Source organism: Mesoplodon bidens, assembly GCF_964165515.1.
Source record: "Mesoplodon bidens genome assembly, chromosome: X".
Taxonomy (NCBI): Eukaryota; Metazoa; Chordata; class Mammalia; order Artiodactyla; family Ziphiidae; genus Mesoplodon; species Mesoplodon bidens.
Genome location: NC_138163.1, coordinates 54475261 through 54619439, shown reverse-complemented (window position 1 = coordinate 54619439; position 144179 = coordinate 54475261). Strand labels below are relative to the sequence as shown.

The following is a 144179-nucleotide window of genomic DNA, read 5'->3' as shown; positions in this document are numbered from 1 at the left end:
CACCTTAGCTCAAAAACATCCATAAATATATCCTATATCCCTCCAGCTTGAAATGAACAGTTCCTGCTCTGTGACTTCTCAGAGTATGATTTCTGTGCCCCACATAAGGTATGAATCATTTCTCCCCTGTGATACTTGTTTATATGTCTTATTTCCCACACTCGACCTTTTGGGTACCAAGTCAGATTCATCTCCAATTCCTCACAGACTCTGCAAGTTAAAAGGAGGAATAGGAAGAGAACAATCAGTATGTACAGGTAGTAATTGGGACAGGATGGAGATAAATAAAGAGGCAGAAAGAAGAATCTTTATGTAGAACAAGGAGCACTGGCCAAGAGTCAGGAGGTCCAGGTTCACTTGTGTCTCAGCATCTTCATCTGTCAGATGGGATCATAATTCTGGCTGGGCCAACCTTACCAGGTCCATTGAGGATCAAGAAAGACAGTACAGCAGGCTACAAAAGCATGCCCTACAAATACAGCAAATGCTAGCATTTTGATGTGTGGCAACTGTTAAACATTAACATTTTAGCAAACCAAGGTCTGGAGAGGTGAAATGACTTGTCACAATCAGTGGCAAAGTCTGAACATAACAGAAGGTAGTCATGCTAGTACTAGAAAGAGTTTATCCCTTTTTGGCCTGTGTTGGGATTAGAAGATCTGAATTCCCTGATTCCTGGATTTGTTTTATTTTTATTTTGTGAAGCATCAAACTGACATCAGGTCAGTAGAGGAGAATATGAAGGAAGGAATTTAATCTGTAGAGAGGTGAACCTCAAAAGAGAAAAAAGGATAGTTTATGAAAGAAGAACTACAACTGGCCACTAAAAATGTAAGGAAAAATTTAAGCATTTCTAGTAATTAAGGATGCAAAGTAATCCTCAAGATGCCATCTTCACTTACAAAATTGGCAAAGATATTTTAAAAATAAGAATACTAACTGCCGGCAAGTGTGCTGGGAAACTGGCTCTCTCATATGTTGGGGGTAGTACAAAGTGATCTAACTTTTTTCTAGGGCAATTTAGAAGTATGTATTACAAGTCTGGGACTTCCCTGGTGGTGCAGTGTTTAAGAACCTGCCTGCCAACTCAGGGGACACGGGTTCTATCCCTGGTCCAGGAAGATCCCACATGCCGCGGAGCAACTAAGCCTGTGCGCCACAACTACAGAGCCTGCGCTCTAGAGACCATGCACCACAGCTACTGAAGCCCGCGTGCCTAGAGCCTGTGCCCCACAACAAAAGAAGCCACCACAATGAGAAGCTGGCACACTGTAACAAAGAGTAGCCCCTGCTCGCCGCAGCTAGAGAAAGCCCGCGTGCAGCAATGACGACCCAACACAGCCAATAATAAAGTAAATAAATTTTAAAAAAAGGAAGTATGTATTACAAGTCTGAAAATGGTTCATGCCCTTTGATCCAGGAGTTTTCCCTTCTAGGAAATTATCCTACAGAAGGAAGCACAAATATGCACAAGGCTGTTCATTGCAGTGTGACATGTTAAATTGTTAAAATAAATTATGGTATATCCATTCAGTGGGATAGTATACAACAATGATTACAGCTAACATTTATTGAACAGTGTGCCATTGCCAGACACTGTGCTAAGTTATTTAAATACATTATTAATTTTAATCGTTAGAAGTAGTCTACGAGGGCAGTCATCCCCATTTTACAGATGAGGACACTGAAGCTCAGAAAGGTTAACTTGTCTCAGGCCACACTGATATTAAGTTGAATAGTGTGGGTTTGACCCTAGGTCTCTCTGATGCCAAAACCCATGGCCTCAACCATAGCACTGTAACAGCTTTGCAGCCATTAGAAATCATCTTTTAGAGGAATAGTTAGTGAAATTCTAAACTGATCATGATATAAAAGGCAAATAAAAAAGCATGATACAAAATTATAAATATATAATGAATATATAAATAATATGATGACAATTTTATTTCCAAAGTGTAAGTATATATTTTTCACAAGAAAACTACCATAAAGATTCACACCTGTTAGTAATGGTTATCTCTGGATACTAGTATTATAGGTTATTTTTAGTTTCAGTTATGTTTTTTTATATTTTCCAGTTTTTCTATAAAGAACATGCATTACTTGTATAAAAAATGTTAATGTAAAAAGAGGTCTGAAAGCAAGACTTTTGTAGCCATCATACTTACCATATGTCCATAGCAGTACTTCATTTTTGATCTGAGTGATTAATTCTTTTATGTTGGTGTTGGATCAGAGGGGAGCCACCTTTTCAACCATTCTTTAGGGCAATCTCTTTGGGGATGAGGAACGATGTAGCTGTGTGATCTCTAGGGACTTTGACTACAATAAAGTGTCCTTCAGACAATAAATTCTTGCACCTTCATGATCTGTAATAGTCCCAATCTTTGGACCATAGACCCATGAGGAGGAGGGTAGGGTACTTAATGTGAGGAGTCCACAGATCTTCAAATGTTTAAGGATTTCTCTCACTCTGTAAGTGCTAAAAGTACAGCTACTATGTAGGTGTGAGTGGGTGAAGTGAGATTTTTTTATTTTAAGAAGAGACCCTTATACGTAAAATGTTGGGAACCACTGAAATAGAGACTAAAAATGGTGGCTATTTAATCATCAGGATCAGGAATCAAAGATGTTCACTTCCTGCCCATTAGATCAAAGTTGGCACATCTTTGCCCAGCACTAAAAGATATCACTTTTATCATCTGCAAGCATTGTTTTAGCCACCCATCCTCATCACACTTGTGTACATTCACTAAACTGTCAGTTGGTCTGTACATTTAACTTTTTCATTCATGTCTTTTCTAAGCTTAGCTCTTGACATCAAAAGCTGAACATGTCTAAAGAATAGTTTATTACGGAATACCGCTTTCACCCGCCCCCGCCACACCAAATTTGCTTCTTCTCTTGTCTTTCCCTTCCTGCTGTTGGCAGCATTATCCACCCAGCTCCCAAATTAAAAACCTTTGACTCCTTCACCTCTCTCACCCTTCACCTCCAAGTGATCACCAAGCCCAGTGTTTTATCTCTTCAATGTAACTCAAAGCCATGTTCTCTGCTCCCTCCTCACTGCAACTGCCTGCCTATTTTGACAGCTCCTCAATGGGTTTTTGCCCAAGAGAATCTCTCCACAAGGTAGCCAGAGGGCTCTTTCTAAAATGCAAATCTAGTCATGTCACTCCCCTGCTTAAAGTCTTCAGTGCTTTCCTATTGTCTATAAGATGAAGCCTTAGAATCTTCTGCTTATCATTCAAGGCATGACCCAATCTGGCCACAGCCTCACCTGCTACTCCCCACAAAGCACCTACCTTGTACTCTGGTCACACCATACATTTTATTTTTGTGCTGTTTGGAATGTTCTTTTTTGTTTTATCTCCTCTGCTTAATGACAATCTGATTTCTCTTTTATGACTCACTTCAAGTATATTTCCTCTAAGGAGACTTTTCCTGACATGACCAGGTAGAACTCACCTCATCCATCCCTTCACTACAACCCATAAATACTTCTACAATTAATGCAAGTAACACTTTATGGCTTGATTTTCCCCATGTCTGTTCTCTCCATATGTGAACTCCTCAGGGATAGGCACCATGTCTTTTTCATCTCTGTGCCTCCCACACTCCAGCCATACTGAACTTACTGTTCTCTCAACATGCTGTGCTTTTTTTGTGACATCCTCCTTTGCACAGGTGGGTCCCTCTGCTGGGAATGCATTTCTCCCTTTCTTCCCTTCTCTGCACAGGCAAACATCTACTGAGTCCTTCAAGACTCATCTCAAATGCAGTCTCTCTGAAATCTCAGATAGAGTTAGTTGTTCCCCACTCTGTGCTCCCCTAGCCTTTTGGTCAAAACTCGATTATAGCATTTGCCACATAAGTGTTTTATTATCATTATCAGCTTATATGACTGCCCCCCTCCATCTCCCACACCCCATCCCCAGGCAGTGAAATCTCAGCATATCATCTTTGTGTCTCTGGCAGAAAGCACAATAGAGAAACAATAAATACTTCCTTGATAAATAATTAAATCAAATTTTTATGGTACATGATAGCCTGAGAAAAACTATTGGATAGGTCAGTAAGCTTTGAATACTTATTTACATAACTGGTCAAGGCACCTCTAAGGAAGTGGTGGATTTGCAGTCCTTTTCTAGATCTTGACTCTGAATTTCTCCTTGTTACTCTTCCAGGTGCTTATGCTCAACAGTTGGTGCACTGCCTATCCTTACCTCCCCATGAGCCTCAGTTCTGATGCAACCTATGGTCATGCAGGGATGCCCTTACACCCTCCCACGATGTCATGAGTGGCGGGCAGCTGACCACTTCCATCACAGCAGCAGCCTCCGAAGCACCTGCCCCCAGCCTCAGGTAAGAGGCCGAGAGCAAAAGGTGGACACAGGATCTGTGTGTGATCTTGTGGGTATCCATTCTTCCTAAGGCTCAGGGGTTCTGTCCATATACATGAAACCTCTTGGACAGCACGGGGTCTCCTTTGGCCCATCCTTTTCACTCATGAGGCCTTTTATGGGGGTGGGAACATGGGGCAAAGGAAGTGTGTTGAGCTGGACAAGCCAAAGGGCCCACAATGGCTGAGGGGGCTGGTTTTATGTTAACCTCCCAAGGGAGGTCCCAGAAAAGCATGATCCTTCAGGGTATAGCCAAGGACAAGACAGGACCTTCCTTTGTCTTGACTTCTCTGTGGCTTACCTCATATTCCGCACCTGCAGAATATTCCCTCTCCTTCCATTGGCTCTTCTTCTCAAGTCCCTAGTCTTACTCGCAGTGGGTTAACCCCACTAAGGCTCCCCTGAGTTTCATACTGGCCTCTCCTGTCTCTCTCCTCCCATAGAAGTGGAGTGGTGGTGCTGCGTGTGCCCACCTGCATATGTTCTAGGTGGTCAGAGTGTGTGTGAGAGGCAGTAATCCCAAGAGGGCAGCCCCCTTTCCTGACAATGAGGGAGGTCCAAGGGAAAGCTGACTAGACAAGAGAGAGAAGTATCAGCATACTTTGGCTTGCCCTACAATGCTTTGGGGTCCAGAGGCCACAGGAGTGTGTGAAAGTACTATGTTTCTTAGTGTCTCACAGATGGGCTGCGGTGCTGAGTCACTATTCAGCTGCAAACAGCAGCTGAATATACAGGGAGGAGGAAGAGAGAGACACAGATGGAGAGGTGGCATGGATGGAGAATGTAGGTGCTGGGGAGCCCATTTGGTGGAGAATAATGAGGGAAAGTCAGGTCCAGAGAGGCATAAGACCCAGGTTCTCCCAAGCTGTTTTCACATGTCTAGCCAGAGAGAATTTGCTGCTTGTAACATATTCTCAAAGTCAGTGTCAACTGAGAGTCCCCCTGTGCACCTACCCTTTCCCCAGACTGGGACTTTCAGAGGGTTGAGGGATTGAGAAGCATGGGTCCTTCCATAAGCCTTGCCCTGCTCATTGCCCACCTCCTCCAAACATCTCCATCTGGCAACGGGACCTGAGGGCTTCATTTTGTGACAGAGAATGGTGAGACCAAGCCCTCTCCTCAGTCACTGTCTAGTTTCTTCTCTTCCTTTTCTATGGCTCTGACTTTGTCTTAAAGTTTCAAGAGATAAGGAGAGAGCCCTATGGGGGGTGGGGAGTGAGAAGCAAACATCTTGGCCACAAAAGCCAGAAGTAGAAGGCTATTGATAGGGAAAGAAAACTATGATTATTCATTATTTGCCTATTCTGTGCCTGGCTCTGCCACAGGGGACTTGTGATTATTAGGGGGAACTTGGAGGGGAGAACAGGGTGATGGAGCATGGTAAAGGAGCCAAATGGGGGCATAGGAAACTGAGAAGAAGGCTGGAGGGAATGAAAGGCTAACATGGGTGGAGCCCAGCTCATCGTGGGCGCTTCCATCAGAACCAGACAACTAGGTTGTGGCTGGATCACAAGAGGCCATTTCTAACTCTGGGGCATTCCCAGTCTGGGGAACTCTGTGAGACTGGCTTGGGACCAATTATCCCAGCATAAGCCAAGCTGCGACCCAGAGCTAGAGGCACTCCCTGCTCTTGGCCGGCTGTCCCCTGCCATCCCCCATCCACCCCGCAAGGCTCTACCCCGCAGCCCCAGAAAGGGTCAGGCAGCTGCTCTAACTATTCCTGTAGGTGGGCCTCAGCATGGAAACAATGTGGAACTGTGGAAAGCCCAGAAGACTCTGTGGGAGATAAATGAGGATTGGAACAGAACCCTTTTTGGTCAAAATGAAGTGTTTTGCCTCAGTGCTGAGGGGTGGGAGCCCAGCTTGGGAATGTTAACCTTTCTCCAGCCAAGTCTGCTGGCAAAGGAGAAGAGTGGCCACCTCCAGAAGGGGCCCTGCCCCTCAGGCCAGAGACCTAGGACAGCACAGGCAGGGCACAGGAGCCTCCCTGGCACTGGATCCCTGCATGGAGTTTCTGGGTTCCCTCTTGCCCTCTCCCCACCCTGCAAAAGTCCAGGGGGGGTTGCCCATTGACCATCCATCTCCCCCTGGCCTTAGAGTGCAGGGGGGGGTCTGTGGGGACAAGGCTCTCCCTCTTCTCTCATTTTCACTGTGGGCTTGGGTCAGTCTTCTGCTGCCCACCTTCCCAACCACAGCTCTGTCCCCAGGTGTGCCACACACATCTCTCACTGCCTCTGAGGACACTTCCTTAGTCAAGGACAAGGCTTCTCACCAAGCTCATTGTCCTTCCAGACCTTGGGGAAATTGCTTACCAGAGGTTTGTCACCAAAGCAGTCTGATCCTTTCCTTCACCTCAGGGGGTGGGGGTGGAGGCAGAGTGAGTCCTTTGTGTCTTCCAGGGAAAGGGAACATAAATCAACAGAAGCTCCCCTCTTCGTGCCCCTCCTCAGCACCATGGAATGCTCAGTCCCACTCTCACCATCCTTGCCAGTCTGGGAGGGCCCTGCTGGCCCCGGTGTGGCGGGCCCAGTTGGGAGTGAGCCGGAATTCCCCAGGGACAAAGCCCTGATTCACCGTCTGGAGTCCTGACATAGCCGCCCCCTCTGGATTCCTGGGGGGTCAGTAAACAAACAGGGTGACAGATCCCGCCTCCTGGCCTGCCTCAGCTTTGCCCACCCTCCCTGAGGGAGCCTGCTCAGAGCCTGTCGGGACTCTGCCTTTAGCTCACCGGGCACTGGGTCCAGATTTGTGTGGAAGGATCATCATGGAGCTGTCCAATCCTGCAACTGGGTCCCCAGGCGGCACAGGTAGGGTCCGCTCCCGGGGACGCAAGGCAACTGAACTCAGAGCTTTGCCCCAGAGCCTGGCTGCTCTCCCGCTTCTCCTTCCGTGTGTGGCTGCGAGCTGTGGGTTCTTTTTAAAATCTTGAATATTTTTTATTCTATAGATTGGGCATCATTAATTTTATCAGCAGATACTTATTCAGCACCTACTATGTGTTAAGCACTTCGAGCTGTGGTTTGAATGGGATGATTGGTTTCCCAACTTCCTGAGAGTCCTGTGTGGGGAGGAGGTATGGTTTGGGGGCAAGGGGAGACAAGAGGAGGTTCAGCCACCAGGACCGTGTGCTTTCCACACAAGGTGAGGAGGTAGACAGGCAGGCAGGCAGGTGGGTTTCCCGAGGCTGAGATTTCCTCTCCACACTCCCCTGCTCTCCACACTCCCCTGCTCTCCACCCACTTCTGCCCCTGGCTGCGCAGGTCTGGCACTGCGTTGAAGGTAGCTAACTCCTGAAGGGCTACTTGGCACAACCCACACTCCCCCAAACCCCACAATACCCTACAAGGTGAGCAAGTGACGGGCTCTGAACTTGACGGCCCAAGGCGAGACTTTGGCAGGCTCCACGGCTGGTCCTCTTAGCTGTCGACTCTGGTCAGAGTCCTTTGGATCAGGACCCAAGATGCTACTTTAGCCCTTTCTCAACCCATGGAAGATGAACAGTGCTCTTTAGGACTCTTTCCAGCCTTCCTGACTGTGGCGGGAAATGTGAGCGGGGAAGAGGAAGAGGGGGCACCAAGGCCTAGATTCACTTGGAAGTAGGACATCTACTACTGATGGCTCTCTCTGGCTGCTCTCTCTCTCTCTTTCTCTCTCTCTGGAACTTTGTGGGACAGCCCTTCAGCTTTCTTTTCTAGAAGGTTGGCTAAACTGTGGGACACTGAAGTAAGAGCTGCAGCTCACCTTTAATGCCATGGTTGCCTGTCTTTGGGAAATTCTGAGCAGCTCTTATCTAACACAGATACTTCCAGGGTCCCATCTGGGCAGTAGTCCTGGCAAAATTGGCAATAATAAGAGTGATAATGATAGGAGTCAGCAGTTAAAAGTGACCGACCTGTCCCAAGAGAGGACCTTGCCATGAACAGAGCCGTGGAGTCATCCTTCCTCTCACCCCCCACCCCTGAACACACCCCAGAACCAGCCCTTCTCTCCCTCTGTTCACACTTGTCCCACGCTTCGCTTGGTGCAGACCAGGGTGTGGCACACTCCAGGGATCACAGAGGTGTCTGTGTTTCTGTCCAGGTTAGAGCTGCTGCCCCCACCCCTGCGCCTCCTCACGATGGTGCTGGGGTGCCCTACCTAAGCCCAAAGCTATTCAATGGGCCTGTTGGTGCCGCTGGACCCCTGGAACCACCAGCCATGAATCTGTGTTGGAATGAAATCAAAAAGAAGTCGCACAGCCTCCGGTAAGGCCTGGCCCCTCGAAACAGGGGCTTTAGGGAGTTGTCTGGGATGGTGTGGGGCTCCTCTTGCTGCTGTAGCCCATCATCCTTTTCTCAGCCTTCTCGTCAGCCTCACCCTCTGTTTCTCCTCCTTTTCCTTCTCTGGCACTGGGGGAAGAACACTGGGTCAGAAGTCAGGAGACTTGGATTTGAACCTCAGTCTTGAATAGCTGTGTCACCTTGCATAATTGGTTTGAGTAATCTCTGGATTTTAGCTTCCACTTGTTTGGAGTTTTTTAAGGAAAAAAAAATGAGTAGAAGAATAAGAGTTGTCCTAACTATCTCCCAGTGTTGTTGTGAGGACTCAAATAAGATATGAAAATGCTTTCTGAACTTAAATGTATAAGTTCAGATGTATAAATGGAGGATATGCTTACTGCCTCCCCCTCTTCCTCTCAACTGTTCTCCATCTTGGTAGATCCCATCTACTCTCTTTCCCATCTTTTTATCCCTCTATTCCTGTCTGTTGCTTATCACCCACCCATGCCTCCCCAAACTAAGGGCGAATCAGTAAGAGCCTGAAGGCAATTTCTGTATCAGTTGTTCCTCTTTCCTCTACCCTTCTCTATAACCCCTGCCACCACCCCCCCACACACACACTTTCCCTCTCTATTCCCTATTATCAAAGACCAAGCTCCTGGCTTCTGGTGGGTTCTGGCGGGGATGAAGAGTGTGGAGAAGTTGAAAGAATGCAGGCTCTGGAATCAGACAAACCTGAGTTCAAATCATCACTGTACCAGTGACTTAACTGTGTAACCTTGGACAAATTACTTAACCTCTCTGGGTAATAGCAGTGCCTACCTCACGAGGTTGCTCTGAGAATTAGTGGAAGCAAAAATGTAGGTAAAAGGCTTGGCCCAGGTGGTAGGGATGCAATGACTAGTTAGCACTGTCGGCTGAGGGGAATGGGCTCGATGGATGCACACAGCCTGGGCTGGCCTCTGGCTTCCTACCACTTGGACCTCAGCTCATGGCTCATTTGTGGGGGAAGGCAAGCAAAAGTGATTATGTGGTACCCATTTTCCTCCTTCCATATGTCCAACTTCTAGCCTATGTTGTCCTCATCCTTTGGGACCCCTGGGCTGCTTGTATTTGTATGCAGCCTCACACACGTGCGTGCCCAAACTCAGCCACCTGACACGCCCTTTCCACCTACTTCATCCGCTTCTGCTCAGAAGGCAGCCTCCAAGAAGCCTCTGAGGATGAGCAGCTTGGCATGACTTGAGGTCCTCTAGGACAACAAGGCAGCCAGACAGCTGTCACCTCTAATGGCCTTGCTCAGTTCGCTACCCTTCTCAGCGTGATGCTGAACACTCAACTGAATTAACTGACGTCTGCCAAGTGTTTTGGTACCGTACTCCCTCTGGAGGTGCCTTGGGAGCCTTTGTGGGTGGGTCAGAGGGAGGGCTCCGGGCCTCCTCCCACTTTGATCAGAGCAACACCTCTTTCATCTGTTTATATATTAAGGTTCCACATATGTATTTGTTGGGGAAGAATGTTTTGCAACTTAACAAGAGGATTGAAAATCACTGGTCTTACCATTGTGTGCAGCGCCCGCCTAGAGGCCTTCTCAGATCACAGTGGAAAGCTTCAGCTCCCTCTCCAAGAGATTATTGACTGGCTCAGCCAAAAGGATGAGGAATTGTCAGCTCAGCTGCCCCTACAAGGGGATGTGGTCCTGGTGCAACAGGAGAAGGAGACGCACGCGGTAGGTTAGAGTTACAGAGGCCGTGGTGTGTAGCCTCTCCATCGGGAAGGGATCTCTTCTGCAACACCCTGACTGATGGATGCCCAGTTTCTGCTTAGATGCTTAAAGTCACAGGAAGCTGTGTACAGTCCTACTGGTCTGTGGATAGTACTCCAGAGAATAAGTCAAATCTTTCCCCTCTATTCTTCCCATCAAATATTGACCTCCCTTAAAATTCTGCCCTGATTTGTAATGGGGACATGGGAAAATGAACATAATATAATATTGAGTGAAAAACCACAGGATCCAAAACTATATACAGGTGGATCTTAACTGTATAAAAATAGATATGTATGTATGTATACACATGTATACACACAGAAGAAGAAACTGTTTCAAAACCTTCACAATGGTTAAATCCAAGTGATGAAATCAGGGTTCTTTTTAATTTTCTTCTTCATACTTTTCCGAGATTTCTAAGATTTCTGTGACATATATTACCTCTATAATCAGAAAATAGCAACATGCTTCTTAAAATGAATCCAGAACGCACCAGAAGGAATGATAATCATGTGATGTGACAGAGGTGTTAGCTAATGGCAATCATATTACATAAATGTTTGAAATCAGTGTATTGTGCACCTTCAACGTCTGCAATGTTATAGATCATTTATATCTCAATTTAAAAGATGACTACAGAACGGAATACCATACAACAAGAAAATAGACTATAAATGTGGGCCACAGCGTGGATGCATCTTAAAGACAATATGCTGAGTGAAAAAAGAGCCCAATACAAACAAGAGCACACACTGTATGATTCCATTTATATAAAGTTCAAAAATGGGCAAAATTAATCGGTGGTGTTACACGTCAGGATAGTGGTTACCTTGCGGGAGGGGGGAATGAGAGAGTGACCAGAAGGGGTCATGAGGGAGCCTTCCAGGATGCTGGTGGAGTTCTGTTCCTTTATCTCAGTACTGGTTACAGAGATTGAATCACTTTATGGAAATTCATTGAGCTGTACACTTTTGGTTTGTATACTCTTATTAGTGTATATTTCAACAAAAAAACTTATTAAAATTTTAACATAAATCTTGCCCATCCTGGCTTTGATTTGTCTAAGCCCCTCACAGAGGACTTTCTGAGTCTTCCAGAGAGCCAAGATTCCCAGCACCGAGTCCCCACATTTCACTCTACCTTGTGTCATAGACAGACCCATTTCAGGGTAAATAGACCTTCCAGTGTCAGAGTTATTCTTCTGCCTAAGGAGAAGACTGCTCATCTTCAGTCTGAGTAGCCCAAAGATACAGGATAACGCCAAAGGATCAAGCTGCACTGAGGAGAAGAAAGATTGTCGATTGCAGGATGGATTTCAAAGCAATTGAAAGACTTTCCTTCCCCACTGACCACGTTGCTAACTTCACAGGCCTTTATGGAAGATGTCAAGTCTCGGGGCCCCTATATCTACTCTGTGTTGGAGTCAGCTCAGGCCTTCCTGTCCCAGCACCCATTTGATGAGTTAGAGGAGCCTCACTCTGAGAGCAAAGGTGGGTGATCTTCCCCCCTTTCATCTTCTTCTTGAGCTGTGAACCATTAAACACCTTCCTGCCCTCCCCAAACTCATTTTCTCAACTGTTACCTAGGAGGATAATTTTCTCCTGGGAGTCCAAAGTTGGGAAGAAGCCAGATTCACACTATAAGAAAAAGCAAAGAGAACAGAGCCCGGAGCAGGGGAGATGAGCGTGTGGCCTAAAGCTGTATGTAGCTCTCTGGAGCATCATGTGTGGCCATTTAATAAGGCATGAAAAAGAAAAAAAAAGACTCAAATGCATTAAAGTAACTCAGTAAGTAAAAGTAGTAGTATGTCCTTTAAAAGCATACTGCTTTATTACAACATAGAGAGGCATGTGGCACTGCTATAATCAACCAGAAAATAAGAACCTTTAAAAAAAATCTAAAAGTTTTGGTGATTGCATTTGAAAAGAGAACTGATCATGACTCTTTAATTCTGACCCTGGTGAGTTCTGGCCCCCTTTCATCAATAGAGCGGGTCACTTTAGGTCTAGGTTTAAATAAGGCAGCAGGGTGGGATCCGTGGTGCTCAGGTCTGAGTGGTGGCCCAGCACGCCCTCTTCTCTAGAAAGAGGCTTCAACCTTCTGAGACTGGTTATGTATAGCCTGAAAGGACCCTTTGTTACTGCAGCCCTTTGTCAGTGCTGTTGACCCTCTCAGTTTACCTTGAGCCCCTCCTACTGAGTACTGACTAGTACTCAATTTACTGTCCAATGGGCCTCAGATAGAACGAGCTCAAGAGAGCAGGACAATTCCAATTAGTCTGGAGTTTGGGGGCTCTGAATCTACGTCTGAGGGGAGGTCTGAGGGAGGAAGAGGAAACTTACAATTTAGGAGCCTAGGTGGAAAGGCTGGGCAAATTATACTAACCTCTCCTTTGTTGGGTCTTCATAAAATACCTCCCTTTTTTGGAAGGAAGTGGGCAGCAGACACTAATGCAAAATCGCATTCCAAGGTCACGTGAATAGGACTCAATGACTTGCCTCACTACACGTCTTAAATATTTTGCTCACTCTTTACCTTGCCCATTTCTTAAGAATATGAGGAAATCCTCATGATATAATAAGTGGAAAACACCTGTATGGTCTCTTGACTGTGGTGGTGAGTCCATGAACCTACACATGTGATAAAATCGTGTATAACAAAACACACACACACACACACACACACACAGAGAGAGAGAGAGAGAGAGAGAGAGAGAGAGAGGGAGAAATGAGTACAAGTAAAATTGGGGAACTCAACAAAATTGGTGGATTATGTCAATGTCAGTATCCTGGTTGTGATATTATACTATAGTTCTGCAAGTAGTTACTATTTGGGGAAACTTGCTAAAGGGTACATGAGATCTCTGTATTATTTCTTTCTTTCTTTTTTTTTTTTAAGAATTTAGGCAGGAGCTGGAAGTGATGTGAGACCACAGGAAAGCTTTATTTATTTATTTATTTAAATTTATTTTTGGTTGCCTTGGGTCTTTGTTGCTGCGTGCAGGCTTTCTCTAGCTGCAGCGAGTGGGGGCTACTCTTCATTGCGGTGCGCAGGCTCTAGGCACTTGGGTTTCAGTAGTTGTGTCCCGTGGGCTCTAGAGTGCAGGCTCAGTAGTTGTGGTTGGTGCATGGGCTTAGTTGCTCCACGGCATGTGGGATCTTCCTGCACCAGGGATCAAACCCATGTTCCCTGCTTTGGCAGGCGGATTCTTAACCACTGTGCCACCAAGGAAGTCCCTCTGTATTATTTCTTATAATTGCATGTGAATCTACAGCGAACTCAAAATAAAAATTTTAATTTTTTAAAAAGCTGAATCTTCCAAAGGAGCTCAACTATGAAAAAAAATGTATTTGTGTGTGTATGAATATATATACACACGTACATGCACACACACACGCATTTTACAAAGGGCTATCTGTCTCTGTCTTTCCATGGCTATCCTTGCCTGGCTGGCCTGACCTGACTTCGTGCCTGCCCATGCAGATACCTCTCCCAGACAGCGGATCCAGAATCTTAGCCGCTTTGTGTGGAAGCAGGCAACAGTGGCCAGTGAACTATGGGAGAAGCTGACAGCCCGCTGCGTGGACCAGCACCGCCACATTGAACGCACTCTGGAGCAGCTGTTGGAGATCCAAGGGGCAATGGAGGAATTAAGCGCAACTCTGACTCAGGCCGAGGGAGTCCGAGCCACTTGGGAGCCCATTGGGGATCTCTTCATTGATTCACTTCCTGAGCACATCCAGGCTCTTAAGGTATGCAGGCCCCCTCCCGTGGCTACAGTCCACCCCGGGACCAGATGTTCCTCACAGACCCTGACAGTGTTCCTGCTGCTGAGGCTCCATTGTTGCCCTGGACTTCAATAGAGTCTGTCCCAGTTTCTGTGCTAGATCTGGGGGCTGGTTTAGCTGAAGTCTCCTCTGCCCTTCTACTGGCTTCTCTTTCCCCTGGTGTCTTCTGAAAGTAGAAAAGGAAGAGGATAAGGACAATGCCCCCCCACCACGCACACACCTTAGTCTGGTTGCCCTAATAGGCAAGCACTGAGGTTGCGCTATTAAAATGACTAATGGTTCCTCTTTCCTATTTTCTACCTACTGTGGCACTTGGGTTTTGGCTCTATAGCTATTCAAAGAAGAATTCTTCCCCATGAAAGATGGAGTGAAGTTGGTGAATGATCTGGCCCATCAACTTGCCATTTCTGATGTGCACTTGTCAATGGAGAACTCCCGGGCCCTGGAGCAGATCAACATCCGGTGGAAACAGCTACAGGTAAAAGAGAAGCCTGGAATGAGGCATGAGGAAAAGGCTTGGTATAACTAGGCTTGGGGGGCCACTTACCCAGGCCCGAAGGAAGTGAAGGGGCATTGAATTGGAATCTATGTGGGAAAAGAGTTGTGGAGAATTTGGGGCCAGGAAACAGGCTTCTCAACCTCTAAACTGCAGGAAGTGATTAAAATGGTCTGAGAGGGGCCTGTCTGCCCCTCAGGGTAGACAGGGGCAGATGAAGGGTGACTGTGGCCTGGAATTAGGGATGCTCTTCTCTGACCCCTGGGAGTGCCATGGGAAGGCTAGGATTTGGGTGAATGGTGGGAGGATCTGGAGCTGGAGAAGAGGCAGCCTCTGAGGGAATTCACAAAGATTGTCAGAGGCACGTGGAAATCCTACCCTGGATACCTGGAATGAGTCCACTGACTTCTTGCACCTTCTTTCCATAGGTGTCAGTTGGTGAGAGACTTAAGCAGCTCCAGGATGCCCACCGGGACTTTGGGCCTGGGTCACAGTACTTCCTCTCCTGTATGTGAGACAAACTGAGCTTCACTTGGTAGAAACTCAGCCACCTTCCAAGAGGGTCTACTCTTGTCCCTTGGGGGCCTGGTGGGAGCGCAGTGTACCTTGGCATCTAAGAAGCAGTAGGATAAAACAGTGTAGTGTAGTGGTTAAAAGGACAGGCTCTTGAGCCAGAGAGACCTGGATCTGAGTCACAGCTGCTCGACTTTATATCTGTGCAAGCTTGAAAAAAATACCTTAACCTTTTTGAACCTCAATTTTCCCATATGTAAAAAGAGGGAAAATATTACATAGCTGGTAGAGTTATGGGAATTAAATGACTTTATTGTTCCAGCAATATTTCTTGGTGGCCTACTGTGGGCCAGGTACTGTTCTAGGTACTGGGACTACATCAGTGAACAAAATAGACAACAATCCTTGGACGTGGAGAGCTTACATTCTACAGGAGGAAGCCAGACCATAAACAAATAAGTAAAATATATATAAAGTCAATCGGTGACAAGTGCTATGGAGAAAAAAGGAAAGCAGGGAAGACGTGAATTAAGGAGTGCTGGACTTAATGAGGGAGGCAACTGAGTGGAAACCTCAAGGAGGTGAAGGAATGAGCCATGTGGATATCTTAGGGAAGAGCAGAGGGAACAACAACTTCCAGGACCTTAAGGCAGGGGCATACCTGAGGAACAGCAAGGAGGCCAGTGTAGAACTGAGTGACGAGGGGAGAGAGCAAGAGGTCAGAATGGGAGCAGGAGGCCAGAGCATGGAGGGCCTGGAGGGATTGAGCAGAGGGATGACATGATCCGGCTTATGTTTTAACAGAGTGTTGGGGGGCAAGAGTGGGAGGAAGGAGACCTTTCAGGATGCATATTGCATACTGCAACCATCTAGATGAGGGATGATGGTGACCCAGATCAGGGTGGCAGCCGTGGAGATAGTGGGAATGTACAGATATGAAAATTAGATATGCACACAGAGCATTCAGCAGAGTATCTGGCACATAGTAGGAACTTAACCAATGTTAATGGTAATTAGAACTATTGAATTATAATCACTGGCATGCAGATACACCTGCAGAGGGCTCTTGTACCCAGGGAAACTGCAATGAGGAAGTTGGCCAGGTGACTGAGCCTCTCCTGGAGCATCCGTATGTTAAAGACACAGAGCAGAGAGAGACACCTTTTCGAGAGTTCCTCACCAGAGAGGAGTGAGCAGTCCCATTCCCCATTGTCCCACAGGACTGAGAAGCTTGACCTTCTGGGGGAAGGGCTTTGAGCCCCATGAGGAAAGTAGGGTCCACTTCATATACACAGCAGCACACTAGCTGCCTTCTGCTGAATGGATAAAATGGCAGACAGCTCAGGGAGAAGATAGGGTGGCCAAGGCCACCTGTTCATGCCCTTGTCATGTCTCTGGCACATGAGGGTACCAGTGACAACCTCTTCTCCTTCCCTCACCCAAACGTCAGGGAGAGAAGTGTGTTCCTTAAAAGTGTTTACCCCATGCTCAGGGGCTGTTAAGAGCTGGCAATGAGAGTCAGGCATCCCCTTTTGGGCTTAACTATTTCTTTGAGAGGATAGAGCAGGGGAGTAACCAGGGGCCTGAAGAGCATTAGTGGTCAGCTTCTTTCTCTTTCTCTTCTCTCTCACCAGCCTCTGTTCAGGTTCCCTGGGAAAGAGCAATTTCACCCAATAAAGTTCCCTACTATATCAAGTGAGTGATCATCTGAATCGGAAATGGGTCAGTCACCTGCCCACCCCCTCCTTTTCCTGTCTTTTTTTCTATCTATCCCTCTCACCCCTTACCTGTTGGGATTCCTCCATCCACTCCAGTTTTTCCTCCTACTCATCTCAAGAGCTTAAGATTCTACCTGGTAAAGGTGAACCCTTGTGCTTTGGGATCCTCAGGGTTCACCCTCAGATCCTGCTCCTCCTTGCATCCAACCTATCGCTGAGGGGTGTGTGCATGTGTGTTTGAGGGGTTGGGGGGTGGTATAGACCCTGGCACTATTGATTCTTCTGTTTGTAGCCACCAGGCTCAGACCACATGCTGGGACCATCCCAAGATGACTGAGTTATACCAAACCCTAGGTAAGAATTCAAGTTTCCTGTATAGTGTGGAGGTCTATACAGTTGCCTTTGTCCTATAAGAATATAAGGGAGTAGTATTCCATTGTGTGGAATACACAATTCCATGGTGTGTGTGTGTGTATGTGTGTGTGTGTGTGTGTGTGTGTGTGTGTGTATATATATATATATATATATATATATATATATATATATATATATATATATATACCATATCCTATTTATTCATTCATCTGTCTATAGGCACTTAGGTTGTTTTCATGTCTTGGCTATTGTAAATAGTGCTGTGATGAACATAGGAGTGCATATATCCTTTTGAATTAGTGTTTTTATATTCTTTGAATAAATACCCAGAAGTGGGATAGCTGGATCACACACACACACACACACACACACACACACACACACTCAGCCATAAGAAAGATGAAATCTTGCCACATGTGACAATACGGATGGACCCTGAGGATATTATGCTGAGTGACATGAGTAGAAAGACAAATACCATATGATTCCATTTATATGTGGAATATAAAAAGAGACAATCAAAATAAATGCACCAAAGGAAAACAAACACATAAATACCGAGAACAGAGTAGTGGTTACCAGAGAGGAAAGGGTAGGGGGAAGTTGAAATGGGTAAAGGGGTTCAACTGTATGGTGACAGATGGAAATTAAATTTTGGTGGTGAGCACTTTGTAGGGTATACAGCAGTAGAAATAAAATGTCGTTCACATGAAAGTTACAAAATGTTATAAACCAATGTTACCTCAATAAAAAATAAATTTAAAAAAATAGAAGGGAATCCTATTCAACAAGCAGGTGAGGGTGGAAGTGAGTCCTTGTGCTTTTTCCAGTAGCCTTCTTTCCTTTCCCCTCTGCACCTCCCTCAACTGGAAGCTCTATATTCTCCCTGAACGATTTTATCATCACATTAGGTAATCATGCTTATAGATGTGTACTAGATCTTCTTTGAAAGATACTATCCAGGCTACAAATATGACTCTCATGCACCTTATCTTTGACTGCCAAGAGAGACTCACTATTATGTGGTAAATTTTACCCATGTTGATGCATGTGACTATAGTTCATTCATTTTCACTGCCATGGAGTGTTCCATTGGATATACCACAGTTTCCTCAGCCATTCTACTACTGATGGACATTTTGGTCGTTTCTAGTTTGGAGCTAACAAGAACTGTGCTGCTTGGTCAAACAAACAAGCAAAACATGAGAAAATCACTGCTCTAGGATATATAGCTGGCTGGGTCATAGAATATATGAATGTTCAATTTTACTAGGTAATACCAAGTTGTTTTCCAGTGTGATTGTATCAGTTTACACTTCCACCAGCAATTCTCATTCATCCACATCTTTGCTGACGCTTGCTATTGTCAGACTTTTACTTTTGCCAATCTGGCAGGTGTAACATGGTATCTTGTTGTGGTTTTAATTTGCATTTCCCTGATATGAGTGGGTCTCCTTCCATTCTCTGCAGCTGATCTGAACAACATTAAGTTCTCAGCTTACCGCACTGCCATGAAGCTACGCAGAGTCCAGAAGGCACTGCGTCGTAAGTCTCCCATTACACTTCCCTTATAGCCTTCACCCCACACCTACCCTTCCTCATCTGTTGACTGTTTCCCACTTTCATCCCACCTGCCCAGTGCTGTAGATTGGCTTTGTGGGGACTCTCCAAAGGCTGAGATATGCTGGCTGTGGGCACCTGATTTTTCCAAGGCCCTTCTATTTTCCCCAACCCCCAGACTTATTTCCAAATTAACCCACAGCTATCCTCTTCCTTGTCCCTTCTTCCCTGCCCAAAACGGATAATCAAGCAAGTGTTTTATGGCAAGAAGTATCCCAGCAAATGGTTTGGAGCCACTGGAGGCTTGTGTTCTTTCACCATCTTGGGGTTATTGGATGTAGCAGCAGAACTGTTGAAGCGAATGCCAGTGGTTAGGGGACAACATGGCTGCATATATAATGTGCCTTCTGTCTTTTCTCTGAGACACTGTCCATTCAGTCTTCCTGGACCAGGTTATCTGGCTAGGCTGATTCCAGCATTGGAGGTAGTTAAAAAAATCCTCCTGGGCTTCTCTGGTGGCGCAGTGGTTGAGAGTCCGCCTGCCGATGCAGGGGACACAGGTTTGTGCCCCAGTCTGGGAGGATCCTGCATGCCGTGGAGTGGCTGGGCCTGTGAGCCGTGGCCGCTGGGCCTGTGCGTCCGGAGCCTGTGCTCCACGGCGGGAGAGGCCACAACAGTGAGAGGCCTGCGTACTGCAAAAAAAAAAAAAAAAATCCTCCTGAGTTATGTCACATTTACCCAGGCATACCTGAGCCTTCATAACCAGTGACTAGGTTTTCAGAACGAGGTTCACAGACCAACTTATTTGCAGTTGAAATGCGTGTAAAGACAAAGAAAGTTAAAAAAAAGTGGTATTCAACCCCTGGGAGTTTACCCAAATCCCACCATCTTCTTGAAACTGATGTCAAGAAACATTTGGGTATAGAAACATTTGGGGTTAATTTAGGGGGCCTTCTGCTGCCTTCTCCTTACTTGGGTTGAGGGTCTTGGTAAAGGGCAAGCTTGTTTCATACTTACAGATGGTTAGTCTGGAGATTGAGTCAGATTTGGTGATGCTGGTGGCCGTATCTTCCTGTCTAGTCCCTGGTGTTCTACTTTTGGCTATAGTTTCTCCTTCTCTCCTTTCCTTCCCAGTGGACCTGGTAACTTTAACCACAGCCCTGGAGATCTTCAATGAGCATGATCTGCAGGCCAGTGAACATGTAATGGATGTGGTGGAGGTCATTCACTGCCTGACTGCCTTATATGAACGGCTGGAGGAGGAAAGAGGCATCCTGGTCAATGTGCCACTCTGTGTGGACATGAGCCTCAACTGGCTCCTCAATGTTTTTGATAGGTAAGGACTTGCAGCCCTGACAGCCTCCATGGTGAAATTCAGTGGGACATCTGGAGTGGGCATGGTGGGAAGGAATTGCTCCCCTGGTGCACTTGGACTCAGCTCAGCTTGGGGCATGGCTGGCACAGAGCCCTGCTGGGATCAACCCTGTGAGGGACATGACTGCCAAGATGTTAACCCTTTACAGATATTCATATTCTCAGTCTCTTCTTTTAAACCTAGTGGTCGCAGTGGAAAGATGCGGGCATTGTCCTTTAAGACTGGCATTGCATGCCTGTGTGGCACAGAAGTGAAGGAAAAACTGCAGTGTGAGTACAACTCCAAAGTTTGGAGTAGAGTTGTGTGGAGGGAGAGGTGTGGTGGGAGGAAGAAAAGTCTAAGATAACCAGAAGATCAGTCTTATGACTCAGCAGAGGGCTACTCAGGCTACCTTGTAATGCTTCCTGGTCCAAGTTATTGCAAAGAATCCACAACAGCCAAAGGCCAAGATGGGTCTAAGGCCTGTTATTATTCCCACTGTTACTCCAAGGGCATTGGTTTCTTCTGATGTGGTGTAATTACTTGATGGGGATCTGAGTTGGGAACCTGGGATACCCAGGACCTGGACTTTCTAGTTCCATTTCCCTTTGGCCTATCAGGCTTAGCCCTCTCCCAATCTGAAGCTCAAACCACATCACACTAATGTGGAAGAGGACAGTTTTATTGTTTACGAGGCAGGTGTGTGCTGGTTTTTATAAATGGAATGGTTTTTACTATATAATACATCACTGAGAATTGTTCAATTTACCCTGACTGTCAAAAGCTTTGAAAGGCATTTATGGTTTTGGGGGTTTCCTGAGAACCTGCATCATCAACACAGCCATCTGAAATAAAATAAAAAGCTATACATTAATAAAAAAAAAACTAGGTCACACATTCTGTTGGAGACTTCCCATGTGATCACGTGGGTGGTGTGCAATAATCCCCATTATCTGGGAGGTGGACAACATGTAATTCTGTAGGTTTGAACCTCTCTGGTGTACAGTACCTTTGCTTTCCCCTCCATCCTCCATCATTTGTACAGCATTTTGCATTTTTCTGCAACAGCATCATTAGTGTCAAGTGTTTAATGTGCGTTGACCACTGTGCTACATGTGGTGAGTACAAGGTCCAGTTAGACATGGTCCCTGCCTCAAGTGGTTTACAGTCCAGAAGAGGATACAGAAGTACACAGAAAGCATTTTTTAGAGTGCTAATTAGAATAATCTGAATGGCAAAGGATATGTACTATATCAGAGCACAGCAGAGTGAGGACAGCGTCTAGGAAAGATTTACAGGGAAAAAGACTTTTCAAAGTATGTTCATAGCTATGATATAATTTATTCCTCCCAATGTTCCTTTGAGACGGGATGGACAGTGATGATTTAGTCTCTGTTTATAAGTAAGGAAACTGCAGCATAGAGAGGTTCATGACTTACCCAAGGTTTTACAAGCTAGTCAGTAATGGATCCAGAAATAAACCCCAGGCCCTCTGTCTTTTGGTTCTGTTCCTTTTCTGGGCCTTAGGTGACGTATGAAACGGACAGACAAGAACCTCTGGAGGAGGTTTTCTAAAGTTGGGGTGGTACGGGGGAGTTCCCACAAGGGCAGATATAGACCATGCTCAAATATATAAGTACCATAGTTTGTTCCACAGTGATTTAGAGTGAATTCTTAGATGATCAAGTGTGTTGAATTATCCCCTTTTTTTGGATTATCCATGCCAGTGTTTCTTTTCATCTGTGTGGATAACTGAGAGATTCCTACATGAACAGGAGGGGAGAGGGCAGACTGACTGCAACTCATATTCAGGCACCCTTGAACCCCACACCCCTTCATCTTGCTTCTTGAGACTGTGTTTTCCCAGCAGTGTCATATCTGTGTCTGGCACCGCTCTCACACACAGCTTGCTCTCTGTCTTCACCCCTCTCTCCCATTGTCTTTCTGATGCTCTCTGTCTTTGTGTCTGACTCACTTTTTTCTCTCTGAACCCAGAGGAATGCTGCTTTTAGAACTCCTGGACTTCTAGAAGGTCAGGGATGGACCTTTAGGTATTCCAGTTTCAAAAGTCATTAGTTAAGTCAATGTGCTCTTTCCCTGTCTTCTTTTTCTGTTCTTTCTCCTCACACCATTCTCTGGCCATCCCTGTATCGGGCTTGGCCATGACTTACGGTGGGGCCAGCAGACCTCTTCAGCCAAGTGGCCAACTCAGGCAGCCAGTGTGACCAGCGCCACCTTGGTGTCCTGCTTCATGAGGCCATTCAGGTGCCCCGTCAGCTGGGGGAAGTGGCGGCCTTTGGGGGCAGCAACGTGGAGCCCAGCGTCCGTAGTTGCTTCCGTTTTGTGAGTATGGAACTGGGGAGGGAGGGAAGGAGGAATGATGGGACAGGGGGTGGGAAGAAGGGAGGGAGGACTGAGAGCTGGGCTTTTGATCTGAAGTACTCAGATGCGAGGGAGTTTGTTGGGCTGGAGCAACAGGGCAGAGGGTTCTCTGGGCTTTTAGGGTCAGAGTCCTGAGGAGAGGGCACCAGGTCAACTAGGACAGGGTAGAAGGTGGACACCTCTGGAGAACAGTCTAACCCAGAGTCCAACCAGGTCTTGCTGTTTCTCCTCCTCCCCTGAGGGCTGCCATTCTAGGCACAAGACACTGGGCCTCCAACATCACTACTGGGCTTCTTGTTTCTCTAGAGCACTGGGAAGCCAGTCATTGAAGCTGCACAGTTCCTGGAATGGGTCAACTTGGAGCCCCAGTCCATGGTGTGGCTGGCTGTTCTGCATCGGGTCACCATTGCTGAACAAGTGAAGCATCAGACCAAGTGCTCTATCTGTAGGCAGTGCCCCATCAAAGGCTTCAGGTAGGGAAAGCAATACCTGCTGGAGTGATACTAATAATAAATAGGCCATGTTACATATAAATCATATATTGCAAAACAGGGCATTCCATAATTATATAATTACAACTAATCTATTGTATGTTGTTATATACTGTTATAATCCTTTCTACTGCAGAATGTTTAATTTTTAAAAAACTCAAAAATGATGAAATTTTTTTCTGTTAGTTGTGTTATGAAGTATTCAGACCTAGAAAAATGTATAGAGAAGCAAAAGGGGGTGGGGTGGGAGAACAGCACAGAGAGGGAAGTAATTTGTTCATTGTTTCCCAGGGAGCATTAAGTAGAACCCAGAAGCCCCCAACATCCTGACATATGAGAACACCTACGCACCAAAAGGTGTGCTGGCGAATGTGCTACTCTCTAGAAAGCAAAAGAGAAACGTGATATAGCATTGGCTAATTTCCATGATGTAAATACTCCCACTGTGGCCAGTGTCAGGCTACCCATAGGAGGTCAGGAAGAGATGCACAGTTGCACACCATTTATAGTATTTCCACCACCAGGTATAACAAATGTAGACAACCTCGAGAGCATAGATAATAGTGAAATAGGAAGTGATGAGTTTGAGTATTTATTACCTTTGTTTTTAATACCATTTGCTTAATTGTGAGTTTATACAATTTAATTTTTAAATAATGGCTATATTTAACAACTGGCTTGGAAAATTCCTGAAATTTTAACAACCAGCTCTCGTGAGCTTGTATGAGCAGGCCCCAGTGCCCCACGGTGGGCACCCACCACCAAGCTGAAGAAACAAACAATATTTTACAATATATTTATATATATTATATAATACATTTATATATCTACAAATTTATATATTATATACATATTTTATATACTATATAAAACAATATATTTGAAGTTTCCTTGAGTACATTTCCCTCCTGTCCCCACAAAGGTAGCCGCTATCCTGAATTTGGCTTTCATCATAAAATGCTTGTTTTTACCACTTTAAAGCACTAGCACATACTCTCTTTACAACCACCCTGCTTTTTTTTTTTTTTGCAACTTTATTGGGGTATAATTGCTTTACAATGGTGTGTTAGTTTCTGCTTTTTGACAAAGTGAATCAGTTATACATATACATCTGTTCCCATATCCCTTCCCTCTTGCGTCTCCCTCCCTCCCATCCTCTCTATCCCACCCCTCTAGGTGGTCACAAAGCACCGAGCTGATCTCCCTGTGCTATGCGGCTGCTTCCCACTAGCTATCTACTTTACATTTGGTAGTGTATGTATGTCCATGCCGCTCTCTCACTTTGTCACAAGCAAATGAGGCACAGAGGTGGAGTTCACACTGCTGGCTAGTGTAGCTCCAGGATACGATGTCGGATCCTCTGACTGCTCTAAGTCTAGACATTTCACCATACTATGCTATTAGGTCTGGCCAGTCCAATCAGGCTTTGGAATTGGATCTGAAGGGCTAGTCTATATTCAGTTATAATAGAGTTATTATTATAAATAACTTTGGGGAATAATTTTTAGCCCACTTGCCCACGGCTGATAGAATCAGTTGTCTTCATATTGAAAGTGTGCCTTCTCCAAGGAAGGTGGTCATACCTGTGAAACTGGACCCTTTCAGGCCACCTTGGTTGAGAAGGTTATTTGATATAATGAGCTCTTTACCCCGTCCCACCCTCCCTTTTATTTTTTTCATTGAAGTATAGTTGATTTACAATGTTGTGTTCATTTCTGCTGTACAGAAAATTGATTCAGGTATACATATATATATATATATATATATATACATTTTTAATATTATTTTCCATTATGGTTTATCATAGGATATTGAATATAGTTCTCTCTGCTATACAGTAGGACCTTGTTGTTTATCCCACCCTTCCTTTTAAAAAAGATGGTAAGACAGGGCTACTTCCCGAACTTCCTGGGATTCTGAGCATGTGATTTCATGGAGATCTGTGGTCTCTGGAGTAAGACTAGTCATCTAGTGAGGACTCTATCACTGCTATGCATAGGAGGTTAAGTGCTCCACGTATAGGAGGTTACTGTTCCATGCGTCACCCCCTTTTAATGTATGTGTATATTTGGATGTTTGGGGGAGGGGGAAGTCATTATAGTATATTGCATCCTCTTTCCTACCACCTGTCCTTTCCCCAAGGTATCGGAGTCTGAAACAATTTAACGTGGACATCTGCCAGACCTGCTTCCTGACAGGCAGGGCCAGCAAGGGCAACAAGCTTCATTATCCCATCATGGAGTATTACACCCCGGTATGGAACCTCTGGGGCGGGCGGGAGGGGCAGGCAACTCTCAGCTTCTGGGTGCTTGATCCATTTTGTCCAGCATTAGCTCACTGTATTCTGCTCTCCGTGGGGGAGCATCCTCCAAACAGGCCTGGTGATTGACCAATTTGGGGGATCCAGGGCTGTCCTTCTAGCAGAGCTTCTCCCTCACCCTCACCGGGGCAGTAGCTGGCTGCAGCAGCCCAGGACATTCTTGGCCATCTAAAAGGCACTCACTATTCTCCTGCAGAGAGAAGTCTCAGGAAAAAGTAGAGACAGCAAGGCAGTTACAGGTGACTAGCCTTCGATCGCTCAATTTAGTTTTTCCTGCTTAGCTTCCTGGATTGTTTCTGTCCCCTGGTCTTCACCTGCTACCTTGTCATTGCTTCCATCCCTTCTAGTCAATAGCAATGTTTGTGCTCACCTTCATTACTCAGTCTCCTGTGTGAAAAGGGGGTACGCTCTTTACCTGGGTCCCCCAAATCAACTGGGCTTTCGTTGGAAACTGTGCCCTTCCTAGCTTCCTGAGCCCAGCATCCCTGAACTCCAGCCACAGAATTTCTCCTCTGCTATGTTCAGGACTCAGACCTCCAGGCTTAGCTTCCTGAGCTGACGCTGCGCCTTAAACTCCTTTATTCCTCTCTCCCCACACATACTCCCAAAGTCCCAAGCATGTCCCCAGCTCCCCCCACTGCTCTCTCCCACCTTACCTCCCCATCTCCATAATCCATCTCCCTGAGCTGTCATCTCTTCTCCAAATTCTGTTGACACAGAAGCATGTGTGACCCAATCGGAGCAGTGACCTTGACCTTTATTTTTCTTTTATTATCATTTTGAAATAAACATTATTAACGTCATACATGGGAAACTGGCTAGAGATGGTAGACTGATAAGTGTCTAGCTCCTGCTCATCTTCTACATCCCTAGAATTTCTGTAAAAGATATCTACAAGTTAACAAATATACGGTCATTGTAAAAGATTCAAATTATGTAGAGGCGTTTAAAGTATAAAACAGAGCCCCCTTTTCTCCTCAGTGCGGTCCCCACCCCTCAAGTCTAACTTCCCTGAGGCAAGCAGTGTTCACAGTTTGGCATGTATCCTTCTAGATCTTTTTCTAGGAGCGAGGTGTGGCAAATATGAACAAGAGTGGACTACCAGTCATGGTCCGTGCTCCAGGGGAGTGGCCACACCTCCCTAGAATAGCCCATTAGGGTGAGCCCCTCTATCTTGTCTCCTCCCAGACCACATCCAGTGAGAACATGAGGGACTTTGCCACTACCTTAAAGAACAAATTCCGCTCAAAGCATTATTTCAGCAAACACCCTCAGCGAGGTTATCTGCCTGTGCAATCAGTGCTGGAGGCCGACTACAGTGAGACGTGAGTACCGGTAGCTGAGCAGGGGCTGCAGGCATCCTCACTGAGCCTAGGGACGTGCTGTGAAGGGGTTGAGTCCCACATGGCCTAGGGCCGTCTTCCAGGGCAAAGCCAACTACTGACAGGGCAGTTCAGCTGGGGCCTGACCAGGAATCTGACCTGAGAAACAGACTAGAATCCAGTCTCTGTATCTTGTTTCCATCAGCTCTTGGGAGCTCCCTAATTCGGTGGTGGTGTTGCGGGGTGTGGAAGGATGGTGGTGAGGAGACAGGCTGCCCAGCTACCCAGTCTTTGGTCTTCTGAGTCTTTGCTGCTTTCTCCTAGGCCAGCTTCTTCCCCGATGTTGCCACACGCTGACACACACTCCCGCATTGAGCATTTTGCCAGCAGGTACCACCAGATCTGGGGGAGGGGAATTGTAAGGAGTCCAAGGGGGAAAGGGGTTTTCAGGTGGGGCAAAGAGAATGAAGTCAGGGCCAGGGGGACATGCACAGTGGGCTTTGCAGCAGCCAGTGAGGCCTAACGTTTGGGGCGGGGGAGGGGGAAGTGGGACAGCCCCCCAAACCTGATGATCCTCCTGTGGGATTACAGTCCTTGAGATGAAGGCAGTCTTCACATACTGTTTTCCCTTCTGCTCCTGCTCTTTCTTCCTAGGCTTGCTGAGATGGAAAGTCAAAATTGCCCCTTCTTTAATGACAGCTTGTCCCCAGACGACAGCATGTGAGTTTTCACAGATGCATATTTGCCAGGAATAGCTCTCCTTTGGGATCTCTTTCTACCACCACTTGGGGAGGGTGTATCCTCAGTGGGAGGTGGGTTGTGTGTGGATAGCGTCCCTGACACCCTAAGGAAGGAAGTCTGCTTTCTGGGCACAGCATTGAATGAGAGAAGCAGTCTGCCCTCTATCAACCGAGCAGGGTAATGAAGGATGAACTACCTCCCTGCCATCTGCCAAGGTCCCTTTCTGTTGCAAGATCCCATCCTTTTATTCCTAACTCTGAGGGAAGAAGAATATGTCCTCAACTAAAGTTGCAGAAATGAGCCATTATCTTATGCTCAAAATGCCAATGCCCCATCTAGTGCCACATCAACCCTGGGGTGATACCAGGGACTTGACTGAAGTGTGGCCAGAGAGATTCCTTGGTGCTATAGCCCAGAGAAGGGCCCCTTCATCTCTAGGGAGGTCCCCGGCCTCCTCAGAGGACCTAGGAACTGTTGGCTACACGGATAAATCCAGCCCTGGGACTGGGACTCAGGCAGGCCACAATTCCCCTGGGGATGGGAAAGCGAAACGGGGTGGGGTGGGGGAACATCACAGAAAGGGAAGTAATTTACTCATGGTTTCCCAGGTCACTATAAGTAGAACCCAGGAGCCTCGGCATCCTGAAAACACTCTCTCCTACTACCCCCAATAATGACCCCTGCCACCTCTGAACACTTTTATCCCTCTTAAACCTGAATACATGGCCTTTTCCCTCTCTATGTATCTTAGAGAGGGAATCCTCCAGCATGTGGCTCTCCTGGGGCTTGAGGTGGGAGCTGAGAACTCACACACTGAGCTGTTTCTCACTTCAGTGCCTGGGCCCCTCTTTCCTCTCCCCACCCCCACACAGAGACGAGGACCAGTACTTGCTGCGGCACTCCAGCCCCATTACAGACCGGGAGCCAGCCTTTGGACAGCAGGCTCCGTGCAGCATGGCCACTGAAAGCAAAGGGGAGCTCGAAAAGATCCTGGCCCACTTAGAGGATGAGAACCGGTAGGTGTGGCAATGGCACAGATCTGTGTGGGTTCTAGAGTCAGACAGCGTAATTCAAGTCCTGAATTTCCACATCCTAGCTATGTGGCCTTGAACAAGTTACTTATATTCTTTGATCTTCCATTTCCTCATCTGTAAAATGGGGATGATGATAAGAGTACCTACCTCTTAAGGTCACTTGTGAAGATCAAATGATCAGGCATATAATGTGTTAGCCAGTGTCTATCTGATTGGAAGTGTTCAGTAAAAGCTAGCTATCCTAATAATTATTTGAATCCTTTTAACTCAACCCAAATATCTCCAAGTACCCAATAGATACAGGCAGAGAGAATGCAAACACAGAGAATACAGAAGAGACGATGCCTCTGCCCTCAAGGAACTTTCAGTTGTTGGAAATGGAAACAGGTCCTTATCACTTAGTGAAAGTAATAAGAGGAGGAGGATGCTGCATAGAGCATTTGAGCACTGGAAGAGGGAAGGTGAAGAAGATTATGGGGATGGCACTGATCTCTGTAAAGCATGGAGGGCAGCAGGAGTCTGAGGAGCATCCAAGACACTTTGGGGGTGTGTAGTAGAATCAGTAACAACCCCCAGAAAAGTAATTCTCAAACATTAGTGTGCATACAAGTCACTTGGGAAGCTTGGTGAAATGCAGATTCTGATTTGAAGGTCTGGGGTGGGGCCGTAGTTCCTGCACTTCTAACCAGCTCCTAAAGGATGCCCATGCCTCAGGCCTACAGACTGTATTTGGATTAGCAAGTCCTTAGAACAGGGCCTATCTGCAAAGTATTTGTTACTGGTTCAAGACAAGATAAATACATAAATAAAGAGTAAACTTTTAGAAATTTTCATAGCAATTTGACATTGCCACAATATCCACACACATAATTAGTGACTTGTCTTCATTGAATTGGGTATAGGCCAGGTTGAGTGTTGTTGCATTTGGGCAGCAAGTCACGTGTGGTGTGAGCTGTGTACTAGCTATGCACATTCAGACCATTTACTGATCCATGATGGATTGAAAAATCCCCCTGTTTTTTTTTGCTATGGATAGTTTGAGAAGCACTGCACTAGAGCAGTGGTGGGGAGGCCCTGGGAAACACTAGGGAGAGAGTGATTCTGTTGCAAAAAAGAAAAAAAAAGTAATGTCCTCCAAAGGAGACCAACTCTTTGGAATCTGTTTCCTTGATGACTCAACATGGGTGTTTAAAGTGGGTCAGAGAGGAGGGTAGTAGAGAGAAGAGGAAAGATGGGTGATCCTTTGTTTATGTTTTATCTTCCCCTGGAATCTAAAAGTCTAAAAAAGGAGTGGGTGAGTCAGTGGCCCTAATGCCTCATTTATTTGCAGACTGTGTTTCTGCCCGATTTTAAGGTCAGAATTAATCCCCGAAGCAGCACATCAAAGCCCTGAGACATTTGTTATATGAAATGTCAGCTCTCTCTGCTCTGTGGCCTAAGGATGGCAAAGTAAATGACATATGTGTTGGAGAGGAAGTGGATATGGCCATTCAAGCAAGAGCATGGCTGGGATGGACTTCCCTGGCCGTCCAGTGGTTGGGACTCCACACTTCCACTGCAGCACTGCAGAGGGCACGGGTTCGATCCCTGGTCAGGGAACTAGGATCCCATATGCTGCGACCAAAAAAAAAAAAAAAAGCACAGCTTGGGGGCTGGGGTGGGGGTGGGGATGGGAGAGCAGAGGGATTGCTCACACCTAGGTATGAGGGGACACTGAGCCCTGGACAGTCAATACCCTGTGAAGGTCATTGGCCTTGGCTTCTCCATCCTTGGCAGGATTCTCCAGGGGGAGCTGAGGCGCCTGAAGTGGCAGCATGAGGAGGCTGCTGAGGCACCCACCCTGGCTGAGGGCTCTGCCGAGGTGGCACAGGACCACCGCAATGAGGAGCTGCTGGCTGAGGCCCGGATCCTTCGGCAGCACAAGAGCCGCCTGGAGACACGCATGCAGATTCTTGAAGACCACAACAAGCAACTCGAGTCCCAGCTGCAGCGCTTAAGGGAGCTGCTCCTGCAAGTGAGTCTGGGGCCAGGGGAAGAATCAGAGCAGCCTCCGAGCACAGGCGGGCCAGGGAGAGGTGCTTCTTGCTCCTGGGAGGTGGCTGTTGGAAGACTTTCTGAAGAGAACTGGGCTGGCAATCAGGAAAGTTGGGGGGAGGAATGGGCTGCTATATCACATCGCTTGGCCAATTCTCTTGTACCTAGCTTCCACTCCATCCAAGCCACCGTGGGGCCTAGGGCTCAGGGAGGGCTTTTGAGGGCTCACTTCCCCACAACCCATTTGAATCTGGTATTGGAAGAACAAAGTTCAAAGAATCATCCAAGACGTTGACTTTGCTACTTTGATGTTTGCTGGAAAGAAGCAAGTTTGGACATGCTTGGCAACAGGAAGATTTTTATTGTGAAGGGATCACTTGTTACTTTTTGTCCCTTTCCTCTTTGAGAGGTAGTGTATAGGATGTAGTGTGGTTCTGGAGTTAGACAACCCTGAGTTTGAGTGTAGTGCTGCCGATTAGTGGCTGTGGGACGTTAGGAAAGTTACTTAGCCTCACTAAGCCCCAGTTCCCTCATCTGTAAAACAGGGATAAAAATATACCAACTTCATGGAATTGTGGTGAACGTCAAATGAAATAATGCATTTAAACAATTTGGCATGATGCCAGGACTATAATAAACATTTCATAAATGAATAATTTATGAATAATTATTGTCATTATTCATACCAGGTAATACCACACTATGCCTCTTCCCCAGATCCTCCAAGGGATGGCCTCTAGATGAATTCCTGGAGGTCTTAACATTCGATATTATGTCATGAACCAAGGATCAGGTGTGCAACTCTACATTTCCAGAGGGAATTGAGTTCTAGATAGCTTAATTATAGCTGAAATGACAGCAAGAGATATTTAGGGGCAATGGCATCCTTAGAAGAACTGGGAGCCTTTGATACATGTTGTTGAAGGAAGAGGGTATTCAGTAATTAAATATTCTAAGAAGTTTCGTGAAAGGGGAAACCACTGTTTGGGGCACCACCAAAAGCTTCTTAAAGTCCCAGGGCAAAGGGATGGGCATGATGTCTCTAAGGACCTTTCTGAGCTCGGGAGTCTGTCAAAGTAAGGTCAGGGAGGCAAAGCCACTTAAGTCATGCCTTACCTCTTGCTAGCCACATACTGAATCGGATGGCAATGGCTCCGCAGGCTCGTCCCTGGCTTCCTCTCCGCAGCAGTCAGAAGGCAGTCACCCCCAGGAGAAAGGGCAGACTACTCCAGACACTCAAGCTGCAGGTGAGTTCCCCCAGCCCCTCCAGACCCCTTCCTCCATGGCTTTGTCTTGCCCCAGGTCTCCTGCCTAAGGTTCTGCTAGGGCTGGGACTGGTTTCTCCTCATGGCTTTGAGCTTAGGGTCAGGGATGATTGGCTTATTGACTGATTCATTCATTCCTTTATTCCACAAATGTATGTCGAGTACCTCATATGTACCTAAGCATCGTGCCGGGAAGACACAAATGCTATAGGTTCACCCTTCAGCCGGCAGCATCCTACCTCAGCCCCTTGGCCTCATAAGGGAATTTCTAGTTCTCTTCACACATCTTTCTTCTCCAACTCAGATGATGTGGGGTCAAAGAGCCAAGATGTCAGCCTGTGCTTGGAAGACATTATGGAGAAGCTCCGCCATGCCTTCCCCAGTGTGCGAAGTTCTGATGTGACTACCAACACTCTGCTGGCCTCCTGATGGAACCAGATCCCCATCCTATAGTCCACGGTCCTCTCCCAGTTCTGGTCAAAGCCTTCCCTCAGCCTTCACCTAACCTTTCCAGTCCCCACGGGCCCCACATTCCTCAGCCGGAGTTATCTGGGCTCCAGGCAGCAGCAGGGATTCGATGGTATGCGAGGTGGGTGTGTGAGGGCCGCGGGAGGGAGAGGCATGATTCCTCTGACTCTAGAAATGTGCCCTTTAATCTTCAAGTTTGAGATCAATCCCTTAAGTACAATTCTGTTGCAGCCCAGGCTAATGGCACTTGGAGGCCATTCAGATGGGGAGCAGAGAAGTTGCCTTGCAGAGTGAAGCAGTGCCCATTGGCCCCTTTCCATTCTCCATGGAATGATGGATTTGGGGGAGCCTAATGACCTGAGGGCTCCAGCACTGTGAACACACGGGACTTAGCCCTACTCTCTGGCCCAACACAGGGAGGTGACACTGAAGACACTCCCGCTTCCCCCCACAAAGTGCCCCTGAAAAAGTCTGGGCAACGTGTGTCATACAACTTCAGCTCAAAGGCTTAGATCTAGTCATCCCGATGCTACCTAGATGCTGTTTCCTCCTTGAATATCTTCAGTTCCTTCTGCCTCAGTCCCTGGCAGACCTTTCTCAAGTGGGGGGGGAAACAGTTCATTCAGGTTCCTATTTTCACCTTATATTGGGAAACATTAAAGAAATACTTATGGGCTTAGATATTTTCCCCAGATCCTCCTCTTTCCTGAAAACCTCAGCATCCCGAGAGACCAGCTGAGTTGCTCTGGGAGCCCAGCTGAAGCCACCCTTGGCTCTTCTGAGTTGGCCTTCACAGCCCTGGGGGAGGGCTGGCAGCTGCTCAGCAAGGGGGTCTTCTCCTTGGGTGAGGAAGGGGAAGCCACCCTCTAGACTGGAGGAGCGTGACCACCCAACACCCTTTCAGGCTGTGACCCTTCTTTCTCTTAGGCTGAATCAGATGAGGTGGCTGATATCCCCCAGCTAGTCAGAAGGCAGATGCAACAGGCCATCCTGAATAGTGGCCCTTTTCTAGTATCCACGGGCTACAGATCAGGAAGTTGTCCACTTTCCACAGAGACAACAGCAAGGCCTTCCTTTGCATAAAACCATTCTTTCTAACTCTGGAAGGTGAACCCAGTCCTCAAACTGAGCTAAGTCTTCCTAGGCAACATATACCATAATCCCTTTATCCAGAAACTGTTCAGAGTAGATAGTGGGGGTGGGGGGATGGGGGTGGGCTTGGGGACTTTGAACAGAGTCAGAACCCACTTAGGCAGCTTTCTACCAAAAGGAGCTTTATAACTTAGAACCCTGCAATTGACTTAATTTGCCTAAGTTTATATACATACATACCTATCCTACATATCTACTGTACATCAGTACTCCCCTGGCCTCACTCACACATTAAATTCTAATACCTCTTGAAGTATTAATGTTCTGCTTTGCTCTTTGTTAGTCCCAGCCTCTGGTTGGACAGAGAGATGCCTCCTGGCTGCTCCCCTAGGATGTCTCTCCATTCATGTTTGAGGTGAGCTGTCCTCAAGACCAAAGCAACAGAAGCCTGTGGCCACAGAGGAATCTAACAGGAAGAGTCACTCTGCTCTCTTCATTTATTCCACACCTTGCTCCCTGGAGACCTTGGCCTTGGGTGAATCTTCCTGGGCTCCTCTAGACAATGGTTCAGAGGCCAAAATAGAACAAACCCAAGCTCTACTCACCCCATACAGAAAGGGAGGAACAAATAGCCAGGCTAAGACACAGAGTACATCCTCTTGCCCCTTCCAGTTTCTAAGTCTGGCTCAGGGCCTTAAAGAAAGTAGCAGTTGCTACCAAGGTCAGGAGGGTGTGAGATGGTTGGGGTGCTTTCTTATAATCAAGCAGTAGGCCAGTGGGTAGAACTGCTGGGAAGGTAGACTTATCTTCAGGGAAGGCAGTGGCTTGGGTCCAGAAGCCAAGGATTGCCTCCTTCTAGAATCAGCAGGGGGCACTAAGCCACAGGTTCAGGGTGTCAGACTTCATCATGATATCTGCCTTAGAGCTCATGAGGTCTCTGGGCAGGAGCAATGGTGATGTATGGCGAGCAGGTGGCAGGTGGACATCAAACACAGAGCCTGGACATCAGTTACTGGGGTTGGGCGTGGGGGAGCTATATTTGTAGGAGTCTAGATTGTAGGTAGGAATAGTATAGAAAAACTTTGCTCTAGGACACAGAGTTCAGGGTCTTTGAGGCATATGCCTGCCTAAGAGAAAGTGAGGGCCCTGTCCTAGGGCTGTGGAGACTTACCTGCTCAGCTGGTAAAGAGGGCAGAGGTTATGAAACAATCTTACCAGGAAAGTCCTGGAAAATCCTTTTCATAACTGCTACTCCACCCGAGAGATCTTGGGCTGTTGAGGGCCTGTGGCAACTGCAGTGGGCCATGGTAGAGAAGACGTAGATCTCGTTATGTAGGATTTGTGCTATAGGTAGACTGAAGCAGCAAGTCAAGAGTTGAATTCTCAGTAACAGGGTCAATGACACTTGGTGGTCCTGGGTTTACCCTGATGCCCGAGGTGAGTATATCGCTTGAGAGGCCAGTGATAGTCACTGCAGCATGTGTGGACAGTTTTCCCGCAGTGAGGTAAACGGGTCTTTGGGCACTGTGAATTCAAATTAAGGTGGGATTTACTGAGATGTGTTGCATGTTGTTAAGCATCTGTCGTGTATCTTGTCTCCTAGAGGTATCGTGTGTGATGCTGCGTAGTTTTTGGCCCCGTACTGGAAGGTGGTGAAGGGAGTTGCTGGGTAGGCAACCTAATGAAAACCCCTGGCTTGTGGGATTAGCATCAGTGATAAGGAATGTGTTTGCTGGGGTTGTTGTCAAATAGTATCGGGGAACAGTTAGGATTGATAGGTAATGTATTCTCGACAGAATCTGGTAGAGGCCACAAAACCATTATGAGGGTGCCTCTGCTTCTAGTGAGAGCAGAGTGGAGTCAGGTTGACTGGGAAACTATTAAGGAAGGCTGGCTGGCTGGAGGACATCAGGCTGTTTGTTGTATGGTTCCCTAGAGAGAGTCCTACCCAGGAGGATATTCATCCTTCCCTCCAGAATGGAAAGGCCTTCAAATGCCCATTTCCTTCCAGGCCCAAAGTTTGGAGATATTTCCTTGTAGAGAAACCTGTTTGAGTTTGTTGTACTTTAGGAGCTGGCCTGGCAGGCCATGGTAATGCGAAACCCTGAGGCCAAGCAGAGGCAAATCCTGGGAGATGGTTTCCTTCCCGATGAATTTTAGGGAATACCCATGATGCTTGAGGTGTGTGTTTGGGATCTGGGCTCCATAGTCAGCTTTGGGCTAGAGCATTCCTCGAAGAGGCATTCTCAATAGCAGACTCACGGCCTCTGAGACCATTTCAGGCCAAGACTCTCATCAAAGTTCCCTTGACATAGGTGACAGATAACTAAGAAAGTAGCTACCTTAAGATGAACAGTCCTGGAGGAGAAAGTGGGGGCCCTGCCCTAGGGCTGTGGAGACTCACCTGCTCAGCTGGGCAACTCTGTCTCTGGGCCTTCCTGCCCAAATCTGGCCCTGAGAACAAAGGAATACTTCAGCTCCTTCTTGTTCTTTAAACACCAATGACTGTGGGAGAGGGAAAGGCTCAAGGCCAGGGCTCAGCTCCCAGCCTCCATCTCCTCCCACAGCTGCCGCCTTTGGAGGGGCACCTGCTCAATGTCCTTGCTGTCCCCAGGGCAGTCTTGAGGCCAGACCGAAGCCTGCGATGCTGCTCGCTGGCTGCAAGGACTGGTCACAAGGATGGGATTTGGGGAAGTGGCAAGGCTGGTGCACAAGTCTAGAAAAGTTTGGGATGAAGGGGCGGGGCTGGAGACAAATTAGTTAACTTTGCCACTCACTGTGGTGCTTTTCCCCTTTCCCTTAAATTCTGCTTTGAAAAGAATAAATTCGTATTTGTTTACTTTGGTTCCTCTGGTTACACTCTTTGACTCTGACACTCCACATCTTTACCTTATTTGGGTGTGGGAGAAGAGGGTGGGGCCAAGAAGCCACAGCAACACTGCAAAACATAGGCCACCAGAAGAGTCCAACACCTACAGGACAAGAAGACACCCCCACTAGCCCCATCCACCACTGTTACCTGGACTGTTCACCTCTCAAAGCCCCACACAGATTAGCTAGTTATCAGCTCATGGGATGAGCTCTTTATAGCAATTGTTCTTCAACACCATCCTCATCAATCTGAGGAATTTTTTCACCAGCCTAAAGCATTAAGAGAAAAATCTGGACAATGCAGTGAGTTCCCATAAAGTTACATATATTCAATTTAAAAGTCTAGCCTTTATTCTAGATTATGGTTATATATTTGGGGGGGATGTTAAAATGTCCCTGTGAATTGGTGGCGATAGTTTTTTTTTTTTTAATGCCATTTTCTGGCAAAATAAAACCCTGTCAGTCCCTCCGCCCCAATGCCAATTTTTCTTTCTTCTCTGATCTATAATATCACTGTCCAACAGAAATATAATGTGAATCACATATGCAATTTTAAATTTTCTAGTGGTCATATTAAAAAGGTAAAAATAAACAGGTGAGATTAATTTTACGAATATTTCATTTTACCCAATATAGGCAAAATATTATCATTTCAACATGTAATCAGTATAAAACCATTATTGAGATACTTTAGGTTCTTTTTTTATTAAATCTTAGAAATTGTCAAGTAAGCTGACAGATTCAACTGGTAAAAAAGAACAGGAAACCCACATACATCCAGGCACTTTATTACTTAGAGACAGCAAAAGCAAGACCAGCAATGGGATCTGTTCTGTGTCGCTGTTGCACAGGATGACACTGAAACAAAAGGGGCCAGATGACATGCAACATGAATGGCAGGACACCATGTTGCTGAGTACCAACTCCACACTGCTGCTAAGCAGCTCTATGGCCTGCAGCTGGACCCTCTGGGGCAAGGGCAGGGGAGTGGGGAGGCAGGCAGAAAGTCTCATGCTCACCAGAATGAGGGAGGCAGATGAGAAACTGCCCCATGACAGCCTCCCTCAAAACAGGGAGGTGAGTGAGAAATGGTCTTGTCTCAAATCCTCGTGAGATTGCCCATCTTCCCGGGTTCCAGGAGGATCACAGGGCATTCTGCCAAGGCCTGGGGCCACCTGCAGTTGAGCCTTGCCTGGGTGGAAAGACACACCTCAATTTGGCCTAGCCATATGTCAAGTGCTCAAAAGCCACACATGGCTGGTGGATACCATATTGGACAGTGCAGTTCTGTAACATGCCAAAGTCACAATCACTGGGCTGTAGAAAAGGAAACCTTCATGATACGTGTGTGTGTTGGGGGGAGGGAGGGAGTCAGGGCGGCAATAAGCCTTGGGTGACTGGAGGGCAGTGGTGAAGCAGTTACCCAGGGTTACAAGACGTGGTAGTAGAGGGAACAGAAGGGCACCACAGATACACAAATTTGCTCCTTCCCGTTGTCTTCCCTCCCCCACTGCCTCTCAGCAGAGCTCTGGCTGCTCTTGGGCTCCAGTATTGGACAGAGGCTGGACTAGGGCTCTTCTACTTCTCTGACCCCTGGATGCCACCTGTGGTCTATGTGCCACTCTCTCCGGCCTCAGTCTCTCCAGCCACGTCCCCAGGGTACTTTTTATGTTTTTGCCCCAGTCCTATGCCATCCTTCATCTGGAAAGGTCTTCTTTTCAAACCCTGCCTCTTCCCCCACCTTCTGCCTCTGACAATTCCTTTTCCCTATTCTTTCTTCTCATCTTTTAAATTCTGGGTTTCTGGAAAAAAAAAACTTTAAAAAATCATCTTGGTTTTCAAGCTATCCTCCAACTTTTCTCCTAATCTTGGCTTCATTTTGTTTGTCCATGTCTCTCTCCCTTAGACCCACTTCTTCCCTGCATTTGTCCCCAGCATTCCTTCTGCCTTCATCCCTTCTCCATAGGCCCTGCCCGTGCATACTGACTTCCCCTTCTCTGCCCTTGGCTTATTACCTTCAACTTGGAATGAGAGCACTAAAAGTGGCAGAGAAATCTTGGGGGTTCATTTCCTAGAGTGGCACCGACTTCATCAATTGGGACCAGACCTGGGTCTAGCTGGGCTACTTCCAGAAAACCTTCAGATGTCTCTTGGTGATAAGCATTATCACCCTTGATTTCCAGATAAGGACATACAGGCTCTAAGAGGTGTAGGGACTTGCCCAAGGTAGGTAGCAGAGCCAGGATTCCAACCTTGTGTGCCTTCCACTACAACATAATTCAGTGCAAGTATTGGAGCTGCCATTTTTGTTACTTCTCTGTACCTTCTCTCAAAATCCCAATGATTTATGGTGAATACGAGATGATCTGCTTAGTTCATTAGGAGTTATCCTAAGAGCTCTTTAGAAGGATGTCCCAGTGCTGACAGCATCTTCTTTCATTTCCTAACTGCAGAATTTATTGCTTGTCTCACCAGTTTCCTTTTGGATATGAATGTACGTATCATGGGAGCTGTTCAATAAAGTGACAGTAATCCAGTTAAGGAATTTATTTATTGCTTAAAGAATACAGACTAGAAAACCTTAACATAGCTGAAAATCACCAAACTGGTCCAGGGTTTTTAAGGAAGTTTTCACAGGCAATACAAGTATCTGCTTTTTTTTTTTTTTTGCCACGAGGCTTATGGGAGTTCCCAGACAAGGGGTTGAACCCAGGCCATGGCAGTGAAAGCCTGGAATCCTAAACACTAGGCAACCAGGGAGCTCCCACAGGTATCTTTTTTCTAACCTTTTCCGATGGGGGTTAGGAAGAAGAGGCTCAGAAGAAAGATAACAGCTCAGAATTACATCTCTGCTCTAACTAGTCCCATAGCTGCCAAATAACCACCAGACACAATCCTAAAATCATTAACAACAGAACAAAGATAGCAGCAGCAAGAAATCATCCCTGAGCCGGAAAGCAGCCTTTAATGCCTGAACAGAGACAGGATACAATCTAGTATCAACTGCTGCCAGATAGGCACTTAAATCACTGTGGCAGGTCCTAGCCCTTGGTAGAAATGGTTTGACTCTATGTTTTAGGAAATATTTGAAACAAACAGAAGAAGAAAAAGCTAAAAATCTATGCAAACCAGATGGATAGCCTTCAGGTTAGACTGTCCACCTTTGGCAAGCACGGGTGAATCATCTGAGACACCATAAAAGAGAAACAATTTAAGTTAATTCTCAAACTGATAAAGAGAAGCAAAGTCCCATAGTTGATTTGGGTCTTCAGGTCTACTACTTTTTAATACTTTGTCCCGTTCTACCTGGCTACAAACTTTGAATATAACTAGCAAAAAAAAAAAAAAAAAGAAAAAGAAACGTTCAGAGAAAGAAATACAAATGATGCAACATAAGGCAATGAAAGGAGAAGAAACAGGTACAATATCATCTAGGTCTTCAGTCTGGATGGTGAAGCCAAGGTTTGTGTGCCAGGCTGAAGGCTCTCCTCACTCCTTCAGAAAATCGTTCAGTCTTTCCCGTAGAGAAATGATCTGTAGGGAGAGGCAGAAAAACACAAAAAATTCATCTGAAATCTTAAGTTCCATGACTTGATCTAGAATTTACTTATATAAACCAAAAAGACAGACTGTAATTTGGCATTTACAAGGTTATCTTAGTCTTACAATGTTCCAAAGAACAGTGCCACAGTCAAAAACGCAAACACAATGATGCTGTCCTTTATCATGCCAAACTTATAAAAGGAAGCTTCAAATTGAATATACTAAAGAAATTAAATATGCTTGCTGTTAAGAATCTGTACTTCTGGGAAGAGTGTACAGAGGTCACAGCTCACTGTAGGGGCAAAGGAGATGGGATCACTGTAGCCATAGTCTAAGACTCAGTAGATAAGGCAGTTGTGATAGCCTCTTGCCCCACTGAACACACCGTGTCTTAAACCGAGTCTTAGCTGCTGCTTCCTGCCATGTTATGAGACCCTTGAAAACTGGCTCAGAGTCCTAACCAATAACGAGTCTGATGACGTTCTACTTGCTCTGATGCTTTCTAAGTCAGAAGCCCTGAACATTCTGTGATGTAAGATTTAATTGTTTTATTTACTTGAAATGGCAAAGTGACCAATAACACTCAGGTATACCGTCTTTGAGACAAAGATTGTTTCTGAGTATTATTCAGTTTAGCTCGCCCCATATCAGTGTGGATTTTCATTTTGTGGAATGACAGGAATGGAGTATTACAAAATGATCCTGTGCTGGACATGAGCTACCAAACTGCTATAATTGCTAGCTGTAGTAATTGAGAGCATCTTTTCACTCAGATGCTGACCATGATTACGATCACTGACTTCTCCAGTTCTTTATCCTTTACAGGCGCTTTCTCCTCCCACCACCTCCTAAAGGGAGGTTTTTCCTTAGGTTCAGACTTCTTGCTGAACAGTCAACCTGGCTAACTCATCTATCCCCACAGCTTCAATGATCATTTCTATGCATGAGGCACTCTCCGATCTCCCATTTTAAAAAGTGTTTCCAACTCAACTGACCATCTTCTCCATCCCCCACCCCCCAAGAATCCTCTTCAAGTTGTCTTCATTCCTGTTAGTGGCTCACCATTTTCCAGTCACCCAGGCTCTGCACTACTCTTTGTTCCCTTTTTGTCCTGGAAATCCAATCGGTTTTTAAGTTCTGATTCCTTCTGTCACTCGCATCTTCCTCTAGTCTTTCCCCCCTCCAATTTCTCCTATATACTGCTGGCAGAGAACATTTCCTGAGTTACTCCCCAGGTGAAAAAGCTTTTAAGGCTTATTATGACCTACACCAAAAACCTAAACTCTTAAGCCTGGCATCACCACCTCTGAGCCATTGTGAATGCTACTTTCTATACAGAATGCCTTCATTTCTCTCTTTATTAGAACCTTACCCACCTCTTAAGGCCCCAAACACTATCTCTCTATGAAGCTTCCCCTAATCTCCATGGACAAAAGTGATCTCTCATTCCTTTAAATTCCTATCCCTCTCATGTATTTCTCCCCAACTGGAGGCAGAGACTGTGTCATAAGCATTTTGTAGTTCCCTGTGGAACCTAGCTTTAAGTAGGTGCCCAATAAATCTATGTTGAATAAATGAGCTAACATAAAGGGTTCTGAGCGAATAAAGCTTACAGCTGTAGTTCTATGTTGAAAATAGCACTCCCCCAATACTAACTACTTACATGGAGGAAAACAAAGATGTTTAGTGGGTGCTAAAGCAATCCTGGCATTAACTGTGCACATGGCTGTTTATAAGCAGTACTTGGATGAGTGATGTGCTGAGGGGAAGGGAATATACAGAACATAAGAATTCTCCTGGCCTTGTTTGTATGGGGATGAGCATGGGGGATGGCATCACTACCTTAAGAGCTCTATGCTCAGGAATTCCCTGGCGGTCCAGTGGTTAGGACTCCGCACTTTCACTGCTGAAGGTGCGGGTTCCCACAAGATGCGCGGCGTGGCCCCCCCAAAAAAGCCCCATGCTAAGTCCATCCTCATAATACGACCTCCAGTCTCTTTAAAACTGTTACCCTACCCTCAACAGTATAGGGCTGGAACCAGCATACATTTCTATACAGCTACTTGACCCTCACTTATCCCACGCTGCCCTCTTTTCTTTTCACTCTGCTCACTCTCTTGTGGCTTTAAATAATAGTCTTTCAAGTTAGAAATCTGGTATACATCCTTAACGCTCTTTTCTCCTTTGACACCCAGTAATTGGCCCAATTCCCATCAATTCTACCTTTAAAATACATTCTCTCATATATCAATGTTCACAACAGCATTATTCATGGTAACCAAAAAGTGGAAACAACCCAAATGTCGACTGATGGAAGAATGGACAAACAAAATGTTGTATATCTGTACAGTGGAATATTATTCAGCCATGAAGTGGAATGAAGTACTGATACATTCCACAACATGGGTTAACCTTGAAAACACTATGCCAAGTGAAAGAAGCCAGACACAACAGACCTTGTAGTATATGTTTCCTTTTTATATGAAATAACCAGAATAGGCAAAGTAGGCTAGTAGAAAGTAGATCAGTGGTTGCCTAGAACTGGGTGGGGGGGTGGTGAGTGGGAGGGTCAGAAGAAACGGGAAATGACTGCTAATGGGTACAGGTTTCTTTTTTGGGTGATAAAAATGTAAAATTGATTGTGGTGATGGTTGCACACTTCTGTGAATATACTAAAAGTCATTGAATTGTACAATTTAAATGGGTGAATTGTATGGTATATGAATTATATCCCAATAAAGCTGTTATAAAACATTTTTATTGCAGTTAAATATATATATATATATATATATATATATATATATATATATATTCTTTCCAAATGAAATAATGTCATTTGAGGCAACATGGATGGACCTAGAGATTATCATATTAAGTGCAGTAAGTCAGAGAAAAACAAATATCATGATATCACTTGCATATGGAATCTAAAAAAAATGATACAAATGAACTTATTTACAAAACAGAAATAGACTCACAGACATAGAAAACAAACTTATGATTACCAAAGGGGATAGCAGGAGGGGGGAGGGGAGATAAATTAGGAGTTTGGGATTAACATATACACACTACTATATATAAAATAGATAAAAAATAAACAACATGGACCAACTGTATAGCACAGGGAAGTATACTCAATATCTTCTAGTAACCTATAATGGAAAGGAATCTGAAAAAGAATACACACACACACACACACATATATATATATAACTGAACCACTTTGCTGTACACTTGAAACACAACATTGTAAATTAACGATATTTCAATAAAAAAAGAAAAAAATATTTATTCTTTCCATCTCCATTGCCACCTCCTTATTTCAAGTTACCATCACCTTTTATTAGATGACCCCACAGCCTCCTAACTGGCCTCCCTGCTTCTAGTCCTGCCCTCCCACAATCCATTCTCCAGATAATAATCAAAGTGATCTTTAAAACTTCTAAATTAAATGTGACTCTCCTGCTTAAAGCTCTCCAGGGGCTCCCCATTGCACTTAAGACTAAAACCCATCCTCCTTATCATGGACTGCAAGGGACCATACAATATGGCCTCTGCCTACTTCTCCAACCTTACGTTAAGTCACTCTCTTCCTCACTTCAAATACTGCAGAGGTCCTCAAAGAAGCCAAGCTCTTTTCCAATGTGGGACCTGGCATACGCTCCACCCAAGAAGCTCTTCATACACTTTTTGCCTGGACTTTTCCTTCAGGTCTCTTAAGTATCACTTCCTCAGAAAGGCTGATTATGATCTCCCCAATTTAATTCAGGACTCTATTCAGATAGCACCACTGACTCTCTCTCCTTCACAGCCCTTCTTTATGATTTGCACCTTTATATTTGTATGATAATTTGTTTGCTGATGATCTTCCCTGCTAGACTGTTAGCTCCATGAGGACAAGTATTGTATGTGTCTTATTCAACACTGTGTGTACATCCAGTGCTTTCCACTTAATAGACATTCAATATCTGCTGAATGAACGAATTTTCACAAAGACTTTGTTCCAACCTGCTACCCTCATTTAGAAGATTTGGCCACTACTGTTCCTGTGAAAAGAACAGCCAGAAATGAGATTGGGGGGGTGGGGTTCTCTGCATCAGATGTTTTCTGGTTGATGTGAAAACACACTTCTCACCTGCTCATTTATTTGTTTTTCCTGTAGCTTAATCTGCTCCAGCACAGACTGTAAATGACCCTGGAAAACGAATTATATAAAAGATGAATGCTGAGTCTCAGAGGAAAAGAGAACCAAGAGAGACAAAGAGTTTGGCAAATAATTTGATAAGTAAGAACACTGTCAGTCGTAACAAAAGAGTACTTTAAAAAAAGGATTTAGAAAAAGAATGTCTCTATGTGTATAACTGAGTCACTTTGTACAGCAGATTGGCCCAACATTGTATATCAACTCTACTTCAATAACAAGACATTTGAAAAAGGATTTAGAGTATAAGAACTATACTCTCCAACTACAGGGCCATTCGATTTGATTTTATACACCCTACGTGGCATTTTTTTTCTTGCTCTAAAACAAAGAGTTAGAATGCCTTCATGTTACCTTTTTCTAGTTTAGCACAAATCCTTTGACTGTGGTGACCTACTTAAAGAGCTGGCTTGGAATCTGGTGCTGATTCCTTCACTCCCCTGCACTAGGGCAGAATATTACCATTCTTAACTAGTACTGCACACGACAACAACCATAATACCATATATCTGTATCTTTCAAAGTATGTCCACATCTATTATCTAACTTGGTTATTCTGAAGGACAACACTCTATATAAGTATAGTTCTGTGTCAAGTTGCTCCCCTTCGATGACAACAGCTCTACAGAAAAAGAAATCTGGCAAGGAATTCTCCAGATGCTTCAGAATTTCCCTCACTGTAAAAAGGGAAGCAAACATGGCCTAAACATACATTTTCCTTTTGCTGATATGTGTATTAATAAAATATGTATTAATGTGTATTAATAAAAGTAAAGCATGATATTAATTTTTGTTCAAGCAGGCATCATAAAAATTTTAAATTAATTTAGTTTCTCTTTCATTGTAATGAATATATTTTGGTACAGAGCAACAGGGTTCAATCTATGCCCGACCACTTACTGTGGTCCTTGGCAAGTTACTTAATCTCTTTGAATTTCAATTTCTTATCTATAAAATGGGAATAGTGCCAGCACCTATATTTCAGGGATGTCAGGATGAAATGAGATAATACACATAAAATGCTTAGCTCTGTATATGCCTTTCACATAGTTAAATGTTCAATATTGGCAATTATTATCTCAAGTCTCCTGGTCCCCTCCCAAAAATGCTTATATAAGATGATCAAAATTACTCAGGTAAAAGGAAATAGGGCTATCTTTTATTAGGGGTATCTAAGAGGTTGTTCAGGTTCATGAATGAAGCAGAATGCTGCACAGAGATGACATGAGTGGAAACACAAAGACGGGATTTTGAAAGTAAGATATCAGGATATATTTATACCAGCCAACCAGAATTTACCTTGAGCATTAGGTTTTCCACTTTCATAATGACCTTCTTCTGTCTTTGTGCTCTGTGCTTAATCTTTCGGAGCTTTTTCTGCATGTAACGAGTCTGCTTCTGAATTTCCATGACTAACAGAGATAGACAAAAACTTCATGTATCTAAACATAGCCTAAAGTAGTGGACCAAGATCCAAATCCACTAAAACTCCACTACACATCTGAGCAATAATTTCTCAAACTTAACTTTGCAACTAACACGTGTTTAGAGTCAGTCTTTAGTACTGCCACCCACTCTGTCCCACCCCTTTGTTTTTCCCTAACTTACCCATTGAGCTGGCTCCCTCCTTTGCCTCATACTGGCCAGATTCAATGAACTTGTCCTGAGGCTCCCTTTCCATATGCACGTCATAATAATCTTCCTCCTCTTCCTTGTCTTTATCCGCATCATCATAGTCATCCTCTCCCTCTTCATCTTCCTCCTTATCATGCTCAACTTCAACACTGTTACTGCTAGAGTCATTGACCATCTCCCGAAACACACCATATTCTATGGGTTTTAAGCACAAGGAAGGTGAAACCATCTGAAGCTTTTCAAATGACTCCCACTCCAGCTGCAATTATACTCCCCCTCAAGTTTACTGGGCAACCAATGAATTTTAAAAATAATTTTTCTCACAGGAAGATTATTCCTTTCATAAAACAAGGACAGGACAGGCAAAACACTGTAACATTCATTCACGTATTCAATGATCAAAATATTCAGAGAATCCAAGGGCCCACAGGAATTTAGAATAGCAGGGATGGATGGGATATTAGAACCCCAATCTAAAACCCCTAAACTTGTGGGACCAATACGAGGGGAGAAGGGGAAAGGCACCCTTTTTCTGTGATTGGCCTGTGAGTTTATGGAGAATGGTCCTACACACAGTCAACACCTGCCCTCTTGAAGCGCCTGCTTTGCCTTTATTAATGCACCTGGTGAAGTATGACGCTGCTTACAGCCACTCATTTCTGAGACTATCTCAAAGCCTGGAATGAAGCCTTCACTTTCTATTTCCTTGGTTTCACCTTCGGCCATGACCACCCATCCTGAAAGGAGAGGCAGTCAAGGAAAAAGCAGAAAGAAAGCAGAAGGCAAACTTGAAAGGGAAGAGGCTCTCTGGCTGAAAGTGCTATTTAATTTAGTCCAACTTCAGGCCATTTGTATGTGGATTCCTAGTATAGAAAAGTGCCTCATACTGAATTACGCAAGTAAATAATTTCTACTACATGAATGTACTGTTCCTAGCTAGAAAGTAACATTTCCAAAAATCATAAGTTCTGTACATTAACATCAGCACACAATATCAGAAATGAGAGCTTGTCACCAAGTGCATTTGGGGTGGAACAGACTACACAGAAAATATTTAGTGTAAAAGGATACGGACACTGATAGCTTCAGCATCTGAGCGCAGCAGTCTTTTCACTTCCTCTTCCACATCAGGAGGTTCAACGTGCTGAACCAAAGTTGGAGAAGAAGGAATACCAGTAGCCTTACTTAACACCTTGAGTCTTGCAGAAATGTCCTCTTCCTACATACAAATGAATTCAAATAATTAGGCCTCTTTAAGATACATCCAATCAAATTTCTACTTTAAACAATGCTATTTATGAAGGAAACTTTGTTCAGGGTCTATATTTTTGTACAGTAAGCTTACTTTTTCCCCAATCGAATTACTTGAGACATTTAATCTTTTCAATCTGCAACTCTATATTAAAGACCTCCTCAGAGGCATGACCCTTAAGCCTCAGTTGTTAATTATTTGCGCTGACCCACACTGGCAAAGAACTATAATTTTTTTGTTACTTGGAAGTAATTTGGTTTAAAGATCCAAAATCCCAGATTCCACTTCTGCACATCTTTATTATTAGAGAGTTTCCTATAAAAACTGGGTCTTAGCCACATATTCTCCCTTAAATCCAGTTTTAGACAATTATCTCCACAGCAACCAATTCATCATGCCACAAATAGAGATTAGAACTTTGAGGGGGAATAAGTAATTGCAAACAACTGCTGGTAAGAGTGAACCCTGGCTTCCAAGAAATGGTTTTTAAAAATAAATATCACAGAAAAGAAGCAGATTAAAATACACAGGGTCACTGATCAAATTGTATCTTTTGCTCTCGGAGTTGTCAGACATTAAACAATGAATTTATTTTTCAGTGAATCAAATTCAGTGTATGTGTATGGGAGTGGGGGTTACAGGTGAGAAGGAAGGCTTGAAAGTAATCTTTGTGATATTTTGATTTGTTTGAAATTAAAGAGCTGTGAAATAAAACACAGCATAGGTTAACAATAAAGTTATATTATGATTTGTCTACCTCAGGAGAGCGGACTTCTTCAATCTGTTTGATATCAGTGACCTATGAAATAAAACACAATGAGCAATGAAGTTATATTATAATTGTTCTACTTTACTAAAGCTTGAAGAGTTCTAGAACCATTCTTAATGTAGTTTTATATTTAGTAAGCACTCAATGAATGCTGTTGACTGACAGTATAAAGCCAAAGCAACCATGTTCATAGATTAAACATAGTAAAGCTACTGATCTATAGGTTTAATGCAATTCTTATCAAAATTCCAACAAAGTTTTCTATAGACATAGACAAACTTACTCTAAAATGTATATGGAAAGTTACAGACTCTAGAATGGCTACAACAATCTTGAATACAAAATAAAGTGAGATCAGTCTTCCTGATTTCAAGGCTTATTACAAAGCTACACTGTGGAATCAGTGATCAACACAGATTAATGGAACCCAGAAAAAGAAACTCACACAAATATGCCCAACTTATTTTTTACAAAGGTGCAGAAGCAATACAATGGACAAAGGGTAGCCTTTTTAACAAATGGCGCTGGAACAACTGGACATGCAAAGGGGAAAAAAAAGAACCACCTTGAACTAACTCTCAAACCTTTTACAAAAATTAACTCAAAAATGGATCGCAGACTTAAATGTAAAACTTTAAAAAGATAGTTAGGAGAAATCTTCAGAATCTGGGCTAGGCAAACAGTTCTTATACTCGACATGAAAAACAAGATCCTTAAAAGGAGAAATCAATAAATCAGACTTCACCAAACAAAAAAACTTCTGCTCTTTGAAAGACCCCGTGAAGAACATAAAAAGACAAGTTACAGACTGGGAGAAAATATTTGCAAACCACATATCTGAAAACTAGTATTTGGAATATAAAAAAGAACTCTCAAAACTCAACAATAAAAGCAATCCATTTAGAAAATGGGCAAAAGGCATGAACAGACACTTCACTGAACTGGACATATAGAGGGCAAACAAGCACATGAGAAGATGCTCAACATCTTTAGCCATCAGGGAAATGCAAATTAATACCACAATGAGATCACTACACATCTATCAGAATGGCTAAAATAAAAAATAGCGACAACACCTAATGCTGGTGAAAATGTAGAGAAATTGGATCACACGTACATTTCTGGGGCAAATGTAAAATGGTGCAGCCACCTGGAAAACACTATGGGTAGTTTCTTATAAAACTAAACATGCAACATACCCAGTAGTAATTGCACTCCTGGGCATTTATGTCAAATAGATGAATACTTATGTTCACACAAAAACCTGCTGGCAGCTTTATTTATAACATTCAAAAAATGGAAACAGCCAAGATGTCCTTCTACAAGTGAACAATTAAGCAAACTGTGGTACCTTCATAACATGGCATACCACTCAGCAATAAAAAGGAAGGAACTATTGATACATGCAACAATCCACATAGACCTTAAGGGAATTAATCTGAGTGAAAAAAACAAAGCCAGTCTCAACTGTTATACTTTGTATGATTCCATTTATATGACATTCTCAAAATGACAAAATTATAGAGATGGAGAACATACTAGTGATTAGCAGGGGTTAGAGCCTGGTGGTTTGGGGTGAGGAGGAGATGGGTGTGGCTTTAAAAGGGCAAGATGAGGGATCCTGGTGGTGACAATACTGTTCAGTATCTTGACTGCGTGGGTGGATACACCAACATACACATGGGATAAAATTGCATAGAACTAAACACATGCACACACATACACAGGAGAAAGTAAAACTGGAACAATTTGAATAAGATTAGTGAAGAGTAATAATGTCAGTTTCCTATTTGTGATATTGTACTATAGTTTTGCAAATGTTACAGTGGGAAGAACTGGGTAAAGGGTACACAGTACCTCTTTTCTATTGCTAATAGCTGTATGCGAATCTACAATTATTTCAAAATAAAAAATTTAATTAAAAAAGAAGCCAAGGCATAGTACTCCTGTAGTTTGCCCAGGGTTCTACAAGTCTGAGGTAAGGTTAGAAATACAACCACAATTCCCAATTCTCAGGTTCTGGATGGGTTCACTTTAAAACAAGATTTTGCAGTTGGAAACTTTTAAAAGCATTAGCAGAAGTTTCAAGTTCATGACACATCTAGATCCCTAAGTGACTACCCTATAACTTCAAGGGTCAAGTCTGTTTTTGTTTGTTACATATTTCCAATTGTTAGCACACAGTGCCTGGCATGTTGCTCATACTCAGCAAATGTTTATTGGACATATAAATGACTGAACAAATGAATACCCAACTGACTGTCTCCCTTCCCCTCCATTCATAATCCTCTTCCAATCCAACCAGTAGACACAGAAATAGCATGCCACTAACCTTTTCTGTTGTTTTGCAGACGCTTCTCTTTCTGACATTCCTAAGTGGTGGAGTCACTAAAATAAATTCAACATGGTGAAATATATATATGACTGATGGTAGTCACATATCTATCTGAATTTGATAAGGTCATGCTCTAAGCCACTGGCTCATGACACGACTCGTTCCTTTAAGAGCATCTGGATGTCTACTGAACCAAACACCTAAGTGTGGTAACAGGTCCCTGGCTCACAAGTAATTAGGATCCAGCAGATAAATGTAGTTAGCCAGAATGAGCAAGGGACTGATGACTTACTGCCACGCTTCCAGATATGTTTTTTCTGTCTCTCCTTTTCACTTTTCCTGCTTGCTTTAAGATCAGTAGAGGTAACCGGTTCTTCAGGATCAGAGTGGACATCACCATCAGCAGTGCACACAAGCATCTGCATTTAACAAAGACAAAGAAGTTGACGGTGGCCACAAATCTTGGGTTAGTAATGGATGATGATCATTCTTACCACCAGAAATCCTGGAGCACAAAAGTAAGGAGAATGCTACCTGGCATTTCCAGAAAACCAAGTATTACATACACTCATATGCATTCTCTCTCTATCTCGGCAGCACAGCATATGGACTCTGAGGTTATTGTTGTTGTTTTTAGCTCCAGTGCTTACCACTGTGGAAGGAATGTGTTGAAAACAAGATATATCTTAGCACTTTGATTTATAAAGGAAACAAAATATCAACAGTAGAGATGATGAATAAGAACCAATGTAAACCTCCAGAGTTAACAGCACACTGCTTTAACAGGAATTTCAGACGAAGATCCCAGATGCTCATATTTTTCAAAGAATGAAAGGCACTATAAATGGCAAACAGGAGGCTCTAAAAGCTATTTGGATAAAATATAGTAGTGAAAAGTGATGGATCAAACACCAAACCAGAACATGACATTGTATTCCCTGTGCAATTGAGCTGGAAATTAGAAATGACAAGCAGGTGAAAAAAGAATTGAAAGAAAGAAAAGGAGGGAGAAAGGAAATCCTTGAAGGATGTGCGGGCGAGTAGATTAAGAAAACTTGTCCATACCTGGGAAATATCTGCTGTTTTATAAAAAGTTCTTTTATCCAGAGTTTTCAGGCTTTCAATAGCATGAGGCAAATCAACCAGCTTAGCAGATAGTGAGACACCTTCAACCCCAACAACTGCATGACATCCATCAGCTGAACAGAAGTAGAAAAGATTAAATCTGACATCTTCCCAATGTACTCTCAAGACTCCTGGGGTTTGAATAATGAAGACTTATGGGGGACAGACGAGTCTTTCATTGAAACTTACTATTTCTCACAATGTCATAATTGTGTACACAATTAGTAACTTCCCACAGCAAAGAAGGCAGGGTATATGGAGCTCTTTTTTTCTAGTTTATGTCATTCCATCAAAAGTAGCTAAGTTTCTTGGTCATGGTTGTGAACTAAAGTGAATGAAGTGGTAATTGTTTCATTCTCATCTTGAAAGGCCAACTCCATTCATTTAAACCCATTCGTTTGGACACCATTAGGAGCATTCGATCATGTCACTGTACATGGGTGTTTTCAAAGGGTTGGGTAAGGGGAGGGTTGATTCTAGAATAGTACTAATAAGTCTCAAGTTATAATCTCTAGTTAGTTTCACAAAGATAAAATTCTACACAATAGCCAGAGAGAGAGAGAGAGAGAGAGAGAGAGAGAGAAAGAGAGAGTCAGCCATATACTGACAACTCTGAATCCTGCCCAGATGTCTCAAACATGAATGTCTCTTGATACAAAAGGATTCAAGTGTAATCTTCTAATATTAAGTGAAAAAAGAAAGATGCAGAACTATGTTTGACATGATCCTTTTTGTGTAAATTATCTTTAAAAATATAGAGAGATTATTTATACGTTGGTATTATGCATAAAAGTTTTGTCTATAAGGAAACACAAGGAGAAAAGGCCAATATTAGTTATCCTTGGCATTGGGGTTGAGGCACTGTGAAGGAGAGTTTCACTTCTCCTTTTCAACCTTTCTGTTTTATTTGAGTTTTCTAGCCATGCATTTGTATTCCTTTTTTTTTAAAGTGTCAGTAAGGGCTACCAGAGTGCTGGGATTATGGGCCATTTAAAATTTTATTCTTCATATACTTCTCTGTATTTAAAAATCTAATAAATATTATTTAAAAGAGATAAAGGTATGTCACTTTTGTAAACAAAGAACAGTACATCCACCTGTCATTCCCCCGGACAGTCAGAAATCACAAAAGTTTCATATAGGAGACAATCAGCAGTATGCAAATCCCACAGTTGACCTCCAAGTTCTTCCTTATACACACCATGATAATTACCTCAAGTTGTTTAAGTTCTACTTCCTTTCCTCTAAAAGGAAGAGATGGAAGTGACTGAAGCCTCTCTTTGAGTCCATCAAGACAGAGACCACATTCTATTCTTTGTCACATCCTTGGTATCTAGTATTGTGCCTGACACACAGCAATCCCTTAATAAACTACTGTTCAGTGTACGGTGAATGGATATTAACTACTTACACGAAAAGTCAATGTTCAGTTTATCCTTCATGGCAGCACTTCCAGAACGTATTATCTTCCTGACAGTAGAAGCATGTTCCTAAAAAGGAGGTAGATTGAAAAATCAGAAGGATGTATTGTCTACTTAGCAGGTAATAGAACAGATATGTCAGAGACTGTCCTCCCTTAAATAGAACCTTAAACTTCCCAAACGTTAGGAACAATGCCATGTACCATGAGATACTGTGCACTGGGTAAGTCAAGTTAGGATGAGGTTGACTCTAATGTTATTGTTGTCTTTTAGCAGCTATAGATAATGCCTTCTCCTAGCTGTACATTCCTGTTTCTCACTGTTACCTTTCAAGTTGTAGTTACTAAGGGAAGGCTTAGCTGCAGTTTACTGGCTATATTAATTAACCCTAATTGGGGAAATACCTTTCTGAAGCCCATCCTTAATATACCTTTCTTAGACTAAATAAGACTTAAATACAGGTATCAATAGGGGAAGAGTCCCTAACACAATGCTGAAATGAGCTTCAACAGCCTTGCATGATGATGAATTTGAGGAGACAGTGCTAACCCCTCCATTGCCCCTTTTGAGGTGACAGAAAGGAACTCTCTTTTACAAGAGTCTTATCTTGGCTGTCCAGTGAGCAAGGCTGTTGGCATCTGTGATAAGTGACTGAATCCATCATGGTCCCACCTGTTTGCCAGGAAATCAACCCACACAGTAGGTGGCATGTGCAGGACAAAAGAAATGCTGCTTAAAAGAGTACACACTAGGATAGGACTGCTAAATAGAACACAACTCCTGGGAAACAAATGTTCTTGGTTTTTATAGCCTACCTTAAATAAACAGAAATGCCACAGAATCCAAGCAGGGCTGATACTTATGCACTGAAGATATTTGGCCTGAGATACAAGGGTTTCTTACCGGAGGCAGACGCAATATAAACTGGTCCTCAAGTTCGTAAGGAGGTTCATCCTGGCTTCTACTCATCTCTTGTTTTGAGTGCATGAAAACAAAAACAAAACCAACAGAAAGTTACCAAAAACTCCTCTTGCCCCCTCTAGTGACCACTTCTGGTAGTACTGGTTACATTATACAATATCTTGCTGATAACCCTCACTGCAATGATGTGTGTACAGCTTCAAAACACTTTATTTGACATAACTTGATTATTTATAAAGTCACCTTATGTCCCCTCCCATATGTGCAGATTTTCCAACGTTAATACTAATTACATGATAACAAATGAAGTAAGAGCTGTTACACATGATTTAGTCTTCTTGATATTCTTAGACTCTCCGGTAAAGGATTAACTCATCAATACAGTGGTGACTACCAAAGCAAGTAAGCTACATACCTCTGCAGAGAAGACTGCCAACCAAAGGCCAAAATCAACCCAAAAAACCACTGGCAGAAATGCTCTATGATGATTTGAATGAAACACAGCTTAATTTTCAGTATTTCACCTTAATGATCAATAAAATGGTAGGAATTAAACAGTCCGTGTGAGAGCAGGCAGCTTTTTATGACTCTAAAGCCAACATCAACAGCTCCAAGCTACCTCGGGGAAAAGTTAGGAGTCCCAGTCTTACGGCTGGGCTATCTATATAAGTACATCTAACTTCATGGAATAGACTCATTTCTGAAGGGATGATAATGGAAAAATGTAAAATCTAATTTGATTTATTCATCACTAACATTTACTCCATGTGCCAGGCTCTACATTGAGTGCATAAGGTCTGTTATTTCATTTAATCCTCACAACCACCACTTATTTGAAATACCCCTAAAAGCCATTTGAAGGAATCCTAAGATGAATCCATATATACATATATATATACACACACATACATATACACACACACATATATATAATGCACATTCTGTAAAGTGAATAATCTCCAAGTTGATCTTCATTTTTTCACCTTATTTTCCATCTATTAGGGATATATCTGTAGTGGCTTGCATTTTGAGTTTTAGGGCCCACACTACTTCTGAGCAAATTTTTTCTCAAAAATGGAAAAAAGCGGGCTTCCCTGGTGGTGCAGTGGTTAAGAATCCGCCTGCCAATGCAGAGGATGCAGGTTTGAGCCCTGGTCCAGGAAGATCCCACATGCCATGGAGCAACTAAGCCCGTGTGCCACAACAAGTGAGCCTGCACTCTAGAGCCCGTGAGCCACAACTACTGAGGCCCGCGCACCTGGAACCTGTGCTCCTCAACAGGAGAGGCCACCGTAATGAGAGGAGTTTGTGCCGCAGCGAGGAGTGGTCCCCGCTCACCGTAACTAAAATGAAGGTCCGTGCACAGCAGCAAAGACCCAGCGCAGCCATACATAAATAAATAAATAAATGGAAAAAAGCAGTGTACATATATGAAAAACTGACAAAGTTTTCTTACGTTCTAAGGACACTGTGTTATACACCAAGTTATAAAATCTTATAATTTAAGTTAGATGAAAAGCTCCAGATAATGTATAGCTCCTAATACTCTGTAAACCATTCATTGAGTTCTGAGTTTTGAATTCGAATCTCACTTAAAAGCACTGGAACCTTTTTTTAAAAACACATACAAGTGAATATAACAAAAAAGAAGCAGACTCACAGATACACAGAACAAACTAGTGGTTACCAGTGGAGAGAGGGAAGGGGGAGCGGAAGTGTAGGGGTAGAGGATTAAGAGGTACAAACCATTAGGTATAAAATAAGCTACAAGGATATATTGTACAACACGAGGAATATAGCCAATATTTTATATTAACAATAAACAGAGCATAACCTTTAAAATTGTGAATCACTATATTGTACACCTGTAACTTATATAACATTGTACCTCAACTATACTTCAATATAAAAAACCGTAAAAAGTGGGGGGAGGACAAAGAATATTTAGCACTACCAGTTAAAATAGAGAAAAGGAAAAACAAACAAACAAAACCTCATACAAGTGAGTCTGAGACCCCTTTACAGGTAAATCATTCACCAGTTATGATTTCAGTCCTTTAGGCTGACTTCAGAAACTACCAGAAAGGCATAGAAAGCACAAGAGAGATCAGGAGTGAAAAATCAGACACCCAGGATGGGAGGGTGGGGCGAGGGTGGGGGAGGAGAGAGAGAGAAAAAGAGAAAAGGAGAAAAAGAGATTGATTATTTGTGATAGCCACCTCTCTCCTTTTCCTGCTTCATACAGTTATACACACATACACACACACACACACACACACAAATACAAAAACTAGATGTAAAGGTAAGGAGTAAAGTTAATTAAAATAAAATAAATTGAATAAAAAATCTTGGGACTGGGTACACTGCCTAACATAAGAGTAACAAACATTTAAGTTTGGGAGCAGAAATACAGATTTGAAGAACTAGCTGCTAAGCAAGATTTTATCAGATCAGTAGTAACTTTTAGATTCCTCAGCAGAATTAAGACTAAGGCATTTTGTTCATTTCAGTGCCTTTCTGGCAACTCCTCTCTTATGAAGGAAAGAATGTAAGAACTGGAACCATTTCAGAGAAGGTAGACACCCCTGGTAGAAATGAGTTTTAATGATTTTTTAGATTTGCTATCTGCATTTATACAATGAACTGGTTGCATCATATTTCTTTTAAGAAAAGCCATCCACATTTTTCCAGCAAGCACTCTTTGATGCCGAATTAAATTAACAGGACCGCTCTCCACCACTCACCGCCCCCACCCAGCCAGCTCCATCTCACTTCATCAGAATTAGAATTGGAATCAGAATTATAACTAAATGGAGGGCGCCTGACCGCAAGCTCCCAGCACCAGAAGTCACCACAAAACTAAATGGGTAGTTTCTCAAGTTCATAGCCGCTAGCTGCAGTTTGGAGGCAATGACCACTCCATCCTTATCCCAGGGGCACTAAGCTCCCAAGGGAAGACCGCAGCCCTAGGATTTGATTGCATTTCCCTAGAAAACCTCCCACCAGGCCGAGGGGCCCTAAAGCCTTCGCGCCACCCCAGGTGGGCTGGGAAGGGAAGAGCAGCGCGCAGCCCTCGGCGCCAACGAGGCGCCAAGAGCCCTCCGACCGCCGGACTCACACGCTCCTCAGCCGACTGGCGCCGGGACGGCCTCTCTGCACAGGGTGGTCCCAGAGAGAGCGAGTGGGCTCCGGGCGGCCGGCGGACTGTGTGGCGACGGGTAGGAGCCTCGCGCGCCACCCCTCCCCACACTTCCGCCACCGCGGACAGGCAGATGGCCTCGAGGCGGCGGCCAGCTCGCCGCGTGCCCGGGCGGTAGACTCGAAGGGTGCTGATTGCGGCCGCTCGAGTACCTCATGGAGCAACGCTTCAGAACAAATACGCTTTACACAGGCACGACCCTTGGGTCGGCCATGGGAGTTTTACCAGCACACAGTGATAACTGTCAAAGGGGTGGCAGAATCGGTTGCTCTGCAAATCCGTTAGGTTGGACCGATTTGTTCCTTGGTGACGAGACCTCGCCTGGTGACAACTACACCGCCCACGCAAACCCATTAAATAACTAGAATCCGCGCCCAAACTACTCTAATTAGCTGATCTCTTACGGGAAAAAATCTTAAAAACCACTTACCTGTCCCTTCTCGTAAGTTTTCCACAGGGGTTCTGGCAGCAGCCTGGTTGCCGATGGCGGCATCAGTTTGGGCGCCAAGATGGCCGGCAGTTTGCGCGCCCCGACCGCCGGCAGTTTCAGCTCCATGGTCACCGGCAGTTTGGGAATATCGGACGCTCGTTACTTCTGATGTTGAATCTGGTGTTAAATCCTTTTTTGAGGAACGGCGGCGCCGTCCCTCAGGGCACTCCATGGTCTCTCTCGTTGAGATCACAAAATGGCCGCCTATTGAATCATGTGACGTAAACGTTTCCAGAACTTTCCTAAAATGAAACCGTTTAGAAAATGGCGTCCTTAAAGACACAGGGGTAATATTAGAGACATTAAGAGGTGCCTCTTAGAGATTATAGACGTGAAGTCTCTGTTGCCTTCGCTTATCTAAATTTCATGGTAAGGAATAAATATTTTTAGAAGACTAATTGTTGTACAGTCTTTTCTTCTGGATACGTGAGATTTTTTTTTTCCCTTCAGTGAAGCTAAATTGCCAGAGCTTCAGACCGAGGCAAAACCGTTTTCTGTCCCTTTGAGAATTCATCCACTGATCTTTACTTTAGCATAATGTGGTGAGGTACATTGAAGATTATAATACAAAATGGACCAATGAAACTCGTTTTTCATGTACTGTAGAAAATTCTTGATGGCATTTATATCAAAAATAATTCTTTAATAATAACCCAAAGGAAAATTTCTATTCTCAGTAACTGAAATACCCGAGTAATTGTGTCTTTTGAATCATTGGACAATGTGAATTATGTAATTAATTTTCCTTTTGATGGCTGCTGGGAAGCTCAGAATCAGTTTGGCAACCCACCTCTAAAAACTGTGAACCTCACTGGCATATGTTGATCTCTTGTTTTGAATCATCACATTGTCTCCCAATCCCTAATTATTTTTATCTGGTGTGGTAAATAACACTGAAAACTGCTTCAAAACTTTTTGTGAAGAGAATCAGATATAAATATTAGATAAATAAAAATAGTGCTCTGACAGAAGTGTCACAAGGAGTATGCCTATGGGTGAAGGAGGGGAGCACAGTAAGTAACTGCTCACTTATAAACTCAATCATCCAACAAATGTTAATTGATAATCTAATATGCCAGACTTGATTTGAAATATTTATTAAATGCTTAAAATATCGTAAGACTTTCATGAAAGGAGGCAAAAATTAAGGCACAAACATACACATATGTAATTTTTTCCTTTACTGCCAGATTTCCAGCCCCTTCTTGAGGAAGAATGGAATGAAAAGTGAAAACAAGAGAAAGGCACGAATTATGGTTTCTCTTGGTAGGGGAGAGCAGAACCAAGAAGTAGCTCTGATGTACAGGTAAAAACCTGTCATATACATACTGTCATATTGTCAGAATATTTTTCTGGGTTTTGTCCTGTCATGTTGCTGTCTTTCTGATATCTTCTTCTGAAACCCCATCCCCTGCAAAGCCTTCCTCTCTCTCCCTTGACTATGGCTTCAGTCAATTTCATCATTATAGGAACTATGCAGTTGCATATATTCCTTCAACAGAAGTATGAGTTATGGGCCAGGAACTGTTCTAAGGTTAATAATCATTAAGCACTTACTAGGTGCTAAGCTTTATTTTTTTTAACATCTTTATTGGAGTAGAATTGCTTTACAATGGTATGTTAGTTTCTGCTTTATAACAAAGTGAATCAGTTAGACATATACATATGTTCCCATATCTCTTCCCGCTTGCACCTCCCTCCCTCCCACCCTCCCTATCCCACCCTTCTAGGTGGTCACAAAGCACCGAGCTGACCTCCCTGTGCCATGTGACTGCTTCCCACTAGCTATCTATTTTACATTTGGTAGTGTATATATGTCCATGCCTCTCTTTCGCTTTGTCACAGCTTACCCTTCCCCCTCCCCATATCCTCAAGTCCATTCTCAAGTAGGTCTGTGTCTTTATTCCCGTTTTACCCCTAGGTTCTTCATGACATTTTTTTTTAATTCCATATATATGTGTTAGCATACGGTATTTGTCTTTCTCTTTCTGACTTACTTCACTCTGTATGACAGACTCTAGGTCTATCCACCTCATTACAAATAGCTCAGTTTCGTTTCTTTTTATGGCTGAGTAATATGCCATTGTATATATGTGCCACATCTTCTTTATCCATTCATCCAATGATGGACACTTAGGTTGTTTCCAGCTCCGGGCTATTGTGAATAGAGCTGCAATGAACATTTTGGTACATGTTTCTTTTTGAATTATGGTTTTCTCAGGGTATATGCCTAGTAGTGGGATTGCTGGGTCATATGGTAATTCTATTTTTAGCTTTTTAAGGAACCTCCATACCGTTCTCCATAGTGGCTGTACCAATTCACATTCCCACCAGCAGTGCAAGAGTGTTCCATTTTCTCCACACCCTCTCCAGCATTTATTGTTTCTAGATTTCTTGATGATGGCCATTCTGACTGGTGTGAGATGATATCTCATTGTAGTTTTGATTTGCATTTCTCTAATGATTAATGATGTTGAGCATTCTTTCATGTGTTTGTTGGCAGTCTGTATATCTTCTTTGGAGAAATGCCTATTTAAGTCTTCTGCCCATTTTTGGATTGGGTTGTTTGTTTTTTTGCTATTGAGCTGCATGAGCTGCTTATCAATTTTGGAGATTAATCCTTTGTCAGTTGCTTCATTTGAAAATATTTTCTCCCATTCTGAGGGTTGTCTTTTGGTGGTGTTTATGGTTTCCTTTGCTGTGCAAAAGCTTTGAAGTTTCATTAGGTCCCATTTGTTTATCTTTGTTTTTATTTCCATTTCTCTAGGAGGTGGGTCCAAAAGGATCTTGCTGTGATTTATGTCATAGAGTGTTCTACCTATGTTTTCCTCTAAGAGTTTGATAGTTTCTGGCCTTACATTTAGGTCTTTAATCCATTTTGAGCTTATTTTTGTGTATGGTGTTAGGGAATGATCTAATCTCAGAGTTTTACATGTCCCTGCCCAGTTTTCCCAGCACCACTTATTGAAGAGGCTGTCCTTTCTCCACTGTACATTCCTGCCTCCTTTATTAAAGATAAGTTGGCCATATGTGCGTGGGTTTATCTCTGGGCTTTCTATCTTGATCCATTGATCTATCTTTCTGTTTTTATGCCAGTACCACACTATCTTAATTACTGTAGCTTTGTAGTATAGTCTGAAGTCAGGGAGCCTGATTCCTCCAGCTCCGTTTTTCGTTCTCAAGATTGCTTTGGCTATTCGGGGTCTTTTGTTTTTCCAAACAAATTTTGAAATTTTTTGTTCTAGTTCTGTGAAAAATGCCAGTGGTAGTTTGATAGGGATTGCATTGAATCTGTAGATTGCTTTGGGTAGAAGAGTCATTTTTACAAGGTTGATTCTTCCAATCCATAAACATGGTATATCTCTCCATCTATTTGTATCATCTTTAATTTCTTTCATCAGTGTCTTATAGTTTTCTGCATACAGGTCTTTTGTCTCCTTAGGTAGGTTTATTCTTAGGTATTTTATTCTTTTTGTTGCAGTGGTAAATGGGAGTGTTTACTTAATTTCTCTTTCAGATTTTTCATCATTAGTGTATAGGAATGCAAGAGATTTCTGTGCATTAATTTTGTATCCTGCAATTTTACCAAATTCATTGATTAGCTCTAGTAGTTTTCTGGTAGCATCTTTAGGATTCTCTATGTAGAGTATCATGTCATCAGCAAACTGTGACAGCTTTACTTCTTCTTTTCCAAATTGGATTCCTTTTATTTCTTTCTCTTCTCTGATTGCTGTGGCCAAAACTTCCAAAACTATGTTGAATAATAGTGGTGAGAGTGGGCAACATTGTCTTGATCCTGATCTTAGTGGAAATGGTTTCAGTTTTTCACTATTGAGGACAATGTTGGCTGTGGGTTTGTCATATATGGCCTTTATTATGTTGAGGAAAGTTCCCTCTATGCCTACTTTCTGCAGGGTTTTTATCATAAATGGGTTTTGAATTTTGTCGAAAGCTTTCTCTGCATCTTTTGAGATGATCATATGGTTTTTCTCCTTGAACTTCTTAATGTGGTGTATCACATTGATTGATTTGCGTATACTGAAGAATTGAACTTAAATGTATAAGTTCAGATGTATAAATGGAGGATATGCTTACTGCCTCCCCCTCTTCCTCTCAACTGTTCTCCATCTTGGTAGATCTCATCTACTCTCTTTCCCATCTTTTTATCCCTCTATTCCTGTCTGTTGCTTATCACCCACCCATGCCTCCCCAAACTAAGGGCGAATCAGTAAGAGCCTGAAGGCAATTTCTGTATCAGTTGTTCCTCTTTCCTCTACCCTTCTCTATAACCCCTGCCACCACCCCCCCACACACACACTTTCCCTCTCTATTCCCTATTATCAAAGACCAAGCTCCTGGCTTCTGGTGGGTTCTGGCGGGGATGAAGAGTGTGGAGAAGTTGAAAGAATGCAGGCTCTGGAATCAGACAAACCTGAGTTCAAATCATCACTGTACCAGTGACTTAACTGTGTAACCTTGGACAAATTACTTAACCTCTCTGGGTAATAGCAGTGCCTACCTCACGAGGTTGCTCTGAGAATTAGTGGAAGCAAAAATGTAGGTAAAAGGCTTGGCCCAGGTGGTAGGGATGCAATGACTAGTTAGCACTGTCGGCTGAGGGGAATGGGCTCGATGGATGCACACAGCCTGGGCTGGCCTCTGGCTTCCTACCACTTGGACCTCAGCTCATGGCTCATTTGTGGGGGAAGGCAAGCAAAAGTGATTATGTGGTACCCATTTTCCTCCTTCCATATGTCCAACTTCTAGCCTATGTTGTCCTCATCCTTTGGGACCCCTGGGCTGCTTGTATTTGTATGCAGCCTCACACACGTGCGTGCCCAAACTCAGCCACCTGACACGCCCTTTCCACCTACTTCATCCGCTTCTGCTCAGAAGGCAGCCTCCAAGAAGCCTCTGAGGATGAGCAGCTTGGCATGACTTGAGGTCCTCTAGGACAACAAGGCAGCCAGACAGCTGTCACCTCTAATGGCCTTGCTCAGTTCGCCACCCTTCTCAGCGTGATGCTGAACACTCAACTGAATTAACTGACGTCTGCCAAGTGTTTTGGTACCGTACTCCCTCTGGAGGTGCCTTGGGAGCCTTTGTGGGTGGGTCAGAGGGAGGGCTCCGGGCCTCCTCCCACTTTGATCAGAGCAACACCTCTTTCATCTGTTTATATATTAAGGTTCCACATATGTATTTGTTGGGGAAGAATGTTTTGCAACTTAACAAGAGGATTGAAAATCACTGGTCTTACCATTGTGTGCAGCGCCCGCCTAGAGGCCTTCTCAGATCACAGTGGAAAGCTTCAGCTCCCTCTCCAAGAGATTATTGACTGGCTCAGCCAAAAGGATGAGGAATTGTCAGCTCAGCTGCCCCTACAAGGGGATGTGGCCCTGGTGCAACAGGAGAAGGAGACGCACGCGGTAGGTTAGAGTTACAGAGGCCGTGGTGTGTAGCCTCTCCATCGGGAAGGGATCTCTTCTGCAACACCCTGACTGATGGATGCCCAGTTTCTGCTTAGATGCTTAAAGTCACAGGAAGCTGTGTACAGTCCTACTGGTCTGCGGATAGTACTCCAGAGAATAAGTCAAATCTTTCCCCTCTATTCTTCCCATCAAATATCGACCTCCCTTAAAATTCTGCCCTGATTTGTAATGGGGACATGGGAAAATGAACATAATATAATATTGAGTGAAAAACCACAGGATCCAAAACTATATACAGGTGGATCTTAACTGTATAAAAATAGATATGTATGTATGTATACACATGTATACACACAGAAGAAGAAACTGTTTCAAAATCTTCACAATGGTTAAATCCAAGTGATGAAATCAGGGTTCTTTTTAATTTTCTTCTTCATACTTTTCCGAGATTTCTAAGATTTCTGTGACATATATTACCTCTATAATCAGAAAATAGCAACATGCTTCTTAAAATGAATCCAGAATGCACCAGAAGGAATGATAATCATGTGATGGGACAGAGGTGTTAGCTAATGGCAATCATATTACATAAATGTTTGAAATCAGTGTATTGTGCACCTTCAACGTCTGCAATGTTATAGATCATTTATATCTCAATTTAAAAGATGACTACAGAACGGAATACCATACAACAAGAAAATAGACTATAAATGTGGGCCACAGCGTGGATGCATCTTAAAGACAATATGCTGAGTGAAAAAAGAGCCCAATACAAACAAGAGCACACACTGTATGATTCCATTTATATAAAGTTCAAAAATGGGCAAAATTAATCGGTGGTGTTACACGTCAGGATAGTGGTTACCTTGCGGGAGGGGGGAATGAGAGAGTGACCAGAAGGGGTCATGAGGGAGCCTTCCAGGATGCTGGTGGAGTTCTGTTCCTTTATCTCAGTACTGGTTACAGAGATTGAATCACTTTATGGGAATTCATTGAGCTGTACACTTTTGGTTTGTATACTCTTATTAGTGTATATTTCAACAAAAAAACTTATTAAAATTTTAACATAAATCTTGCCCATCCTGGCTTTGATTTGTCTAAGCCCCTCACAGAGGACTTTCTGAGTCTTCCAGAGAGCCAAGATTCCCAGCACCGAGTCCCCACATTTCACTCTACCTTGTGTCATAGACAGACCCATTTCAGGGTAAATAGACCTTCCAGTGTCAGAGTTATTCTTCTGCCTAAGGAGAAGACTGCTCATCTTCAGTCTGAGTAGCCCAAAGATACAGGATAACGCCAAAGGATCAAGCTGCACTGAGGAGAAGAAAGATTGTCGATTGCAGGATGGATTTCAAAGCAATTGAAAGACTTTCCTTCCCCACTGACCACGTTGCTAACTTCACAGGCCTTTATGGAAGATGTCAAGTCTCGGGGCCCCTATATCTACTCTGTGTTGGAGTCAGCTCAGGCCTTCCTGTCCCAGCACCCATTTGATGAGTTAGAGGAGCCTCACTCTGAGAGCAAAGGTGGGTGATCTTCCCCCCTTTCATCTTCTTCTTGAGCTGTGAACCATTAAACACCTTCCTGCCCTCCCCAAACTCATTTTCTCAACTGTTACCTAGGAGGATAATTTTCTCCTGGGAGTCCAAAGTTGGGAAGAAGCCAGATTCACACTATAAGAAAAAGCAAAGAGAACAGAGCCCGGAGCAGGGGAGATGAGCGTGTGGCCTAAAGCTGTATGTAGCTCTCTGGAGCATCATGTGTGGCCATTTAATAAGGCATGAAAAAGAAAAAAAAAGACTCAAATGCATTAAAGTAACTCAGTAAGTAAAAGTAGTAGTATGTCCTTTAAAAGCATACTGCTTTATTACAACATAGAGAGGCATGTGGCACTGCTATAATCAACCAGAAAATAAGAACCTTTAAAAAAAATCTAAAAGTTTTGGTGATTGCATTTGAAAAGAGAACTGATCATGACTCTTTAATTCTGACCCTGGTGAGTTCTGGCCCCCTTTCATCAATAGAGCGGGTCACTTTAGGTCTAGGTTTAAATAAGGCAGCAGGGTGGGATCCGTGGTGCTCAGGTCTGAGTGGTGGCCCAGCACGCCCTCTTCTCTAGAAAGAGGCTTCAACCTTCTGAGACTGGTTATGTATAGCCTGAAAGGACCCTTTGTTACTGCAGCCCTTTGTCAGTGCTGTTGACCCTCTCAGTTTACCTTGAGCCCCTCCTACTGAGTACTGACTAGTACTCAATTTACTGTCCAATGGGCCTCAGATAGAACGAGCTCAAGAGAGCAGGACAATTCCAATTAGTCTGGAGTTTGGGGGCTCTGAATCTACGTCTGAGGGGAGGTCTGAGGGAGGAAGAGGAAACTTACAATTTAGGAGCCTAGGTGGAAAGGCTGGGCAAATTATACTAACCTCTCCTTTGTTGGGTCTTCATAAAATACCTCCCTTTTTTGGAAGGAAGTGGGCAGCAGACACTAATGCAAAATCGCATTCCAAGGTCACGTGAATAGGACTCAATGACTTGCCTCACTACACGTCTTAAATATTTTGCTCACTCTTTACCTTGCCCATTTCTTAAGAATATGAGGAAATCCTCATGATATAATAAGTGGAAAACACCTGTATGGTCTCTTGACTGTGGTGGTGAGTCCATGAACCTACACATGTGATAAAATCGTGTATAACAAAACACACACACACACACACACACACACAGAGAGAGAGAGAGAGAGAGAGGGAGAAATGAGTACAAGTAAAATTGGGGAACTCAACAAAATTGGTGGATTATGTCAATGTCAGTATCCTGGTTGTGATATTATACTATAGTTCTGCAAGTAGTTACTATTTGGGGAAACTTGCTAAAGGGTACATGAGATCTCTGTATTATTTCTTTCTTTCTTTTTTTTTTTAAGAATTTAGGCAGGAGCTGGAAGTGATTTGAGACCACAGGAAAACTTTATTTATTTATTTATTTAAATTTATTTTTGGTTGCCTTGGGTCTTTGTTGCTGCGTGCAGGCTTTCTCTAGCTGCAGCGAGTGGGGCCTACTCTTCATTGCGGTGCGCAGGCTCTAGGCACTTGGGTTTCAGTAGTTGTGTCCCGTGGGCTCTAGAGTGCAGGCTCAGTAGTTGTGGTTGGTGCATGGGCTTAGTTGCTCCACGGCATGTGGGATCTTCCTGCACCAGGGATCAAACCCATGTTCCCTGCTTTGGCAGGCGGATTCTTAACCACTGTGCCACCAAGGAAGTCCCTCTGTATTATTTCTTATAATTGCATGTGAATCTACAGCGAACTCAAAATAAAAATTTTAATTTTTTAAAAAGCTGAATCTTCCAAAGGAGCTCAACTATGAAAAAAAATGTATTTGTGTGTATATGAATATATATACACACGTACATGCACACACACACGCATTTTACAAAGGGCTATCTGTCTCTGTCTTTCCATGGCTATCCTTGCCTGGCTGGCCTGACCTGACTTCGTGCCTGCCCATGCAGATACCTCTCCCAGACAGCGGATCCAGAATCTTAGCCGCTTTGTGTGGAAGCAGGCAACAGTGGCCAGTGAACTATGGGAGAAGCTGACAGCCCGCTGCGTGGACCAGCACCGCCACATTGAACGCACTCTGGAGCAGCTGTTGGAGATCCAAGGGGCAATGGAGGAATTAAGCGCAACTCTGACTCAGGCCGAGGGAGTCCGAGCCACTTGGGAGCCCATTGGGGATCTCTTCATTGATTCACTTCCTGAGCACATCCAGGCTCTTAAGGTATGCAGGCCCCCTCCCGTGGCTACAGTCCACCCCGGGACCAGATGTTCCTCACAGACCCTGACAGTGTTCCTGCTGCTGAGGCTCCATTGTTGCCCTGGACTTCAATAGAGTCTGTCCCAGTTTCTGTGCTAGATCTGGGGGCTGGTTTAGCTGAAGTCTCCTCTGCCCTTCTACTGGCTTCTCTTTCCCCTGGTGTCTTCTGAAAGTAGAAAAGGAAGAGGATAAGGACAATGCCCCCCCACCACGCACACACCTTAGTCTGGTTGCCCTAATAGGCAAGCACTGAGGTTGCGCTATTAAAATGACTAATGGTTCCTCTTTCCTATTTTCTACCTACTGTGGCACTTGGGTTTTGGCTCTATAGCTATTCAAAGAAGAATTCTTCCCCATGAAAGATGGAGTGAAGTTGGTGAATGATCTGGCCCATCAACTTGCCATTTCTGATGTGCACTTGTCAATGGAGAACTCCCGGGCCCTGGAGCAGATCAACATCCGGTGGAAACAGCTACAGGTAAAAGAGAAGCCTGGAATGAGGCATGAGGAAAAGGCTTGGTATAACTAGGCTTGGGGGGCCACTTACCCAGGCCCGAAGGAAGTGAAGGGGCATTGAATTGGAATCTATGTGGGAAAAGAGTTGTGGAGAATTTGGGGCCAGGAAACAGGCTTCTCAACCTCTAAACTGCAGGAAGTGATTAAAATGGTCTGAGAGGGGCCTGTCTGCCCCTCAGGGTAGACAGGGGCAGATGAAGGGTGACTGTGGCCTGGAATTAGGGATGCTCTTCTCTGACCCCTGGGAGTGCCATGGGAAGGCTAGGATTTGGGTGAATGGTGGGAGGATCTGGAGCTGGAGAAGAGGCAGCCTCTGAGGGAATTCACAAAGATTGTCAGAGGCACGTGGAAATCCTACCCTGGATACCTGGAATGAGTCCACTGACTTCTTGCACCTTCTTTCCATAGGTGTCAGTTGGTGAGAGACTTAAGCAGCTCCAGGATGCCCACTGGGACTTTGGGCCTGGGTCACAGTACTTCCTCTCCTGTATGTGAGACAAACTGAGCTTCACTTGGTAGAAACTCAGCCACCTTCCAAGAGGGTCTACTCTTGTCCCTTGGGGGCCTGGTGGGAGCGCAGTGTACCTTGGCATCTAAGAAGCAGTAGGATAAAACAGTGTAGTGTAGTGGTTAAAAGGACAGGCTCTTGAGCCAGAGAGACCTGGATCTGAGTCACAGCTGCTCGACTTTATATCTGTGCAAGCTTGAAAAAAATACCTTAACCTTTTTGAACCTCAATTTTCCCATATGTAAAAAGAGGGAAAATATTACATAGCTGGTAGAGTTATGGGAATTAAATGACTTTATTGTTCCAGCAATATTTCTTGGTGGCCTACTGTGGGCCAGGTACTGTTCTAGGTACTGGGACTACATCAGTGAACAAAATAGACAACAATCCTTGGACGTGGAGAGCTTACATTCTACAGGAGGAAGCCAGACCATAAACAAATAAGGAAAATATATATAAAGTCAATCGGTGACAAGTGCTATGGAGAAAAAAGGAAAGCAGGGAAGACGTGAATTAGGGAGTGCTGGACTTAATGAGGGAGGCAACTGAGTGGAAACCTCAAGGAGGTGAAGGAATGAGCCATGTGGATATCTTAGGGAAGAGCAGAGGGAACAACAACTTCCAGGACCGTAAGGCAGGGGCATACCTGAGGAACAGCAAGGAGGCCAGTGTAGAACTGAGTGACGAGGGGAGAGAGCAAGAGGTCAGAATGGGAGCAGGAGGCCAGAGCATGGAGGGCCTGGAGGGATTGAGCAGAGGGATGACATGATCCGGCTTATGTTTTAACAGAGTGTTGGGGGGCAAGAGTGGGAGGAAGGAGACCTTTCAGGATGCATATTGCATACTGCAACCATCTAGACGAGGGATGATGGTGACCCAGATCAGGGTGGCAGCCGTGGAGATAGTGGGAATGTACAGATATGAAAATTAGATATGCACACAGAGCATTCAGCAGAGTATCTGGCACATAGTAGGAACTTAACCAATGTTAATGGTAATTAGAACTATTGAATTATAATCACTGGCATGCAGATACACCTGCAGAGGGCTCTTGTACCCAGGGAAACTGCAATGAGGAAGTTGGCCAGGTGACTGAGCCTCTCCTGGAGCATCCGTATGTTAAAGACACAGAGCAGAGAGAGACACCTTTTCGAGAGTTCCTCACCGGAGAGGAGTGAGCAGTCCCATTCCCCATTGTCCCACAGGACTGAGAAGCTTGACCTTCTGGGGGAAGGGCTTTGAGCCCCATGAGGAAAGTAGGGTCCACTTCATATACACAGCAGCACACTAGCTGCCTTCTGCTGAATGGATAAAATGGCAGACAGCTCAGGGAGAAGATAGGGTGGCCAAGGCCACCTGTTCATGCCCTTGTCATGTCTCTGGCACATGAGGGTACCAGTGACAACCTCTTCTCCTTCCCTCACCCAAACGTCAGGGAGAGAAGTGTGTTCCTTAAAAGTGTTTACCCCATGCTCAGGGGCTGTTAAGAGCTGGCAATGAGAGTCAGGCATCCCCTTTTGGGCTTAACTATTTCTTTGAGAGGATAGAGCAGGGGAGTAACCAGGGGCCTGAAGAGCATTAGTAGTCAGCTTCTTTCTCTTTCTCTTCTCTCTCACCAGCCTCTGTTCAGGTTCCCTGGGAAAGAGCAATTTCACCCAATAAAGTTCCCTACTATATCAAGTGAGTGATCATCTGAATCGGAAATGGGTCAGTCACCTGCCCACCCCCTCCTTTTCCTGTCTTTTTTTCTATCTATCCCTCTCACCCCTTACCTGTTGGGATTCCTCCATTCACTCCAGTTTTTCCTCCTACTCATCTCAAGAGCTTAAGATTCTACCTGGTAAAGGTGAACCCTTGTGCTTTGGGATCCTCAGGGTTCACCCTCAGATCCTGCTCCTCCTTGCATCCAACCTATCGCTGAGGGGTGTGTGCATGTGTGTTTGAGGGGTTGGGGGGTGGTATAGACCCTGGCACTATTGATGCTTCTGTTTGTAGCCACCAGGCTCAGACCACATGCTGGGACCATCCCAAGATGACTGAGTTATACCAAACCCTAGGTAAGAATTCAAGTTTCCTGTATAGTGTGGAGGTCTATACAGTTGCCTTTGTCCTATAAGAATATAAGGGAGGGCTTCCCTGGTGGCGCAATGGTTGGGAGTCCGCCTGCCGATGTAGGGGACACGGGTTCGTGCCCCGGTCTGGGAGGATCCCACATGCTGCGGAGCGGCTGGGCCCGTGAGCCATGGCCGCTGATCCTGCGCGTCCGGAGCCTGTGCTTTGCAATGGGAGAGGCCACAGCAGTGAGAGGCCCGCGTACCACACACACACACACACACAAAAAAAAAAAAAAAAAAGAATATAAGGGAGTAGTATTCCATTGTGTGGAATACACAATTCCATTGTGTGTGTGTGTGTATGTGTGTGTGTGTGTGTGTGTGTGTGTGTGTATATATATATATATATATATATATATATATATATATATACCATATCCTATTTATTCATTCATCTGTCTATAGGCACTTAGGTTGTTTTCATGTCTTGGCTATTGTAAATAGTGCTGTGATGAACATAGGAGTGCATATATCCTTTTGAATTAGTGTTTTTATATTCTTTGAATAAATACCCAGAAGTGGGATAGCTGGATCACACACACACACACACACACACACACACACACACACAGCCATAAGAAAGATGAAATCTTGCCACATGTGACAATACGGATGGACCTTGAGGATATTATGCTGAGTGACATGAGTAGAAAGACAAATACCATATGATTCCATTTATATGTGGAATATAAAAAGAGACAATCAAAATAAATGCACAAAAGAAAAACAAACACATAAATACCGAGAACAGAGTAGTGGTTACCAGAGAGGAAAGGGTAGGGGGAAGTTGAAATGGGTAAAGGGGTTCAACTGTATGGTGACAGATGGAAATTAAATTTTGGTGGTGAGCACTTTGTAGGGTATACAGCAGTAGAAATAAAATGTCGTTCACATGAAAGTTACAAAATGTTATAAACCAATGTTACCTCAATAAAAAATAAATTAAAAAAAATAGAAGGGAATCCTATTCAACAAGCAGGTGAGGGTGGAAGTGAGTCCTTGTGCTTTTTCCAGTAGCCTTCTTTCCTTTCCCCTCTGCACCTCCCTCAACTGGAAGCTCTATACTCTCCCTGAACGATTTTATCATCACATTAGGTAATCATGCTTATAGATGTGTACTAGATCTTCTTTGAAAGATACTATCCAGGCTACAAATATGACTCTCATGCACCTTATCTTTGACTGCCAAGAGAGACTCACTATTATGTGGTAAATTTTACCCATGTTGATGCATGTGACTATAGTTCATTCATTTTCACTGCCATGGAGTGTTCCATTGGATATACCACAGTTTCCTCAGCCATTCTACTACTGATGGACATTTTGGTCGTTTCTAGTTTGGAGCTAACAAGAACTGTGCTGCTTGGTCAAACAAACAAGCAAAACATGAGAAAATCACTGCTCTAGGATATATAGCTGGCTGGGTCATAGAATATATGAATGTTCAATTTTACTAGGTAATACCAAGTTGTTTTCCAGTGTGATTGTATCAGTTTACACTTCCACCAGCAATTCTCATTCATCCACATCTTTGCTGACGCTTGCTATTGTCAGACTTTTACTTTTGCCAATCTGGCAGGTGTAACATGGTATCTTGTTGTGGTTTTAATTTGCATTTCCCTGATATGAGTGGGTCTCCTTCCATTCTCTGCAGCTGATCTGAACAACATTAAGTTCTCAGCTTACCGCACTGCCATGAAGCTACGCAGAGTCCAGAAGGCACTGCGTCGTAAGTCTCCCATTACACTTCCCTTATAGCCTTCACCCCACACCTACCCTTCCTCATCTGTTGACTGTTTCCCACTTTCATCCCACCTGCCCAGTGCTGTAGATTGGCTTTGTGGGGACTCTCCAAAGGCTGAGATATGCTGGCTGTGGGCACCTGATTTTTCCAAGGCCCTTCTATTTTCCCCAACCCCCAGACTTATTTCCAAATTAACCCACAGCTATCCTCTTCCTTGTCCCTTCTTCCCTGCCCAAAACGGATAATCAAGCAAGTGTTTTATGGCAAGAAGTATCCCAGCAAATGGTTTGGAGCCACTGGAGGCTTGTGTTCTTTCACCATCTTGGGGTTATTGGATGTAGCAGCAGAACTGTTGAAGCGAATGCCAGTGGTTAGGGGACAACATGGCTGCATATATAATGTGCCTTCTGTCTTTTCTCTGAGACACTGTCCATTCAGTCTTCCTGGACCAGGTTATCTGGCTAGGCTGATTCCAGCATTGGAGGTAGTTAAAAAAATCCTCCTGGGCTTCTCTGGTGGCGCAGTGGTTGAGAGTCCGCCTGCCGATGCAGGGGACACAGGTTTGTGCCCCAGTCTGGGAGGATCCTGCATGCCGTGGAGTGGCTGGGCCTGTGAGCCGTGGCCGCTGGGCCTGTGCGTCCGGAGCCTGTGCTCCACGGCGGGAGAGGCCACAACAGTGAGAGGCCTGCGTACTGCAAAAAAAAAAAAAAAAATCCTCCTGAGTTATGTCACATTTACCCAGGCATACCTGAGCCTTCATAACCAGTGACTAGGTTTTCAGAACGAGGTTCACAGACCAACTTATTTGCAGTTGAAATGCGTGTAAAGACAAAGAAAGTTAAAAAAAAAGTGGTATTCAACCCCTGGGAGTTTACCCAAATCCCACCATCTTCTTGAAACTGATGTCAAGAAACATTTGGGTATAGAAACATTTGGGGTTAATTTAGGGGGCCTTCTGCTGCCTTCTCCTTACTTGGGTTGAGGGTCTTGGTAAAGGGCAAGCTTGTTTCATACTTACAGATGGTTAGTCTGGAGATTGAGTCAGATTTGGTGATGCTGGTGGCCGTATCTTCCTGTCTAGTCCCTGGTGTTCTACTTTTGGCTATAGTTTCTCCTTCTCTCCTTTCCTTCCCAGTGGACCTGGTAACTTTAACCACAGCCCTGGAGATCTTCAATGAGCATGATCTGCAGGCCAGTGAACATGTAATGGATGTGGTGGAGGTCATTCACTGCCTGACTGCCTTATATGAACGGCTGGAGGAGGAAAGAGGCATCCTGGTCAATGTGCCACTCTGTGTGGACATGAGCCTCAACTGGCTCCTCAATGTTTTTGATAGGTAAGGACTTGCAGCCCTGACAGCCTCCATGGTGAAATTCAGTGGGACATCTGGAGTGGGCATGGTGGGAAGGAATTGCTCCCCTGGTGCACTTGGACTCAGCTCAGCTTGGGGCATGGCTGGCACAGAGCCCTGCTGGGATCAACCCTGTGAGGGACATGACTGCCAAGATGTTAACCCTTTACAGATATTCATATTCTCAGTCTCTTCTTTTAAACCTAGTGGTCGCAGTGGAAAGATGCGGGCATTGTCCTTTAAGACTGGCATTGCATGCCTGTGTGGCACAGAAGTGAAGGAAAAACTGCAGTGTGAGTACAACTCCAAAGTTTGGAGTAGAGTTGTGTGGAGGGAGAGGTGTGGTGGGAGGAAGAAAAGTCTAAGATAACCAGAAGATCAGTCTTATGACTCAGCAGAGGGCTACTCAGGCTACCTTGTAATGCTTCCTGGTCCAAGTTATTGCAAAGAATCCACAACAGCCAAAGGCCAAGATGGGTCTAAGGCCTGTTATTATTCCCACTGTTACTCCAAGGGCATTGGTTTCTTCTGATGTGGTGTAATTACTTGATGGGGATCTGAGTTGGGAACCTGGGATACCCAGGACCTGGACTTTCTAGTTCCATTTCCCTTTGGCCTATCAGGCTTAGCCCTCTCCCAATCTGAAGCTCAAACCACATCACACAAATGTGGAAGAGGACAGTTTTATTGTTTACGAGGCAGGTGTGTGCTGGTTTTTATAAATGGAATGGTTTTTACTATATAATACATCACTGAGAATTGTTCAATTTACCCTGACTGTCAAAAGCTTTGAAAGGCATTTATGGTTTTGGGGGTTTCCTGAGAACCTGCATCATCGACACAGCCATCTGAAATAAAATAAAAAGCTATACATTAATTAAAAAAAAAAACTAGGTCACACATTCTGTTGGAGACTTCCCATGTGATCACGTGGGTGGTGTGCAATAATCCCCATTATCTGGGAGGTGGACAACATGTAATTCTGTAGGTTTGAACCTCTCTGGTGTACAGTACCTTTGCTTTCCCCTCCATCCTCCATCATTTGTACAGCATTTTGCATTTTTCTGCAACAGCATCATTAGTGTCAAGTGTTTAATGTGCGTTGACCACTGTGCTACATGTGGTGAGTACAAGGTCCAGTTAGACATGGTCCCTGCCTCAAGTGGTTTACAGTCCAGAAGAGGATACAGAAGTACACAGAAAGCATTTTTTAGAGTGCTAATTAGAATAATCTGAATGGCAAAGGATATGTACTATATCAGAGCACAGCAGAGTGAGGACAGCGTCTAGGAAAGATTTACAGGGAAAAAGACTTTTCAAAGTATGTTCATAGCTATGATATAATTTATTCCTCCCAATGTTCCTTTGAGACGGGATGGACAGTGATGATTTAGTCTCTGTTTATAAGTAAGGAAACTGCAGCATAGAGAGGTTCATGACTTACCCAAGGTTTTACAAGCTAGTCAGTAATGGATCCAGAAATAAACCCCAGGCCCTCTGTCTTTTGGTTCTGTTCCTTTTCTGGGCCTTAGGTGACGTATGAAACGGACAGACAAGAACCTCTGGAGGAGGTTTTCTAAAGTTGGGGTGGTACGGGGGAGTTCCCACAAGGGCAGATATAGACCATGCTCAAATATATAAGTACCATAGTTTGTTCCACAGTGATTTAGAGTGAATTCTTAGATGATCAAGTGTGTTGAATTATCCCCTTTTTTTGGATTATCCATGCCAGTGTTTCTTTTCATCTGTGTGGATAACTGAGAGATTCCTACATGAACAGGAGGGGAGAGGGCAGACTGACTGCAACTCATATTCAGGCACCCTTGAACCCCACACCCCTTCATCTTGCTTCTTGAGACTGTGTTTTCCCAGCAGTGTCATATCTGTGTCTGGCACCGCTCTCACACACAGCTTGCTCTCTGTCTTCACCCCTCTCTCCCATTGTCTTTCTGATGCTCTCTGTCTTTGTGTCTGACTCACTTTTTTCTCTCTGAACCCAGAGGAATGCTGCTTTTAGAACTCCTGGACTTCTAGAAGGTCAGGGATGGACCTTTAGGTATTCCAGTTTCAAAAGTCATTAGCTAAGTCAATGTGCTCTTTCCCTGTCTTCTTTTTCTGTTCTTTCTCCTCACACCATTCTCTGGCCATCCCTGTATCGGGCTTGGCCATGACTTACGGTGGGGCCAGCAGACCTCTTCAGCCAAGTGGCCAACTCAGGCAGCCAGTGTGACCAGCGCCACCTTGGTGTCCTGCTTCATGAGGCCATTCAGGTGCCCCGTCAGCTGGGGGAAGTGGCGGCCTTTGGGGGCAGCAACGTGGAGCCCAGCGTCCGTAGTTGCTTCCGTTTTGTGAGTATGGAACTGGGGAGGGAGGGAAGGAGGAATGATGGGACAGGGGCTGGGAAGAAGGGAGGGAGGACTGAGAGCTGGGCTTTTGATCTGAAGTACTCAGATGCGAGGGAGTTTGTTGGGCTGGAGCAACAGGGCAGAGGGTTCTCTGGGCTTTTAGGGTCAGAGTCCTGAGGAGAGGGCACCAGGTCAACTAGGACAGGGTAGAAGGTGGACACCTCTGGAGAACAGTCTAACCCAGAGTCCAACCAGGTCTTGCTGTTTCTCCTCCTCCCCTGAGGGCTGCCATTCTAGGCACAAGACACTGGGCCTCCAACATCACTACTGGGCTTCTTGTTTCTCTAGAGCACTGGGAAGCCAGTCATTGAAGCTGCACAGTTCCTGGAATGGGTCAACTTGGAGCCCCAGTCCATGGTGTGGCTGGCTGTTCTGCATCGGGTCACCATTGCTGAACAAGTGAAGCATCAGACCAAGTGCTCTATCTGTAGGCAGTGCCCCATCAAAGGCTTCAGGTAGGGAAAGCAATACCTGCTGGAGTGATACTAATAATAAATAGGCCATGTTACATATAAATCATATATTGCAAAACAGGGCATTCCATAATTATATAATTACAACTAATCTATTGTATGTTGTTATATACTGTTATAATCCTTTCTACTGCAGAATGTTTAATTTTTAAAAAACTCAAAAATGATGAAATTTTTTTCTGTTAGTTGTGTTATGAAGTATTCAGACCTAGAAAAATGTATAGAGAAGCAAAAGGGGGTGGGGTGGGAGAACAGCACAGAGAGGGAAGTAATTTGTTCATTGTTTCCCAGGGAGCATTAAGTAGAACCCAGAAGCCCCCAACATCCTGACATATGAGAACACCTACGCACCAAAAGGTGTGCTGGCGAATGTGCTACTCTCTAGAAAGCAAAAGAGAAACGTGATATAGCATTGGCTAATTTCCATGATGTAAATACTCCCACTGTGGCCAGTGTCAGGCTACCCATAGGAGGTCAGGAAGAGATGCACAGTTGCACACCATTTATAGTATTTCCACCACCAGGTATAACAAATGTAGACAACCTCGAGAGCATAGATAATAGTGAAATAGGAAGTGATGAGTTTGAGTATTTATTACCTTTGTTTTTAATACCATTTGCTTAATTGTGAGTTTATACAATTTAATTTTTAAATAATGGCTATATTTAACAACTGGCTTGGAAAATTCCTGAAATTTTAACAACCAGCTCTCATGAGCTTGTATGAGCAGGCCCCAGTGCCCCACGGTGGGCACCCACCACCAAGCTGAAGAAACAAACAATATTTTACAATATATTTATATATATTATATAATACATTTATATATCTACAAATTTATATATTATATACATATTTTATATACTATATAAAACAATATATTTGAAGTTTCCTTGAGTACATTTCCCTCCTGTCCCCACAAAGGTAGCCGCTATCCTGAATTTGGCTTTCATCATAAAATGCTTGTTTTTACCACTTTAAAGCACTAGCACATACTCTCTTTACAACCACCCTGCTTTTTTTTTTTTTTGCAACTTTATTGGGGTATAATTGCTTTACAATGGTGTGTTAGTTTCTGCTTTTTGACAAAGTGAATCAGTTATACATATACATCTGTTCCCATATCCCTTCCCTCTTGCGTCTCCCTCCCTCCCATCCTCTCTATCCCACCCCTCTAGGTGGTCACAAAGCACCGAGCTGATCTCCCTGTGCTATGCGGCTGCTTCCCACTAGCTATCTACTTTACATTTGGTAGTGTATGTATGTCCATGCCACTCTCTCACTTTGTCACAAGCAAATGAGGCACAGAGGTGGAGTTCACACTGCTGGCTAGTGTAGCTCCAGGATACGATGTCGGATCCTCTGACTGCTCTAAGTCTAGACATTTCACCATACTATGCTATTAGGTCTGGCCAGTCCAATCAGGCTTTGGAATTGGATCTGAAGGGCTAGTCTATATTCAGTTATAATAGAGTTATTATTATAAATAACTTTGGGGAATAATTTTTAGCCCACTTGCCCACGGCTGATAGAATCAGTTGTCTTCATATTGAAAGTGTGCCTTCTCCAAGGAAGGTGGTCATACCTGTGAAACTGGACCCTTTCAGGCCACCTTGGTTGAGAAGGTTATTTGATATAATGAGCTCTTTACCCCGTCCCACCCTCCCTTTTATTTTTTTCATTGAAGTATAGTTGATTTACAATGTTGTGTTCATTTCTGCTGTACAGAAAATTGATTCAGGTATACATATATATATATATATATATATATATATATATACATTTTTAATATTATTTTCCATTATGGTTTATCATAGGATATTGAATATAGTTCTCTCTGCTATACAGTAGGACCTTGTTGTTTATCCCACCCTTCCTTTTAAAAAAGATGGTAAGACAGGGCTACTTCCCGAACTTCCTGGGATTCTGAGCATGTGATTTCATGGAGATCTGTGGTCTCTGGAGTAAGACTAGTCATCTAGTGAGGACTCTATCACTGCTATGCATAGGAGGTTAAGTGCTCCACGTATAGGAGGTTACTGTTCCATGCCTCACCCCCTTTTAATGTATGTGTATATTTGGATGTTTGGGGGAGGGGGAAGTCATTATAGTATATTGCATCCTCTTTCCTACCACCTGTCCTTTCCCCAAGGTATCGGAGTCTGAAACAATTTAACGTGGACATCTGCCAGACCTGCTTCCTGACAGGCAGGGCCAGCAAGGGCAACAAGCTTCATTATCCCATCATGGAGTATTACACCCCGGTATGGAACCTCTGGGGCGGGCGGGAGGGGCAGGCAACTCTCAGCTTCTGGGTGCTTGATCCATTTTGTCCAGCATTAGCTCACTGTATTCTGCTCTCCGTGGGGGAGCATCCTCCAAACAGGCCTGGTGATTGACCAATTTGGGGGATCCAGGGCTGTCCTTCTAGCAGAGCTTCTCCCTCACCCTCACCAGGGCAGTAGCTGGCTGCAGCAGCCCAGGACATTCTTGGCCATCTAAAAGGCACTCACTATTCTCCTGCAGAGAGAAGTCTCAGGAAAAAGTAGAGACAGCAAGGCAGTTACAGGTGACTAGCCTTCGATCGCTCAATTTAGTTTTTCCTGCTTAGCTTCCTGGATTGTTTCTGTCCCCTGGTCTTCACCTGCTACCTTGTCATTGCTTCCATCCCTTCTAGTCAATAGCAATGTTTGTGCTCACCTTCATTACTCAGTCTCCTGTGTGAAAAGGGGGTACGCTCTTTACCTGGGTCCCCCAAATCAACTGGGCTTTCGTTGGAAACTGTGCCCTTCCTAGCTTCCTGAGCCCAGCATCCCTGAACTCCAGCCACAGAATTTCTCCTCTGCTATGTTCAGGACTCAGACCTCCAGGCTTAGCTTCCTGAGCTGACGCTGCGCCTTAAACTCCTTTATTCCTCTCTCCCCACACATACTCCCAAAGTCCCAAGCATGTCCCCAGCTCCCCCCACTGCTCTCTCCCACCTTACCTCCCCATCTCCATAATCCATCTCCCTGAGCTGTCATCTCTTCTCCAAATTCTGTTGACACAGAAGCATGTGTGACCCAATCGGAGCAGTGACCTTGACCTTTATTTTTCTTTTATTATCATTTTGAAATAAACATTATTAACGTCATACATGGGAAACTGGCTAGAGATGGTAGACTGATAAGTGTCTAGCTCCTGCTCATCTTCTACATCCCTAGAATTTCTGTAAAAGATATCTACAAGTTAACAAATATACGGTCATTGTAAAAGATTCAAATTATGTAGAGGCGTTTAAAGTATAAAACAGAGCCCCCTTTCCTCCTCAGTGCGTTCCCCACCCCTCAAGTCTAACTTCCCTGAGGCAAGCAGTGTTCACAGTTTGGCATGTATCCTTCTAGATCTTTTTCTAGGAGCGAGGTGTGGCAAATATGAACAAGAGTGGACTACCAGTCATGGTCCGTGCTCCAGGGGAGTGGCCACACCTCCCTAGAATAGCCCATTAGGGTGAGCCCCTCTATCTTGTCTCCTCCCAGACCACATCCAGTGAGAACATGAGGGACTTTGCCACTACCTTAAAGAACAAATTCCGCTCAAAGCATTATTTCAGCAAACACCCTCAGCGAGGTTATCTGCCTGTGCAATCAGTGCTGGAGGCCGACTACAGTGAGACGTGAGTACCGGTAGCTGAGCAGGGGCTGCAGGCATCCTCACTGAGCCTAGGGACGTGCTGTGAAGGGGCTGAGTCCCACATGGCCTAGGGCCGTCTTCCAGGGCAAAGCCAACTACTGACAGGGCAGTTCAGCTGGGGCCTGACCAGGAATCTGACCTGAGAAACAGACTAGAATCCAGTCTCTGTATCTTGTTTCCATCAGCTCTTGGGAGCTCCCTAATTCGGTGGTGGTGTTGCGGGGTGTGGAAGGATGGTGGTGAGGAGACAGGCTGCCCAGCTACCCAGTCTTTGGTCTTCTGAGTCTTTGCTGCTTTCTCCTAGGCCAGCTTCTTCCCCGATGTTGCCACACGCTGACACACACTCCCGCATTGAGCATTTTGCCAGCAGGTACCACCAGATCTGGGGGAGGGGAATTGTAAGGAGTCCAAGGGGGAAAGGGGTTTTCAGGTGGGGCAAAGAGAATGAAGTCAGGGCCAGGGGGACATGCACAGTGGGCTTTGCAGCAGCCAGTGAGGCCTAACGTTTGGGGCGGGGGAGGGGGAAGTGGGACAGCCCCCCAAACCTGATGATCCTCCTGTGGGATTACAGTCCTTGAGATGAAGGCAGTCTTCACATACTGTTTTCCCTTCTGCTCCTGCTCTTTCTTCCTAGGCTTGCTGAGATGGAAAGTCAAAATTGCCCCTTCTTTAATGACAGCTTGTCCCCAGACGACAGCATGTGAGTTTTCACAGATGCATATTTGCCAGGAATAGCTCTCCTTTGGGATCTCTTTCTACCACCACTTGGGGAGGGTGTATCCTCAGTGGGAGGTGGGTTGTGTGTGGATAGCGTCCCTGACACCCTAAGGAAGGAAGTCTGCTTTCTGGGCACAGCATTGAATGAGAGAAGCAGTCTGCCCTCTATCAACCGAGCAGGGTAATGAAGGATGAACTACCTCCCTGCCATCTGCCAAGGTCCCTTTCTGTTGCAAGATCCCATCCTTTTATTCCTAACTCTGAGGGAAGAAGAATATGTCCTCAACTAAAGTTGCAGAAATGAGCCATTATCTTATGCTCAAAATGCCAATGCCCCATCTAGTGCCACATCAACCCTGGGGTGATACCAGGGACTTGACTGAAGTGTGGCCAGAGAGATTCCTTGGTGCTATAGCCCAGAGAAGGGCCCCTTCATCTCTAGGGAGGTCCCCGGCCTCCTCAGAGGACCTAGGAACTGTTGGCTACACGGATAAATCCAGCCCTGGGACTGGGACTCAGGCAGGCCACAATTCCCCTGGGGATGGGAAAGCGAAACGGGGTGGGGTGGGGGAACATCACAGAAAGGGAAGTAATTTACTCATGGTTTCCCAGGTCACTATAAGTAGAACCCAGGAGCCTCGGCATCCTGAAAACACTCTCTCCTACTACCCCCAATAATGACCCCTGCCACCTCTGAACACTTTTATCCCTCTTAAACCTGAATACATGGCCTTTTCCCTCTCTATGTATCTTAGAGAGGGAATCCTCCAGCATGTGGCTCTCCTGGGGCTTGAGGTGGGAGCTGAGAACTCACACACTGAGCTGTTTCTCACTTCAGTGCCTGGGCCCCTCTTTCCTCTCCCCACCCCCACACAGAGACGAGGACCAGTACTTGCTGCGGCACTCCAGCCCCATTACAGACCGGGAGCCAGCCTTTGGACAGCAGGCTCCGTGCAGCATGGCCACTGAAAGCAAAGGGGAGCTCGAAAAGATCCTGGCCCACTTAGAGGATGAGAACCGGTAGGTGTGGCAATGGCACAGATCTGTGTGGGTTCTAGAGTCAGACAGCGTAATTCAAGTCCTGAATTTCCACATCCTAGCTATGTGGCCTTGAACAAGTTACTTATATTCTTTGATCTTCCATTTCCTCATCTGTAAAATGGGGATGATGATAAGAGTACCTACCTCTTAAGGTCACTTGTGAAGATCAAATGATCAGGCATATAATGTGTTAGCCAGTGTCTATCTGATTGGAAGTGTTCAGTAAAAGCTAGCTATCCTAATAATTATTTGAATCCTTTTAACTCAACCCAAATATCTCCAAGTACCCAATAGATACAGGCAGAGAGAATGCAAACACAGAGAATACAGAAGAGACGATGCCTCTGCCCTCAAGGAACTTTCAGTTGTTGGAAATGGAAACAGGTCCTTATCACTTAGTGAAAGTAATAAGAGGAGGAGGATGCTGCATAGAGCATTTGAGCACTGGAAGAGGGAAGGTGAAGAAGATTATGGGGATGGCACTGATCTCTGTAAAGCATGGAGGGCAGCAGGAGTCTGAGGAGCATCCAAGACACTTTGGGGGTGTGTAGTAGAATCAGTAACAACCCCCAGAAAAGTAATTCTCAAACATTAGTGTGCATACAAGTCACTTGGGAAGCTTGGTGAAATGCAGATTCTGATTTGAAGGTCTGGGGTGGGGCCGTAGTTCCTGCACTTCTAACCAGCTCCTAAAGGATGCCCATGCCTCAGGCCTACAGACTGTATTTGGATTAGCAAGTCCTTAGAACAGGGCCTATCTGCAAAGTATTTGTTACTGGTTCAAGACAAGATAAATACATAAATAAAGAGTAAACTTTTAGAAATTTTCATAGCAATTTGACATTGCCACAATATCCACACACATAATTAGTGACTTGTCTTCATTGAATTGGGTATAGGCCAGGGTGAGTGTTGTTGCATTTGGGCAGCAAGTCACGTGTGGTGTGAGCTGTGTACTAGCTATGCACATTCAGACCATTTACTGATCCATGATGGATTGAAAAATCCCCCTGTTTTTTTTTGCTATGGATAGTTTGAGAAGCACTGCACTAGAGCAGTGGTGGGGAGGCCCTGGGAAACACTAGGGAGAGAGTGATTCTGTTGCAAAAAAGAAAAAAAAAGTAATGTCCTCCAAAGGAGACCAACTCTTTGGAATCTGTTTCCTTGATGACTCAACATGGGTGTTTAAAGTGGGTCAGAGAGGAGGGTAGTAGAGAGAAGAGGAAAGATGGGTGATCCTTTGTTTATGTTTTATCTTCCCCTGGAATCTAAAAGTCTAAAAAAGGAGTGGGTGAGTCAGTGGCCCTAATGCCTCATTTATTTGCAGACTGTGTTTCTGCCCGATTTTAAGGTCAGAATTAATCCCCGAAGCAGCACATCAAAGCCCTGAGACATTTGTTATATGAAATGTCAGCTCTCTCTGCTCTGTGGCCTAAGGATGGCAAAGTAAATGACATATGTGTTGGAGAGGAAGTGGATATGGCCATTCAAGCAAGAGCATGGCTGGGATGGACTTCCCTGGCCGTCCAGTGGTTGGGACTCCACACTTCCACTGCAGCACTGCAGAGGGCACGGGTTCGATCCCTGGTCAGGGAACTAGGATCCCATATGCTGCGACCAAAAAAAAAAAAAAAAGCACAGCTTGGGGGCTGGGGTGGGGGTGGGGATGGGAGAGCAGAGGGATTGCTCACACCTAGGTATGAGGGGACACTGAGCCCTGGACAGTCAATACCCTGTGAAGGTCATTGGCCTTGGCTTCTCCATCCTTGGCAGGATTCTCCAGGGGGAGCTGAGGCGCCTGAAGTGGCAGCATGAGGAGGCTGCTGAGGCACCCACCCTGGCTGAGGGCTCTGCCGAGGTGGCACAGGACCACCGCAATGAGGAGCTGCTGGCTGAGGCCCGGATCCTTCGGCAGCACAAGAGCCGCCTGGAGACACGCATGCAGATTCTTGAAGACCACAACAAGCAACTCGAGTCCCAGCTGCAGCGCTTAAGGGAGCTGCTCCTGCAAGTGAGTCTGGGGCCAGGGGAAGAATCAGAGCAGCCTCCGAGCACAGGCGGGCCAGGGAGAGGTGCTTCTTGCTCCTGGGAGGTGGCTGTTGGAAGACTTTCTGAAGAGAACTGGGCTGGCAATCAGGAAAGTTGGGGGGAGGAATGGGCTGCTATATCACATCGCTTGGCCAATTCTCTTGTACCTAGCTTCCACTCCATCCAAGCCACCGTGGGGCCTAGGGCTCAGGGAGGGCTTTTGAGGGCTCACTTCCCCACAACCCATTTGAATCTGGTATTGGAAGAACAAAGTTCAAAGAATCATCCAAGACGTTGACTTTGCTACTTTGATGTTTGCTGGAAAGAAGCAAGTTTGGACATGCTTGGCAACAGGAAGATTTTTATTGTGAAGGGATCACTTGTTACTTTTTGTCCCTTTCCTCTTTGAGAGGTAGTGTATAGGATGTAGTGTGGTTCTGGAGTTAGACAACCCTGAGTTTGAGTGTAGTGCTGCCGATTAGTGGCTGTGGGACGTTAGGAAAGTTACTTAGCCTCACTAAGCCCCAGTTCCCTCATCTGTAAAACAGGGATAAAAATATACCAACTTCATGGAATTGTGGTGAACGTCAAATGAAATAATGCATTTAAACAATTTGGCATGATGCCAGGACTATAATAAACATTTCATAAATGAATAATTTATGAATAATTATTGTCATTATTCATACCAGGTAATACCACACTATGCCTCTTCCCCAGATCCTCCAAGGGATGGCCTCTAGATGAATTCCTGGAGGTCTTAACATTCGATATTATGTCATGAACCAAGGATCAGGTGTGCAACTCTACATTTCCAGAGGGAATTGAGTTCTAGATAGCTTAATTATAGCTGAAATGACAGCAAGAGATATTTAGGGGCAATGGCATCCTTAGAAGAACTGGGAGCCTTTGATACATGTTGTTGAAGGAAGAGGGTATTCAGTAATTAAATATTCTAAGAAGTTTCGTGAAAGGGGAAACCACTGTTTGGGGCACCACCAAAAGCTTCTTAAAGTCCCAGGGCAAAGGGATGGGCATGATGTCTCTAAGGACCTTTCTGAGCTCGGGAGTCTGTCAAAGTAAGGTCAGGGAGGCAAAGCCACTTAAGTCATGCCTTACCTCTTGCTAGCCACATACTGAATCGGATGGCAATGGCTCCGCAGGCTCGTCCCTGGCTTCCTCTCCGCAGCAGTCAGAAGGCAGTCACCCCCAGGAGAAAGGGCAGACTACTCCAGACACTCAAGCTGCAGGTGAGTTCCCCCAGCCCCTCCAGACCCCTTCCTCCATGGCTTTGTCTTGCCCCAGGTCTCCTGCCTAAGGTTCTGCTAGGGCTGGGACTGGTTTCTCCTCATGGCTTTGAGCTTAGGGTCAGGGATGATTGGCTTATTGACTGATTCATTCATTCCTTTATTCCACAAATGTATGTCGAGTACCTCATATGTACCTAAGCATCGTGCCGGGAAGACACAAATGCTATAGGTTCACCCTTCAGCCGGCAGCATCCTACCTCAGCCCCTTGGCCTCATAAGGGAATTTCTAGTTCTCTTCACACATCTTTCTTCTCCAACTCAGATGATGTGGGGTCAAAGAGCCAAGATGTCAGCCTGTGCTTGGAAGACATTATGGAGAAGCTCCGCCATGCCTTCCCCAGTGTGCGAAGTTCTGATGTGACTACCAACACTCTGCTGGCCTCCTGATGGAACCAGATCCCCATCCTATAGTCCACGGTCCTCTCCCAGTTCTGGTCAAAGCCTTCCCTCAGCCTTCACCTAACCTTTCCAGTCCCCACGGGCCCCACATTCCTCAGCCGGAGTTATCTGGGCTCCAGGCAGCAGCAGGGATTCGATGGTATGCGAGGTGGGTGTGTGAGGGCCGCGGGAGGGAGAGGCATGATTCCTCTGACTCTAGAAATGTGCCCTTTAATCTTCAAGTTTGAGATCAATCCCTTAAGTACAATTCTGTTGCAGCCCAGGCTAATGGCACTTGGAGGCCATTCAGATGGGGAGCAGAGAAGTTGCCTTGCAGAGTGAAGCAGTGCCCATTGGCCCCTTTCCATTCTCCATGGAATGATGGATTTGGGGGAGCCTAATGACCTGAGGGCTCCAGCACTGTGAACACACGGGACTTAGCCCTACTCTCTGGCCCAACACAGGGAGGTGACACTGAAGACACTCCCGCTTCCCCCCACAAAGTGCCCCTGAAAAAGTCTGGGCAACGTGTGTCATACAACTTCAGCTCAAAGGCTTAGATCTAGTCATCCCGATGCTACCTAGATGCTGTTTCCTCCTTGAATATCTTCAGTTCCTTCTGCCTCAGTCCCTGGCAGACCTTTCTCAAGTGGGGGGGGAAACAGTTCATTCAGGTTCCTATTTTCACCTTATATTGGGAAACATTAAAGAAATACTTATGGGCTTAGATATTTTCCCCAGATCCTCCTCTTTCCTGAAAACCTCAGCATCCCGAGAGACCAGCTGAGTTGCTCTGGGAGCCCAGCTGAAGCCACCCTTGGCTCTTCTGAGTTGGCCTTCACAGCCCTGGGGGAGGGCTGGCAGCTGCTCAGCAAGGGGGTCTTCTCCTTGGGTGAGGAAGGGGAAGCCACCCTCTAGACTGGAGGAGCGTGACCACCCAACACCCTTTCAGGCTGTGACCCTTCTTTCTCTTAGGCTGAATCAGATGAGGTGGCTGATATCCCCCAGCTAGTCAGAAGGCAGATGCAACAGGCCATCCTGAATAGTGGCCCTTTTCTAGTATCCACGGGCTACAGATCAGGAAGTTGTCCACTTTCCACAGAGACAACAGCAAGGCCTTCCTTTGCATAAAACCATTCTTTCTAACTCTGGAAGGTGAACCCAGTCCTCAAACTGAGCTAAGTCTTCCTAGGCAACATATACCATAATCCCTTTATCCAGAAACTGTTCAGAGTAGATAGTGGGGGTGGGGGGATGGGGGTGGGCTTGGGGACTTTGAACAGAGTCAGAACCCACTTAGGCAGCTTTCTACCAAAAGGAGCTTTATAACTTAGAACCCTGCAATTGACTTAATTTGCCTAAGTTTATATACATACATACCTATCCTACATATCTACTGTACATCAGTACTCCCCTGGCCTCACTCACACATTAAATTCTAATACCTCTTGAAGTATTAATGTTCTGCCTTGCTCTTTGTTAGTCCCAGCCTCTGGTTGGACAGAGAGATGCCTCCTGGCTGCTCCCCTAGGATGTCTCTCCATTCATGTTTGAGGTGAGCTGTCCTCAAGACCAAAGCAACAGAAGCCTGTGGCCACAGAGGAATCTAACAGGAAGAGTCACTCTGCTCTCTTCATTTATTCCACACCTTGCTCCCTGGAGACCTTGGCCTTGGGTGAATCTTCCTGGGCTCCTCTAGACAATGGTTCAGAGGCCAAAATAGAACAAACCCAAGCTCTACTCACCCCATACAGAAAGGGAGGAACAAATAGCCAGGCTAAGACACAGAGTACATCCTCTTGCCCCTTCCAGTTTCTAAGTCTGGCTCAGGGCCTTAAAGAAAGTAGCAGTTGCTACCAAGGTCAGGAGGGTGTGAGATGGTTGGGGTGCTTTCTTATAATCAAGCAGTAGGCCAGTGGGTAGAACTGCTGGGAAGGTAGACTTATCTTCAGGGAAGGCAGTGGCTTGGGTCCAGAAGCCAAGGATTGCCTCCTTCTAGAATCAGCAGGGGGCACTAAGCCACAGGTTCAGGGTGTCAGACTTCATCATGATATCTGCCTTAGAGCTCATGAGGTCTCTGGGCAGGAGCAATGGTGATGTATGGCGAGCAGGTGGCAGGTGGACATCAAACACAGAGCCTGGACATCAGTTACTGGGGTTGGGCGTGGGGGAGCTATATTTGTAGGAGTCTAGATTGTAGGTAGGAATAGTATAGAAAAACTTTGCTCTAGGACACAGAGTTCAGGGTCTTTGAGGCATATGCCTGCCTAAGAGAAAGTGAGGGCCCTGTCCTAGGGCTGTGGAGACTTACCTGCTCAGCTGGTAAAGAGGGCAGAGGTTATGAAACAATCTTACCAGGAAAGTCCTGGAAAATCCTTTTCATAACTGCTACTCCACCCGAGAGATCTTGGGCTGTTGAGGGCCTGTGGCAACTGCAGTGGGCCATGGTAGAGAAGACGTAGATCTCGTTATGTAGGATTTGTGCTATAGGTAGACTGAAGCAGCAAGTCAAGAGTTGAATTCTCAGTAACAGGGTCAATGACACTTGGTGGTCCTGGGTTTACCCTGATGCCCGAGGTGAGTATATCGCTTGAGAGGCCAGTGATAGTCACTGCAGCATGTGTGGACAGTTTTCCCGCAGTGAGGTAAACGGGTCTTTGGGCACTGTGAATTCAAATTAAGGTGGGATTTACTGAGATGTGTTGCATGTTGTTAAGCATCTGTCGTGTATCTTGTCTCCTAGAGGTATCGTGTGTGATGCTGCGTAGTTTTTGGCCCCGTACTGGAAGGTGGTGAAGGGAGTTGCTGGGTAGGCAACCTAATGAAAACCCCTGGCTTGTGGGATTAGCATCAGTGATAAGGAATGTGTTTGCTGGGGTTGTTGTCAAATAGTATCGGGGAACAGTTAGGATTGATAGGTAATGTATTCTCGACAGAATCTGGTAGAGGCCACAAAACCATTATGAGGGTGCCTCTGCTTCTAGTGAGAGCAGAGTGGAGTCAGGTTGACTGGGAAACTATTAAGGAAGGCTGGCTGGCTGGAGGACATCAGGCTGTTTGTTGTATGGTTCCCTAGAGAGAGTCCTACCCAGGAGGATATTCATCCTTCCCTCCAGAATGGAAAGGCCTTCAAATGCCCATTTCCTTCCAGGCCCAAAGTTTGGAGATATTTCCTTGTAGAGAAACCTGTTTGAGTTTGTTGTACTTTAGGAGCTGGCCTGGCAGGCCATGGTAATGCGAAACCCTGAGGCCAAGCAGAGGCAAATCCTGGGAGATGGTTTCCTTCCCGATGAATTTTAGGGAATACCCATGATGCTTGAGGTGTGTGTTTGGGATCTGGGCTCCATAGTCAGCTTTGGGCTAGAGCATTCCTCGAAGAGGCATTCTCAATAGCAGACTCACGGCCTCTGAGACCATTTCAGGCCAAGACTCTCATCAAAGTTCCCTTGACATAGGTGACAGATAACTAAGAAAGTAGCTACCTTAAGATGAACAGTCCTGGAGGAGAAAGTGGGGGCCCTGCCCTAGGGCTGTGGAGACTCACCTGCTCAGCTGGGCAACTCTGTCTCTGGGCCTTCCTGCCCAAATCTGGCCCTGAGAACAAAGGAATACTTCAGCTCCTTCTTGTTCTTTAAACACCAATGACTGTGGGAGAGGGAAAGGCTCAAGGCCAGGGCTCAGCTCCCAGCCTCCATCTCCTCCCACAGCTGCCGCCTTTGGAGGGGCACCTGCTCAATGTCCTTGCTGTCCCCAGGGCAGTCTTGAGGCCAGACCGAAGCCTGCGATGCTGCTCGCTGGCTGCAAGGACTGGTCACAAGGATGGGATTTGGGGAAGTGGCAAGGCTGGTGCACAAGTCTAGAAAAGTTTGGGATGAAGGGGCGGGGCTGGAGACAAATTAGTTAACTTTGCCACTCACTGTGGTGCTTTTCCCCTTTCCCTTAAATTCTGCTTTGAAAAGAATAAATTCGTATTTGTTTACTTTGGTTCCTCTGGTTACACTCTTTGACTCTGACACTCCACATCTTTACCTTATTTGGGTGTGGGAGAAGAGGGTGGGGCCAAGAAGCCACAGCAACACTGCAAAACATAGGCCACCAGAAGAGTCCAACACCTACAGGACAAGAAGACACCCCCACTAGCCCCATCCACCACTGTTACCTGGACTGTTCACCTCTCAAAGCCCCACACAGATTAGCTAGTTATCAGCTCATGGGATGAGCTCTTTATAGCAATTGTTCTTCAACACCATCCTCATCAATCTGAGGAATTTTTTCACCAGCCTAAAGCATTAAGAGAAAAATCTGGACAATGCAGTGAGTTCCCATAAAGTTACATATATTCAATTTAAAAGTCTAGCCTTTATTCTAGATTATGGTTATATATTTGGGGGGGATGTTAAAATGTCCCTGTGAATTGGTGGCGATAGTTTTTTTTTTTTTAATGCCATTTTCTGGCAAAATAAAACCCTGTCAGTCCCTCCGCCCCAATGCCAATTTTTCTTTCTTCTCTGATCTATAATATCACTGTCCAACAGAAATATAATGTGAATCACATATGCAATTTTAAATTTTCTAGTGGTCATATTAAAAAGGTAAAAATAAACAGGTGAGATTAATTTTACGAATATTTCATTTTACCCAATATAGGCAAAATATTATCATTTCAACATGTAATCAGTATAAAACCATTATTGAGATACTTTAGGTTCTTTTTTTATTAAATCTTAGAAATTGTCAAGTAAGCTGACAGATTCAACTGGTAAAAAAGAACAGGAAACCCACATACATCCAGGCACTTTATTACTTAGAGACAGCAAAAGCAAGACCAGCAATGGGATCTGTTCTGTGTCGCTGTTGCACAGGATGACACTGAAACAAAAGGGGCCAGATGACATGCAACATGAATGGCAGGACACCATGTTGCTGAGTACCAACTCCACACTGCTGCTAAGCAGCTCTATGGCCTGCAGCTGGACCCTCTGGGGCAAGGGCAGGGGAGTGGGGAGGCAGGCAGAAAGTCTCATGCTCACCAGAATGAGGGAGGCAGATGAGAAACTGCCCCATGACAGCCTCCCTCAAAACAGGGAGGTGAGTGAGAAATGGTCTTGTCTCAAATCCTCGTGAGATTGCCCATCTTCCCGGGTTCCAGGAGGATCACAGGGCATTCTGCCAAGGCCTGGGGCCACCTGCAGTTGAGCCTTGCCTGGGTGGAAAGACACACCTCAATTTGGCCTAGCCATATGTCAAGTGCTCAAAAGCCACACATGGCTGGTGGATACCATATTGGACAGTGCAGTTCTGTAACATGCCAAAGTCACAATCACTGGGCTGTAGAAAAGGAAACCTTCATGATACGTGTGTGTGTTGGGGGGAGGGAGGGAGTCAGGGCGGCAATAAGCCTTGGGTGACTGGAGGGCAGTGGTGAAGCAGTTACCCAGGGTTACAAGACGTGGTAGTAGAGGGAACAGAAGGGCACCACAGATACACAAATTTGCTCCTTCCCGTTGTCTTCCCTCCCCCACTGCCTCTCAGCAGAGCTCTGGCTGCTCTTGGGCTCCAGTATTGGACAGAGGCTGGACTAGGGCTCTTCTACTTCTCTGACCCCTGGATGCCACCTGTGGTCTATGTGCCACTCTCTCCGGCCTCAGTCTCTCCAGCCACGTCCCCAGGGTACTTTTTATGTTTTTGCCCCAGTCCTATGCCATCCTTCATCTGGAAAGGTCTTCTTTTCAAACCCTGCCTCTTCCCCCACCTTCTGCCTCTGACAATTCCTTTTCCCTATTCTTTCTTCTCATCTTTTAAATTCTGGGTTTCTGGAAAAAAAAAACTTTAAAAAATCATCTTGGTTTTCAAGCTATCCTCCAACTTTTCTCCTAATCTTGGCTTCATTTTGTTTGTCCATGTCTCTCTCCCTTAGACCCACTTCTTCCCTGCATTTGTCCCCAGCATTCCTTCTGCCTTCATCCCTTCTCCATAGGCCCTGCCCGTGCATACTGACTTCCCCTTCTCTGCCCTTGGCTTATTACCTTCAACTTGGAATGAGAGCACTAAAAGTGGCAGAGAAATCTTGGGGGTTCATTTCCTAGAGTGGCACCGACTTCATCAATTGGGACCAGACCTGGGTCTAGCTGGGCTACTTCCAGAAAACCTTCAGATGTCTCTTGGTGATAAGCATTATCACCCTTGATTTCCAGATAAGGACATACAGGCTCTAAGAGGTGTAGGGACTTGCCCAAGGTAGGTAGCAGAGCCAGGATTCCAACCTTGTGTGCCTTCCACTACAACATAATTCAGTGCAAGTATTGGAGCTGCCATTTTTGTTACTTCTCTGTACCTTCTCTCAAAATCCCAATGATTTATGGTGAATACGAGATGATCTGCTTAGTTCATTAGGAGTTATCCTAAGAGCTCTTTAGAAGGATGTCCCAGTGCTGACAGCATCTTCTTTCATTTCCTAACTGCAGAATTTATTGCTTGTCTCACCAGTTTCCTTTTGGATATGAATGTACGTATCATGGGAGCTGTTTAATAAAGTGACAGTAATCCAGTTAAGGAATTTATTTATTGCTTAAAGAATACAGACTAGAAAACCTTAACATAGCTGAAAATCACCAAACTGGTCCAGGGTTTTTAAGGAAGTTTTCACAGGCAATACAAGTATCTGCTTTTTTTTTTTTTTTGCCACGAGGCTTATGGGAGTTCCCAGACAAGGGGTTGAACCCAGGCCATGGCAGTGAAAGCCTGGAATCCTAAACACTAGGCAACCAGGGAGCTCCCACAGGTATCTTTTTTCTAACCTTTTCCGATGGGGGTTAGGAAGAAGAGGCTCAGAAGAAAGATAACAGCTCAGAATTACATCTCTGCTCTAACTAGTCCCATAGCTGCCAAATAACCACCAGACACAATCCTAAAATCATTAACAACAGAACAAAGATAGCAGCAGCAAGAAATCATCCCTGAGCCGGAAAGCAGCCTTTAATGCCTGAACAGAGACAGGATACAATCTAGTATCAACTGCTGCCAGATAGGCACTTAAATCACTGTGGCAGGTCCTAGCCCTTGGTAGAAATGGTTTGACTCTATGTTTTAGGAAATATTTGAAACAAACAGAAGAAGAAAAAGCTAAAAATCTATGCAAACCAGATGGATAGCCTTCAGGTTAGACTGTCCACCTTTGGCAAGCACGGGTGAATCATCTGAGACACCATAAAAGAGAAACAATTTAAGTTAATTCTCAAACTGATAAAGAGAAGCAAAGTCCCATAGTTGATTTGGGTCTTCAGGTCTACTACTTTTTAATACTTTGTCCCGTTCTACCTGGCTACAAACTTTGAATATAACTAGCAAAAAAAAAAAAAAAAAGAAAAAGAAACGTTCAGAGAAAGAAATACAAATGATGCAACATAAGGCAATGAAAGGAGAAGAAACAGGTACAATATCATCTAGGTCTTCAGTCTGGATGGTGAAGCCAAGGTTTGTGTGCCAGGCTGAAGGCTCTCCTCACTCCTTCAGAAAATCGTTCAGTCTTTCCCGTAGAGAAATGATCTGTAGGGAGAGGCAGAAAAACACAAAAAATTCATCTGAAATCTTAAGTTCCATGACTTGATCTAGAATTTACTTATATAAACCAAAAAGACAGACTGTAATTTGGCATTTACAAGGTTATCTTAGTCTTACAATGTTCCAAAGAACAGTGCCACAGTCAAAAACGCAAACACAATGATGCTGTCCTTTATCATGCCAAACTTATAAAAGGAAGCTTCAAATTGAATATACTAAAGAAATTAAATATGCTTGCTGTTAAGAATCTGTACTTCTGGGAAGAGTGTACAGAGGTCACAGCTCACTGTAGGGGCAAAGGAGATGGGATCACTGTAGCCATAGTCTAAGACTCAGTAGATAAGGCAGTTGTGATAGCCTCTTGCCCCACTGAACACACCGTGTCTTAAACCGAGTCTTAGCTGCTGCTTCCTGCCATGTTATGAGACCCTTGAAAACTGGCTCAGAGTCCTAACCAATAACGAGTCTGATGACGTTCTACTTGCTCTGATGCTTTCTAAGTCAGAAGCCCTGAACATTCTGTGATGTAAGATTTAATTGTTTTATTTACTTGAAATGGCAAAGTGACCAATAACACTCAGGTATACCGTCTTTGAGACAAAGATTGTTTCTGAGTATTATTCAGTTTAGCTCGCCCCATATCAGTGTGGATTTTCATTTTGTGGAATGACAGGAATGGAGTATTACAAAATGATCCTGTGCTGGACATGAGCTACCAAACTGCTATAATTGCTAGCTGTAGTAATTGAGAGCATCTTTTCACTCAGATGCTGACCATGATTACGATCACTGACTTCTCCAGTTCTTTATCCTTTACAGGCGCTTTCTCCTCCCACCACCTCCTAAAGGGAGGTTTTTCCTTAGGTTCAGACTTCTTGCTGAACAGTCAACCTGGCTAACTCATCTATCCCCACAGCTTCAATGATCATTTCTATGCATGAGGCACTCTCCGATCTCCCATTTTAAAAAGTGTTTCCAACTCAACTGACCATCTTCTCCATCCCCCACCCCCCAAGAATCCTCTTCAAGTTGTCTTCATTCCTGTTAGTGGCTCACCATTTTCCAGTCACCCAGGCTCTGCACTACTCTTTGTTCCCTTTTTGTCCTGGAAATCCAATCGGTTTTTAAGTTCTGATTCCTTCTGTCACTCGCATCTTCCTCTAGTCTTTCCCCCCTCCAATTTCTCCTATATACTGCTGGCAGAGAACATTTCCTGAGTTACTCCCCAGGTGAAAAAGCTTTTAAGGCTTATTATGACCTACACCAAAAACCTAAACTCTTAAGCCTGGCATCACCACCTCTGAGCCATTGTGAATGCTACTTTCTATACAGAATGCCTTCATTTCTCTCTTTATTAGAACCTTACCCACCTCTTAAGGCCCCAAACACTATCTCTCTATGAAGCTTCCCCTAATCTCCATGGACAAAAGTGATCTCTCATTCCTTTAAATTCCTATCCCTCTCATGTATTTCTCCCCAACTGGAGGCAGAGACTGTGTCATAAGCATTTTGTAGTTCCCTGTGGAACCTAGCTTTAAGTAGGTGCCCAATAAATCTATGTTGAATAAATGAGCTAACATAAAGGGTTCTGAGCGAATAAAGCTTACAGCTGTAGTTCTATGTTGAAAATAGCACTCCCCCAATACTAACTACTTACATGGAGGAAAACAAAGATGTTTAGTGGGTGCTAAAGCAATCCTGGCATTAACTGTGCACATGGCTGTTTATAAGCAGTACTTGGATGAGTGATGTGCTGAGGGGAAGGGAATATACAGAACATAAGAATTCTCCTGGCCTTGTTTGTATGGGGATGAGCATGGGGGATGGCATCACTACCTTAAGAGCTCTATGCTCAGGAATTCCCTGGCGGTCCAGTGGTTAGGACTCCGCACTTTCACTGCTGAAGGTGCGGGTTCCCACAAGATGCGCGGCGTGGCCCCCCCAAAAAAGCCCCATGCTAAGTCCATCCTCATAATACGACCTCCAGTCTCTTTAAAACTGTTACCCTACCCTCAACAGTATAGGGCTGGAACCAGCATACATTTCTATACAGCTACTTGACCCTCACTTATCCCACGCTGCCCTCTTTTCTTTTCACTCTGCTCACTCTCTTGTGGCTTTAAATAATAGTCTTTCAAGTTAGAAATCTGGTATACATCCTTAACGCTCTTTTCTCCTTTGACACCCAGTAATTGGCCCAATTCCCATCAATTCTACCTTTAAAATACATTCTCTCATATATCAATGTTCACAACAGCATTATTCATGGTAACCAAAAAGTGGAAACAACCCAAATGTCGACTGATGGAAGAATGGACAAACAAAATGTTGTATATCTGTACAGTGGAATATTATTCAGCCATGAAGTGGAATGAAGTACTGATACATTCCACAACATGGGTTAACCTTGAAAACACTATGCCAAGTGAAAGAAGCCAGACACAACAGACCTTGTAGTATATGTTTCCTTTTTATATGAAATAACCAGAATAGGCAAAGTAGGCTAGTAGAAAGTAGATCAGTGGTTGCCTAGAACTGGGTGGGGGGGTGTTGAGTGGGAGGGTCAGAAGAAACGGGAAATGACTGCTAATGGGTACAGGTTTCTTTTTTGGGTGATAAAAATGTAAAATTGATTGTGGTGATGGTTGCACACTTCTGTGAATATACTAAAAGTCATTGAATTGTACAATTTAAATGGGTGAATTGTATGGTATATGAATTATATCCCAATAAAGCTGTTATAAAACATTTTTATTGCAGTTAAATATATATATATATATATATATATATATATATATATATATATATATATATATTCTTTCCAAATGAAATAATGTCATTTGAGGCAACATGGATGGACCTAGAGATTATCATATTAAGTGCAGTAAGTCAGAGAAAAACAAATATCATGATATCACTTGCATATGGAATCTAAAAAAAATGATACAAATGAACTTATTTACAAAACAGAAATAGACTCACAGACATAGAAAACAAACTTATGATTACCAAAGGGGATAGCAGGAGGGGGGAGGGGAGATAAATTAGGAGTTTGGGATTAACATATACACACTACTATATATAAAATAGATAAAAAATAAACAACATGGACCAACTGTATAGCACAGGGAAGTATACTCAATATCTTCTAGTAACCTATAATGGAAAGGAATCTGAAGAAGAATACACACACACACACACACATATATATATATAACTGAACCACTTTGCTGTACACTTGAAACACAACATTGTAAATTAACGATATTTCAATAAAAAAAGAAAAAAATATTTATTCTTTCCATCTCCATTGCCACCTCCTTATTTCAAGTTACCATCACCTTTTATTAGATGACCCCACAGCCTCCTAACTGGCCTCCCTGCTTCTAGTCCTGCCCTCCCACAATCCATTCTCCAGATAATAATCAAAGTGATCTTTAAAACTTCTAAATTAAATGTGACTCTCCTGCTTAAAGCTCTCCAGGGGCTCCCCATTGCACTTAAGACTAAAACCCATCCTCCTTATCATGGACTGCAAGGGACCATACAATATGGCCTCTGCCTACTTCTCCAACCTTACGTTAAGTCACTCTCTTCCTCACTTCAAATACTGCAGAGGTCCTCAAAGAAGCCAAGCTCTTTTCCAATGTGGGACCTGGCATACGCTCCACCCAAGAAGCTCTTCATACACTTTTTGCCTGGACTTTTCCTTCAGGTCTCTTAAGTATCACTTCCTCAGAAAGGCTGATTATGATCTCCCCAATTTAATTCAGGACTCTATTCAGATAGCACCACTGACTCTCTCTCCTTCACAGCCCTTCTTTATGATTTGCACCTTTATATTTGTATGATAATTTGTTTGCTGATGATCTTCCCTGCTAGACTGTTAGCTCCATGAGGACAAGTATTGTATGTGTCTTATTCAACACTGTGTGTACATCCAGTGCTTTCCACTTAATAGACATTCAATATCTGCTGAATGAACGAATTTTCACAAAGACTTTGTTCCAACCTGCTACCCTCATTTAGAAGATTTGGCCACTACTGTTCCTGTGAAAAGAACAGCCAGAAATGAGATTGGGGGGGTGGGGTTCTCTGCATCAGATGTTTTCTGGTTGATGTGAAAACACACTTCTCACCTGCTCATTTATTTGTTTTTCCTGTAGCTTAATCTGCTCCAGCACAGACTGTAAATGACCCTGGAAAACGAATTATATAAAAGATGAATGCTGAGTCTCAGAGGAAAAGAGAACCAAGAGAGACAAAGAGTTTGGCAAATAATTTGATAAGTAAGAACACTGTCAGTCGTAACAAAAGAGTACTTTAAAAAAAGGATTTAGAAAAAGAATGTCTCTATGTGTATAACTGAGTCACTTTGTACAGCAGATTGGCCCAACATTGTATATCAACTCTACTTCAATAACAAGACATTTGAAAAAGGATTTAGAGTATAAGAACTATACTCTCCAACTACAGGGCCATTCGATTTGATTTTATACACCCTACGTGGCATTTTTTTTCTTGCTCTAAAACAAAGAGTTAGAATGCCTTCATGTTACCTTTTTCTAGTTTAGCACAAATCCTTTGACTGTGGTGACCTACTTAAAGAGCTGGCTTGGAATCTGGTGCTGATTCCTTCACTCCCCTGCACTAGGGCAGAATATTACCATTCTTAACTAGTACTGCACACGACAACAACCATAATACCATATATCTGTATCTTTCAAAGTATGTCCACATCTATTATCTAACTTGGTTATTCTGAAGGACAACACTCTATATAAGTATAGTTCTGTGTCAAGTTGCTCCCCTTCGATGACAACAGCTCTACAGAAAAAGAAATCTGGCAAGGAATTCTCCAGATGCTTCAGAATTTCCCTCACTGTAAAAAGGGAAGCAAACATGGCCTAAACATACATTTTCCTTTTGCTGATATGTGTATTAATAAAATATGTATTAATGTGTATTAATAAAAGTAAAGCATGGTATTAATTTTTGTTCAAGCAGGCATCATAAAAATTTTAAATTAATTTAGTTTCTCTTTCATTGTAATGAATATATTTTGGTACAGAGCAACAGGGTTCAATCTATGCCCGACCACTTACTGTGGTCCTTGGCAAGTTACTTAATCTCTTTGAATTTCAATTTCTTATCTATAAAATGGGAATAGTGCCAGCACCTATATTTCAGGGATGTCAGGATGAAATGAGATAATACACATAAAATGCTTAGCTCTGTATATGCCTTTCACATAGTTAAATGTTCAATATTGGCAATTATTATCTCAAGTCTCCTGGTCCCCTCCCAAAAATGCTTATATAAGATGATCAAAATTACTCAGGTAAAAGGAAATAGGGCTATCTTTTATTAGGGGTATCTAAGAGGTTGTTCAGGTTCATGAATGAAGCAGAATGCTGCACAGAGATGACATGAGTGGAAACACAAAGACGGGATTTTGAAAGTAAGATATCAGGATATATTTATACCAGCCAACCAGAATTTACCTTGAGCATTAGGTTTTCCACTTTCATAATGACCTTCTTCTGTCTTTGTGCTCTGTGCTTAATCTTTCGGAGCTTTTTCTGCATGTAACGAGTCTGCTTCTGAATTTCCATGACTAACAGAGATAGACAAAAACTTCATGTATCTAAACATAGCCTAAAGTAGTGGACCAAGATCCAAATCCACTAAAACTCCACTACACATCTGAGCAATAATTTCTCAAACTTAACTTTGCAACTAACACGTGTTTAGAGTCAGTCTTTAGTACTGCCACCCACTCTGTCCCACCCCTTTGTTTTTCCCTAACTTACCCATTGAGCTGGCTCCCTCCTTTGCCTCATACTGGCCAGATTCAATGAACTTGTCCTGAGGCTCCCTTTCCATATGCACGTCATAATAATCTTCCTCCTCTTCCTTGTCTTTATCCGCATCATCATAGTCATCCTCTCCCTCTTCATCTTCCTCCTTATCATGCTCAACTTCAACACTGTTACTGCTAGAGTCATTGACCATCTCCCGAAACACACCATATTCTATGGGTTTTAAGCACAAGGAAGGTGAAACCATCTGAAGCTTTTCAAATGACTCCCACTCCAGCTGCAATTATACTCCCCCTCAAGTTTACTGGGCAACCAATGAATTTTAAAAATAATTTTTCTCACAGGAAGATTATTCCTTTCATAAAACAAGGACAGGACAGGCAAAACACTGTAACATTCATTCACGTATTCAATGATCAAAATATTCAGAGAATCCAAGGGCCCACAGGAATTTAGAATAGCAGGGATGGATGGGATATTAGAACCCCAATCTAAAACCCCTAAACTTGTGGGACCAATACGAGGGGAGAAGGGGAAAGGCACCCTTTTTCTGTGATTGGCCTGTGAGTTTATGGAGAATGGTCCTACACACAGTCAACACCTGCCCTCTTGAAGCGCCTGCTTTGCCTTTATTAATGCACCTGGTGAAGTATGACGCTGCTTACAGCCACTCATTTCTGAGACTATCTCAAAGCCTGGAATGAAGCCTTCACTTTCTATTTCCTTGGTTTCACCTTCGGCCATGACCACCCATCCTGAAAGGAGAGGCAGTCAAGGAAAAAGCAGAAAGAAAGCAGAAGGCAAACTTGAAAGGGAAGAGGCTCTCTGGCTGAAAGTGCTATTTAATTTAGTCCAACTTCAGGCCATTTGTATGTGGATTCCTAGTATAGAAAAGTGCCTCATACTGAATTACGCAAGTAAATAATTTCTACTACATGAATGTACTGTTCCTAGCTAGAAAGTAACATTTCCAAAAATCATAAGTTCTGTACATTAACATCAGCACACAATATCAGAAATGAGAGCTTGTCACCAAGTGCATTTGGGGTGGAACAGACTACACAGAAAATATTTAGTGTAAAAGGATACGGACACTGATAGCTTCAGCATCTGAGCGCAGCAGTCTTTTCACTTCCTCTTCCACATCAGGAGGTTCAACGTGCTGAACCAAAGTTGGAGAAGAAGGAATACCAGTAGCCTTACTTAACACCTTGAGTCTTGCAGAAATGTCCTCTTCCTACATACAAATGAATTCAAATAATTAGGCCTCTTTAAGATACATCCAATCAAATTTCTACTTTAAACAATGCTATTTATGAAGGAAACTTTGTTCAGGGTCTATATTTTTGTACAGTAAGCTTACTTTTTCCCCAATCGAATTACTTGAGACATTTAATCTTTTCAATCTGCAACTCTATATTAAAGACCTCCTCAGAGGCATGACCCTTAAGCCTCAGTTGTTAATTATTTGCGCTGACCCACACTGGCAAAGAACTATAATTTTTTTGTTACTTGGAAGTAATTTGGTTTAAAGATCCAAAATCCCAGATTCCACTTCTGCACATCTTTATTATTAGAGAGTTTCCTATAAAAACTGGGTCTTAGCCACATATTCTCCCTTAAATCCAGTTTTAGACAATTATCTCCACAGCAACCAATTCATCATGCCACAAATAGAGATTAGAACTTTGAGGGGGAATAAGTAATTGCAAACAACTGCTGGTAAGAGTGAACCCTGGCTTCCAAGAAATGGTTTTTAAAAATAAATATCACAGAAAAGAAGCAGATTAAAATACACAGGGTCACTGATCAAATTGTATCTTTTGCTCTCGGAGTTGTCAGACATTAAACAATGAATTTATTTTTCAGTGAATCAAATTCAGTGTATGTGTATGGGAGTGGGGGTTACAGGTGAGAAGGAAGGCTTGAAAGTAATCTTTGTGATATTTTGATTTGTTTGAAATTAAAGAGCTGTGAAATAAAACACAGCATAGGTTAACAATAAAGTTATATTATGATTTGTCTACCTCAGGAGAGCGGACTTCTTCAATCTGTTTGATATCAGTGACCTATGAAATAAAACACAATGAGCAATGAAGTTATATTATAATTGTTCTACTTTACTAAAGCTTGAAGAGTTCTAGAACCATTCTTAATGTAGTTTTATATTTAGTAAGCACTCAATGAATGCTGTTGACTGACAGTATAAAGCCAAAGCAACCATGTTCATAGATTAAACATAGTAAAGCTACTGATCTATAGGTTTAATGCAATTCTTATCAAAATTCCAACAAAGTTTTCTATAGACATAGACAAACTTACTCTAAAATGTATATGGAAAGTTACAGACTCTAGAATGGCTACAACAATCTTGAATACAAAATAAAGTGAGATCAGTCTTCCTGATTTCAAGGCTTATTACAAAGCTACACTGTGGAATCAGTGATCAACACAGATTAATGGAACCCAGAAAAAGAAACTCACACAAATATGCCCAGCTTATTTTTTACAAAGGTGCAGAAGCAATACAATGGACAAAGGGTAGCCTTTTTAACAAATGGCGCTGGAACAACTGGACATGCAAAGGGGAAAAAAAAGAACCACCTTGAACTAACTCTCAAACCTTTTACAAAAATTAACTCAAAAATGGATCGCAGACTTAAATGTAAAACTTTAAAAAGATAGTTAGGAGAAATCTTCAGAATCTGGGCTAGGCAAACAGTTCTTATACTCGACATGAAAAACAAGATCCTTAAAAGGAGAAATCAATAAATCAGACTTCACCTAACAAAAAAACTTCTGCTCTTTGAAAGACCCCGTGATGAACATAAAAAGACAAGTTACAGACTGGGAGAAAATATTTGCAAACCACATATCTGAAAACTAGTATTTGGAATATAAAAAAGAACTCTCAAAACTCAACAATAAAAGCAATCCATTTAGAAAATGGGCAAAAGGCATGAACAGACACTTCACTGAACTGGACATATAGAGGGCAAACAAGCACATGAGAAGATGCTCAACATCTTTAGCCATCAGGGAAATGCAAATTAATACCACAATGAGATCACTACACATCTATCAGAATGGCTAAAATAAAAAATAGCGACAACACCTAATGCTGGTGAAAATGTAGAGAAATTGGATCACACGTACATTTCTGGGGCAAATGTAAAATGGTGCAGCCACCTGGAAAACACTATGGGTAGTTTCTTATAAAACTAAACATGCAACATACCCAGTAGTAATTGCACTCCTGGGCATTTATGTCAAATAGATGAATACTTATGTTCACACAAAAACCTGCTGGCAGCTTTATTTATAACATTCAAAAAATGGAAACAGCCAAGATGTCCTTCTACAAGTGAACAATTAAGCAAACTGTGGTACCTTCATAACATGGCATACCACTCAGCAATAAAAAGGAAGGAACTATTGATACATGCAACAATCCACATAGACCTTAAGGGAATTAATCTGAGTGAAAAAAACAAAGCCAGTCTCAACTGTTATACTTTGTATGATTCCATTTATATGACATTCTCAAAATGACAAAATTATAGAGATGGAGAACATACTAGTGATTAGCAGGGGTTAGAGCCTGGTGGTTTGGGGTGAGGAGGAGATGGGTGTGGCTTTAAAAGGGCAAGATGAGGGATCCTGGTGGTGACAATACTGTTCAGTATCTTGACTGCGTGGGTGGATACACCAACATACACATGGGATAAAATTGCATAGAACTAAACACATGCACACACATACACAGGAGAAAGTAAAACTGGAACAATTTGAATAAGATTAGTGAAGAGTAATAATGTCAGTTTCCTATTTGTGATATTGTACTATAGTTTTGCAAATGTTACAGTGGGAAGAACTGGGTAAAGGGTACACAGTACCTCTTTTCTATTGCTAATAGCTGTATGCGGATCTACAATTATTTCAAAATAAAAAATTTAATTAAAAAAGAAGCCAAGGCATAGTACTCCTGTAGTTTGCCCAGGGTTCTACAAGTCTGAGGTAAGGTTAGAAATACAACCACAATTCCCAATTCTCAGGTTCTGGATGGGTTCACTTTAAAACAAGATTTTGCAGTTGGAAACTTTTAAAAGCATTAGCAGAAGTTTCAAGTTCATGACACATCTAGATCCCTAAGTGACTACCCTATAACTTCAAGGGTCAAGTCTGTTTTTGTTTGTTACATATTTCCAATTGTTAGCACACAGTGCCTGGCATGTTGCTCATACTCAGCAAATGTTTATTGGACATATAAATGACTGAACAAATGAATACCCAACTGACTGTCTCCCTTCCCCTCCATTCATAATCCTCTTCCAATCCAACCAGTAGACACAGAAATAGCATGCCACTAACCTTTTCTGTTGTTTTGCAGACGCTTCTCTTTCTGACATTCCTAAGTGGTGGAGTCACTAAAATAAATTCAACATGGTGAAATATATATATGACTGATGGTAGTCACATATCTATCTGAATTTGATAAGGTCATGCTCTAAGCCACTGGCTCATGACACGACTCGTTCCTTTAAGAGCATCTGGATGTCTACTGAACCAAACACCTAAGTGTGGTAACAGGTCCCTGGCTCACAAGTAATTAGGATCCAGCAGATAAATGTAGTTAGCCAGAATGAGCAAGGGACTGATGACTTACTGCCACGCTTCCAGATATGTTTTTTCTGTCTCTCCTTTTCACTTTTCCTGCTTGCTTTAAGATCAGTAGAGGTAACCGGTTCTTCAGGATCAGAGTGGACATCACCATCAGCAGTGCACACAAGCATCTGCATTTAACAAAGACAAAGAAGTTGACGGTGGCCACAAATCTTGGGTTAGTAATGGATGATGATCATTCTTACCACCAGAAATCCTGGAGCACAAAAGTAAGGAGAATGCTACCTGGCATTTCCAGAAAACCAAGTATTACATACACTCATATGCATTCTCTCTCTATCTCGGCAGCACAGCATATGGACTCTGAGGTTATTGTTGTTGTTTTTAGCTCCAGTGCTTACCACTGTGGAAGGAATGTGTTGAAAACAAGATATATCTTAGCACTTTGATTTATAAAGGAAACAAAATATCAACAGTAGAGATGATGAATAAGAACCAATGTAAACCTCCAGAGTTAACAGCACACTGCTTTAACAGGAATTTCAGACGAAGATCCCAGATGCTCATATTTTTCAAAGAATGAAAGGCACTATAAATGGCAAACAGGAGGCTCTAAAAGCTATTTGGATAAAATATAGTAGTGAAAAGTGATGGATCAAACACCAAACCAGAACATGACATTGTATTCCCTGTGCAATTGAGCTGGAAATTAGAAATGACAAGCAGGTGAAAAAAGAATTGAAAGAAAGAAAAGGAGGGAGAAAGGAAATCCTTGAAGGATGTGCGGGCGAGTAGATTAAGAAAACTTGTCCATACCTGGGAAATATCTGCTGTTTTATAAAAAGTTCTTTTATCCAGAGTTTTCAGGCTTTCAATAGCATGAGGCAAATCAACCAGCTTAGCAGATAGTGAGACACCTTCAACCCCAACAACTGCATGACATCCATCAGCTGAACAGAAGTAGAAAAGATTAAATCTGACATCTTCCCAATGTACTCTCAAGACTCCTGGGGTTTGAATAATGAAGACTTATGGGGGACAGACGAGTCTTTCATTGAAACTTACTATTTCTCACAATGTCATAATTGTGTACACAATTAGTAACTTCCCACAGCAAAGAAGGCAGGGTATATGGAGCTCTTTTTTTCTAGTTTATGTCATTCCATCAAAAGTAGCTAAGTTTCTTGGTCATGGTTGTGAACTAAAGTGAATGAAGTGGTAATTGTTTCATTCTCATCTTGAAAGGCCAACTCCATTCATTTAAACCCATTCGTTTGGACACCATTAGGAGCATTCGATCATGTCACTGTACATGGGTGTTTTCAAAGGGTTGGGTAAGGGGAGGGTTGATTCTAGAATAGTACTAATAAGTCTCAAGTTATAATCTCTAGTTAGTTTCACAAAGATAAAATTCTACACAATAGCCAGAGAGAGAGAGAGAGAGAGAGAGAGAGAGAGAAAGAGAGAGTCAGCCATATACTGACAACTCTGAATCCTGCCCAGATGTCTCAAACATGAATGTCTCTTGATACAAAAGGATTCAAGTGTAATCTTCTAATATTAAGTGAAAAAAGAAAGATGCAGAACTATGTTTGACATGATCCTTTTTGTGTAAATTATCTTTAAAAATATAGAGAGATTATTTATACGTTGGTATTATGCATAAAAGTTTTGTCTATAAGGAAACACAAGGAGAAAAGGCCAATATTAGTTATCCTTGGCATTGGGGTTGAGGCACTGTGAAGGAGAGTTTCACTTCTCCTTTTCAACCTTTCTGTTTTATTTGAGTTTTCTAGCCATGCATTCGTATTCCTTTTTTTTTAAAGTGTCAGTAAGGGCTACCAGAGTGCTGGGATTATGGGCCATTTAAAATTTTATTCTTCATATACTTCTCTGTATTTAAAAATCTAATAAATATTATTTAAAAGAGATAAAGGTATGTCACTTTTGTAAACAAAGAACAGTACATCCACCTGTCATTCCCCCGGACAGTCAGAAATCACAAAAGTTTCATATAGGAGACAATCAGCAGTATGCAAATCCCACAGTTGACCTCCAAGTTCTTCCTTATACACACCATGATAATTACCTCAAGTTGTTTAAGTTCTACTTCCTTTCCTCTAAAAGGAAGAGATGGAAGTGACTGAAGCCTCTCTTTGAGTCCATCAAGACAGAGACCACATTCTATTCTTTGTCACATCCTTGGTATCTAGTATTGTGCCTGACACACAGCAATCCCTTAATAAACTACTGTTCAGTGTACGGTGAATGGATATTAACTACTTACACGAAAAGTCAATGTTCAGTTTATCCTTCATGGCAGCACTTCCAGAACGTATTATCTTCCTGACAGTAGAAGCATGTTCCTAAAAAGGAGGTAGATTGAAAAATCAGAAGGATGTATTGTCTACTTAGCAGGTAATAGAACAGATATGTCAGAGACTGTCCTCCCTTAAATAGAACCTTAAACTTCCCAAACGTTAGGAACAATGCCATGTACCATGAGATACTGTGCACTGGGTAAGTCAAGTTAGGATGAGGTTGACTCTAATGTTATTGTTGTCTTTTAGCAGCTATAGATAATGCCTTCTCCTAGCTGTACATTCCTGTTTCTCACTGTTACCTTTCAAGTTGTAGTTACTAAGGGAAGGCTTAGCTGCAGTTTACTGGCTATATTAATTAACCCTAATTGGGGAAATACCTTTCTGAAGCCCATCCTTAATATACCTTTCTTAGACTAAATAAGACTTAAATACAGGTATCAATAGGGGAAGAGTCCCTAACACAATGCTGAAATGAGCTTCAACAGCCTTGCATGATGATGAATTTGAGGAGACAGTGCTAACCCCTCCATTGCCCCTTTTGAGGTGACAGAAAGGAACTCTCTTTTACAAGAGTCTTATCTTGGCTGTCCAGTGAGCAAGGCTGTTGGCATCTGTGATAAGTGACTGAATCCATCATGGTCCCACCTGTTTGCCAGGAAATCAACCCACACAGTAGGTGGCATGTGCAGGACAAAAGAAATGCTGCTTAAAAGAGTACACACTAGGATAGGACTGCTAAATAGAACACAACTCCTGGGAAACAAATGTTCTTGGTTTTTATAGCCTACCTTAAATAAACAGAAATGCCACAGAATCCAAGCAGGGCTGATACTTATGCACTGAAGATATTTGGCCTGAGATACAAGGGTTTCTTACCGGAGGCAGACGCAATATAAACTGGTCCTCAAGTTCGTAAGGAGGTTCATCCTGGCTTCTACTCATCTCTTGTTTTGAGTGCATGAAAACAAAAACAAAACCAACAGAAAGTTACCAAAAACTCCTCTTGCCCCCTCTAGTGACCACTTCTGGTAGTACTGGTTACATTATACAATATCTTGCTGATAACCCTCACTGCAATGATGTGTGTACAGCTTCAAAACACTTTATTTGACATAACTTGATTATTTATAAAGTCACCTTATGTCCCCTCCCATATGTGCAGATTTTCCAACGTTAATACTAATTACATGATAACAAATGAAGTAAGAGCTGTTACACATGATTTAGTCTTCTTGATATTCTTAGACTCTCCGGTAAAGGATTAACTCATCAATACAGTGGTGACTACCAAAGCAAGTAAGCTACATACCTCTGCAGAGAAGACTGCCAACCAAAGGCCAAAATCAACCCAAAAAACCACTGGCAGAAATGCTCTATGATGATTTGAATGAAACACAGCTTAATTTTCAGTATTTCACCTTAATGATCAATAAAATGGTAGGAATTAAACAGTCCGTGTGAGAGCAGGCAGCTTTTTATGACTCTAAAGCCAACATCAACAGCTCCAAGCTACCTCGGGGAAAAGTTAGGAGTCCCAGTCTTACGGCTGGGCTATCTATATAAGTACATCTAACTTCATGGAATAGACTCATTTCTGAAGGGATGATAATGGAAAAATGTAAAATCTAATTTGATTTATTCATCACTAACATTTACTCCATGTGCCAGGCTCTACATTGAGTGCATAAGGTCTGTTATTTCATTTAATCCTCACAACCACCACTTATTTGAAATACCCCTAAAAGCCATTTGAAGGAATCCTAAGATGAATCCATATATACATATATATATACACACACATACATATACACACACACATATATATAATGCACATTCTGTAAAGTGAATAATCTCCAAGTTGATCTTCATTTTTTCACCTTATTTTCCATCTATTAGGGATATATCTGTAGTGGCTTGCATTTTGAGTTTTAGGGCCCACACTACTTCTGAGCAAATTTTTTCTCAAAAATGGAAAAAAGCGGGCTTCCCTGGTGGTGCAGTGGTTAAGAATCCGCCTGCCAATGCAGAGGATGCAGGTTTGAGCCCTGGTCCAGGAAGATCCCACATGCCATGGAGCAACTAAGCCCGTGTGCCACAACAAGTGAGCCTGCACTCTAGAGCCCGTGAGCCACAACTACTGAGGCCCGCGCACCTGGAACCTGTGCTCCTCAACAGGAGAGGCCACCGTAATGAGAGGACTTTGTGCCGCAGCGAGGAGTGGTCCCCGCTCACCGTAACTAAAATGAAGGTCCGTGCACAGCAGCAAAGACCCAGCGCAGCCATACATAAATAAATAAATAAATGGAAAAAAGCAGTGTACATATATGAAAAACTGACAAAGTTTTCTTACGTTCTAAGGACACTGTGTTATACACCAAGTTATAAAATCTTATAATTTAAGTTAGATGAAAAGCTCCAGATAATGTATAGCTCCTAATACTCTGTAAACCATTCATTGAGTTCTGAGTTTTGAATTCGAATCTCACTTAAAAGCACTGGAACCTTTTTTTAAAAACACATACAAGTGAATATAACAAAAAAGAAGCAGACTCACAGATACACAGAACAAACTAGTGGTTACCAGTGGAGAGAGGGAAGGGGGAGCGGAAGTGTAGGGGTAGAGGATTAAGAGGTACAAACCATTAGGTATAAAATAAGCTACAAGGATATATTGTACAACACGAGGAATATAGCCAATATTTTATATTAACAATAAACAGAGCATAACCTTTAAAATTGTGAATCACTATATTGTACACCTGTAACTTATATAACATTGTACCTCAACTATACTTCAATATAAAAAACCGTAAAAAGTGGGGGGAGGACAAAGAATATTTAGCACTACCAGTTAAAATAGAGAAAAGGAAAAACAAACAAACAAAACCTCATACAAGTGAGTCTGAGACCCCTTTACAGGTAAATCATTCACCAGTTATGATTTCAGTCCTTTAGGCTGACTTCAGAAACTACCAGAAAGGCATAGAAAGCACAAGAGAGATCAGGAGTGAAAAATCAGACACCCAGGATGGGAGGGTGGGGCGAGGGTGGGGGAGGAGAGAGAGAGAAAAAGAGAAAAGGAGAAAAAGAGATTGATTATTTGTGATAGCCACCTCTCTCCTTTTCCTGCTTCATACAGTTATACACACATACACACACACACACACACACACAAATACAAAAACTAGATGTAAAGGTAAGGAGTAAAGTTAATTAAAATAAAATAAATTGAATAAAAAATCTTGGGACTGGGTACACTGCCTAACATAAGAGTAACAAACATTTAAGTTTGGGAGCAGAAATACAGATTTGAAGAACTAGCTGCTAAGCAAGATTTTATCAGATCAGTAGTAACTTTTAGATTCCTCAGCAGAATTAAGACTAAGGCATTTTGTTCATTTCAGTGCCTTTCTGGCAACTCCTCTCTTATGAAGGAAAGAATGTAAGAACTGGAACCATTTCAGAGAAGGTAGACACCCCTGGTAGAAATGAGTTTTAATGATTTTTTAGATTTGCTATCTGCATTTATACAATGAACTGGTTGCATCATATTTCTTTTAAGAAAAGCCATCCACATTTTTCCAGCAAGCACTCTTTGATACCGAATTAAATTAACAGGACCGCTCTCCACCACTCACCGCCCCCACCCAGCCAGCTCCATCTCACTTCATCAGAATTAGAATTGGAATCAGAATTATAACTAAATGGAGGGCGCCTGACCGCAAGCTCCCAGCACCAGAAGTCACCACAAAACTAAATGGGTAGTTTCTCAAGTTCATAGCCGCTAGCTGCAGTTTGGAGGCAATGACCACTCCATCCTTATCCCAGGGGCACTAAGCTCCCAAGGGAAGACCGCAGCCCTAGGATTTGATTGCATTTCCCTAGAAAACCTCCCACCAGGCCGAGGGGCCCTAAAGCCTTCGCGCCACCCCAGGTGGGCTGGGAAGGGAAGAGCAGCGTGCAGCCCTCGGCGCCAACGAGGCGCCAAGAGCCCTCCGACCGCCGGACTCACACGCTCCTCAGCCGACTGGCGCCGGGACGGCCTCTCTGCACAGGGTGGTCCCAGAGAGAGCGAGTGGGCTCCGGGCGGCCGGCGGACTGTGTGGCGACGGGTAGGAGCCTCGCGCGCCACCCCTCCCCACACTTCCGCCACCGCGGACAGGCAGATGGCCTCGAGGCGGCGGCCAGCTCGCCGCGTGCCCGGGCGGTAGACTCGAAGGGTGCTGATTGCGGCCGCTCGAGTACCTCATGGAGCAACGCTTCAGAACAAATACGCTTTACACAGGCACGACCCTTGGGTCGGCCATGGGAGTTTTACCAGCACACAGTGATAACTGTCAAAGGGGTGGCAGAATCGGTTGCTCTGCAAATCCGTTAGGTTGGACCGATTTGTTCCTTGGTGACGAGACCTCGCCTGGTGACAACTACACCGCCCACGCAAACCCATTAAATAACTAGAATCCGCGCCCAAACTACTCTAATTAGCTGATCTCTTACGGGAAAAAATCTTAAAAACCACTTACCTGTCCCTTCTCGTAAGTTTTCCACAGGGGTTCTGGCAGCAGCCTGGTTGCCGATGGCGGCATCAGTTTGGGCGCCAAGATGGCCGGCAGTTTGCGCGCCCCGACCGCCGGCAGTTTCAGCTCCATGGTCACCGGCAGTTTGGGAATATCGGACGCTCGTTACTTCTGATGTTGAATCTGGTGTTAAATCCTTTTTTGAGGAACGGCGGCGCCGTCCCTCAGGGCACTCCATGGTCTCTCTCGTTGAGATCACAAAATGGCCGCCTATTGAATCATGTGACGTAAACGTTTCCAGAACTTTCCTAAAATGAAACCGTTTAGAAAATGGCGTCCTTAAAGACACAGGGGTAATATTAGAGACATTAAGAGGTGCCTCTTAGAGATTATAGACGTGAAGTCTCTGTTGCCTTCGCTTATCTAAATTTCATGGTAAGGAATAAATATTTTTAGAAGACTAATTGTTGTACAGTCTTTTCTTCTGGATACGTGATATTTTTTTTTTCCCTTCAGTGAAGCTAAATTGCCAGAGCTTCAGACCGAGGCAAAACCGTTTTTTGTCCCTTTGAGAATTCATCCACTGATCTTTACTTTAGCATAATGTGGTGAGGTACATTGAAGATTATAATACAAAATGGACCAATGAAACTCGTTTTTCATGTACTGTAGAAAATTCTTGATGGCATTTATATCAAAAATAATTCTTTAATAATAACCCAAAGGAAAATTTCTATTCTCAGTAACTGAAATACCCGAGTAATTGTGTCTTTTGAATCATTGGACAATGTGAATTATGTAATTAATTTTCCTTTTGATGGCTGCTGGGAAGCTCAGAATCAGTTTGGCAACCCACCTCTAAAAACTGTGAACCTCACTGGCATATGTTGATCTCTTGTTTTGAATCATCACATTGTCTCCCAATCCCTAATTATTTTTATCTGGTGTGGTAAATAACACTGAAAACTGCTTCAAAACTTTTTGTGAAGAGAATCAGATATAAATATTAGATAAATAAAAATAGTGCTCTGACAGAAGTGTCACAAGGAGTATGCCTATGGGTGAAGGAGGGGAGCACAGTAAGTAACTGCTCACTTATAAACTCAATCATCCAACAAATGTTAATTGATAATCTAATATGCCAGACTTGATTTGAAATATTTATTAAATGCTTAAAATATCGTAAGACTTTCATGAAAGGAGGCAAAAATTAAGGCACAAACATACACATATGTAATTTTTTCCTTTACTGCCAGATTTCCAGCCCCTTCTTGAGGAAGAATGGAATGAAAAGTGAAAACAAGAGAAAGGCACGAATTATGGTTTCTCTTGGTAGGGGAGAGCAGAACCAAGAAGTAGCTCTGATGTACAGGTAAAAACCTGTCATATACATACTGTCATATTGTCAGAATATTTTTCTGGGTTTTGTCCTGTCATGTTGCTGTCTTTCTGATATCTTCTTCTGAAACCCCATCCCCTGCAAAGCCTTCCTCTCTCTCCCTTGACTATGGCTTCAGTCAATTTCATCATTATAGGAACTATGCAGTTGCATATATTCCTTCAACAGAAGTATGAGTTATGGGCCAGGAACTGTTCTAAGGTTAATAATCATTAAGCACTTACTAGGTGCTAAGCTTTATTTTTTTTAACATCTTTATTGGAGTAGAATTGCTTTACAATGGTATGTTAGTTTCTGCTTTATAACAAAGTGAATCAGTTAGACATATACATATGTTCCCATATCTCTTCCCGCTTGCACCTCCCTCCCTCCCACCCTCCCTATCCCACCCTTCTAGGTGGTCACAAAGCACCGAGCTGATCTCCCTGTGCCATGTGACTGCTTCCCACTAGCTATCTATTTTACATTTGGTAGTGTATATATGTCCATGCCTCTCTTTCGCTTTGTCACAGCTTACCCTTCCCCCTCCCCATATCCTCAAGTCCATTCTCAAGTAGGTCTGTGTCTTTATTCCCGTTTTACCCCTAGGTTCTTCATGACATTTTTTTTTAATTCCATATATATGTGTTAGCATATGGTATTTGTCTTTCTCTTTCTGACTTACTTCACTCTGTATGACAGACTCTAGGTCTATCCACCTCATTACAAATAGCTCAGTTTCGTTTCTTTTTATGGCTGAGTAATATGCCATTGTATATATGTGCCACATCTTCTTTATCCATTCATCCAATGATGGACACTTAGGTTGTTTCCAGCTCCGGGCTATTGTGAATAGAGCTGCAATGAACATTTTGGTACATGTTTCTTTTTGAATTATGGTTTTCTCAGGGTATATGCCTAGTAGTGGGATTGCTGGGTCATATGGTAATTCTATTTTTAGCTTTTTAAGGAACCTCCATACCGTTCTCCATAGTGGCTGTACCAATTCACATTCCCACCAGCAGTGCAAGAGTGTTCCATTTTCTCCACACCCTCTCCAGCATTTATTGTTTCTAGATTTCTTGATGATGGCCATTCTGACTGGTGTGAGATGATATCTCATTGTAGTTTTGATTTGCATTTCTCTAATGATTAATGATGTTGAGCATTCTTTCATGTGTTTGTTGGCAGTCTGTATATCTTCTTTGGAGAAATGCCTATTTAAGTCTTCTGCCCATTTTTGGATTGGGTTGTTTGTTTTTTTGCTATTGAGCTGCATGAGCTGCTTATCAATTTTGGAGATTAATCCTTTGTCAGTTGCTTCATTTGAAAATATTTTCTCCCATTCTGAGGGTTGTCTTTTGGTGGTGTTTATGGTTTCCTTTGCTGTGCAAAAGCTTTGAAGTTTCATTAGGTCCCATTTGTTTATCTTTGTTTTTATTTCCATTTCTCTAGGAGGTGGGTCCAAAAGGATCTTGCTGTGATTTATGTCATAGAGTGTTCTACCTATGTTTTCCTCTAAGAGTTTGATAGTTTCTGGCCTTACATTTAGGTCTTTAATCCATTTTGAGCTTATTTTTGTGTATGGTGTTAGGGAATGATCTAATCTCAGAGTTTTACATGTCCCTGCCCAGTTTTCCCAGCACCACTTATTGAAGAGGCTGTCCTTTCTCCACTGTACATTCCTGCCTCCTTTATTAAAGATAAGTTGGCCATATGTGCGTGGGTTTATCTCTGGGCTTTCTATCTTGATCCATTGATCTATCTTTCTGTTTTTATGCCAGTACCACACTATCTTAATTACTGTAGCTTTGTAGTATAGTCTGAAGTCAGGGAGCCTGATTCCTCCAGCTCCGTTTTTCGTTCTCAAGATTGCTTTGGCTATTCGGGGTCTTTTGTTTTTCCAAACAAATTTTGAAATTTTTTGTTCTAGTTCTGTGAAAAATGCCAGTGGTAGTTTGATAGGGATTGCATTGAATCTGTAGATTGCTTTGGGTAGAAGAGTCATTTTTACAAGGTTGATTCTTCCAATCCATAAACATGGTATATCTCTCCATCTATTTGTATCATCTTTAATTTCTTTCATCAGTGTCTTATAGTTTTCTGCATACAGGTCTTTTGTCTCCTTAGGTAGGTTTATTCTTAGGTATTTTATTCTTTTTGTTGCAGTGGTAAATGGGAGTGTTTACTTAATTTCTCTTTCAGATTTTTCATCATTAGTGTATAGGAATGCAAGAGATTTCTGTGCATTAATTTTGTATCCTGCAATTTTACCAAATTCATTGATTAGCTCTAGTAGTTTTCTGGTAGCATCTTTAGGATTCTCTATGTAGAGTATCATGTCATCAGCAAACTGTGACAGCTTTACTTCTTCTTTTCCAAATTGGATTCCTTTTATTTCTTTCTCTTCTCTGATTGCTGTGGCCAAAACTTCCAAAACTATGTTGAATAATAGTGGTGAGAGTGGGCAACATTGTCTTGATCCTGATCTTAGTGGAAATGGTTTCAGTTTTTCACTATTGAGGACAATGTTGGCTGTGGGTTTGTCATATATGGCCTTTATTATGTTGAGGAAAGTTCCCTCTATGCCTACTTTCTGCAGGGTTTTTATCATAAATGGGTTTTGAATTTTGTCGAAATCTTTCTCTGCATCTTTTGAGATGATCATATGGTTTTTCTCCTTGAACTTCTTAATGTGGTGTATCACATTGATTGATTTGCGTATATTGAAGAATTGAACTTAAATGTATAAGTTCAGATGTATAAATGGAGGATATGCTTACTGCCTCCCCCTCTTCCTCTCAACTGTTCTCCATCTTGGTAGATCCCATCTACTCTCTTTCCCATCTTTTTATCCCTCTATTCCTGTCTGTTGCTTATCACCCACCCATGCCTCCCCAAACTAAGGGCGAATCAGTAAGAGCCTGAAGGCAATTTCTGTATCAGTTGTTCCTCTTTCCTCTACCCTTCTCTATAACCCCTGCCACCACCCCCCCACACACACACTTTCCCTCTCTATTCCCTATTATCAAAGACCAAGCTCCTGGCTTCTGGTGGGTTCTGGCGGGGATGAAGAGTGTGGAGAAGTTGAAAGAATGCAGGCTCTGGAATCAGACAAACCTGAGTTCAAATCATCACTGTACCAGTGACTTAACTGTGTAACCTTGGACAAATTACTTAACCTCTCTGGGTAATAGCAGTGCCTACCTCACGAGGTTGCTCTGAGAATTAGTGGAAGCAAAAATGTAGGTAAAAGGCTTGGCCCAGGTGGTAGGGATGCAATGACTAGTTAGCACTGTCGGCTGAGGGGAATGGGCTCGATGGATGCACACAGCCTGGGCTGGCCTCTGGCTTCCTACCACTTGGACCTCAGCTCATGGCTCATTTGTGGGGGAAGGCAAGCAAAAGTGATTATGTGGTACCCATTTTCCTCCTTCCATATGTCCAACTTCTAGCCTATGTTGTCCTCATCCTTTGGGACCCCTGGGCTGCTTGTATTTGTATGCAGCCTCACACACGTGCGTGCCCAAACTCAGCCACCTGACACGCCCTTTCCACCTACTTCATCCGCTTCTGCTCAGAAGGCAGCCTCCAAGAAGCCTCTGAGGATGAGCAGCTTGGCATGACTTGAGGTCCTCTAGGACAACAAGGCAGCCAGACAGCTGTCACCTCTAATGGCCTTGCTCAGTTCGCCACCCTTCTCAGCGTGATGCTGAACACTCAACTGAATTAACTGACGTCTGCCAAGTGTTTTGGTACCGTACTCCCTCTGGAGGTGCCTTGGGAGCCTTTGTGGGTGGGTCAGAGGGAGGGCTCCGGGCCTCCTCCCACTTTGATCAGAGCAACACCTCTTTCATCTGTTTATATATTAAGGTTCCACATATGTATTTGTTGGGGAAGAATGTTTTGCAACTTAACAAGAGGATTGAAAATCACTGGTCTTACCATTGTGTGCAGCGCCCGCCTAGAGGCCTTCTCAGATCACAGTGGAAAGCTTCAGCTCCCTCTCCAAGAGATTATTGACTGGCTCAGCCAAAAGGATGAGGAATTGTCAGCTCAGCTGCCCCTACAAGGGGATGTGGCCCTGGTGCAACAGGAGAAGGAGACGCACGCGGTAGGTTAGAGTTACAGAGGCCGTGGTGTGTAGCCTCTCCATCGGGAAGGGATCTCTTCTGCAACACCCTGACTGATGGATGCCCAGTTTCTGCTTAGATGCTTAAAGTCACAGGAAGCTGTGTACAGTCCTACTGGTCTGCGGATAGTACTCCAGAGAATAAGTCAAATCTTTCCCCTCTATTCTTCCCATCAAATATCGACCTCCCTTAAAATTCTGCCCTGATTTGTAATGGGGACATGGGAAAATGAACATAATATAATATTGAGTGAAAAACCACAGGATCCAAAACTATATACAGGTGGATCTTAACTGTATAAAAATAGATATGTATGTATGTATACACATGTATACACACAGAAGAAGAAACTGTTTCAAAATCTTCACAATGGTTAAATCCAAGTGATGAAATCAGGGTTCTTTTTAATTTTCTTCTTCATACTTTTCCGAGATTTCTAAGATTTCTGTGACATATATTACCTCTATAATCAGAAAATAGCAACATGCTTCTTAAAATGAATCCAGAATGCACCAGAAGGAATGATAATCATGTGATGGGACAGAGGTGTTAGCTAATGGCAATCATATTACATAAATGTTTGAAATCAGTGTATTGTGCACCTTCAACGTCTGCAATGTTATAGATCATTTATATCTCAATTTAAAAGATGACTACAGAACGGAATACCATACAACAAGAAAATAGACTATAAATGTGGGCCACAGCGTGGATGCATCTTAAAGACAATATGCTGAGTGAAAAAAGAGCCCAATACAAACAAGAGCACACACTGTATGATTCCATTTATATAAAGTTCAAAAATGGGCAAAATTAATCGGTGGTGTTACACGTCAGGATAGTGGTTACCTTGCGGGAGGGGGGAATGAGAGAGTGACCAGAAGGGGTCATGAGGGAGCCTTCCAGGATGCTGGTGGAGTTCTGTTCCTTTATCTCAGTACTGGTTACAGAGATTGAATCACTTTATGGGAATTCATTGAGCTGTACACTTTTGGTTTGTATACTCTTATTAGTGTATATTTCAACAAAAAAACTTATTAAAATTTTAACATAAATCTTGCCCATCCTGGCTTTGATTTGTCTAAGCCCCTCACAGAGGACTTTCTGAGTCTTCCAGAGAGCCAAGATTCCCAGCACCGAGTCCCCACATTTCACTCTACCTTGTGTCATAGACAGACCCATTTCAGGGTAAATAGACCTTCCAGTGTCAGAGTTATTCTTCTGCCTAAGGAGAAGACTGCTCATCTTCAGTCTGAGTAGCCCAAAGATACAGGATAACGCCAAAGGATCAAGCTGCACTGAGGAGAAGAAAGATTGTCGATTGCAGGATGGATTTCAAAGCAATTGAAAGACTTTCCTTCCCCACTGACCACGTTGCTAACTTCACAGGCCTTTATGGAAGATGTCAAGTCTCGGGGCCCCTATATCTACTCTGTGTTGGAGTCAGCTCAGGCCTTCCTGTCCCAGCACCCATTTGATGAGTTAGAGGAGCCTCACTCTGAGAGCAAAGGTGGGTGATCTTCCCCCCTTTCATCTTCTTCTTGAGCTGTGAACCATTAAACACCTTCCTGCCCTCCCCAAACTCATTTTCTCAACTGTTACCTAGGAGGATAATTTTCTCCTGGGAGTCCAAAGTTGGGAAGAAGCCAGATTCACACTATAAGAAAAAGCAAAGAGAACAGAGCCCGGAGCAGGGGAGATGAGCGTGTGGCCTAAAGCTGTATGTAGCTCTCTGGAGCATCATGTGTGGCCATTTAATAAGGCATGAAAAAGAAAAAAAAAAGACTCAAATGCATTAAAGTAACTCAGTAAGTAAAAGTAGTAGTATGTCCTTTAAAAGCATACTGCTTTATTACAACATAGAGAGGCATGTGGCACTGCTATAATCAACCAGAAAATAAGAACCTTTAAAAAAAATCTAAAAGTTTTGGTGATTGCATTTGAAAAGAGAACTGATCATGACTCTTTAATTCTGACCCTGGTGAGTTCTGGCCCCCTTTCATCAATAGAGCGGGTCACTTTAGGTCTAGGTTTAAATAAGGCAGCAGGGTGGGATCCGTGGTGCTCAGGTCTGAGTGGTGGCCCAGCACGCCCTCTTCTCTAGAAAGAGGCTTCAACCTTCTGAGACTGGTTATGTATAGCCTGAAAGGACCCTTTGTTACTGCAGCCCTTTGTCAGTGCTGTTGACCCTCTCAGTTTACCTTGAGCCCCTCCTACTGAGTACTGACTAGTACTCAATTTACTGTCCAATGGGCCTCAGATAGAACGAGCTCAAGAGAGCAGGACAATTCCAATTAGTCTGGAGTTTGGGGGCTCTGAATCTACGTCTGAGGGGAGGTCTGAGGGAGGAAGAGGAAACTTACAATTTAGGAGCCTAGGTGGAAAGGCTGGGCAAATTATACTAACCTCTCCTTTGTTGGGTCTTCATAAAATACCTCCCTTTTTTGGAAGGAAGTGGGCAGCAGACACTAATGCAAAATCGCATTCCAAGGTCACGTGAATAGGACTCAATGACTTGCCTCACTACACGTCTTAAATATTTTGCTCACTCTTTACCTTGCCCATTTCTTAAGAATATGAGGAAATCCTCATGATATAATAAGTGGAAAACACCTGTATGGTCTCTTGACTGTGGTGGTGAGTCCATGAACCTACACATGTGATAAAATCGTGTATAACAAAACACACACACACACACACACACACACAGAGAGAGAGAGAGAGAGAGAGGGAGAAATGAGTACAAGTAAAATTGGGGAACTCAACAAAATTGGTGGATTATGTCAATGTCAGTATCCTGGTTGTGATATTATACTATAGTTTTGCAAGTAGTTACTATTTGGGGAAACTTGCTAAAGGGTACATGAGATCTCTGTATTATTTCTTTCTTTCTTTTTTTTTTTAAGAATTTAGGCAGGAGCTGGAAGTGATGTGAGACCACAGGAAAACTTTATTTATTTATTTATTTAAATTTATTTTTGGTTGCCTTGGGTCTTTGTTGCTGCGTGCAGGCTTTCTCTAGCTGCAGCGAGTGGGGCCTACTCTTCATTGCGGTGCGCAGGCTCTAGGCACTTGGGTTTCAGTAGTTGTGTCCCGTGGGCTCTAGAGTGCAGGCTCAGTAGTTGTGGTTGGTGCATGGGCTTAGTTGCTCCACGGCATGTGGGATCTTCCTGCACCAGGGATCAAACCCATGTTCCCTGCTTTGGCAGGCGGATTCTTAACCACTGTGCCACCAAGGAAGTCCCTCTGTATTATTTCTTATAATTGCATGTGAATCTACAGCGAACTCAAAATAAAAATTTTAATTTTTTAAAAAGCTGAATCTTCCAAAGGAGCTCAACTATGAAAAAAAATGTATTTGTGTGTGTATGAATATATATACACACGTACATGCACACACACACGCATTTTACAAAGGGCTATCTGTCTCTGTCTTTCCATGGCTATCCTTGCCTGGCTGGCCTGACCTGACTTCGTGCCTGCCCATGCAGATACCTCTCCCAGACAGCGGATCCAGAATCTTAGCCGCTTTGTGTGGAAGCAGGCAACAGTGGCCAGTGAACTATGGGAGAAGCTGACAGCCCGCTGCGTGGACCAGCACCGCCACATTGAACGCACTCTGGAGCAGCTGTTGGAGATCCAAGGGGCAATGGAGGAATTAAGCGCAACTCTGACTCAGGCCGAGGGAGTCCGAGCCACTTGGGAGCCCATTGGGGATCTCTTCATTGATTCACTTCCTGAGCACATCCAGGCTCTTAAGGTATGCAGGCCCCCTCCCGTGGCTACAGTCCACCCCGGGACCAGATGTTCCTCACAGACCCTGACAGTGTTCCTGCTGCTGAGGCTCCATTGTTGCCCTGGACTTCAATAGAGTCTGTCCCAGTTTCTGTGCTAGATCTGGGGGCTGGTTTAGCTGAAGTCTCCTCTGCCCTTCTACTGGCTTCTCTTTCCCCTGGTGTCTTCTGAAAGTAGAAAAGGAAGAGGATAAGGACAATGCCCCCCCACCACGCACACACCTTAGTCTGGTTGCCCTAATAGGCAAGCACTGAGGTTGCGCTATTAAAATGACTAATGGTTCCTCTTTCCTATTTTCTACCTACTGTGGCACTTGGGTTTTGGCTCTATAGCTATTCAAAGAAGAATTCTTCCCCATGAAAGATGGAGTGAAGTTGGTGAATGATCTGGCCCATCAACTTGCCATTTCTGATGTGCACTTGTCAATGGAGAACTCCCGGGCCCTGGAGCAGATCAACATCCGGTGGAAACAGCTACAGGTAAAAGAGAAGCCTGGAATGAGGCATGAGGAAAAGGCTTGGTATAACTAGGCTTGGGGGGCCACTTACCCAGGCCCGAAGGAAGTGAAGGGGCATTGAATTGGAATCTATGTGGGAAAAGAGTTGTGGAGAATTTGGGGCCAGGAAACAGGCTTCTCAACCTCTAAACTGCAGGAAGTGATTAAAATGGTCTGAGAGGGGCCTGTCTGCCCCTCAGGGTAGACAGGGGCAGATGAAGGGTGACTGTGGCCTGGAATTAGGGATGCTCTTCTCTGACCCCTGGGAGTGCCATGGGAAGGCTAGGATTTGGGTGAATGGTGGGAGGATCTGGAGCTGGAGAAGAGGCAGCCTCTGAGGGAATTCACAAAGATTGTCAGAGGCACGTGGAAATCCTACCCTGGATACCTGGAATGAGTCCACTGACTTCTTGCACCTTCTTTCCATAGGTGTCAGTTGGTGAGAGACTTAAGCAGCTCCAGGATGCCCACTGGGACTTTGGGCCTGGGTCACAGTACTTCCTCTCCTGTATGTGAGACAAACTGAGCTTCACTTGGTAGAAACTCAGCCACCTTCCAAGAGGGTCTACTCTTGTCCCTTGGGGGCCTGGTGGGAGCGCAGTGTACCTTGGCATCTAAGAAGCAGTAGGATAAAACAGTGTAGTGTAGTGGTTAAAAGGACAGGCTCTTGAGCCAGAGAGACCTGGATCTGAGTCACAGCTGCTCGACTTTATATCTGTGCAAGCTTGAAAAAAATACCTTAACCTTTTTGAACCTCAATTTTCCCATATGTAAAAAGAGGGAAAATATTACATAGCTGGTAGAGTTATGGGAATTAAATGACTTTATTGTTCCAGCAATATTTCTTGGTGGCCTACTGTGGGCCAGGTACTGTTCTAGGTACTGGGACTACATCAGTGAACAAAATAGACAACAATCCTTGGACGTGGAGAGCTTACATTCTACAGGAGGAAGCCAGACCATAAACAAATAAGGAAAATATATATAAAGTCAATCGGTGACAAGTGCTATGGAGAAAAAAGGAAAGCAGGGAAGACGTGAATTAGGGAGTGCTGGACTTAATGAGGGAGGCAACTGAGTGGAAACCTCAAGGAGGTGAAGGAATGAGCCATGTGGATATCTTAGGGAAGAGCAGAGGGAACAACAACTTCCAGGACCGTAAGGCAGGGGCATACCTGAGGAACAGCAAGGAGGCCAGTGTAGAACTGAGTGACGAGGGGAGAGAGCAAGAGGTCAGAATGGGAGCAGGAGGCCAGAGCATGGAGGGCCTGGAGGGATTGAGCAGAGGGATGACATGATCCGGCTTATGTTTTAACAGAGTGTTGGGGGGCAAGAGTGGGAGGAAGGAGACCTTTCAGGATGCATATTGCATACTGCAACCATCTAGACGAGGGATGATGGTGACCCAGATCAGGGTGGCAGCCGTGGAGATAGTGGGAATGTACAGATATGAAAATTAGATATGCACACAGAGCATTCAGCAGAGTATCTGGCACATAGTAGGAACTTAACCAATGTTAATGGTAATTAGAACTATTGAATTATAATCACTGGCATGCAGATACACCTGCAGAGGGCTCTTGTACCCAGGGAAACTGCAATGAGGAAGTTGGCCAGGTGACTGAGCCTCTCCTGGAGCATCCGTATGTTAAAGACACAGAGCAGAGAGAGACACCTTTTCGAGAGTTCCTCACCGGAGAGGAGTGAGCAGTCCCATTCCCCATTGTCCCACAGGACTGAGAAGCTTGACCTTCTGGGGGAAGGGCTTTGAGCCCCATGAGGAAAGTAGGGTCCACTTCATATACACAGCAGCACACTAGCTGCCTTCTGCTGAATGGATAAAATGGCAGACAGCTCAGGGAGAAGATAGGGTGGCCAAGGCCACCTGTTCATGCCCTTGTCATGTCTCTGGCACATGAGGGTACCAGTGACAACCTCTTCTCCTTCCCTCACCCAAACGTCAGGGAGAGAAGTGTGTTCCTTAAAAGTGTTTACCCCATGCTCAGGGGCTGTTAAGAGCTGGCAATGAGAGTCAGGCATCCCCTTTTGGGCTTAACTGTTTCTTTGAGAGGATAGAGCAGGGGAGTAACCAGGGGCCTGAAGAGCATTAGTAGTCAGCTTCTTTCTCTTTCTCTTCTCTCTCACCAGCCTCTGTTCAGGTTCCCTGGGAAAGAGCAATTTCACCCAATAAAGTTCCCTACTATATCAAGTGAGTGATCATCTGAATCGGAAATGGGTCAGTCACCTGCCCACCCCCTCCTTTTCCTGTCTTTTTTTCTATCTATCCCTCTCACCCCTTACCTGTTGGGATTCCTCCATTCACTCCAGTTTTTCCTCCTACTCATCTCAAGAGCTTAAGATTCTACCTGGTAAAGGTGAACCCTTGTGCTTTGGGATCCTCAGGGTTCACCCTCAGATCCTGCTCCTCCTTGCATCCAACCTATCGCTGAGGGGTGTGTGCATGTGTGTTTGAGGGGTTGGGGGGTGGTATAGACCCTGGCACTATTGATGCTTCTGTTTGTAGCCACCAGGCTCAGACCACATGCTGGGACCATCCCAAGATGACTGAGTTATACCAAACCCTAGGTAAGAATTCAAGTTTCCTGTATAGTGTGGAGGTCTATACAGTTGCCTTTGTCCTATAAGAATATAAGGGAGGGCTTCCCTGGTGGCGCAATGGTTGGGAGTCCGCCTGCCGATGTAGGGGACACGGGTTCGTGCCCCGGTCTGGGAGGATCCCACATGCTGCGGAGCGGCTGGGCCCGTGAGCCATGGCCGCTGATCCTGCGCGTCCGGAGCCTGTGCTTTGCAATGGGAGAGGCCACAGCAGTGAGAGGCCCGCGTACCACACACACACACACACAAAAAAAAAAAAAAAAAAAAGAATATAAGGGAGTAGTATTCCATTGTGTGGAATACACAATTCCATTGTGTGTGTGTGTGTATGTGTGTGTGTGTGTGTGTGTGTGTGTGTGTATATATATATATATATATATATATATATATATATATATATATATACCATATCCTATTTATTCATTCATCTGTCTATAGGCACTTAGGTTGTTTTCATGTCTTGGCTATTGTAAATAGTGCTGTGATGAACATAGGAGTGCATATATCCTTTTGAATTAGTGTTTTTATATTCTTTGAATAAATACCCAGAAGTGGGATAGCTGGATCACACACACACACACACACACACACACACACACAGCCATAAGAAAGATGAAATCTTGCCACATGTGACAATACGGATGGACCTTGAGGATATTATGCTGAGTGACATGAGTAGAAAGACAAATACCATATGATTCCATTTATATGTGGAATATAAAAAGAGACAATCAAAATAAATGCACAAAAGAAAAACAAACACATAAATACCGAGAACAGAGTAGTGGTTACCAGAGAGGAAAGGGTAGGGGGAAGTTGAAATGGGTAAAGGGGTTCAACTGTATGGTGACAGATGGAAATTAAATTTTGGTGGTGAGCACTTTGTAGGGTATACAGCAGTAGAAATAAAATGTCGTTCACATGAAAGTTACAAAATGTTATAAACCAATGTTACCTCAATAAAAAATAAATTAAAAAAAATAGAAGGGAATCCTATTCAACAAGCAGGTGAGGGTGGAAGTGAGTCCTTGTGCTTTTTCCAGTAGCCTTCTTTCCTTTCCCCTCTGCACCTCCCTCAACTGGAAGCTCTATACTCTCCCTGAACGATTTTATCATCACATTAGGTAATCATGCTTATAGATGTGTACTAGATCTTCTTTGAAAGATACTATCCAGGCTACAAATATGACTCTCATGCACCTTATCTTTGACTGCCAAGAGAGACTCACTATTATGTGGTAAATTTTACCCATGTTGATGCATGTGACTATAGTTCATTCATTTTCACTGCCATGGAGTGTTCCATTGGATATACCACAGTTTCCTCAGCCATTCTACTACTGATGGACATTTTGGTCGTTTCTAGTTTGGAGCTAACAAGAACTGTGCTGCTTGGTCAAACAAACAAGCAAAACATGAGAAAATCACTGCTCTAGGATATATAGCTGGCTGGGTCATAGAATATATGAATGTTCAATTTTACTAGGTAATACCAAGTTGTTTTCCAGTGTGATTGTATCAGTTTACACTTCCACCAGCAATTCTCATTCATCCACATCTTTGCTGACGCTTGCTATTGTCAGACTTTTACTTTTGCCAATCTGGCAGGTGTAACATGGTATCTTGTTGTGGTTTTAATTTGCATTTCCCTGATATGAGTGGGTCTCCTTCCATTCTCTGCAGCTGATCTGAACAACATTAAGTTCTCAGCTTACCGCACTGCCATGAAGCTACGCAGAGTCCAGAAGGCACTGCGTCGTAAGTCTCCCATTACACTTCCCTTATAGCCTTCACCCCACACCTACCCTTCCTCATCTGTTGACTGTTTCCCACTTTCATCCCACCTGCCCAGTGCTGTAGATTGGCTTTGTGGGGACTCTCCAAAGGCTGAGATATGCTGGCTGTGGGCACCTGATTTTTCCAAGGCCCTTCTATTTTCCCCAACCCCCAGACTTATTTCCAAATTAACCCACAGCTATCCTCTTCCTTGTCCCTTCTTCCCTGCCCAAAACGGATAATCAAGCAAGTGTTTTATGGCAAGAAGTATCCCAGCAAATGGTTTGGAGCCACTGGAGGCTTGTGTTCTTTCACCATCTTGGGGTTATTGGATGTAGCAGCAGAACTGTTGAAGCGAATGCCAGTGGTTAGGGGACAACATGGCTGCATATATAATGTGCCTTCTGTCTTTTCTCTGAGACACTGTCCATTCAGTCTTCCTGGACCAGGTTATCTGGCTAGGCTGATTCCAGCATTGGAGGTAGTTAAAAAAATCCTCCTGGGCTTCTCTGGTGGCACAGTGGTTGAGAGTCCGCCTGCCGATGCAGGGGACACAGGTTTGTGCCCCAGTCTGGGAGGATCCTGCATGCCGTGGAGTGGCTGGGCCTGTGAGCCGTGGCCGCTGGGCCTGTGCATCCGGAGCCTGTGCTCCACGGCGGGAGAGGCCACAACAGTGAGAGGCCTGCGTACTGCAAAAAAAAAAAAAAAATCCTCCTGAGTTATGTCACATTTACCCAGGCATACCTGAGCCTTCATAACCAGTGACTAGGTTTTCAGAACGAGGTTCACAGACCAACTTATTTGCAGTTGAAATGCGTGTAAAGACAAAGAAAGTTAAAAAAAAGTGGTATTCAACCCCTGGGAGTTTACCCAAATCCCACCATCTTCTTGAAACTGATGTCAAGAAACATTTGGGTATAGAAACATTTGGGGTTAATTTAGGGGGCCTTCTGCTGCCTTCTCCTTACTTGGGTTGAGGGTCTTGGTAAAGGGCAAGCTTGTTTCATACTTACAGATGGTTAGTCTGGAGATTGAGTCAGATTTGGTGATGCTGGTGGCCGTATCTTCCTGTCTAGTCCCTGGTGTTCTACTTTTGGCTATAGTTTCTCCTTCTCTCCTTTCCTTCCCAGTGGACCTGGTAACTTTAACCACAGCCCTGGAGATCTTCAATGAGCATGATCTGCAGGCCAGTGAACATGTAATGGATGTGGTGGAGGTCATTCACTGCCTGACTGCCTTATATGAACGGCTGGAGGAGGAAAGAGGCATCCTGGTCAATGTGCCACTCTGTGTGGACATGAGCCTCAACTGGCTCCTCAATGTTTTTGATAGGTAAGGACTTGCAGCCCTGACAGCCTCCATGGTGAAATTCAGTGGGACATCTGGAGTGGGCATGGTGGGAAGGAATTGCTCCCCTGGTGCACTTGGACTCAGCTCAGCTTGGGGCATGGCTGGCACAGAGCCCTGCTGGGATCAACCCTGTGAGGGACATGACTGCCAAGATGTTAACCCTTTACAGATATTCATATTCTCAGTCTCTTCTTTTAAACCTAGTGGTCGCAGTGGAAAGATGCGGGCATTGTCCTTTAAGACTGGCATTGCATGCCTGTGTGGCACAGAAGTGAAGGAAAAACTGCAGTGTGAGTACAACTCCAAAGTTTGGAGTAGAGTTGTGTGGAGGGAGAGGTGTGGTGGGAGGAAGAAAAGTCTAAGATAACCAGAAGATCAGTCTTATGACTCAGCAGAGGGCTACTCAGGCTACCTTGTAATGCTTCCTGGTCCAAGTTATTGCAAAGAATCCACAACAGCCAAAGGCCAAGATGGGTCTAAGGCCTGTTATTATTCCCACTGTTACTCCAAGGGCATTGGTTTCTTCTGATGTGGTGTAATTACTTGATGGGGATCTGAGTTGGGAACCTGGGATACCCAGGACCTGGACTTTCTAGTTCCATTTCCCTTTGGCCTATCAGGCTTAGCCCTCTCCCAATCTGAAGCTCAAACCACATCACACAAATGTGGAAGAGGACAGTTTTATTGTTTACGAGGCAGGTGTGTGCTGGTTTTTATAAATGGAATGGTTTTTACTATATAATACATCACTGAGAATTGTTCAATTTACCCTGACTGTCAAAAGCTTTGAAAGGCATTTATGGTTTTGGGGGTTTCCTGAGAACCTGCATCATCAACACAGCCATCTGAAATAAAATAAAAAGCTATACATTAATTAAAAAAAAAAACTAGGTCACACATTCTGTTGGAGACTTCCCATGTGATCACGTGGGTGGTGTGCAATAATCCCCATTATCTGGGAGGTGGACAACATGTAATTCTGTAGGTTTGAACCTCTCTGGTGTACAGTACCTTTGCTTTCCCCTCCATCCTCCATCATTTGTACAGCATTTTGCATTTTTCTGCAACAGCATCATTAGTGTCAAGTGTTTAATGTGCGTTGACCACTGTGCTACATGTGGTGAGTACAAGGTCCAGTTAGACATGGTCCCTGCCTCAAGTGGTTTACAGTCCAGAAGAGGATACAGAAGTACACAGAAAGCATTTTTTAGAGTGCTAATTAGAATAATCTGAATGGCAAAGGATATGTACTATATCAGAGCACAGCAGAGTGAGGACAGCGTCTAGGAAAGATTTACAGGGAAAAAGACTTTTCAAAGTATGTTCATAGCTATGATATAATTTATTCCTCCCAATGTTCCTTTGAGACGGGATGGACAGTGATGATTTAGTCTCTGTTTATAAGTAAGGAAACTGCAGCATAGAGAGGTTCATGACTTACCCAAGGTTTTACAAGCTAGTCAGTAATGGATCCAGAAATAAACCCCAGGCCCTCTGTCTTTTGGTTCTGTTCCTTTTCTGGGCCTTAGGTGACGTATGAAACGGACAGACAAGAACCTCTGGAGGAGGTTTTCTAAAGTTGGGGTGGTACGGGGGAGTTCCCACAAGGGCAGATATAGACCATGCTCAAATATATAAGTACCATAGTTTGTTCCACAGTGATTTAGAGTGAATTCTTAGATGATCAAGTGTGTTGAATTATCCCCTTTTTTTGGATTATCCATGCCAGTGTTTCTTTTCATCTGTGTGGATAACTGAGAGATTCCTACATGAACAGGAGGGGAGAGGGCAGACTGACTGCAACTCATATTCAGGCACCCTTGAACCCCACACCCCTTCATCTTGCTTCTTGAGACTGTGTTTTCCCAGCAGTGTCATATCTGTGTCTGGCACCGCTCTCACACACAGCTTGCTCTCTGTCTTCACCCCTCTCTCCCATTGTCTTTCTGATGCTCTCTGTCTTTGTGTCTGACTCACTTTTTTCTCTCTGAACCCAGAGGAATGCTGCTTTTAGAACTCCTGGACTTCTAGAAGGTCAGGGATGGACCTTTAGGTATTCCAGTTTCAAAAGTCATTAGCTAAGTCAATGTGCTCTTTCCCTGTCTTCTTTTTCTGTTCTTTCTCCTCACACCATTCTCTGGCCATCCCTGTATCGGGCTTGGCCATGACTTACGGTGGGGCCAGCAGACCTCTTCAGCCAAGTGGCCAACTCAGGCAGCCAGTGTGACCAGCGCCACCTTGGTGTCCTGCTTCATGAGGCCATTCAGGTGCCCCGTCAGCTGGGGGAAGTGGCGGCCTTTGGGGGCAGCAACGTGGAGCCCAGCGTCCGTAGTTGCTTCCGTTTTGTGAGTATGGAACTGGGGAGGGAGGGAAGGAGGAATGATGGGACAGGGGGTGGGAAGAAGGGAGGGAGGACTGAGAGCTGGGCTTTTGATCTGAAGTACTCAGATGCGAGGGAGTTTGTTGGGCTGGAGCAACAGGGCAGAGGGTTCTCTGGGCTTTTAGGGTCAGAGTCCTGAGGAGAGGGCACCAGGTCAACTAGGACAGGGTAGAAGGTGGACACCTCTGGAGAACAGTCTAACCCAGAGTCCAACCAGGTCTTGCTGTTTCTCCTCCTCCCCTGAGGGCTGCCATTCTAGGCACAAGACACTGGGCCTCCAACATCACTACTGGGCTTCTTGTTTCTCTAGAGCACTGGGAAGCCAGTCATTGAAGCTGCACAGTTCCTGGAATGGGTCAACTTGGAGCCCCAGTCCATGGTGTGGCTGGCTGTTCTGCATCGGGTCACCATTGCTGAACAAGTGAAGCATCAGACCAAGTGCTCTATCTGTAGGCAGTGCCCCATCAAAGGCTTCAGGTAGGGAAAGCAATACCTGCTGGAGTGATACTAATAATAAATAGGCCATGTTACATATAAATCATATATTGCAAAACAGGGCATTCCATAATTATATAATTACAACTAATCTATTGTATGTTGTTATATACTGTTATAATCCTTTCTACTGCAGAATGTTTAATTTTTAAAAAACTCAAAAATGATGAAATTTTTTTCTGTTAGTTGTGTTATGAAGTATTCAGACCTAGAAAAATGTATAGAGAAGCAAAAGGGGGTGGGGTGGGAGAACAGCACAGAGAGGGAAGTAATTTGTTCATTGTTTCCCAGGGAGCATTAAGTAGAACCCAGAAGCCCCCAACATCCTGACATATGAGAACACCTACGCACCAAAAGGTGTGCTGGCGAATGTGCTACTCTCTAGAAAGCAAAAGAGAAACGTGATATAGCATTGGCTAATTTCCATGATGTAAATACTCCCACTGTGGCCAGTGTCAGGCTACCCATAGGAGGTCAGGAAGAGATGCACAGTTGCACACCATTTATAGTATTTCCACCACCAGGTATAACAAATGTAGACAACCTCGAGAGCATAGATAATAGTGAAATAGGAAGTGATGAGTTTGAGTATTTATTACCTTTGTTTTTAATACCATTTGCTTAATTGTGAGTTTATACAATTTAATTTTTAAATAATGGCTATATTTAACAACTGGCTTGGAAAATTCCTGAAATTTTAACAACCAGCTCTCATGAGCTTGTATGAGCAGGCCCCAGTGCCCCACGGTGGGCACCCACCACCAAGCTGAAGAAACAAACAATATTTTACAATATATTTATATATATTATATAATACATTTATATATCTACAAATTTATATATTATATACTATATAAAACAATATATTTGAAGTTTCCTTGAGTACATTTCCCTCCTGTCCCCACAAAGGTAGCCGCTATCCTGAATTTGGCTTTCATCATAAAATGCTTGTTTTTACCACTTTAAAGCACTAGCACATACTCTCTTTACAACCACCCTGCTTTTTTTTTTTTTTACAACTTTATTGGGGTATAATTGCTTTACAATGGTGTGTTAGTTTCTGCTTTTTGACAAAGTGAATCAGTTATACATATACATCTGTTCCCATATCCCTTCCCTCATGCATCTCCCTCCCTCCCACCCTCCCCATCCCACCCCTCCAGGCGGTCACAAAGCACCGAGCTGATCTCCCTGTGCTATGCGGCTGCTTCCCACTAGCTATCTACTTTACATTTGGTAGTGTATGTATGTCCATGCCGCTCTCTCACTTTGTCACAAGCAAATGAGGCACAGAGGTGGAGTTCACACTGCTGGCTAGTGTAGCTCCAGGATAAGATGTCGGATCCTCTGACTGCTCTAAGTCTAGACATTTCACCGTACTATGCTATTAGGTCTGGCCAGTCCAATCAGGCTTTGGAATTGGATCTGAAGGGCTAGTCTATATTCAGTTATAATAGAGTTATTATTATAAATAACTTTGGGGAATAATTTTTAGCCCACTTGCCCACGGCTGATAGAATCAGTTGTCTTCATATTGAAAGTGTGCCTTCTCCAAGGAAGGTGGTCATACCTGTGAAACTGGACCCTTTCAGGCCACCTTGGTTGAGAAGGTTATTTGATATAATGAGCTCTTTACCCCGTCCCACCCTCCCTTTTATTTTTTTCATTGAAGTATAGTTGATTTACAATGTTGTGTTCATTTCTGCTGTACAGAAAATTGATTCAGGTATACATATATATATATATATATATATATATATATACATTTTTAATATTATTTTCCATTATGGTTTATCATAGGATATTGAATATAGTTCTCTCTGCTATACAGTAGGACCTTGTTGTTTATCCCACCCTTCCTTTTAAAAAAGATGGTAAGACAGGGCTACTTCCCGAACTTCCTGGGATTCTGAGCATGTGATTTCATGGAGATCTGTGGTCTCTGGAGTAAGACTAGTCATCTAGTGAGGACTCTATCACTGCTATGCATAGGAGGTTAAGTGCTCCACGTATAGGAGGTTACTGTTCCATGCCTCACCCCCTTTTAATGTATGTGTATATTTGGATGTTTGGGGGAGGGGGAAGTCATTATAGTATATTGCATCCTCTTTCCTACCACCTGTCCTTTCCCCAAGGTATCGGAGTCTGAAACAATTTAACGTGGACATCTGCCAGACCTGCTTCCTGACAGGCAGGGCCAGCAAGGGCAACAAGCTTCATTATCCCATCATGGAGTATTACACCCCGGTATGGAACCTCTGGGGCGGGCGGGAGGGGCAGGCAACTCTCAGCTTCTGGGTGCTTGATCCATTTTGTCCAGCATTAGCTCACTGTATTCTGCTCTCCGTGGGGGAGCATCCTCCAAACAGGCCTGGTGATTGACCAATTTGGGGGATCCAGGGCTGTCCTTCTAGCAGAGCTTCTCCCTCACCCTCACCGGGGCAGTAGCTGGCTGCAGCAGCCCAGGACATTCTTGGCCATCTAAAAGGCACTCACTATTCTCCTGCAGAGAGAAGTCTCAGGAAAAAGTAGAGACAGCAAGGCAGTTACAGGTGACTAGCCTTCGATCGCTCAATTTAGTTTTTCCTGCTTAGCTTCCTGGATTGTTTCTGTCCCCTGGTCTTCACCTGCTACCTTGTCATTGCTTCCATCCCTTCTAGTCAATACCAATGTTTGTGCTCACCTTCATTACTCAGTCTCCTGTGTGAAAAGGGGGTACGCTCTTTACCTGGGTCCCCCAAATCAACTGGGCTTTCGTTGGAAACTGTGCCCTTCCTAGCTTCCTGAGCCCAGCATCCCTGAACTCCAGCCACAGAATTTCTCCTCTGCTATGTTCAGGACTCAGACCTCCAGGCTTAGCTTCCTGAGCTGACGCTGCGCCTTAAACTCCTTTATTCCTCTCTCCCCACACATACTCCCAAAGTCCCAAGCATGTCCCCAGCTCCCCCCACTGCTCTCTCCCACCTTACCTCCCCATCTCCATAATCCATCTCCCTGAGCTGTCATCTCTTCTCCAAATTCTGTTGACACAGAAGCATGTGTGACCCAATCGGAGCAGTGACCTTGACCTTTATTTTTCTTTTATTATCATTTTGAAATAAACATTATTAACGTCATACATGGGAAACTGGCTAGAGATGGTAGACTGATAAGTGTCTAGCTCCTGCTCATCTTCTACATCCCTAGAATTTCTGTAAAAGATATCTACAAGTTAACAAATATACGGTCATTGTAAAAGATTCAAATTATGTAGAGGCGTTTAAAGTATAAAACAGAGCCCCCTTTCCTCCTCAGTGCGTTCCCCACCCCTCAAGTCTAACTTCCCTGAGGCAAGCAGTGTTCACAGTTTGGCATGTATCCTTCTAGATCTTTTTCTAGGAGCGAGGTGTGGCAAATATGAACAAGAGTGGACTACCAGTCATGGTCCGTGCTCCAGGGGAGTGGCCACACCTCCCTAGAATAGCCCATTAGGGTGAGCCCCTCTATCTTGTCTCCTCCCAGACCACATCCAGTGAGAACATGAGGGACTTTGCCACTACCTTAAAGAACAAATTCCGCTCAAAGCATTATTTCAGCAAACACCCTCAGCGAGGTTATCTGCCTGTGCAATCAGTGCTGGAGGCCGACTACAGTGAGACGTGAGTACCGGTAGCTGAGCAGGGGCTGCAGGCATCCTCACTGAGCCTAGGGATGTGCTGTGAAGGGGCTGAGTCCCACATGGCCTAGGGCCGTCTTCCAGGGCAAAGCCAACTACTGACAGGGCAGTTCAGCTGGGGCCTGACCAGGAATCTGACCTGAGAAACAGACTAGAATCCAGTCTCTGTATCTTGTTTCCATCAGCTCTTGGGAGCTCCCTAATTTGGTGGTGGTGTTGCGGGGTGTGGAAGGATGGTGGTGAGGAGACAGGCTGCCCAGCTACCCAGTCTTTGGTCTTCTGAGTCTTTGCTGCTTTCTCCTAGGCCAGCTTCTTCCCCGATGTTGCCACACGCTGACACACACTCCCGCATTGAGCATTTTGCCAGCAGGTACCACCAGATCTGGGGGAGGGGAATTGTAAGGAGTCCAAGGGGGAAAGGGGTTTTCAGGTGGGGCAAAGAGAATGAAGTCAGGGCCAGGGGGACATGCACAGTGGGCTTTGCAGCAGCCAGTGAGGCCTAACGTTTGGGGCGGGGGAGGGGGAAGTGGGACAGCCCCCCAAACCTGATGATCCTCCTGTGGGATTACAGTCCTTGAGATGAAGGCAGTCTTCACATACTGTTTTCCCTTCTGCTCCTGCTCTTTCTTCCTAGGCTTGCTGAGATGGAAAGTCAAAATTGCCCCTTCTTTAATGACAGCTTGTCCCCAGACGACAGCATGTGAGTTTTCACAGATGCATATTTGCCAGGAATAGCTCTCCTTTGGGATCTCTTTCTACCACCACTTGGGGAGGGTGTATCCTCAGTGGGAGGTGGGTTGTGTGTGGATAGCGTCCCTGACACCCTAAGGAAGGAAGTCTGCTTTCTGGGCACAGCATTGAATGAGAGAAGCAGTCTGCCCTCTATCAACCGAGCAGGGTAATGAAGGATGAACTACCTCCCTGCCATCTGCCAAGGTCCCTTTCTGTTGCAAGATCCCATCCTTTTATTCCTAACTCTGAGGGAAGAAGAATATGTCCTCAACTAAAGTTGCAGAAATGAGCCATTATCTTATGCTCAAAATGCCAATGCCCCATCTAGTGCCACATCAACCCTGGGGTGATACCAGGGACTTGACTGAAGTGTGGCCAGAGAGATTCCTTGGTGCTATAGCCCAGAGAAGGGCCCCTTCATCTCTAGGGAGGTCCCCGGCCTCCTCAGAGGACCTAGGAACTGTTGGCTACACGGATAAATCCAGCCCTGGGACTGGGACTCAGGCAGGCCACAATTCCCCTGGGGATGGGAAAGCGAAACGGGGTGGGGTGGGGGAACATCACAGAAAGGGAAGTAATTTACTCATGGTTTCCCAGGTCACTATAAGTAGAACCCAGGAGCCTCGGCATCCTGAAAACACTCTCTCCTACTACCCCCAATAATGACCCCTGCCACCTCTGAACACTTTTATCCCTCTTAAACCTGAATACATGGCCTTTTCCCTCTCTATGTATCTTAGAGAGGGAATCCTCCAGCATGTGGCTCTCCTGGGGCTTGAGGTGGGAGCTGAGAACTCACACACTGAGCTGTTTCTCACTTCAGTGCCTGGGCCCCTCTTTCCTCTCCCCACCCCCACACAGAGACGAGGACCAGTACTTGCTGCGGCACTCCAGCCCCATTACAGACCGGGAGCCAGCCTTTGGACAGCAGGCTCCGTGCAGCATGGCCACTGAAAGCAAAGGGGAGCTCGAAAAGATCCTGGCCCACTTAGAGGATGAGAACCGGTAGGTGTGGCAATGGCACAGATCTGTGTGGGTTCTAGAGTCAGACAGCGTAATTCAAGTCCTGAATTTCCACATCCTAGCTATGTGGCCTTGAACAAGTTACTTATATTCTTTGATCTTCCATTTCCTCATCTGTAAAATGGGGATGATGATAAGAGTACCTACCTCTTAAGGTCACTTGTGAAGATCAAATGATCAGGCATATAATGTGTTAGCCAGTGTCTATCTGATTGGAAGTGTTCAGTAAAAGCTAGCTATCCTAATAATTATTTGAATCCTTTTAACTCAACCCAAATATCTCCAAGTACCCAATAGATACAGGCAGAGAGAATGCAAACACAGAGAATACAGAAGAGACGATGCCTCTGCCCTCAAGGAACTTTCAGTTGTTGGAAATGGAAACAGGTCCTTATCACTTAGTGAAAGTAATAAGAGGAGGAGGATGCTGCATAGAGCATTTGAGCACTGGAAGAGGGAAGGTGAAGAAGATTATGGGGATGGCACTGATCTCTGTAAAGCATGGAGGGCAGCAGGAGTCTGAGGAGCATCCAAGACACTTTGGGGGTGTGTAGTAGAATCAGTAACAACCCCCAGAAAAGTAATTCTCAAACATTAGTGTGCATACAAGTCACTTGGGAAGCTTGGTGAAATGCAGATTCTGATTTGAAGGTCTGGGGTGGGGCCGTAGTTCCTGCACTTCTAACCAGCTCCTAAAGGATGCCCATGCCTCAGGCCTACAGACTGTATTTGGATTAGCAAGTCCTTAGAACAGGGCCTATCTGCAAAGTATTTGTTACTGGTTCAAGACAAGATAAATACATAAATAAAGAGTAAACTTTTAGAAATTTTCATAGCAATTTGACATTGCCACAATATCCACACACATAATTAGTGACTTGTCTTCATTGAATTGGGTATAGGCCAGGGTGAGTGTTGTTGCATTTGGGCAGCAAGTCACGTGTGGTGTGAGCTGTGTACTAGCTATGCACATTCAGACCATTTACTGATCCATGATGGATTGAAAAATCCCCCTGTTTTTTTTTGCTATGGATAGTTTGAGAAGCACTGCACTAGAGCAGTGGTGGGGAGGCCCTGGGAAACACTAGGGAGAGAGTGATTCTGTTGCAAAAAAGAAAAAAAAAGTAATGTCCTCCAAAGGAGACCAACTCTTTGGAATCTGTTTCCTTGATGACTCAACATGGGTGTTTAAAGTGGGTCAGAGAGGAGGGTAGTAGAGAGAAGAGGAAAGATGGGTGATCCTTTGTTTATGTTTTATCTTCCCCTGGAATCTAAAAGTCTAAAAAAGGAGTGGGTGAGTCAGTGGCCCTAATGCCTCATTTATTTGCAGACTGTGTTTCTGCCCGATTTTAAGGTCAGAATTAATCCCCGAAGCAGCACATCAAAGCCCTGAGACATTTGTTATATGAAATGTCAGCTCTCTCTGCTCTGTGGCCTAAGGATGGCAAAGTAAATGACATATGTGTTGGAGCGGAAGTGGATATGGCCATTCAAGCAAGAGCATGGCTGGGATGGACTTCCCTGGCCGTCCAGTGGTTGGGACTCCACACTTCCACTGCAGCACTGCAGAGGGCACGGGTTCGATCCCTGGTCAGGGAACTAGGATCCCATATGCTGCGACCAAAAAAAAAAAAAAAAAAAGCACAGCTTGGGGGCTGGGGTGGGGGTGGGGATGGGAGAGCAGAGGGATTGCTCACACCTAGGTATGAGGGGACACTGAGCCCTGGACAGTCAATACCCTGTGAAGGTCATTGGCCTTGGCTTCTCCATCCTTGGCAGGATTCTCCAGGGGGAGCTGAGGCGCCTGAAGTGGCAGCATGAGGAGGCTGCTGAGGCACCCACCCTGGCTGAGGGCTCTGCCGAGGTGGCACAGGACCACCGCAATGAGGAGCTGCTGGCTGAGGCCCGGATCCTTCGGCAGCACAAGAGCCGCCTGGAGACACGCATGCAGATTCTTGAAGACCACAACAAGCAACTCGAGTCCCAGCTGCAGCGCTTAAGGGAGCTGCTCCTGCAAGTGAGTCTGGGGCCAGGGGAAGAATCAGAGCAGCCTCCGAGCACAGGCGGGCCAGGGAGAGGTGCTTCTTGCTCCTGGGAGGTGGCTGTTGGAAGACTTTCTGAAGAGAACTGGGCTGGCAATCAGGAAAGTTGGGGGGAGGAATGGGCTGCTATATCACATCGCTTGGCCAATTCTCTTGTACCTAGCTTCCACTCCATCCAAGCCACCGTGGGGCCTAGGGCTCAGGGAGGGCTTTTGAGGGCTCACTTCCCCACAACCCATTTGAATCTGGTATTGGAAGAACAAAGTTCAAAGAATCATCCAAGACGTTGACTTTGCTACTTTGATGTTTGCTGGAAAGAAGCAAGTTTGGACATGCTTGGCAACAGGAAGATTTTTATTGTGAAGGGATCACTTGTTACTTTTTGTCCCTTTCCTCTTTGAGAGGTAGTGTATAGGATGTAGTGTGGTTCTGGAGTTAGACAACCCTGAGTTTGAGTGTAGTGCTGCCGATTAGTGGCTGTGGGACGTTAGGAAAGTTACTTAGCCTCACTAAGCCCCAGTTCCCTCATCTGTAAAACAGGGATAAAAATATACCAACTTCATGGAATTGTGGTGAACGTCAAATGAAATAATGCATTTAAACAATTTGGCATGATGCCAGGACTATAATAAACATTTCATAAATGAATAATTTATGAATAATTATTGTCATTATTCATACCAGGTAATACCACACTATGCCTCTTCCCCAGATCCTCCAAGGGATGGCCTCTAGATGAATTCCTGGAGGTCTTAACATTCGATATTATGTCATGAACCAAGGATCAGGTGTGCAACTCTACATTTCCAGAGGGAATTGAGTTCTAGATAGCTTAATTATAGCTGAAATGACAGCAAGAGATATTTAGGGGCAATGGCATCCTTAGAAGAACTGGGAGCCTTTGATACATGTTGTTGAAGGAAGAGGGTATTCAGTAATTAAATATTCTAAGAAGTTTCGTGAAAGGGGAAACCACTGTTTGGGGCACCACCAAAAGCTTCTTAAAGTCCCAGGGCAAAGGGATGGGCATGATGTCTCTAAGGACCTTTCTGAGCTCGGGAGTCTGTCAAAGTAAGGTCAGGAAGGCAAAGCCACTTAAGTCATGCCTTACCTCTTGCTAGCCACATACTGAATCGGATGGCAATGGCTCCGCAGGCTCGTCCCTGGCTTCCTCTCCGCAGCAGTCAGAAGGCAGTCACCCCCAGGAGAAAGGGCAGACTACTCCAGACACTCAAGCTGCAGGTGAGTTCCCCCAGCCCCTCCAGACCCCTTCCTCCATGGCTTTGTCTTGCCCCAGGTCTCCTGCCTAAGGTTCTGCTAGGGCTGGGACTGGTTTCTCCTCATGGCTTTGAGCTTAGGGTCAGGGATGATTGGCTTATTGACTGATTCATTCATTCCTTTATTCCACAAATGTATGTCGAGTACCTCATATGTACCTAAGCATCGTGCCGGGAAGACACAAATGCTATAGGTTCACCCTTCAGCCGGCAGCATCCTACCTCAGCCCCTTGGCCTCATAAGGGAATTTCTAGTTCTCTTCACACATCTTTCTTCTCCAACTCAGATGATGTGGGGTCAAAGAGCCAAGATGTCAGCCTGTGCTTGGAAGACATTATGGAGAAGCTCCGCCATGCCTTCCCCAGTGTGCGAAGTTCTGATGTGACTACCAACACTCTGCTGGCCTCCTGATGGAACCAGATCCCCATCCTATAGTCCACGGTCCTCTCCCAGTTCTGGTCAAAGCCTTCCCTCAGCCTTCACCTAACCTTTCCAGTCCCCACGGGCCCCACATTCCTCAGCCGGAGTTATCTGGGCTCCAGGCAGCAGCAGGGATTCGATGGTATGCGAGGTGGGTGTGTGAGGGCCGCGGGAGGGAGAGGCATGATTCCTCTGACTCTAGAAATGTGCCCTTTAATCTTCAAGTTTGAGATCAATCCCTTAAGTACAATTCTGTTGCAGCCCAGGCTAATGGCACTTGGAGGCCATTCAGATGGGGAGCAGAGAAGTTGCCTTGCAGAGTGAAGCAGTGCCCATTGGCCCCTTTCCATTCTCCATGGAATGATGGATTTGGGGGAGCCTAATGACCTGAGGGCTCCAGCACTGTGAACACACGGGACTTAGCCCTACTCTCTGGCCCAACACAGGGAGGTGACACTGAAGACACTCCCGCTTCCCCCCACAAAGTGCCCCTGAAAAAGTCTGGGCAACGTGTGTCATACAACTTCAGCTCAAAGGCTTAGATCTAGTCATCCCGATGCTACCTAGATGCTGTTTCCTCCTTGAATATCTTCAGTTCCTTCTGCTTCAGTCCCTGGCAGACCTTTCTCAAGGGGCGGGGGGAAACAGTTCGTTCAGGTTCCTATTTTCACCTTATATTGGGAAACATTAAAGAAATACTTATGGGCTTAGATATTTTCCCCAGATCCTCCTCTTTCCTGAAAACCTCAGCATCCCGAGAGACCAGCTGAGTTGCTCTGGGAGCCCAGCTGAAGCCACCCTTGGCTCTTCTGAGTTGGCCTTCACAGCCCTGGGGGAGGGCTGGCAGCTGCTCAGCAAGGGGGTCTTCTCCTTGGGTGAGGAAGGGGAAGCCACCCTCTAGACTGGAGGAGCGTGACCACCCAACACCCTTTCAGGCTGTGACCCTTCTTTCTCTTAGGCTGAATCAGATGAGGTGGCTGATATCCCCCAGCTAGTCAGAAGGCAGATGCAACAGGCCATCCTGAATAGTGGCCCTTTTCTAGTATCCACGGGCTACAGATCAGGAAGTTGTCCACTTTCCACAGAGACAACAGCAAGGCCTTCCTTTGCATAAAACCATTCTTTCTAACTCTGGAAGGTGAACCCAGTCCTCAAACTGAGCTAAGTCTTCCTAGGCAACATATACCATAATCCCTTTATCCAGAAACTGTTCAGAGTAGATAGTGGGGGTGGGGGGATGGGGGTGGGCTTGGGGACTTTGAACAGAGTCAGAACCCACTTAGGCAGCTTTCTACCAAAAGGAGCTTTATAACTTAGAACCCTGCAATTGACTTAATTTGCCTAAGTTTATATACATACATACCTATCCTACATATCTACTGTACATCAGTACTCCCCTGGCCTCACTCACACATTAAATTCTAATACCTCTTGAAGTATTAATGTTCTGCCTTGCTCTTTGTTAGTCCCAGCCTCTGGTTGGACAGAGAGATGCCTCCTGGCTGCTCCCCTAGGATGTCTCTCCATTCATGTTTGAGGTGAGCTGTCCTCAAGACCAAAGCAACAGAAGCCTGTGGCCACAGAGGAATCTAACAGGAAGAGTCACTCTGCTCTCTTCATTTATTCCACACCTTGCTCCCTGGAGACCTTGGCCTTGGGTGAATCTTCCTGGGCTCCTCTAGACAATGGTTCAGAGGCCAAAATAGAACAAACCCAAGCTCTACTCACCCCATACAGAAAGGGAGGAACAAATAGCCAGGCTAAGACACAGAGTACATCCTCTTGCCCCTTCCAGTTTCTAAGTCTGGCTCAGGGCCTTAAAGAAAGTAGCAGTTGCTACCAAGGTCAGGAGGGTGTGAGATGGTTGGGGTGCTTTCTTATAATCAAGCAGTAGGCCAGTGGGTAGAACTGCTGGGAAGGTAGACTTATCTTCAGGGAAGGCAGTGGCTTGGGTCCAGAAGCCAAGGATTGCCTCCTTCTAGAATCAGCAGGGGGCACTAAGCCACAGGTTCAGGGTGTCAGACTTCATCATGATATCTGCCTTAGAGCTCATGAGGTCTCTGGGCAGGAGCAATGGTGATGTATGGCGAGCAGGTGGCAGGTGGACATCAAACACAGAGCCTGGACATCAGTTACTGGGGTTGGGCGTGGGGGAGCTATATTTGTAGGAGTCTAGATTGTAGGTAGGAATAGTATAGAAAAACTTTGCTCTAGGACACAGAGTTCAGGGTCTTTGAGGCATATGCCTGCCTAAGAGAAAGTGAGGGCCCTGTCCTAGGGCTGTGGAGACTTACCTGCTCAGCTGGTAAAGAGGGCAGAGGTTATGAAACAATCTTACCAGGAAAGTCCTGGAAAATCCTTTTCATAACTGCTACTCCACCCGAGAGATCTTGGGCTGTTGAGGGCCTGTGGCAACTGCAGTGGGCCATGGTAGAGAAGACGTAGATCTCGTTATGTAGGATTTGTGCTATAGGTAGACTGAAGCAGCAAGTCAAGAGTTGAATTCTCAGTAACAGGGTCAATGACACTTGGTGGTCCTGGGTTTACCCTGATGCCCGAGGTGAGTATATCGCTTGAGAGGCCAGTGATAGTCACTGCAGCATGTGTGGACAGTTTTCCCGCAGTGAGGTAAACGGGTCTTTGGGCACTGTGAATTCAAATTAAGGTGGGATTTACTGAGATGTGTTGCATGTTGTTAAGCATCTGTCGTGTATCTTGTCTCCTAGAGGTATCGTGTGTGATGCTGCGTAGTTTTTGGCCCCGTACTGGAAGGTGGTGAAGGGAGTTGCTGGGTAGGCAACCTAATGAAAACCCCTGGCTTGTGGGATTAGCATCAGTGATAAGGAATGTGTTTGCTGGGGTTGTTGTCAAATAGTATCGGGGAACAGTTAGGATTGATAGGTAATGTATTCTCGACAGAATCTGGTAGAGGCCACAAAACCATTATGAGGGTGCCTCTGCTTCTAGTGAGAGCAGAGTGGAGTCAGGTTGACTGGGAAACTATTAAGGAAGGCTGGCTGGCTGGAGGACATCAGGCTGTTTGTTGTATGGTTCCCTAGAGAGAGTCCTACCCAGGAGGATATTCATCCTTCCCTCCAGAATGGAAAGGCCTTCAAATGCCCATTTCCTTCCAGGCCCAAAGTTTGGAGATATTTCCTTGTAGAGAAACCTGTTTGAGTTTGTTGTACTTTAGGAGCTGGCCTGGCAGGCCATGGTAATGCGAAACCCTGAGGCCAAGCAGAGGCAAATCCTGGGAGATGGTTTCCTTCCCGATGAATTTTAGGGAATACCCATGATGCCTGAGGTGTGTGTTTGGGATCTGGGCTCCATAGTCAGCTTTGGGCTAGAGCATTCCTCGAAGAGGCATTCTCAATAGCAGACTCACGGCCTCTGAGACCATTTCAGGCCAAGACTCTCATCAAAGTTCCCTTGACATAGGTGACAGATAACTAAGAAAGTAGCTACCTTAAGATGAACAGTCCTGGAGGAGAAAGTGGGGGCCCTGCCCTAGGGCTGTGGAGACTCACCTGCTCAGCTGGGCAACTCTGTCTCTGGGCCTTCCTGCCCAAATCTGGCCCTGAGAACAAAGGAATACTTCAGCTCCTTCTTGTTCTTTAAACACCAATGACTGTGGGAGAGGGAAAGGCTCAAGGCCAGGGCTCAGCTCCCAGCCTCCATCTCCTCCCACAGCTGCCGCCTTTGGAGGGGCACCTGCTCAATGTCCTTGCTGTCCCCAGGGCAGTCTTGAGGCCAGACCGAAGCCTGCGATGCTGCTCGCTGGCTGCAAGGACTGGTCACAAGGATGGGATTTGGGGAAGTGGCAAGGCTGGTGCACAAGTCTAGAAAAGTTTGGGATGAAGGGGCGGGGCTGGAGACAAATTAGTTAACTTTGCCACTCACTGTGGTGCTTTTCCCCTTTCCCTTAAATTCTGCTTTGAAAAGAATAAATTCGTATTTGTTTACTTTGGTTCCTCTGGTTACACTCTTTGACTCTGACACTCCACATCTTTACCTTATTTGGGTGTGGGAGAAGAGGGTGGGGCCAAGAAGCCACAGCAACACTGCAAAACATAGGCCACCAGAAGAGTCCAACACCTACAGGACAAGAAGACACCCCCACTAGCCCCATCCACCACTGTTACCTGGACTGTTCACCTCTCAAAGCCCCACACAGATTAGCTAGTTATCAGCTCATGGGATGAGCTCTTTATAGCAATTGTTCTTCAACACCATCCTCATCAATCTGAGGAATTTTTTCACCAGCCTAAAGCATTAAGAGAAAAATCTGGACAATGCAGTGAGTTCCCATAAAGTTACATATATTCAATTTAAAAGTCTAGCCTTTATTCTAGATTATGGTTATATATTTGGGGGGGATGTTAAAATGTCCCTGTGAATTGGTGGCGATAGTTTTTTTTTTTTTAATGCCATTTTCTGGCAAAATAAAACCCTGTCAGTCCCTCCGCCCCAATGCCAATTTTTCTTTCTTCTCTGATCTATAATATCACTGTCCAACAGAAATATAATGTGAATCACATATGCAATTTTAAATTTTCTAGTGGTCATATTAAAAAGGTAAAAATAAACAGGTGAGATTAATTTTACGAATATTTCATTTTACCCAATATAGGCAAAATATTATCATTTCAACATGTAATCAGTATAAAACCATTATTGAGATACTTTAGGTTCTTTTTTTATTAAATCTTAGAAATTGTCAAGTAAGCTGACAGATTCAACTGGTAAAAAAGAACAGGAAACCCACATACATCCAGGCACTTTATTACTTAGAGACAGCAAAAGCAAGACCAGCAATGGGATCTGTTCTGTGTCGCTGTTGCACAGGATGACACTGAAACAAAAGGGGCCAGATGACATGCAACATGAATGGCAGGACACCATGTTGCTGAGTACCAACTCCACACTGCTGCTAAGCAGCTCTATGGCCTGCAGCTGGACCCTCTGGGGCAAGGGCAGGGGAGTGGGGAGGCAGGCAGAAAGTCTCATGCTCACCAGAATGAGGGAGGCAGATGAGAAACTGCCCCATGACAGCCTCCCTCAAAACAGGGAGGTGAGTGAGAAATGGTCTTGTCTCAAATCCTCGTGAGATTGCCCATCTTCCCGGGTTCCAGGAGGATCACAGGGCATTCTGCCAAGGCCTGGGGCCACCTGCAGTTGAGCCTTGCCTGGGTGGAAAGACACACCTCAATTTGGCCTAGCCATATGTCAAGTGCTCAAAAGCCACACATGGCTGGTGGATACCATATTGGACAGTGCAGTTCTGTAACATGCCAAAGTCACAATCACTGGGCTGTAGAAAAGGAAACCTTCATGATACGTGTGTGTGTTGGGGGGAGGGAGGGAGTCAGGGCGGCAATAAGCCTTGGGTGACTGGAGGGCAGTGGTGAAGCAGTTACCCAGGGTTACAAGACGTGGTAGTAGAGGGAACAGAAGGGCACCACAGATACACAAATTTGCTCCTTCCCGTTGTCTTCCCTCCCCCACTGCCTCTCAGCAGAGCTCTGGCTGCTCTTGGGCTCCAGTATTGGACAGAGGCTGGACTAGGGCTCTTCTACTTCTCTGACCCCTGGATGCCACCTGTGGTCTATGTGCCACTCTCTCCGGCCTCAGTCTCTCCAGCCACGTCCCCAGGGTACTTTTTATGTTTTTGCCCCAGTCCTATGCCATCCTTCATCTGGAAAGGTCTTCTTTTCAAACCCTGCCTCTTCCCCCACCTTCTGCCTCTGACAATTCCTTTTCCCTATTCTTTCTTCTCATCTTTTAAATTCTGGGTTTCTGGAAAAAAAAAACTTTAAAAAATCATCTTGGTTTTCAAGCTATCCTCCAACTTTTCTCCTAATCTTGGCTTCATTTTGTTTGTCCATGTCTCTCTCCCTTAGACCCACTTCTTCCCTGCATTTGTCCCCAGCATTCCTTCTGCCTTCATCCCTTCTCCATAGGCCCTGCCCGTGCATACTGACTTCCCCTTCTCTGCCCTTGGCTTATTACCTTCAACTTGGAATGAGAGCACTAAAAGTGGCAGAGAAATCTTGGGGGTTCATTTCCTAGAGTGGCACCGACTTCATCAATTGGGACCAGACCTGGGTCTAGCTGGGCTACTTCCAGAAAACCTTCAGATGTCTCTTGGTGATAAGCATTATCACCCTTGATTTCCAGATAAGGACATACAGGCTCTAAGAGGTGTAGGGACTTGCCCAAGGTAGGTAGCAGAGCCAGGATTCCAACCTTGTGTGCCTTCCACTACAACATAATTCAGTGCAAGTATTGGAGCTGCCATTTTTATTACTTCTCTGTACCTTCTCTCAAAATCCCAATGATTTATGGTGAATATGAGATGATCTGCTTAGTTCATTAGGAGTTATCCTAAGAGCTCTTTAGAAGGATGTCCCAGTGCTGACAGCATCTTCTTTCATTTCCTAACTGCAGAATTTATTGCTTGTCTCACCAGTTTCCTTTTGGATATGAATGTACGTATCATGGGAGCTGTTCAATAAAGTGACAGTAATCCAGTTAAGGAATTTATTTATTGCTTAAAGAATACAGACTAGAAAACCTTAACATAGCTGAAAATCACCAAACTGGTCCAGGGTTTTTAAGGAAGTTTTCACAGGCAATACAAGTATCTGCTTTTTTTTTTTTTTTTGCCACGAGGCTTATGGGAGTTCCCAGACGAGGGGTTGAACCCAGGCCATGGCAGTGAAAGCCTGGAATCCTAAACACTAGGCAACCAGGGAGCTCCCACAGGTATCTTTTTTCTAACCTTTTCCGATGGGGGTTAGGAAGAAGAGGCTCAGAAGAAAGGTAACAGCTCAGAATTACATCTCTGCTCTAACTAGTCCCATAGCTGCCAAATAACCACCAGACACAATCCTAAAATCATTAACAACAGAACAAAGATAGCAGCAGCAAGAAATCATCCCTGAGCCGGAAAGCAGCCTTTAATGCCTGAACAGAGACAGGATACAATCTAGTATCAACTGCTGCCAGATAGGCACTTAAATCACTGTGGCAGGTCCTAGCCCTTGGTAGAAATGGTTTGACTCTATGTTTTAGGAAATATTTGAAACAAACAGAAGAAGAAAAAGCTAAAAATCTATGCAAA

General features: G+C 44.3%; 5 protein-coding genes across 7 annotated transcripts; 3 read left to right on the top strand and 2 right to left on the bottom strand.

Annotated features, from left to right (window-relative positions):
* Positions 1 to 4248: 4248 nt before the first annotated feature.
* On the top strand, positions 4249 to 32252 carry LOC308609514 (dystrophin-related protein 2; the record flags this gene model as incomplete). 3 transcript variants are annotated; one of them, XM_081223154.1, is made up of 22 exons in its annotated part: positions 4249 to 4365; positions 8484 to 8647; positions 10235 to 10391; positions 11800 to 11920; positions 13914 to 14182; positions 14550 to 14696; positions 15143 to 15221; positions 16862 to 16922; positions 17238 to 17299; positions 18791 to 18865; positions 20015 to 20173; positions 20420 to 20524; positions 22420 to 22577; positions 22923 to 23089; positions 25250 to 25361; positions 26616 to 26752; positions 27074 to 27139; positions 27404 to 27469; positions 28363 to 28506; positions 30301 to 30538; positions 31685 to 31805; positions 32128 to 32252. In XM_081223154.1, the coding sequence occupies 22 exons, from the start codon at positions 4249 to 4251 to the stop codon at positions 32250 to 32252; spliced, it is 2850 nt and encodes a 949-aa protein (XP_081079280.1). The 3 variants fall into 3 exon arrangements, with proteins under 3 accessions (XP_081079280.1, XP_081079279.1, XP_081079281.1); XM_081223153.1 differs by having other exon boundaries at positions 20015 to 20216; positions 20439 to 20524; XM_081223155.1 differs by lacking the exon at positions 4249 to 4365 and adding an exon at positions 7202 to 7210 and having other exon boundaries at positions 20015 to 20216; positions 20439 to 20524.
* A 1992-nt stretch (positions 32253 to 34244) lies between these two features.
* On the bottom strand, positions 34245 to 53504 carry LOC308609338 (transcription initiation factor TFIID subunit 7-like; the record flags this gene model as incomplete). Its single annotated transcript, XM_081223028.1, has 14 exons — positions 34245 to 34381; positions 34599 to 34738; positions 35788 to 35888; positions 43933 to 43992; positions 45298 to 45410; positions 45607 to 45828; positions 46257 to 46370; positions 46705 to 46852; positions 47643 to 47684; positions 48854 to 48918; positions 50282 to 50408; positions 51055 to 51188; positions 52526 to 52604; positions 53439 to 53504. 14 exons carry the CDS (start codon positions 53502 to 53504, stop codon positions 34245 to 34247), a joined length of 1548 nt encoding a protein of 515 aa, XP_081079154.1.
* An 8917-nt stretch (positions 53505 to 62421) lies between these two features.
* LOC308608706 (dystrophin-related protein 2-like) lies at positions 62422 to 84650 on the top strand (the record flags this gene model as incomplete). The annotated part of the gene is made up of 20 exons (XM_081221995.1): positions 62422 to 62571; positions 63980 to 64100; positions 66081 to 66349; positions 66717 to 66863; positions 67310 to 67388; positions 69029 to 69089; positions 69405 to 69466; positions 71178 to 71252; positions 72403 to 72604; positions 72827 to 72912; positions 74810 to 74967; positions 75313 to 75479; positions 77648 to 77759; positions 79014 to 79150; positions 79472 to 79537; positions 79802 to 79867; positions 80761 to 80904; positions 82699 to 82936; positions 84083 to 84203; positions 84526 to 84650. The coding sequence occupies exons 2-20, from the start codon at positions 63986 to 63988 to the stop codon at positions 84648 to 84650; spliced, it is 2430 nt and encodes an 809-aa protein (XP_081078121.1). The 5' UTR covers positions 62422 to 62571; positions 63980 to 63985.
* Positions 84651 to 86642: 1992 nt separating this feature from the next.
* LOC308609337 (transcription initiation factor TFIID subunit 7-like) lies at positions 86643 to 105912 on the bottom strand (the record flags this gene model as incomplete). Its single annotated transcript, XM_081223027.1, has 14 exons — positions 86643 to 86779; positions 86997 to 87136; positions 88186 to 88286; positions 96341 to 96400; positions 97706 to 97818; positions 98015 to 98236; positions 98665 to 98778; positions 99113 to 99260; positions 100051 to 100092; positions 101262 to 101326; positions 102690 to 102816; positions 103463 to 103596; positions 104934 to 105012; positions 105847 to 105912. 14 exons carry the CDS (start codon positions 105910 to 105912, stop codon positions 86643 to 86645), a joined length of 1548 nt encoding a protein of 515 aa, XP_081079153.1.
* Positions 105913 to 114829: 8917 nt separating this feature from the next.
* Positions 114830 to 137047, top strand: LOC308609516 (dystrophin-related protein 2-like; the record flags this gene model as incomplete). The annotated part of the gene is made up of 20 exons (XM_081223158.1): positions 114830 to 114979; positions 116388 to 116508; positions 118490 to 118758; positions 119126 to 119272; positions 119719 to 119797; positions 121438 to 121498; positions 121814 to 121875; positions 123589 to 123663; positions 124812 to 125013; positions 125236 to 125321; positions 127219 to 127376; positions 127722 to 127888; positions 130042 to 130153; positions 131408 to 131544; positions 131866 to 131931; positions 132196 to 132261; positions 133155 to 133298; positions 135096 to 135333; positions 136480 to 136600; positions 136923 to 137047. Exons 2-20 carry the CDS (start codon positions 116394 to 116396, stop codon positions 137045 to 137047), a joined length of 2430 nt encoding a protein of 809 aa, XP_081079284.1. The 5' UTR covers positions 114830 to 114979; positions 116388 to 116393.
* Positions 137048 to 144179: the final 7132 nt, after the last annotated feature.